General features: G+C 36.7%; 4 protein-coding genes and 1 long non-coding RNA gene across 7 annotated transcripts; all 5 read left to right on the top strand.

Annotated features, from left to right (window-relative positions):
* Positions 1-10,159: 10,159 nt before the first annotated feature.
* On the top strand, positions 10,160-25,939 carry cmtr1 (cap methyltransferase 1). Of its 2 annotated transcripts, XM_079848219.1 has the most exons (25): positions 10,164-10,183; positions 10,335-10,476; positions 11,493-11,625; positions 11,722-11,873; positions 11,970-12,128; positions 12,229-12,321; positions 12,469-12,540; positions 12,661-12,755; positions 12,824-12,896; positions 12,982-13,180; positions 14,350-14,468; positions 14,558-14,654; positions 16,087-16,219; positions 18,877-19,056; positions 19,170-19,226; positions 19,338-19,395; positions 19,535-19,603; positions 20,405-20,536; positions 20,674-20,799; positions 20,950-21,041; positions 21,604-21,672; positions 21,938-21,985; positions 22,065-22,177; positions 22,275-22,383; positions 23,695-25,939. In XM_079848219.1, exons 3-25 carry the CDS (start codon positions 11,517-11,519, stop codon positions 23,828-23,830), a joined length of 2,490 nt encoding a protein of 829 aa, XP_079704345.1. In that variant the 5' UTR covers positions 10,164-10,183; positions 10,335-10,476; positions 11,493-11,516; the 3' UTR covers positions 23,831-25,939. The 2 variants fall into 2 exon arrangements, with proteins under 2 accessions (XP_079704344.1, XP_079704345.1); XM_079848218.1 differs by lacking the exon at positions 10,335-10,476 and having other exon boundaries at positions 10,160-10,334.
* A 996-nt stretch (positions 25,940-26,935) lies between these two features.
* Positions 26,936-68,895, top strand: cpne9 (copine family member IX). The gene is made up of 20 exons (XM_079849933.1): positions 26,936-27,497; positions 32,901-32,941; positions 36,571-36,617; positions 39,120-39,223; positions 39,337-39,376; positions 39,958-40,034; positions 51,961-52,024; positions 55,419-55,522; positions 57,404-57,508; positions 58,900-58,941; positions 59,134-59,209; positions 59,744-59,797; positions 59,902-59,963; positions 63,176-63,222; positions 63,366-63,547; positions 63,777-63,904; positions 65,206-65,308; positions 65,406-65,463; positions 65,550-65,623; positions 66,334-68,895. The coding sequence occupies exons 1-20, from the start codon at positions 27,421-27,423 to the stop codon at positions 66,514-66,516; spliced, it is 1,668 nt and encodes a 555-aa protein (XP_079706059.1). The 5' UTR covers positions 26,936-27,420; the 3' UTR covers positions 66,517-68,895.
* Positions 68,896-68,914: 19 nt separating this feature from the next.
* On the top strand, positions 68,915-85,958 carry LOC307146100 (uncharacterized protein). The gene is made up of 5 exons (XM_079849931.1): positions 68,915-69,082; positions 69,305-69,355; positions 70,755-70,938; positions 71,888-71,989; positions 85,898-85,958. Exons 1-4 carry the CDS (start codon positions 69,054-69,056, stop codon positions 71,942-71,944), a joined length of 321 nt encoding a protein of 106 aa, XP_079706057.1. The 5' UTR covers positions 68,915-69,053; the 3' UTR covers positions 71,945-71,989; positions 85,898-85,958.
* Positions 83,453-92,474, top strand: klf15 (Kruppel like factor 15). 2 transcript variants are annotated; one of them, XM_079849928.1, is made up of 3 exons: positions 83,453-83,770; positions 85,902-87,161; positions 91,108-92,474. In XM_079849928.1, exons 2-3 carry the CDS (start codon positions 85,975-85,977, stop codon positions 91,274-91,276), a joined length of 1,356 nt encoding a protein of 451 aa, XP_079706054.1. In that variant the 5' UTR covers positions 83,453-83,770; positions 85,902-85,974; the 3' UTR covers positions 91,277-92,474. The 2 variants fall into 2 exon arrangements, with proteins under 2 accessions (XP_079706054.1, XP_079706055.1); XM_079849929.1 differs by having other exon boundaries at positions 83,453-83,774; positions 85,904-87,161.
* Positions 92,475-95,318: 2,844 nt separating this feature from the next.
* LOC307146104 lies at positions 95,319-98,412 on the top strand. Its single transcript, XR_013819050.1, has 3 exons — positions 95,319-95,430; positions 96,547-96,671; positions 96,764-98,412. It is a non-coding gene; the product is annotated as an uncharacterized lncRNA (long non-coding RNA).
* Positions 98,413-106,515: the final 8,103 nt, after the last annotated feature.

Below are 106,515 nucleotides of genomic sequence, written 5' to 3'. Positions count from 1 at the left end.
TTCTGGTAAGGATTTGCAGAGCTTAATAGCTGAATTGGGTCAATGCATTTGCAACATAGGCGCTAAACACCACAGGTGATCGTCTGGAAGATCAGACACTCATAAACAACTCTTATTTAGCGTTCCTCTGTCTTATATAACCACAAACATAAACTGTTTAGTATGCTGTAATCAGATTTTGGTGGATGAAATGTTTAGGCTACTTTTAAAGTTCAAGTTATTGCTATTTTGGGAGGTTTTGGTGCAGTGGTGCCCTCTACTGTATGACTTCAAAACCAAATCATTTTGGAGTGTTGAAGTTTCAGTCATAATTTTTGCGTGCACAATATTGTTCAAGTAAAGTATGAATATGTTTTCTTAAAATTTAAAATAAAAATAATTATTTTAATAATTCTTAAATACTTGCTTTTAAGTTTGCTTTATATTAAATCGATAGAAATCCATGGTATGTGTTGTTTAAATAGGTACAATACTGGCCGAAAGGAAAATCAACATCTTCACCCTTTATGAAATATTATTAAAAGATTTTGTGAAAATATCGCATAATTGTACTTGGAGTCAATAGTTCTATTAATGCAATGAAACATGGCAAATTGTGTGGACATAATTTTTTTTGCCAGGCTGTAATACAAAGAAATTATTAACACAGGCAAAAACAAAAGAGAACCAACAGAATATTAATAAATGATAATGTAGTCAATGTATGCTTTTTGTTTTTCTCATAGTAGAAATTTTTTGCATAGTAAAATAAAACCTGTAGCTGTAGTAATATTGTTGCCAGATAAATACCATAACCAAGTGTAATATTTTGTTATATATTTCCCTTATATTTAAAAATATGAAATATTTTCCTCAAATTTTGGGTTTAATTGAACTTGTAGGGTCATTAAAAACAAATAAATCCATGCATGTGATGTCTCTTTACGTGCTTGAATATTTTATTCTCTAAATAAATACACAATCAAGATACATTACAACTCTCTCTTCATTCAAAAAGAGCTTTGAAAATACAATCATTCCTGCCATCAAAGTGCAAAGAGCCTTAAAATGCTCACAATGGCAACAGTCATTATAGTCAATAAAGTCAACAATAAAAAACACCCACTGCAATCAGTCAGAGCGAGCACAAAGACTCAAAACAATGTCCCCAATTGAAATGGTTGGTCATTTGGTGACTTCTCTAAATAAAGGTCTTTGACATTTTATTAGCAGCCAGCTGTAATTGGATAAGGAGCAGATTAGACCGTTTTAAGAACATAAGCTCCTCTTCTTGAGTGCCTGTCTGAGACGTCATGATGTCATTCCATGACTCAGCGCTCAAGTTCACACGATTCACAATAACAACGACATTTAGCTGTCGGTGAGACATCAAGTACATACGTCAATGCCAAACATTTTTCCATAAACAAACACTCTTTAAGAGATCGTATTGATCAGATTCCTAGTTAGGAGAGAGTTTCTGCTAGGTCAGTGTCCTTCATGGGCATTTCAGGGTGGCGTCTGCTTTCTGGGTGACACCGAGGTTGGCAAACCAGAGTGGCAAACCCAAATGTGAAGAACAAAGCCAGGTGCGGATCACAATTGTGAGGGAAAGCTGGAGGCCCATCACAGAAACACTGTCCTACTCTCAACGCTAAAGAACTCATAAATACATACAGTACTTTGCAGTATATATATAGCACAATTACATTTTAAATTCAAATACATGCATTAAATAAATGTATTTACATTGACATGATATGTACATTAGAACTCAAAAACACAAGTATGTCAATATATAATAAAATATATATAAATAATATTTTTTAAGAGTATTTCTTTTTTTATAAATAGAATAAATGACATCCTGACAGCCAGAGAGAAATTAGTAATATTACATGTTCAATGTATTTTAAGGATAAAGCCCCATCCTGTAAATAGTGACTGAAATGACAGCATTATGCCTCTCATAATTACTTTCAGAAATCAATACAAACTGAAGTCATACTTTAGCATTAATGCGTGTGCTAGTCTGACTGCTGGCTTTTGGCTGGATTGTAATGACTGTGGAAACTGTGGTGGTCTTCTTTGGGAACTTTAGGTGCACAAACATATTTGGGAAAGCAAAAAAAAAACAAAAAAATCATGACACATTATGTCAAAAATGTATTCCAGGGCTAAATGGTGGATTGAAGGATATCCATGAGGTCCACAAGACCGTTGAATGTCCCATTTGTCATTTTATGAATCAGAAGGGTGCTGTCATGTACCCTCAATGCATTTTTAACTAGATTATAGCGCCCCTATAATGCTATTTTAAAGGTTCCTAATTTAGTTTTGAAGGTCTCCAACAATAGCCTTACATACATCCATGGTCAAAAAACACTTTTTTTCCTCATAATATACATTGCAGCATAGGGTGACCACATGTAGGACAACGCGGGACGTGTGTGAGAGAGATACATTTCATACTATTATACTATGTAAATATTGATTTACACTAGTTGGAAAGCCTATTTGCCATCACGTTTGATGATAACATTTTAAATTGCGATAAGCTATCAGTGATTCACCCAGGTTTGAGTGATATGAAGCATATTTACTCTACAGAACCAATTCAGTCTGCTAAATATAACAAACTAAGCAACAGGCTAGTAGGTACAAATCACATTTTACACTAAAATAAATTTCCTTAAGTAGCGACTCGTTTCAGGCAATCGGTTCTGTCTTTTGGGAGATAACAACTCCATTTTATAGTGCACTTGGATCTTTGAAACTTTGCAGACCTTTCACATTCACTAACAGCTACACACTGCATGAAAGATAATATCCGAAAAGCATAATAGGGGCACTTTAAAAAGAGTAAAAGCGTTTCATTCACTCAGTTGATGTTGCTAAAGAACAAGTTTGGAAGGGCTTGGTTGAGGATCGGCCATCCTCGCAACCAAAGCAAGACTATGAGCTTCAGCATGATGTGGTAAAACTCTAATGATGATATTTGGATGGTTCGAAAACAGAAAAAGGATGCCGGTTTAAGAAAGAACGCACCTTTAAACAAAAAGATGCGTTTTCTCTTTGATTTCTGCTTTGCGTTTCACCGCAGGAGATGTGGCGACGGCTTGTGGTGTAGAGTCAGCTGTCGAGAGCTGTATCCTGACATCCCAATACCCAGAAGGCCTAGCAGCATGGCAAAGCGGGGTACAACGGGCCCTTCCCTCTGCAGACCGGTCCGTGCCGCCTGAGTCTGAAAGCAAAAGGTCTAAGGTCAGTGTTTATGGCCCGTCTTAAGACATAATCGATCAAGGATGTAGTTCTCAGAAGCTTGTTATATCAGAGAAGTTTCAGAAGTATTACTGAACTTCCTAAAATCAAGATTAAGACTGATAAGAAGATTAAGCTTATCAACATAAACAAAATATAATTAGGCAGTTTCCTTGAATACGATTTAAGGTGTTTTGTAAACAGTCAAGTATATTACAGCGTATATACAGTGCTTTCAGTTTGAATCTTCCCTCAAAAACCCCAGGAGAATCATTTATATCATGTAAAAACATCATTAATGGAAACAAACACCAAAGCATCAAAGTTAATTACTGCTGAATCTGTTTCCTAAAATAGCTAAAGAGAGTTTTAGAGATTTGCAGCAATCGTCTCATGTCATTGGGCTCGGCATCCAATTAACCAGAACCAGACAGGCCGTGATTCTGATCCAGAAAGGCTTTATTTGGACATGAAAATCTCACAGATAAACAACCGGCAGAATATTATCAGATTACTGTAAATATTCATGTTGTTTCAGTGTTATTTTCCTTGATGAAATGATTTTAAATTGAGTAATATTTAAACATTTGCTATATAAATAGATTTGCTATATACATTTATTAAGATATATGTATATTTTTTAAATACAATTTTTTTTTTTTTGGTCTAATTTGGTCTAATCTTTAACTGCTTTACCGGAATGTGTTTTTGTGCGCTAATGTATCTGTTATATGCTCAGCCACTTTTATTATTTTATTAAGATTTTATTATTTAACAATGATTATACTATTATCATAAGCGTACACCATATAAACATACTGTATATCAAACATTTTCAGATGTACTCCTCCATGCAAAATTTTGTAAATGTGTATATATATTTTGCATGGAGGAGTACATCTGAAAATGTTTGATATACAGTATGTTTAACATGGATCATGAAATATTACATTCTAAGACTCTGATTGGTATATACTTTAAAAGTTGCATGCTAGTTGTTCATGTATATTTGTTGCATTGTATTTCATACAAAATAATTTTGCTAGGGTTAATTTTTTTTTTTTAATTATTAGAACTAATGTTACTATGCTGAAAAAAATGATAGAAATGTATTCCCTGTTTGGGATATATATTAAAAAGGTTAGTTTTGAAATGAACATTATTCTGTTTACATTTAAAGTCATCCAGGACCTCAAACATAAAGAAAATAAGCCACTGTTTGGAGAACTTTTTTAGTTTGTTTTAGAGAAACAAGACACTTACCTGCAGGTATCGAATGTATCCAGGTGTCAGGAGAGGAATGCGGAAGAACATCTCAGCAGCAGCTCTTGGACTCTCTCTGGTCAGAGAACCAACAAGTTCCAGTCGTCCACACACACACCAGACGGATCTGTCACCGCTCTTCAGGCACCTGCAGACTTATAAAGCTTTGTGTCCTTATATAACTGGTCACATGTCTGCATAAAATCCTGTCTATCTTTTTGTGAAGGGACGGTGTGTGTTTGTTTGCTCTGATAAAACTTGAGTTGAGTCGCATACATTTTTCAAGTATCTATACTTTATCATATTATTTTCATTTTGGGAAACTTTCACTCTACAACATTTGATTAACATATCGCTCCATGTTCAAACCAAAGAAATCGAGACTTGCTCAGACTGAGATGCGATGTCCGATTTGTGAGCGAGCCAATTCTTTTAAAGTGAAACAGCATGAAACGGAAATTGTGATAGTCTTTTCTTCCCTTATTGTGACATATTTCAAAGTAAAACGGATTCCCAAACAAGAATAAATGTAGGGAGGGACTTGATTTTGACTATGGGGAATTGATTGGATCGTTGGACCATTGTGGTTTGATATTGGCTCTCATGTGAGTGACAGGTTGTCCCGCCCTAACACCAGTTGGCAAAGTTATTTTTATTAAAGTTTACAATGGCACACGAGTTAAAAAAAGAATGATGTGCAAGGATAAATCATGCAATATTCCATAAAAAAAAAAAAAAAGAATAGTCAATTTTGATTTCATGGTGTCTTTAAAGAATCTGTTGAATCGGTTCATTAACTAATTCACGATTAATTCGCGAAATGGTCTGATGCGATTGCAGGTGTTCTCGACTCAAAAAGAACTGGAACAAATGTACTTTCCTCATTGACATTTAGGATGGAGAACATTGGATTAGGTCACAATCTCATTGTTTCCTTGTTTGTTGTAACGGATGACGCGACCCAGTAATCAAAGCTTCTTAAGAAAATAAAGAACAAAGCGCTCGAACAGCTCGTTTAAAGCTTCGGCTGCTTTCAGCACAATTGATGCGACTAATGAGTTCAGGACAGATCTGCCCTTAATGACAGGTATAATGTCCCACCATAATAAGGGTTAAACAGACCTTGAACTATGCAAAGGCAACATGATACTGCAAACAGATCAGCTTAGAAGTGACCTCTTAAGTGATGTTTGTGCCTTGTGGACTAGAAAACAATGCTCGGGACGTCATAAAACCTGACCTGCTGCTGGACCACTGAAGAGAGGAACAGGAGGAAGAATATATAAGATATACAGTCATGCTCAAAAGTTTACATACACTTTGCAGAATCTGCTTTAACCCTCATGTGGTGTTCAAAACCCTATAACACCTGTGGTGTTCCCGGTCAAAAATGACAGGCCCATAAAAAAAAGCTTATAAATCACTCATTATACCATATTTTCACCCAATCTTGGATTCAATCTTTTTGTCAACATGTTCTCTTTCAATTAGGACTGGTTTTATATTTTGATTTGCATCTGAATAATCATAGGCCTCATTTATTTGAGAGTAGGCATTTCATTTTTTGAGTAATTTTTTTTTAATTTTTGAATAATTTTGGAAATATTAAATAAAATCTGAAGAAAATTGGTATTGTTGATCACACTAGTCTACTCTAATGTTTCACCAGGAATTTTGTTTTGAAACTTTTGTTTTGTAAAAAATATGGCACATAGTCACACTTGTGGTGTTCCCGGTCAAAAATGACCGGCCTATAAAAAATAGCTTATAAATCACTCATTATACCATATTTTCACCCAATCTTGGATTCAATCTTTTTGTCAACTTGTTCTCTTTCAATTAGGACTGGTTTTATATTTCTGTTTGCATCTGATTAATCATGGGCCTCATTTATCTGAGAGTAGGCATCTCATTTTTTGAGTAAAAAACAAATAATGTATGAGTAAATTTGGAAATATGAAAAAAGAAATATGAAAAAAATGGCTACTGTTGATCACACTAGTCTACTCTAATATTTCACCAGGAATTTTGTTTTGAAACTTTTGTTTTGTAAAAAATATGGCACATAGTCACACTTGTGGTGTTCCCGGTCAAAAATGACCGGCCTATAAAAAATAGCTTATAAATCACTCATTATACCATATTTTCACCCAATCTTGGATTCAATCTTTTTGTCCACTTGTTCTCTTTCAATTAGGACTGGTTTTATATTTATATTTGCATCTGATTATTCATAGGCCTCATTTATTTGATAGTAGGCATCTAATTTTTTGAGTAAAAAACAAAACATTTTTGAATAATTTTGGAAAAATTAAATAAAATCTGAAGAAAATTGGCACTGTTGATCACACTAGTCTACTTTAATGTTTCACAAGGAATTTTGTTTTGAAAAACTTTTATTTTGTACAAAATGGCACAGAGTTACTCTTGTGGTGTTCCACTGGGCCATTGAGGGCCATTGTTTCAGTTGGCCATTGAAAGTGAATGGGAGAGACATGTGTTAGAAGTCCATGAGGAATATCTTTAGATCTGAGTGATGGATTATGGTGAGTTTGGGCTCTTTTTAATCTTAACAATCTCATGTATATAATGATGTGCCATTTTCCACAATTTCTGCATGCTTCATTGAGTTATGAGTTAAAACGCGACATAAGTGCTAGGCTACATCTATATTCAAGGCTCTGTGTGCGCCTGTTGGGGTTTGTGTGTTACAACTCCATTAGGAATATCTTTAGATCTGAGTGATGGATTATGCTGAGTTTGGGCTGTTTTTAATCATGATAGTCCGCTGAAAATAATGATGTACAGTTTTCTACGATCTGTGCATGCTTCGTGAAGTTATGAGCGAAAACCAAACGTGAGTGCTTCATGAGTATATACTTGGCTAGATGTGTCTGTGGTATTTTCTGTGTTAGAACGCCATGAGGAATATCTTTAGATCTGATTGATGGAATATATTGAGTTTGGGCTCTTTTTAATCGTGAGCTCCTGCTGTAAATACCGATATGCCACTATGATATTTCATGATCGATGTATGTTTCATGAAGATACGAGTAAAAAGGCCAAGTCTAAGCTACCTTGGTTGGCTACGTGAGTCTGTGCGTGTGTGGTATTTTTTTGTGTTAGAACTCCATGAGGAATATCTTTAGTTATGAGTGATGGATTATGTTAATTGTGTTTATGTTAAATGATCATTTTAATTGTAAGCATCTGCTGTAAATAATGATGTGTCATTTTCCACAATCGGAGCATGTTTCATGAAGTTACGAGCGGAAATGTGTCTAAAATTCAGAATCCATACATGGTTTACACATGGGTCTCTTGAAGGGCTTATTTTAGAAAAACCTCGCTCAAGTTTAGTAAAAAGCCTGAAACAATTATGCTTGTTGTATTCTACTCATTGTGACCTTTCAAATGACATATGACACAGGACTATCTGAGCTGTATGATGTATTTGACATATTGCTGAATGTAATACAAAAAAGTAGTTTATAAATTATGATTTTTTTTCTTCTAATTATCAGCAAATAACTCGGCACTACTTAGGAGTTTATCAAATTGGCTACATTCATTGTAAATTTCAGACTCTAAGCTTTCAAATGACACCTATTTTAAGTTGATCAAGGTAATAGTTTTGAAAAATATTATGATTATTTATTTCGCAGCTAGGTGGCGCTTGCAGGGGGTACACTCAGTTTTAGAGTGATAACTCAGCAGTCGTTAGGAGTTGATCAAAGTGATTAGATGCATTAAAAAGCTGAGATTCTAAGCTTTAAAATGATACATATTTTGTGTTGTTCCATTCATTGGATGCATTGGTCTCTCCCATTCACTTTCAATGGCCCAGTGGAACACCACAAGTGTAACTCTGTGCCATATTGTACAAAATAAAAGTTTTTCAAAACAAAATTCCTGGTGAAAAATTAAAGTAGACTAGTGTGATCAACAGTGCCAATTTTCTTCAGATTTTATTTAAAATTTCCAAAATTATTCAAAAATAATGTTTTTTTTACTAAAAAAATTAGATGCCTACTCTCAAATAAATGAGGCCTACGATTAATCAGATGCAAATATAAATATAAAACCAGTCCTAATTGAAAGAGAACAAGTTGACAAAAAGATTGAATCCAATATTGGGTGATAATATAGCATAACAAGTGATTTATAAGCTATTTTGTGTAGGCTCGTCATTTTTGACCGGGAACACCACAAGTGTGACTCTGTGTCATTTTGTACAAAATAAAAGCAAGAAATGTCCTGGTTAAACATTAAAGTAGACTAGTGTGATAAACAGTGCAATTTTATTTGCATATTTTTCTCAATATTGCCAAAATTATTAACAAATAATGCTTTTTTCACTCAAAAACTGAGGTGCATAAGCTCGGATAAATGACTCCTACAATTAAATTGTTTGAAAATTGAATACAAAACCAGTCCTAATTGAAAGAAAACAAGTTGATAAAAAGATTGAATCCAATTTTTGGGGATAATATAGCATAACGAGGGATTTATAAGCTATTTTGTGTAGGCCTGTCATTTTTGACCGCGAACACCATAGGTGTAACAAGGTGAAAAAAACAACACAAAAAAAGTTAAAAAAAAAAAAAAAAAAAAATTGGACAAGTTGTTATAGTCTCTGTGAACAAAGTCACTAAGTTTCAGTTCAATGCGATAACATTAACTAGTATTTTCAGGAAAAAGAAAATCTTCTCCAGTCAAAAATGACATGAACACCACATGAGGGTTAACAAAATAAGAGGAATCATACAAAATGCAAGTTACTTTTTATTTAGTAGGCCTACTGTCCTGAATAAGATATTGTACATAAAAGATGTTAATATATAGCCCACAAGACAAAAATAGCTGAATTTATAAAAATTACCCCGTTCAAAAGTTTACACCCCCTTGATTCTTAATACTGTGTGTCGTTACCTGGATGATACACAACTGTTTTTTGTTTTGTGATGGTTGTTCTTGTTTGTCCTGAGCAGTTAAACTCCCCAATGTTCTTCAGAAAAATCCTTCAGGTCCTGCAGAATCTTCAGGTTTCCAACATCCTTTGCATAATTGAACACTCTCCAGCAGTGACTGTATGATTTTGAGATCCTTTTTTGATATCCTTTTTTTTTTTTTTTTTTTACACTTAGGACAACTGAGGGACTCAAACTAACTATTAAAAAAGGTTCAAACATTCACTAATCTGATGCTCCAGAAGGAAACATGATGCATTAAGACACCCTGGGGCGGGTGAACACTTTTAAACTTTTTCTTATTTTATTTAAATATCATATTTTTTTCCATTTAGTAGGCAACTGCACTTCGGAAGCAACAGAAGATTCTTACATGTTTCATGGAAGACAAAATAATCCAATTTACCTTGATCTTCAAATTTAAAAAAGTTTGAATGGCTCTTAATGCATCGTGGGAGCATCAGGGAATGTTTAAACCTTTTTTAATAATTTACATTTTGAAGATTCTGCAAGGTGTAGGCTATGTAAACTTTTGACCACGACTGTATAGCCAAGCCTACGCTACGTTGTTCGAAGGTTATCAAGCGACAACTGCATAGTCTTATTAATATTCATGAACCATTTCGCCATTGGAAGTTTGAGTCAGCTATCTTTCAGGCATTTGTTGTTTGACCATATTTGTGACGTAATTATCATGCGACATCAACACGGTAAGACCCACTGAAAGTGGAACGCGGGCCAGAGTTGACATTTGAAATAGAACATAAAGCAGAAATTGTCAAGAAATTTTACAGATTGGATACAAATATGAGTTTACATTTCGGAGGTGACTCTGGATTATAGCTGCATATTTCCTTTTAGGTATGTTTACGAGTGTCGCAGCATCATTTCTTGTGAAATCGAAACCTAAAAAGCTGAGTGTTTTCACTTTGTTTTTATGTCACACTGATGTTTACAAGAGCATTTACATCGTACAATCCCCAATAAATCCTAATATTTACAGGTATGTGATAGCAAGGACGAGAAAACCTTAGTTTGATGATTTTCATTATGGCATTTTAAACCGATAACGTTAAATACAAACGAGGCTGTTTTGAGTTATTGAGCAGCTGAAAATGAAGTTTAGCTTAATGTATATATAATGGAAGTAAAGTAATATATGATACAATTCTTGCTTGGCGCCTGGTTTGTGTTACATCGTTTTAATAGCACCTGTAGTTTTTCCTTGAGTATCAAAATCGAAATGTTTTAGGAAATGTATATATTATGAAGAATATAGCCTAGTGATATATTCAAAATACACATTTAAGTGTTTATTTTATTACACTTTATCTCTATTACAGTACATATCTTTAAAGGCTGCTTTCTAAAAATGAGTTTTGTTCTCATTCACTCCACTTCAGTAGAACTTAAACCAAACTTTCCAGTTTTATTTATACCCCTGTCTGATTTCTATATTCTTGTTTTTACATGACGGGTTTGTTCATATTTAATTCACCTGATTTATATAACATTTTATTCCTAAAAACATGGTGAACATATATTGTTTTTTCTGTCCGTTGACAGTATTTTCTGAATTAAAGGGATAATTCACCCAAAAATGAAAATTCTGTCATCATTTACTCACCCTCATGTCGTTCCAAACTGGTCTGAGTTTCTTTCTTCTGCTGAAAACAAAATAAGATATTTTGAAGAATGTTAGTAACCAGACAGATTATGGGGCCCATTGACTTCCATAGTATTTTTTTCCCATATCAACTGTTTGGTTGGGTTAATCAACCGTTAATCAAATGGGGATATTTGGTGATATATATTCCTTGAAAATAAACTAGGGAAGGCAAAAGGTCATTTTAAATGGTAAAAAACATCAACACTTTAAAAAAAAAACCACTTTCTTTTATACATGATTTTATTTTTTAACCTAAAATCTTGATGATTGTTGAGTAAAAAAAAGTGCCTCGTTATGTATCTTTGGTTTTGGTTTTTATGTTGTGCTGTCATGTTTTTGAATGAATGCAGGTTCTTAGACCTCCTGAATTTAAGATGAAGAGGGGGGCACCAGCATCAGATGAGCCTCTGAAGAAGAGGAAGACTCTCCGTGAGGACTCCTCTGATGAAGATGAGGAGTCTTCTCAAAGAACCACCAGTCAGGGTTAGAGAGGAGCTTCCTTCCGGCACTTATAGCTGTTGTAACTTTTGGTTATAGTGTAAGTTCATGTAAGCATGTTTATTTATGTTTGTCTCCCAGACTCGAGTCAGAGTGAGTCTCTCAGTGATGTTGAGGATCACAAGCCCAGTTTCTCCAGACCTGGTGATTCCCAGAATGCTGAGGGCAGCGATGCCTCTTACGATCCCTCTAACAACTTTTCTATGTACAACACAGTCTCTCAGAAACTCATGGTAAAATCAGCACCTCCTGTCATTTTTAACCATCTTGTCAGCCTGTTAAACGCATATTAACACATTAAAAATGGTGTCTTCCTCTTTTCCCTTCAGGCCAAAATGGGTTTCAGAGAAGGTGAGGGTTTGGGAAAGTATGGTCAAGGACGGAAAGAGATCGTAGAAGCATCGACCCAGCGTGGGAGGCGGGGTTTGGGTCTGACCCTGAAGGGCTTCCAGGGCGACCTCAATGTAGACTGGGAAGATGAGCCAGAGGTACGGCATCATTGCCAAAATGTTTCTTATAAGAACAGAGACACAGACTTTATCAGTACAGGACCATTATTTCTCCCTCATTTCACATCTTTTCTCTCAGCCAAGTGCTATAGAAGTCGTCTCGTGGTTTCCAGAAGGTTCTCCAGAGATCCCAGATGCAGATGAGCTGAGGGATTGGATGGCTTTTGGACCGGTATTGCTGCACATATTACCTGATGAACTGAAATGATTAGTTTAATCAAAATTAGTTTACATAATTTAATGTTAAAAACCTCATTTCATATTATTTTTCAGCTTCTCATGTTTATACGCATACCTTTACCTATGCTTATTTTCTTAGAGAAAATTAAAAATTGACAATGAAACGGAATTTTGCTCAGAGAATCTGCTGCATCTCCTTCTCCGCTGCAAAGTGAGTGTTTCAAACATTTCTTATGGTTATTAGTGATGTTTTGAGATGATTTCTTTGACATGCATTGTGCTCTGTCTTGTAATAATGTAACACGTCTTTTTTTTTTGTAATTCTTTTCAGTCTGTGTTTGATGACTTGGAGGGTGAGGAGATGAGGCGAGCGCGTACTCGATCGAACCCTTATGAAACTATCCGAGGGGCTTTCTTTCTCAACAGGTGGGTTGTGTCTCCACATGCATACACAGCAGAAGCATATCTTTTCTAAATTTCTGTTTTCTCCTCAGAGCTGCTATGAAGATGGCAAACATGGATCACGTTTTTGACTATATGTTCACTAACCCAAAGGATTCTCAAGGGGTGAGACCACAGTTACACAATCTATGGCATCAGGGACTGAAATATGTTCTGTAATTTCATTTCTGAATTGAATGTCTGTGTGTAGAAGCCTTTGACTCGTGATAAGGAGGGTGAGTTGCTGTATTTTGGAGATGTGTGCGCGGGTCCGGGAGGATTCTCAGAGTATGTGTTGTGGCGGAGGGGCTGGCATGCGAAAGGTTTTGGGATGACGCTTAAAGGATCCAACGATTTCAAACTGGAAGATTTCTATGCTGCTCCCAGCGAGCTCTTTGAGGCCTATTACGGTATGCTGCCTGAGTTTTAAAAACAAAAAACTGAAACAAGAATCCAACGTTTTTACAGTATAGCTAAATATTAATATAAAATATTAATGTGCCCCTATTATGCTATTTTAAAAGTTCTTAATTTTATCTGAAGGTCTCCTACAATAGGTTTACATGCATCCATGGGAATTTTCTCATAATATACAGTCATGTGAAAAAGGAAGAACACCCTTTTGAATTCAATTTTTATCTTTAATGTGCATTCATAAGAGCACTACAACACATGCGTGTTGTCCTGACATGAGAGCGGACGTTGTTGCGTGATCGTGCGTTGGATATTAATGTTTTGTAAATAATGTGGTAAATTAGGTCATTCTTACGGGTTTGGAACGACTTGAAGGTGAGTAATTAATGACAGAATTTTCTTTTTTGGTGAACTATCCCTTTAAGAGAGTCTGAATGCTTTGTCCAACAATTTCAGACACTGTGAGAAAAGAGTTGACGCTGCAATGTAATAACTGACTGAGACCAGACGCTGCTCTGATTGGTTAGATGGCCCAGTCTGTTTTGATTGGTCTAATCTACTCTGATTGGTCAGACGGCCCATTCTGTTGTGATTGGTCTACCGCTCACAACACGTTTAGGAAACTAAATATCCATTACCATATCTGAATTTCAGCTACAGAGGCTTTCTCAGCACTTGTACACACAGTGATACGAACAGTGATGATGGCTTCAGTTTTACCGTATCAATTCAAGCCCGACGACTCATCCTCTGGGTGTGCACCAAAGTGGATTTGCTTTCGCAGCGCAGAAAACAGCATATTCCACTCTCAGCTACAACTACAGTGTTTGAGGATAAAAGTAGACCAATGAAAACCATAGGTGGGCAATATGCAGATTTGTTACAAACCTATGTAGGTTCGTGCAGGAAGTAAGACTGTAATTACTGACGACTTGTTTCAGGCAGTTCAGAATCGTTCTTTCTTTTAGGAGACAATAACTTGTGCACTTTGTTTTTTTTTTTTAACTTTGCAAGGTTTTACATTCACAAACAGCTTTATTACACATTGCATGAAAGGGAATATCTGAAAAAAGCATAATAGGGGCACTTTAATGTAATACCTAAATGTTTAATCTAGTGATAGAAATTAAATTGTTAAGAATTTATTTTGAACGTCTCATTACAGGTGAGGGTGGGATTGATGGCGATGGTGACATCACACGGCCGGAGAACATCAGTGCGTTTCGTAACTTTGTCCTAGACAGCACTGAGGGGCGGGGCCTGCACTTCTTAATGGCAGATGGGGTAAGCCATTCTCTTCTGTAGTTGGTTTAAAGGTAAATGTTGTTGTTGTGTGATTGGTCGATATATTCTGATGGTGTGTTGTTCATCAGGGTTTTTCTGTGGAGGGCCAAGAGAACATTCAGGAGATTCTGAGCAAACAGCTCCTTCTATGTCAGTTCCTCACTGCCATGTCTGTCGTCAGACCAGGTATTGTGTGTGGTTTTGGTTATATGCATAGAAATAAAGCGCCTATAAAAGTATTCACTCCCTTGGACATTTTTTTTTTTGTGATACATTTTGCAATGATTAGCACAAAGAAAATGCAACATTTAATAAATTATTTGAATGCAATATTATTCAAATAAAAAAAAATTGTTCACCCCCGACCCCTTACGATATTATTTCTAATAATAATAATTAAAAAATAATAATATTGTAAGGGGTTGGGGGTGAACACTTTTTAATCAGTAACTCTTTAAAGTTACTGATTTGAAGAGTTTGTGAGTCTTTTTGAACAATTCAGTAAAATAACCAGCTCATAGGAGTAATTTTGTTATTCGGATTGCATCATTTGCGCTGTATGCTTGTTGCAACACAATAGAAATACTTTACTAAGTTTGCCATTATTTTGCATCCTTTTGCTCCATCCCATTCAGTTCAAGCACACACACTAACTGTGAACTCTCTCTTTGCAAATTCACTATTTGATTGTTGTTGCCGTTTTGAATGCGAATGTTAAAGGGTAATTCAAATGGGATTGTTACCATTCAAGATTAAAAGTTTTATTTCATAGATGCTTGAATGGCGCCACTGTTTTTTTTGGGCCTTTGGTGTATGATCTGGGCCATTTTCCTAATGGAAGATGATTAAAGTGCTCTTGTGAAATCCTTGTTTTTCTCAAGGATGTTTTTTGTTTCGCTCAATCTATTTTTTCTTCCTCTCTCATGAGTCTTCATGCCCCTTGAGTAGAAAAGTATCATTAAAGCCTGATCACTTTTCACTAGGGATGTTCGACATCAACAGTCATCTGTGTCATGGAGCACTGTGTCTTCTTTTGGATTACCAAAGGACTCATGGTTTTCTTCAGTCCCAGAAATTCAGTTTTGGAGGACAGCCAGTTCTTTAACAGCAGTTCTAAATAATCCCATCCCTTTAATAATGTCTTTTTCTAGGCTTTGAAGATTATTTAATGACTCTTGTTCTAGCTTTGATTTTATTATACAGCCTTGTCTCAGATCTGTTTGGATTTATCTGGGGATGCGCCCAGACACAAGTGTATTTATTCTGAAATCCTGTAATTAGGAAGGTAATTATGTGACTGAGAAAAGAGCTAATTTTAGGTGTATCAAATCAACGGGAATACTTTTTACAGTCATAGCATTAAAGATACAAACTTTAAAATTCTTTTATAATTTTAAGATTTTGTGCACTTCAACATTTGTAATTTAGTTTTACATTTTGTTTCTCTTACCCTTTCACTTAAACAATCTTAAAGGTACAGTAACAAAAACAGCCTATGTTAATTACCTCTTTGATTGGTTGTTTTCCATTATATGGACCATTTAAGTAGATTAATGGTAATTATTTGAAAGCTTGACTTTTTGCTACTATATCTCAACAGAAATTATTTGTTTTACAGGAGGCCATTTTGTGTGTAAAACGTTTGACCTGTTCACACCGTTCAGCGTGGGCTTGATTTATCTGCTGTACCTCTGCTTTGAGAGGGTCTCGCTCTTCAAACCCGTCACCAGCCGACCTGCCAATTCAGAGAGGTGTGTGTTACTTACTGTGGAAGAGTGAGAGAGAGACCTTTGGGGATGTGAAAGAGCTGTCGCCAGTCAGTATTGTAACTTGTATACCTGGGTCTCTCTGTTCATCATATCAATATATGTTTTTCTCCCCCCTTGCAGAAATTGGCCAAAACTTTACTGCTACATTTTATTTATTTTTACACTACTGGTAATTAAGATTTTTTATTTTTTTTACCCCCAGTTTCACAGACAAGGCTTAAGCCTAGTCCCAGACTAAAATGCATGTTTGATTTGTTTTAAGTGAAAGTTAAATCTTAAAATATGTCAGTGCCATCGTTTTGTCTCTAGATGAACACCAAGGCACGTTTATAAAAGCTTCTTAAATGTCCTAATTGAACTAAGGCCTAATCCTGACTAAATCTATGCCCTGTCTGTGAATTCAAGCCTTAATGTATCTCTTATGCTCACCAAGGCTGTATTTATGTGATCAAAAACACTAATATTTTGAAATATTTTTACAATTTAAAGTGACTGTTTTGAAAAAACAAAAAAGATATATATATATATATATATATATATATATATATATATACAGTACAGGCCAAAAGTTTGGACACATTACTATTTTTAATGTTTTTGAAAGAAGTTTCTTCTGCTCATCAAGCCTGCATTTATTTGATCAAAAATACAGAAAAAAATGTAATATTGTGATATATTATTACAATTTAAAATAATTGGTTTTCAATTTATTATACTTTAAATTATCATTTATTTCGGTGATGCAAAGCTGAATTTTCAGGATCATTACTCCAGTCTATCAAATGATCCTTTAGAAATCATTCTAATATGATGATTATTATCAAAGTTGGAAACAGTTCTGCTGCTTAATATTTTTTCATAACCTGTGATACTTTTTTAGGATACTTTGATGAATAAAAAAAAAGAAAAAGAAAAAAGAAAAGAAAAAAAAAGAAGCAAATGTTTTCAAGATAGAAATCTTTTATAACAACAATATACACTACTGGTCAGTAATTTGGGGTCAGTAATTTTTTTCTTTATTTTTTTTTAAATCAATAATTTTATTCAGCAAGGATGTGTTAAATTGATAAAAAGTGATAATAAAGAAGATTTATATTAAAAAAAAATTTTTTTTTATTTTGAATAAATGCAGTTCTTTTTAACCTTTTATTCATCAAATATATTAGGCAGCAGAACTGTTTCCAACACTCATAATAAATCAGAATATTAGAATTATTTCTAAAGGATCATGTGATTGACTGGATGTCACATGTGACACTGAAGACTGGAGTAATGATCCTGAAAATTCAGCTTTGCATCACCGAAATAAATTATAATTTAAAGTATAATAAATTGAAAACCAATTATTTTAAATTGTAATAATATATCACAATATTACATTTTTTTCTGTATTTTTGATCAAATAAATGCAGGCTTGATGAGCAGAAGAAACTTCTTTCAAAAACATTAAAAATAGTAATGTGTCCAAACTTTTGGCCTGTACTGTATATATATATATATATATATATATATATATATATTAAGGCTGTCAAACGATTAATCGCGATTAATCGCATCCAAAATAAAAGTTTGCGTTTACATAATTTATGTTTGTGTATGAAGTATAATTATTTTCTATATATAAATACACACACATGCATATATATATTTAAGAAAATGTGTTATTTATATATAAAATATTTATATATAATATAAATATATATACACAGTATATACATGCAAATATTTCTTAAATATATACATGCATGTGTGTGTGTTTATATATAGAAAATAATTATACACCGTACACACACATGTATTATGTAAAAACAAACTTTTATTTTGGATGCAATTAATCGCGATTAATCGTTTGACAGCCCTAATATATATATATATATATATATATATATATATATATATATATATATACACACACACACACACACATATATATATGTATATACACACACACATACACACATATATATATGAAAATGTAAATTATTCATGTGATGCATGTGATTATTCATGTGATGCAAAGTTGAATCCTGGATCTTTCAGAAATTATTCTAATATGCTGATTTGGTGCTCAATGATCAATTATTATTATTGGTGCTCAATTATCAATAATGGTTGTTGTTGTTATTATTATTATTATTATTATTATTATTATCAACATTTAAAACGGCAACGTTAATTAATTTTAATTTTAATTTTCTTAATTTTTTTGTTAATAAGTTATAATAAAATAATAAAAGATAGAATACAGAATAGAATGAAATAATACATTTGACATTGTTAAAATGGAAAAAAGGTGTTGAAAGAAAATCCAAATTGACCCTATTTATGTGCCTAATGCACATTCCTGGTCTCATTGTGCATATTATTATAAATAAAAAAGGTTTCCCTTTTCACTCATGTCACATATGCCCTTCTGGCTATAGGTTAATAGCCAAATAGCTGTTTAATCATTGCACAAGGCTAGGTGTCCTTTCTAAAATCTTGCCAATAGTTAATGCAGTTATTTAATGCTGGTTTATATAATTTAGCTTAGCTGTAGTACTTACAGTTGTCTCTGCATAATAAGATAGGATGGGATGAAAGATTTTAACATTAAAAAATGATCTAAAGTACTGTTTTTTAATGTTCTCCTCGTGCAGGTATGTGGTGTGCAAGGGTTTAAAGCCAGGCACTGATGCTGTCAGAGAATACATGTTCACCATCAACCTGAAACTGAATCAATTCAGAGACTCAGACAGAGACGTTACTGAAGTCGTCCCTCTGGACATCATTAAAGGAGACACTGACTTCTTCCAATTCATGATCAACTCAAATGAAAGGTATCAGCATCACTTTCTGACCCTCTTTTTTTCCCTCTCTTTGTCTCTGGCTCCCTCGATGCATTCATTCGTGCTTAGGTTTGTTTATTGAACTCGGATCCCTTGTCTTGCAGCCATTGTGCGGTACAGATCAAAGCGCTGGCTAAGATCCACGCGTACGTCAGAGATACGTGAGTCACACATTCTTCCTCTGGTGTGTTTCAGTGCATTCATTTCAAACTGTCTTTTATTTGTGTCTGCGTCTGTATATGCATTACTTACAAGGCTGTGTGTCTCTCTAGGACACTGTTTGAGACCAAGCAAGCAGACATCCGCAAAGAATGTCTCAAACTGTGGGAGGTGAGTCCAAACACTGAATGGATTGACCTCACTCGCCTAACACTTCATAGTTGACTGAAGTTTAGTTAAGGGCTTTGTTTTGCAAGCAAACAAACTGTTTTGCATGATTGTGACCTTTAACGTCTTCATCTTTGTGCAGGTTCCCGATAAAGCCAGAGTCACTCATCCATCGTCAGATCCGAAAGCAAAGTTCTATGAGCTCATGAAGGTAAGAGTGTGTGTGGGCTTTGAGGAGTTAGCTGGGAATGTAGCTATTCTCTGTGCTTGTGGATGTGATGTTCTAGAAAAGAAACGCTAAGTGGCTGAATCACACACAACCTATAATGTCAGGGTCATAGTTCACCCCAAAATAAAAGGAAAAAAATAAAGAAATTATATTTTTGTAAAGAGAAAAATAACAAAAACGAAAGTCTTTTTAGGACCATTTAAGAGTTTTCATATTGTGGCATTTTTAGTTTTACAGTTAAGCACATCCCCTCCCAGTTGCTTTAATGTAATGCGATTATTGTTTAAATTGTAAGGTATTGATTAAGTATTCTGATGTTAATTATGCTGGTAGTAAGATTATTCTAATTCAGTATGTATTTAGTAAGTTAAAAAAAAATTCTAAACATTTCTAGAATATTCATTAACTGAATTTTTATTTTTTTATCTTTGTGCAAAATATCATTTCTTGTTGTGTTAAAATTTTTTCTAAGCATTATTTATTTTTATGTCATTGTGAGATTTACTAGTATTTTTAAAAACATTGTATATATGTTTTGCACAAATAATTGTTTTTTTAAATATTGTTTTTTTAATGTCATTGAAAGATTTTGTAGCCAAATACAGTTCATATATGTAATGCACAAATATTTTTTATTTATTTGAATTGCTTTGAATATTTAAAGCAATTTTTGTTATTAATTTATATGTCCTCGTGAGGACTTTGTAGTTGTATGTAGTAGTATTTTTTTATATAAATAAAAAATGTAAATGTTTCTCTCTGCTTATTGTCTTTTCATCTCAGGGGTCAGAAATGGACAGTTTTAATTCTAGACCAACTGCACTGAACTCAGGAAATCTGGATAAACTGCAGCACGTACTGGACTACAGGTGCATTGTGGGAGGAGGAGAGCAACTCTTTCTCCTGGGACTTGGGGTAAGGAATATATCTTTGTATATGATATTTATATGAGCTATATTTATATGTTACATAAGCTATATCTATTGTGGTTTAGTCATACATCGCTATATATTGCTTAAAGGGTGAAAAACCTACACTGTTTGTGTATGCAGAGATCTCAGATCTACACGTGGGACGGCAAAGCCCCGTTACGCTGGAAGAAGCTGGAGAACTTCAAACTGGAGCTGCCCAGAGACACATTACTGAGTGTGGAGATCGTTCAGGAGCTGAAGGGAGAGGTGAACAGAGAGAATCCCTATAATTATAAGTGGGAGTAGAGAGAACAGTGTTGAATAACAGCTTTAAATGATTAGTGGAAGAGGAAGGAGCTCTTATGTCATTCCAGTAAAATAACGATATATATTGAGTTGTTGTATATGTTCTTACAGGGAAAAGCCCAGCGAAGGATCAATGCCGTGCACATACTCGATGCTCTTGTTCTCAACGGCACTGACGTCAGAGATCAGCACTTCAACCCGAGGTCTTTTGCAGAACCCATTCCTAAATTATTCCATGTAGAAATCATTACACTTATTACAAAATAAAAATATGAAGGAAATTTTCATTGAAAAGTTATTTTATTAGGCACGTTTATAAAGCGCAATCAAAAGATATAGTTCCTGATATGTAAACAGTATTGCTGTTCAGTGCTGTATTGATTTAAAAACATTGCTATAAATCAGGATTACTTCAAATAAATGTTCATTTAATGTCAGCAATTTTTGTATGTATTGCTTGCTAACATTCAATTATTATATTCTTATAATATATTATTAGCATTATATTGCCATTTGGCTATCTTGCCCTCTAGATATTCAATTCGTTTTTTTGTATAGCGCTTTTCATAATACATTATTTGAGAGCAGCTTTATAGAAAATGCTGTTTTAGAGATATGATTGACATCCCAATATCAGTAGTCCATGATCACTCATTTTGACTTCACAAATCAGATTTGATTGCTGTTGATTAGGGTTTATTATGATCTACATGCAAACCTGACTGATAATCTGTGTTTATACTGATAAACTTGTTTTTGGTGCAGAATCCAGATGGCCGAGAAATTTGTGAAAGCTGTCTCCAAACCCAGCAGGCCAGACATGAACCCGATTCGGTAATATTCCTTTCTCTTTGCGGTTGTTCTAATTGCCATGTCAGTGACAACCCTGGGGGCCAGGAAGTCCTATGAACACCGGAGGGTGCAGTATGTAAAATTAATGAAGTTACTGTGTTTTACTAGAGCCTAGACAGGATCTTTCATGTTTAGGATGATATTGCAAATCAGGATGCTCGCTGTTTCAGCCTCATTCATTCATCCTCTCTCTCTCTCTCTCTCTCTCTCTCTCTCTCTCTCTCTCTCTCTCTCTTTCATTTATTAGAGTTAAGGAAGTCTATAGGTTAGAGGAGATGGAGAAGATCTTTGTGAGGTGTGTTCCACCACATCAATCACATACATGTAGATTTTATATATATATACATGCACTCATTGTCTTTTTTTCCCTTAAGGTTGGAAATGAAGGTAACCAAGAGCTCAGGAGGGATGCCAAGACTTTCATACACAGGCAGAGATGACCGTCACTTCCTTCCCAGCGGCCTTTACATCATCAAAACTGTTAATGGTGAGAGAGAGGGATGGAGCAACAGGATAATATTAGTGGAGTGCCTTGTTAAAGATGAATTTGTCATTATTTTTTTCTCTCTTTTTCTTTCTGACAGATCCATGGACCATGGCGTTCAGCAAAAGTTCTAAAAGAAAGTTTTTCTACAACAAGCAGACCAAAGAATCAACTTATGCACTGCCTCCTGGTTCTGTGGCACCGTTCCAGTAAGTATTAAAGTGTATGAAGTAATCCTGCTTAACTGGCATTACACTGGCACCCGATTTTGGATTGAAGCCCTTAGCAGGAAAATTCCATTACACAGTCTGAATTTTCATGAGGATGTTGCACAAATATTTCTGGGTTTTTTTGTAGCATCTGACCTTCAAACAAAAGAGCTTCCCTCTAAACGCTCAACATCCTTTTTAATGCCTTTTCTATTCGTGTTGCATTTTTCTCATATACTGTTTGGTTGGTTATTGCTCTGCAGTTTTATCAAAGGAATGTTTCGGGTTGTTATTTTAGCTGTGGGACTTACATCGGTACATCTTACCAATGTAATGCTTGTATTATATTTGTCATCATGACAACTGCTTTAACTGCTTTTACAGGGTCATGACAGTTTTGAAATTGAGTTTAACTTATAACAAGTTCGGTTAATGATTTTGTCACGCTAGTCTCATGCAAAATCTTGCCCAATAGAGTGGTGCAGGTATGACGTCAGAACCTGGAAAAATAATTTGCTGCTAGTTTCTTCAAGATTTTCCTTTGGGGTTTTTCAATTTATGAGTAAAATAAAGCCTGTGGTAAACATAACTTTCTACAACATTAACTGCAAACACTCACACCCCAAGCTGTCTTACCTAGTTACTTATTAGAAACCTACATTTTCAAAACATAACTGCTTCAAAATTTGAGTTTTCCCAATGGGTGTGTAAATTACTTTGTACAAAACATCTAAGTATAGTCAAGTTAGGTTTACCACAGGCTTTATTTTACACACAAATCAAAAAAAAAAACCATTATAAAACCGAATAGGAAAAAATGAGCGGCGAATTAGTCTTCTGGCTTCTGACCTCGTACCTGCACCACTCCGGTTTCTATTGTAAGAGCATTACTGCAAACAGTTTTTTCTTGTCAAAATTCTCTGTTAGGTCTCTGGCACCACAGATGCAGTCAGTAGAGCTTAACATTCCTTTAATATTTAATGTTAATAATTAAATAATTAATGTATAATTGAATACATACACTACTGTTCAAAATTAGTTTGGGATTGGTAATATTTTTTTGAATTTTTTAATGGCGAAGGTTCAAGGCTGCATTTATTTAATCAAAAATACTGTTCACGTAGTATTATTATTGTGAAATCATTCTAATATGCTGATTTGCTGTTCAAAAAACATTTCTTATTGTTATGTTAAAGCAATTGCTTAATATTTTTGTGGAAACTGTGATACTTTTTTCAGGATTCTTTTCTATTTGGAATAGAATTTCAAAGTTTTTACTGTCACTTTACATTTGTTTCTCTGTTGTTTCAGTGCATGTCACAAAGACCGGCTGTTTTGGGCTTGGGAGGAAGGCGTCAGAGTTCACGACTCCCAGACGCGGATCAACCCCGACAAACTGTCTAAAGACGACGTTCTCTCCTTTATCCATCAGCACTGTCAACAATAAAAAACACATACATGTCACAGTCACTAAGGGACATAGCATAGGCTGTACATTCTCCTCGCCACCAGGGGGCACTGTAGCTTTCACTGAGAAACCTTCAAACTCAGTTTCTTCACACTTCAAGGCTCTCTCAAAAACAGCCTTTTGAGCTAGACAGGGCGTCTTGGTGCTCAGTGGTGTGTATCTGTGTGTGTCCATTATCTTTAGAGGAGAAACTTAGACGCTTTTTCCTTGTCCACATGTTTTTCTCCCAAACTTCAAAACCTGCTTCCTCCCATGAATTATTCCTCCACTAATCGGTCAGATGCTTAGCTCCAGATTCTATTGCATAATTTCAAACCAGAAGATAACCATGTAAACCAGCATGAAAGCTTGCATTCGCTCTATGTGTGCATGTGTTGGACTGTTGCCTTGTTTTCCTATTTTTGATTTAATGTTTAAAAAGATTCGACTGGCTATTACTTACCATGGTGGTTTTGGAAAAGCATTTCAATTTTAAGTCTGTTTGTGATCATAAATACATTAAACCACTGAGGAATTGTATTCCTTAAGTACCATTGGGCCGCTTGATTATTCGTCTCGCTTGGGTGAGACGCAATGAAACGGAACATTTTTCTTCTGTATTGTGATGTACAGCAGAGTGTAAGGGCTTATCGAAGATTAAAATGAAGGGCGGAGACTAGTTTCTTTTCACTGGATTTTGAGATGTGGGTTTTACACTAAAGACTAGGCAGATGAATGTGAAATATAATCACAGTAGTTGATTAAATAATTTGAGTCTATATTTTGTCAACTTACTGTTTTTAAATTAAACATGCACATATGAATTGTTCACAATAAGATCTACAACATGCATTTAGGAAATAGATTAGGTGAATTTCAATTTCATGCCAACTTGAATGTGTGTGCATGAACCTTGTTATTTAGAAAAACTTTTTTTTTTTTTGCTCGTTTACAATTCCCTTTGCTTTTCCACTAATGTGAATGTGTGCCACTTTAGTAAATATTAGAAGATATAGTTCGTGCTTGTTTGCGAAAAAAGACCAAGAAGAACATGAAATTTGATTTCATACTGCATTGTATGAAAAGGAATCTGTGACAGAAGATTTGGAGCTGCGTCCTCTGCTGATAAGACGCTCCATTTGTTTCTGCTTGCATTGAGAATCCACACAATCTGGAAGAACAGACCATCTAAATGAAGTGTTTGAACAATGAAAACCTACAAACGCCAGAAGAGAACTAGATTTTTCTGAAGGAAAAGTGAGTGTTGCTCTTGCAAAAGTCACCTTCAGAATGGTGTAGCTATATTAGGTGTTATAATGGTGTATTGCTTTTCTAAATGCATTGCTTTTTGGTTGTTATGGTGTATTGGGTGGTTGGTAGCTGATATTCCGGTCTCTAGGTATTTCCCTCATTTAATGTAATTCCATGGGATTTTTTTTTTTTTTTTTTGCTGGTTTTACCAGCCACTTGTCTGATTGTATTTACATGACGAAGTTCAATACTTCAGGCTTAGGAGTTTATTCAAATTCTGAACCCTAGGTTTCAGGATTCAGGACAGCGATGTAGGAGGAGGGAATGATGGAACATCCTTATGGCAGGTCTAATTTATTTTGTCATGTCTTATATTCAATATGATTTTATATCTGTATTTTGCTCCTCTAGAACAACAATACATAAACTGTCACTGTGACTGACACATCACTAATGAGCATATTGTGCAGCTTGCTGTGGATTCTTATTTCTTCTCCAGAGCTGTAGGTTTCTGGCATCTCAAGGACGGCGGGACACAGGCGGTCTTTTGTATGCAGGTGTAATGAGAGTCTCCCACACCCTGTTTTCCTATCCATCTCTTGCTTTGAGTTTGTGACTGGAAAGCTAAGCAGAGATTCACCTCAAAGGACAATTAAATTTCCCTGTAGATGGGTTCCATTAGAGAGGTTCCTCTCATCTGAGTGCTCGCTTGCTGGCTGGGTAACCAGATGGGAACGTATGCAAACTCTGCCCTCCTCTCCCTCTCTCCCCATTCACACTCTCTCTTTCACTTTCTTTCTTGGCCAAGAGGTTCAATGTGCCATCTCCCGAAAGCAATTGAGGAGCGCCGCAGCAATACTGCCCATCACTAGCCGTTAGGGAAAGCGTCCAGAAGATATAACAGTATTCTATCTTCCCGCAGGGCACCAGAGTTTTATTAAAATTTAGGTTAAAAGTCTGGTCACTTCGAAGGTGGCTGGAAACTCAAATCAAATTGACCAAAGGGGATTCAATTACAAAAGAAAGGACAGAAAAAAAATAAAAAAAATACCATGGCTCTTTTGAATCTCACCTTTGAATGGCTTTATGTTAAGTAAATTTTTCCTAACAAAAAAGTACTGTAGCTGGCATGGTAATGATTGCATATGGTAATATCGTCTATTGAAAGATTACCTAATTTTCAATTTGTCATTCCATTGTTTATTTAATTTAATTTAATTTAAAAAAAGTTTAGGCAGCATTTTTGGGTAACTTCCGCTCACATCCGAGCATATGATGCAAAAAATTGCTGTCTAGATAGGCAGTTCACTAGATTTTAAGACAGAACAGTTGTGGTTTCTGATTTATCACCAAAACAATAGCCTATTCAATTTATTAATATACAATTCTGCTTACAAAAAAGTGATTTAATATAGTTTTGATAAAGTGTATAGTTACTATTTTAGTGTAAAATAGTATGAACAGTACCTTTTTTGTTATTGTAGCACTTTAGAGGTGCGTTCAGACGTTTATATCGAACATTTGATGCCCAAAAATGCTCTTTATGGCAGTTCACTAGATTTTGAATACAAAGGTGTTTAATTTGTACAGTGAATGATTACCATTTTCGTGTACCATAATACTATGGTACCTTAAAGAATATTTTTGCTACTCTTTTGTTAGTAGCCTATATCAGCTATTTTGAGCATCATAAAGATGCTTTAAGACGATTAAATCGAACATCAGATGGCCAAACACGCTATTTTGTGTAGGCAGCTCACTAGATTTCGAGATAAAGGCATTATTTTATGCTTTCCGATTTATCAGCAGATTCATAACTCGTTTTTTGTTGGATTGTGATGGGAAATACTTGAGTATTTTGCTATTTATACTGCGCAACATCGACGTTTACCACGGATCAACCGGATTTTAAAAGCCGTGGGCGTTTTGGAAACTGGATGTTTGAAAATCGTTTCCACACATCAATAGATTAAACGTCCCCAAAGGTTTCAGATCCATATCTGACACCACATCTCTTAAATATTGAATGGCTTCTGTACTATTAAAAATTGATGTTTTCAATTTAAGTTTTCAAAGCGGAGTCGGAGTGTCCGCGCGGAGGAAGGACGAGAGGAGGTCCAGTCAGACTCTACCTGCCGATCAAGCGCGCGCGTTCTCCTCAGGTGCGCGAGGGGGTCAGACTCAGACGGACCGATGATGTTCGCTCTGTCCAAATTGTAAGGAAAGACACATTTCTGCGACAGTTTGGTGGGTTATATTACACGTGTGACGCCAGAGACGAGTGAGACCCAGATTTTGGAGGCATTTGAAGACTTATCTCAAACTCCCGAGGAGCTGCAATGGCATCGATCGGGGAGTTTGATCCGTTAAACAGCAGCGTACCTGCCACCAAAATTGAAATCAGCGTCTCGTGCAGGTAAGAGCGAAAATGGTTATTGTTAATGTTCACAATTCAATGATTAGGTTAAGTCTTAAAAGCATCGTGTCTTTTATCTTCTGGCTTTCTTCCCAATATATTTTTGTTAATTGGGAAAAATATAAACTATTGAGTTATGTAGTCATTTAGAAGGTGCCTTTAAACGAAGCGTCTTAATACAAATACAGTCGATTAACGAGTCAACAAAAAATTAACAATTGGAAAAATGTTGGGCAGTCTGTGCATCTATGAGACAAGCATCACTCTTGCTTGGGGCGAAGTAGAGTTGCGTAGGCTATAAATACCATGGTACATGAATATGGTCAGAAGAACCATGGTATTTGGGGCACCGACAACCATATCCTTACAAAACAGTGCTGTGGCAGTACAGTGGTACAGTCAGTGATGGTATTATTAGATGGTAATATCGTGGTAGCCTACATACATGTCCAAAAACACGGCAGTACCATGTTCAGAAGAAAGAAAGAAAAAAATAGTACTTTTTGGTACTTTTTGCATAACAAATCTGTGGAATAAGTCTTCATAATAGGCTATTCAGAATAGTGGTCAGTAATTTTTTTTTTCTCAGGTCATTAACTTTTACATTTGGTCCATCTATCATTTTTGGCTACATTGTTTTTTGACAGCATCACAGTATCATGGTATTATTACCACAGTACTTTTTTGTAAGGGTTCTGGGGGAATCTCGTATCTTCTATGATGTTGTCTATTAGCATTCATGACTTGCAGTTTGTGTCTCAAAATCTAATGAGTTCCCTGCCTAGACAGCATTTTTTGGGCATCGTAGGTGCGTTCGACCATTTACTTGCTGTACGTGATGTCTGGAAGGAGTTAGATATTATTATGTTGATCTTTCAGTCTTATTTTATTTTTAATGTCTATTTTTAATGTCTGTTTGTGCTTCACACACATGACCTATACTTTTAACATAAAATGAAGTCTTTAAGAAATGGTTATGTTTAGCTGCATGTTTTGAGTATTTTGCATTACTCAACATGCTTGTATGATTGGTTGCTTTTTATAAATAATAACTTAATCAAACACAGTTCAATCTGTGAAGGTCAACATTTTTTTAATGCCTGGCTGACCTCTTCCCTCACTGTGTCCCTCTGGACCGTTTTCTCCTTGTTGGACAGACACCACTGGCAACAAACAACACCACAGACTCTTTCCTGAATAATGAATGTGTTGACTGCTGATGCTGTCTGTGTGTTTGCATAAAGCCTTCACTTCAGACACTGCTTGCCCAGATATCCTAGGGAGGTCTCTTTATACATGAGACACATCTGTGGCCGCCAGGCTTTGCCCGCTGAGCCTTCAGCAGTAATTTGGCTGAGGTGGAAGACGGGGACAAGAAAATGGAGCAAGTGGTACCTCATGGTACATATTTCATTGTAGCCTGCTGGGATATGAATGCAACAGATCAGGATTTATGAAAAATGAAATACAGCAATGAAATATGCGCCACATCTAGGTGCCCAGTGGGTTTCTGCTTCACTTTGAGGCAGCGCCTCGTGGCATGACATCTCTGTGGTAAAAAAAAAAAAAGTGTAGCGTACAAATGGCTATGAGTTTGTGGACTTAATACATTACATGGCTGAAAGTATAAAAGTTTCATGTTCAGATTCTAAGTGACTAAGTCTTAAAAGGGATAGTTCACCAAAAAATGTAAATTCTGTCAGAATTTACTCCGCTTATTGTTGTTCCAAACCTGTATGACTTACTTTCTTCTGCAAAATGTGATTTTTTTTTTTCATCCAAACATTGAAAGTCAGTAGTGTCCAGTGTTGTTTTAGACCCCACTTACCTTCATTTTATGGAGATTGAAAGTAAGTGAAACAGTTGAATTTCATGTCATAAATAGTTGAAAATCATACTGGTTTGGAATAAAATGAGGTTTAGTAAATGATGAGAGTATCATTTTGGGTAAAATAATACATTTTTACAACCTAGGCTCAAATACATTTTTGCAGTTTCCTTTTAGCAAAAACATACCCATACATAAAATTCACTGCAGTTTTCAGATGGAATAAAACACTACAGGCAGTAAAAAAACAACAACTTTTATTATGATTACAGGGTGGACTATCAATTAAAATACTTTTTGCGATGACCTCAAAACACTTGAGAAAGAGAGGGCCCACTCATAAAAACTTCAGAGTGTCTATTTACACTAAGTGCAATTAGCCCACGTTGTTGGCAGAGGCTATTTACACTAACTTTGCCCACTGGTTGGGCCAGACAAAATTATGGAAGACACTGAATTGTCAACAGTAGCAATAGTGTAGGGGTGAGGTGCATGGCAGTTTTGACGCAAATTGACGAGTTCGAATCCGCTTTTTGCTTTTTTTTTTCTCGCTCTACTCCTTTTCCCATCACATCCGCACATAACATGCAGGAAAAAATACTTGGCTAAATCATGCAATTTACTATTTCGATCCCTCGATTTGCTAAATTGTGCGGACGATTTACTAATTCGTTCCCTTGATTTACTAAATTGTGCACACGATTTACTATTTCATTCCCTTGATTTATAAATTGTGCGCATAATTTACTATTTCGTTCCCTTGGTTTGCTATATATCTTGCGCACGATTTATAAATCAAGGGAACAAATTAGTAAATCGTTCGCACAATTTAGCAAATCGAGGGAACAAAATAGTAACGCACAATTTACTTTTTTCGTGCATGTTTTGTGCGGGGCTCTGTACATATCAGATCGGAAAGGCATTTGTTTTCAATAAAAATGAAGAAAATATTCGAAAAGTAGAAATAAAGTGTCTAACGTGTGTTTAATAATAAAGTGTTTATCTGTTAGGGTTAGGGGTAGGTGTAAGGAGGGCTGTATTGTCCCAAAAAGGCGGCATCAATTTAATAATTGTAATAAATATAATCATTTACAGTCTGTTATTATTGCATACCGTTAATGTACAACAAAATTGAAATGTAAATAGTATCTGCCACTATTTATAAGTATAGCATCTAACTACTATTTACACTTAGAAAATAGAAAATACTGCTGTTTTTACACCATGTCAATAGAATCTATCACTATTTGTATTTCGTGTAAATAGCATTTATCATTAAGAAAATATGCTATTTTCACAATCTAGTTGCTATTTACACTTAGTGCAAATAGCCGCTGCCTAAAAATGTAGGCCTATCCCGCACCCTGTGAATTTTAGCATCACTCAACCCGTTGTTTTTGGTGTCCACATACATTGTCCATGTTTAATTAGTGTTATGCATACTAAATGTGCTTCTATCTTGGAATTACCATGGAAAGCAACCAGCAATTAGATTTTGGATGGCTTTGAGTAGTTAGTTACCCATATGCAAAACTCCAAAGGGAAAATGTAATCTTTTATGAAGTCGCTTACGAGCATTCAAAACGGATACCACACTGCACAGCAACAAGTTAGTGAAAGAGTGTCTTTCTGTCACTGCATAATGCTGGCAAATTGTGGAAGCTGTTCACAAGGGAAGCCAATTCATCAAGGTTGTTTGTCACTGTCAACACAGATTGCACCAGATGCCATTGTGTCACTCGATAAGGGAAAGTCTGGATGGAAACCAGAGGGAATGTGTTGAAGACTCTCAGACCCGGAGATCTTAAAGGATCTGTTGCGTTTGTCAGGGAAAGCTTGTAAATTCCTTGTAAATTTGTAAGCTTGTAAATATTTGAGATCATATTCCGAGAAGCAAAGGAAACCATTTTCTCTGTATATTTAATTGAACGTATGACTCAAACCTGGCAGCATCAGAAAGGAAAATGCTGTACTGTACTGTCAGTCTGTTTTCCTTTGTGTGAAGTTTCCATGATGTCTTGTTTAAAACTAAGTGAGCAGGATACAGATATAGGTCTACTGGGCTCTTTTTGCATGTGTCAAACTTAGAATTATGTATCAGCTGATCATTATAACCTGATTTGGAGGTTGCTGAATTTCTTGGTGATTGTATTACATCCAGTAATAAAGTTCATGTGTACAACTAATGTGTTGTGTGTCGAGACTGTCGACTAAAATGCCCAACCCTAAAGGAGTATGTTATTCCGGTTTTATTCTGGTCAAGGTCATCACCTAAAACCCAATAACCCAAGCCACACGGTATGTCAAGGGATCCCCCTCAGTATGGCACACGTGAAATCGCTCCCTGCTGAGATGCCAGAGCTTCAGGACCCGTTTATTCGGGCTTAAAACGTCACAGCTGGCGTCACACCAGATGTCAGGCAATACCTCCTGTTGCTCAGAGCCGCATCCTGCAGACTAGAGATGGAATCGATTCTCTGCTCGGTCGGATGGATTAATGTGCTCTCTGCTGTACTTCCCTAGCCTTTTCTTCTATTCCTCTATCTATTAATTCCACAAACACAATTCTCCTTTGAGAGAATATCTATGGGTTCCTGTTACTGGTCATCCATCATGCCTGTCTTAAAACAGTCTGGTCTTTAAATTTAAATGCACCGTCAGAGACCAATAACAGACTGATGGATGGAAACTCAAACCTTAAATAGATGTTGTTGCCATCGGAACAGTTATGAAACATTACTTTAAATCAATAGGCCTAGTCCTTGTTGAAATATCTTTCAGTTAACAGAGATAAGGTCAATGTGAAATGCTTTTCACAACCCATTTAACTTCTGTAGTGTGCTGGATTTTGAATTAAAACAAGATATGCAATATGAAAAATGTAGGATGAGACTTGATTTTATCATGTGAGAATTGATAAGATTGTGAAAGCTGGCGGTTATGTACTAGAATGAAGTCAAATGGTTAAAGTAAGAAATTCATGAATTTATCTGGAAAGCAAAGTCATTTTAGAGGAAGAGCAAGTTATTACATTTTGGTGAATCATGCATGACCAGAAACATGCATTAAAAAAGCAAGGGTAAGATATTGCTGACAAAAAAATTATTTATCATTCGTTATGTATGTTGATGATAATGCATTATCTCCAAAATGTCTTAAAAGTGTTATTTATTTACTCATTAACCATCATTATCATGTCAATTAAAAATGTGGTTAAACACTCAATACATGTTTTCCACTCAATGAACACAAGGAAACTGTATTCTTAAAAAGAATAATAAAGTAGCCTAAATAGGGGTCAATTTTGATTTTAATGTTGACTCATTTTGATGTTCAAGACCTTCATTATTGATGTTCGGCAGGAGAAAATTCAAGCCTGCTCTGACCTGAGCATCAATGAGTCTCTTTGTTCATATAAGACAAACATAGAAGCTGCTTTTGTTTCTGTGCAACCATCTGTTCAATAAAACAGTACAAAAATTATCATCTAGATTAGTTTTCTTGGCTTTTTATTGCCAGCAATTATTTTGTTGTCTGTTTTGTGCTTTAGCATCTCTGTTTTTCTGTTTCTCCAGGAGTTTGCTGGATGTCGACACATTCTCAAGGTCAGCACCAGGTGAGTCTTGATCTTAGGCCTTGTTTATGAAGATGCGTTTTGGTCGATCTGATCACAAGTAGACGAGGGAGACACATTCCTGTTTACACCTAGTGTTTTAATCTGTCTCTTTTGTCCACTTTCAACCACTTCTGTCCTGATTTCTTCAAAGGGAGGGTCTGTGGGTGGGTAAATGGATGGGCTTTTTCAGATCTTTCGATCTAATGCTCTGACAGCCACGAGACCACGTCGAACGTGTGAGTGAGTGTTAGAAATCAGGAATCGTGAGAGAACATTGTGCTTGGTACATTTTTTTGTCTTCGGCCGTGTTTAAATCCCGTCGGGCTAGCCCACTTCCCATAATGTTTACATCTGTAAATGCTCATGTGGTCGAAGGCGTTCGAAAAACCTCTATGAAAGCAATCTGGTTGAATGTGTTTTCGATTTCTTTTGGAAGTGGTCAAATGTGGACAAGCTCAAAACGTTTTAGACTCCGTTTACACCTGTATTTAGTGTCGTCCACTTGCAATCCGATCAACCAAAACGTTTCTTGATACCAGGTGTAAACGGGCACTTAGTGATTGTTCCTTGTCATGTCCAAAGCAGTTCATCTGTATTTTCTTATAATTATTTCTGCATTAGATATTATGGACAGAATGCAGTTTTTTATGTATGCATGGAATACCTGGTATAACCTATTACTTTTGCCAAAACATTGATGCATACAACAAAGAGCACTATAGGTTACTGTGTTTCACAATGCAATACGCTTCCATTTCCAGTGTGATGAACTGAAACTACTGGTGTGTCTGAAATCGCATACTGTCTGAGTAGGTGCTGCATTTGAATTAGAATTTACTTGCCGCTAAAAAAAGTATGTTCTATTTAATATGAATATGGATAGTATGAATTAAATTCGGGCGTACTACTTCTGCCATGTTGTTACTGTCATGTGACCTACAGCGTCAGTTGTGTCGCTTCACTGCCATTCGTAAATCCTCTCTCGTGGCCTCATGGGATAGTAATGTGTCCATGGCTGCATTCGAAAACTTAGGCAGCTGACTATGACTTTGTAGACAGCGTTTGCGCACAAAGGTACCTGCTAAACTGATTTTGGACAGACTTCTGATGCAGCTTAACAGTTTAATGATCTACAGCAAAATAGAGCGAGCTTTGGCGATAACTAAGCAAATATTGAATTACTAAAATAGCAATTTCTCGCTAGAAATGACATCTGAAGACATTTCAGATGCCATCTTTATTTTTCTAGCTCAACTGTCACTGAATGGAATGCACAGGATTGTAGGATATCAAAGGCAGCGAAGGATACATCTATCCTGCACTAAAAAATCGATCAGATGAAGGTATCTTAGGAGACAGGAAGTGAAGCTAACATGACTCAAAGCATTTTTAAGTTTTCGGACGCAGCCCATGAATGCGCACTCAAGAATTACGGCAGAACTAGTAGGTCATCCGGGTACTTTTTGCCTACTTTTTTCGAATACTGTGTATTCCAGACATACTACCCTTTTGGCATACTGTTTTTTCGCATATTATATAGTAGTGAAGTATTCGATTTCAGATGCTGTTTAGAGTGGCCTTTTATTTTGGCCAGCCTAAGGCACACCTGTGCAATAATCATACTGTCTAATCAGCATATTGATATATCACACCTGTGAGGTGGATGGATTATCTCGGCAAAGGAGAAGTGCTCACTAACACAGATTTAGACAGATTTGTGAACAATATTTGAGAGAAATAGGCCTTTTGTGTACATAGAAAAAGTCTTAGAACTTTGAGTTCTGCTCATTAAAAATGGGGGCAAAAACAAAAGTGTTGCGTTTATAATTTTGTTCAGTGTGTGTATATAAAATCCCTTCCATGACTGATTATTAAATTGGAACTTTACTCAAAATTGGATTTAATTATGGTTTTTATTATGGTTTTATTACTGCGATATAATGTGTTCGTACTATTTTTTTAGAAATAATAGGCAGAACACATTGTTTACTGCCCAGTATTTAGGAAGCTATTTTATTTAAAATTCGGCTCAAAAGACTGCATGCAAAAAGCTTTAATATAGCTAGCATTTAAAATTCTGCATCTACATATTCATTTAGACCTTCTTGATTGACTAATGAGCACATAATAATTCTGACTGAGTTGTATTTACTATTCTTAAGGGTAATAAAATGGTCGTCCTGCATGATAATATAAACGTGGCCGTATTTTAATATTGCATTATTCAGAGGGTTTTTTTTTCTCAGAGGGTCAACCACTGAGCAGGAACACGAAGCATTTTCTCTTCCCAACTGATGTCAATTGCGTAGCTGTGAATGCTATTCACATGAATTATTTTTCTCTTGCCTTGAAAACAAGTGTGAAGGTTTCGGATCAGTTATTCAAGGCTATTTGGTATGTGAGGCCATTGCTGAAAGGGTTGTACCCCTAGGACATATCTTTTTTTTGCCCCCTCTGCTTTTTCAAGATGTATCAAAGGGACTACTTTGGAAGGAAAGTTGAAAAAGGAGAAAAAAACCTCTTATTTCAACTTTGCCTTTTTAAACCTGCCTTAGTCAGAGAAGCCCAAATTATAACATTTATTAATCCTTCACCCTAATGCTCACAGCAATCAAACGCTTGACTGACATCTGAGTTGCCATAATTTGCACTGAGATTTATTCTAAATCAGTTCCTCGGTTGATCTGGCAAAGGTCATACCTGAATAGGTGTCTCTATTCTTCCTGAAATGATTTTTGTGCTCTGATGATTGTTCCATGTAATTTATGTGAAATCGCCGCCCCAGTGTTGTTACTGCAGATTTTTCGAGGAGTTGAAAATAATGAATGTGGTCAGTCTAATCTTGTTCAGTGCAACAGAGAGATGTATTTATAATGCCTTGTTTCGAGTAACATTTGCATCATGTAAAACAAGAAATGTTATTTTGGGCTTATTTCAGAGTGATTAAATTCCAGGGCTATTCTCAGGAAAAAAAATCCATTGGGGTGGAATGAGTGTTAACTGACATAATTAACAGGATACTGAACTTGTTTACATTATTTGACATAATTTAGTAATGCAAAATAAATAGACAGTCATTTCTGAAGTTATATGTGTATGGTTATTATCCATCCATCCATCCATATTCAGACACAAATATCACAGTTTCTCTGAGAATGAGGTCTCTCAGCAGATTATAGAGCAAGGGACGAGTCTTTTTTTTGGGGCATTTTAGTATTCCTCAAGATCTTGCTGGACTGAATGGTGTTTCGTCAAGTCATTTCTGACATCTACTCAAATGACCACCCATAGAGCTGCAGTCTGTTTGCTGGTCAGGGTATTTCCTGTTTGGACTCCTCTTGAATGAGTCAGTGAAGTTATTGATGAATTAGATTCTCACACCTGCTCCTGCACACTTCCACTTAAAGGGCCTGGATTTGGGACTAATACTCCATACTGGTCACATCCCATGAAGTAGGCACTTCTCCAAGCCATTTTCTAATTAGATGGTAGGATGAAGCTCTCAGTGAAGCACCTCCATTAGTTTCACTTAAGGAAACAGACTGTGCACAGGCTGCACGTGTTTTTATCTATTTATTGATTGTTTCTTTCTGTGTTTGACCATTATTTTTTCCATTTTCTCTTCACAGTGGTTGTGTTGTATGTTCAAGGAATTGGTACTAAAGAGTGGAGAGAGGTTAGTATGCTTTTTATACATGAACAGAACATAGTGCTCAGCATGCTGTGTTTTAGCCTCTTGAAAAACTGTATTATCAATTAACATGGTCCATTGGCCACGACTACACAAGCTGCAATCAGGACACAATTTGCAGTTTTATTGATGTGATTCATTGTTGCACTTTTGTATCCACCATGTTTTTTTTCAATTCGGTTTATTATCAGATTGTTGTGTCTATCAGTCTATATTCTCCTCCATCCTCCTCTTATCTGCGCTTGTGTGGATGCTCTGTTTTTCTTTTATTTTTATGATGTGCATTCTATTATTTGCCTTCCAGATAAATCTCATGAGACTGTTTCTTTTAGAACATTCAATATTACTAGCCTAGGCCTATCTACTAAATTGGATTTTACATTTATAAAGCAAGGACACATTAAAGTGATCAAATGTGACAGTAAAGACATTTGTAATGTTACAAAGATTTCTATTTAAAATAAATACTTTTATTTTGAACTTTCTATTAGTCAAAGAATCCTTACAAACCAGTATCATGGTTTCCACAAACATATTAAGCAGCACAAGTGTTTTCTACATAATAATAAGAATGCTTCATTAGCAGCAAATCAGCATATTAGAATTATTTCTGAAGGAATATGTGACACTTAAGACTGTTATGATGCTGATTTTGCATCACAGGAATAAATTGCATTTTAAAATATTTCACAATAATAAAATAATTCACAATATTGCAGTTTTTTTTTTGATCAAATAAATGCAGCCTTGGTCAGAATAAGAAAAACATTTAAAATGTAAAAATGATAATCTAATTCTGGGAGAATTTTTTTAACATAGTTTTATTAGCCATAAGCACTTAAGTCTGCTTAAAAAATAAATAAATAAATTGAAATTCATTCAATTCATTGACCTCTTTGAATTTACCAAAGAAGAAAATTCAACTCGATGGAAATAATAAAGTTTGAAAACTCATACAATGGAGTAGAAATGACAGAAATGATTATGCCTTGCTAAATGGACAGTTGCAAAGAAGTTGTTATAAAATAATGATAAAAAAAATGACAGCACAATTCTTGTTCTGTACAGTTCAATGTGATTTTTAGATTGCTTCTCAGTGTTTTAAAATCATCCTAAGACGACCCTTTCGGCAGAATTGTAAATGCAACTACGAATTGTTCAAAGAATCGCCAGTCTAAAAAAAAACAGTTTGCCATTGAAAACTCGAGGAATGCAGCGAGCGCTCTGGACTTCTCTAGAGATATCTCGCCCTCCAGATGGCATCATGAAATATTCACTGTACTTTTAAATAGCTAGCGTGTATCTGGACCAGTGGCTTTCTCCGAATGCATATCAACACTCAAGTGCCCACTCACATTACAAGTAGCCGACCTCCAAAAGCAAGCATAGCAACTGCATTATAAACAGCCTGCTCCCCTCAACATATAATGCAGCGACCAGCGGTCACTGAACCTTTAGTCAAGGACCGATCGGCTCCAGGAACTTCTCCAGGAGCAGATAATGGAAAGCGAGGATACTAAGTTGATAGGTGGGATTATGTGTCTGGGGTGTTGAGAACATGATCTTGGGTCTGAATCTGAGTTAGGAATCAATAGTTCATTACTCTGTGCCGTCGGTGAGCTCCGCCGAGGACTCCTGCCCAATGGGAATCACTGTCTGATTGCTTCAGGGATGTGTACGTTGGCAGGAAGCTGTACGAACTCACACTGAGCTGCTATTCCTGCCCCACATTCATGCAGAGCTCAGGCTGCTGTTGAGTCTGCGGAGAGAAGGGAAGTCTGAGGGCTGATTTTGCTTCTGATCATGAAAATATGATCATAGCAACTGTTATTATGCTTTGGCACATCAGTGATTCCTTCTGTGCAGATTTTACATGCAGATGAGCGAATAATATTAACTTCATTTACGGTTTTCTGTTCTATTCATCTCAACCATCATGTTTCAATGGAGGAATAGTGGTGTTTATAAATGGCAAAATATATATTCTTCTTTAATGTAAACAAGAATTTTTTTCAAAATAAGATATTCTTAAAATGTATCAACCCTGTATAGCCATTCTGTTTTTTTTATCATCATAAAATAAGTACTCTTTAAACATTTACTTTTTTTTTCTAATAATATAACAAAATGACACAATTCAGGGTTTTAAACCATTCATATTGGCATTTTGGCAACAGGGTTAGAAATATTGCACTCAAAAAATAAAAATAAACATGAGAATATTTAGTTTGACCTTCTGACAAGATTAAGCATGTTCTTTCACTAATATTTTTGGTGCTAAAAAATGACTGGCCTGTTGTACCTAATTTGTAGAGAATGACCTTTATGTAACATGTTTGTACTTGGGAAGGTGAAATTATGGTGCTTTTTTTTTTGATAGATAGACAATACTTTGCAATATTACAGTAGTTTGATTCTAAAGCTGTTGTTTCATTATCTTGCCATGAAAAATGTTTAACTAATGACGCATCTTTTATTCTTGTTTAGTCTGGCCGAACAGAAGTGATTGACAACACTCTCAACCCAGACTTTGTAAGGAAGTTTGTCTTGGATTACTTCTTCGAAGAAAAGCAGAACCTTCGGTTTGACGTGTAAGTGGATGACGGAACTTTTCTACCCTTAGTTTCGGGAAAAAAAATCCCTTGATAATATACTTAGAAATGATCTTCCAGTTCATTTTCAATCTTTTGCTTATTTGACACAGATACAATGTGGATTCAAGAAGCTCAAACATCTCAAAACATGTAAGCAAACTTTAATGTCTCACATGCCGTTTCCTGCATTCTAATGAATAGACAAGAACCACGATGCAATGCCTGCTAGTTTTACTCTGTTGATTTGATCTCTTTCCTGCTACGATGGATATGGATAACAGAAGGTACAAGCTGCAAATGAGTGTAATTTATCCATTGCTTGTTTTCCGTCATGTCAGAAATAGTTACAAAGGGAATGTGATTTGTTTTTCAGTTCTCATTCTTTGAAAAAGAAAGTGTTGTCATGTTCAAAGCCCAGACCCTCTGTGTCCTTTAAAACTGCATGAAAAACAGTCTGTCGTAGTTCTCAAAGTCTCGTCCTGTTTTTTTTTGTTTTTTTTTGCTTGCTTTTTTGTATGCATTTCCATGTCATTGATTCACCCCTTCCATTGCTTAGAGTTTCATCAGCCAGGCCTCACCTGTCTTTATACTCAGTGACATACAGTATCCAAGGTGAGTCCTCATACCATCTTTCTGAGATTTTCCAGACAGGACTGTCACTGCTGATTTGTGACTGTGGAGCAGGGAACCCACATAACTGTGATGTACCTTCATTGTTTTGTCTCTCACAGTCCTTCCTTGGCCAGACTTTCTGCACTCTAGGAGAGATTATTGGGTCCACTGGGTCAAGACTCGAGCGGGTGCTTTCGTAAGTCTTTGATCATTTTTCACCCTTGATACGACGTTGAAGAAGAAATAGTACCATGGAAACAGTACTGAAAAAATTCTCCAAATCCTATTGGGTCTCTATTCAGGCCACAGATTTAACCACATGGAAGACATAAGTTCATCTAGCCCACATGGTCCAGCTGAGCTCATTTATATAGCAAGTGCTCTCACCACGATTATAAGAGAAAAGGCTTGATAAATTGATCTTTTTCTAGCAGCTCGTGGATCAAAATCCTTTTACGGTCTCCAGCTCTTTGACGGCACTTCGAAAATCGATGCTTTTAACCGCGGTCGAGGTGCTTGTTTGGGGTCTCTCAAAAGCAAACTTTCAATATCAATCCAGAGCAGTTCTGCGTACGAATAGATCCCGAAGCTTTGGCGGGGGGTTAAAAAGGGAAACTAATTAAGCTACGACTTGAGGAAGGATGACACTTTGTATCTAGAGACTGTGGCATTTTAATGCTAAGATACAGGCTGCCACTGTCCAGCATATCTGGGTCACATCAATGATCTATTTCAGCAGCACAAAATAGGATGTCTGGATGTTGCCTTCAAAGGGATTTGCGCTTGCATTTGGCCTTACGGAAGAGCCACATGAATTTTTACAGAATCATATATGATTTTGTGAATTACATGCAATTTTCAGAAAATCCTCAAATGCAGTAATTTTAGCATAATTTATATACTTAGTATTTATTGATAGTTTAAATTAGTTTAAAAAAAAAAAATTTATGTTAATTTTTTTAACTGTCAAAATAATATAGATTTTTTAAAATTATGGTAAATATAAATCTATCAACCCTGTCAGACAGACAGACACACACACACACACACACACACACACACACACACACACACACACACACACACACACACACACACACACACACACATTACATTTTTCTAAGAATATAACAATTACATAATTTAAGGTTTTAAACTATTCATACATCCAGAATTTGATGAAATCATAGTTATTTTTGCATTATTTATAAACTATTATAATATTTATTAATATTTTAAATTGGATTTTATTTTTAGATTTGCAGATTTTAATTTGATTTAGATTTTTTTTTTTAATAATTATGTTATTTCAGTTTTAGTTTAAGTAATTTTAGTACTTCAACTTATAATTTATACTCAAAGTTTAGTTTATGTAATATACTTAAGTATAGTTAACATAAACTCAAGTTTTTTATGTAATATAAATTAAATTAGCTTTATTTCAATTACCTAAAAAAACTGTTATAACAGTTTTAATTTTAGTTAAAGGTCCCATTGCATGAAAATTCCACTTTATGGGGTTTTTTAACCTTAATATGAGTTTCCCTAGCCTGCCTATGGTCCCCCAGTGGCTAGACATTTTGATAGGTGTAAACCAAGCCCTGGGTATTTTTGAGAAAATGAAAGCTCAGACGGGCGAATCTAGAAATCTTCCCCTTATGTCGTCATAAGGGGAAAGGTTACCTCCCCTTTCTATTCTTTGCCCGCAAAAAGAATTTGGCCCGCCCATGAGAAAATGAGCTGCGCGAGCGCGATATTGGTTTTTCCTCGAGAGACATCATGGCTTGCAAACGAGTGAAGCATGGCAGTTGCTCAGTGTTTGGATGTACAAATGAACACAAAAGTATTTTTTTAGTTCCTTCATCTGAGCCTCTGAAGAACCAGTGGGTGAATTTATGATGTGTAATTGTTCAAGTTCAGACAGATAATCTTTCTCTCAAAGTCGTTCAATACTGTTTATGCATCAGTAAATCAAGCCAGTGACTAAACGATCAACTTTACATCATTTCTCTTATTAGGATGAAAATAATCTTACTTAAACTGTGATTAATATATATACAGAAAGTGATCAAAGAACAATCCCTTTCCAATCGCCCAAGCTGTCAATCACACAGCGCGAGTTTATCTGGACACTTGCCAAAACTCGTTATGAAATCAATGACGCTGTTACACTGCACAACGAAGCTCTTGCTGTACTTACCTCATGTTTGCATTGGTGAAATCATTAGTGAGAGTGCAGAAACTGCGTTGCAATGATAAGATCTTCATTCACGCGATCAACAGGCTGTCATCTGCTCAATCCTCATCACTGAAACCTTTTATGTGATGGGAATAGATCTAAATACTTAAAAAACTTCTCACGATTCGTTAATCTCGATAGTTGTAATAGTAAAAACGTATAATAGCTGTAATAAGTAAAAGTTTTCGAGAGAGTTCCACATGTAATGCTAGATTTTTCATATGCAAGCATGTCAGCCAATCACAGCAGTGGGCGTTTACACTGAAGTCTCACACAGACACGCCCCTTCAAACAGAGCGTTCAAATCAGAGGCTAAAATCAGGCTAGGAAATATGCCTTTTATTTCTAAATTATAACAACTTTTGATCTAAAAAAACATACTAACATTATAAGGGCACCCCAGGAAACATTCTAAAATAATAAAATAATCCATGCAATGGGACCTTTAACAACAATAATGGATGACATGAAGCAAAAACACGTGATTTTTAGTGCGTTCACATGTGAAATTCACATGCCTTTCCTTAATAATCGGAATGTAAGCTTTTTTAAGCCACATTAACAAGCAAAATAAAAAATATTGAAGATATGGCTAGACTGTGTGACTAAATCCCTGAATGACATGAAAAATTGTTTGTAAGTCCTCTCTAACAGCTGATTTTCTTCCTCGAAGAACGGCTCTGTATCACAGCATGGTAGACAGCGAGCTTTTTGCAAATGCGTCTGATGGTGACACGGCATGGGGCAAAAAACACTAAGTGGGCCATCTCCTTTTGGCCTTTCTGTCACGCTTTCTGCTGTGCTGTGCAAGCGGCGAGCAGCGGATTAGGAAAAAGGTTGGCGGCAATAGGCATATTTTAGTAGGTCAGCCCGTCTCTCTAAAGAGCTAGTGGGCAGATACTGTAACACACTGGGGTGGAAGTGTGGAGGAAGAGGTACTACTCTATTACCTGCTGGTTTCTATGGCAACCCACCAAGACTAGTGGCTTTTCAATTACATAGCACTGCATTTGGGCAAATACATCTAATTCCCTCTGTTTTCGCAAGATAAGGCCAAGGGAGTCCTAAGGATAAGAGATGCCACGGGATGCTCAGAGATGGGGATTTGAGGTTCCGCCACACATTCGGGGCCCTTCGGGCTTGATTTTTCTCCGGCCTCATTTCCACATGTGAGCGTGGTGGATTTGTGGAGAAAATGTGCGTGGATAGAAGAGAGCCATACTGTCAGGCTGAGCAAAATATTTATAGACAACCTGGTTTTGGTCCAGGAATATTTGAGATGAGAGAATGTAAAATGGTGTACAATAACAGGACTGGGTGTCAATATTTCGGCGCAGGGCTTTAAATTGTCGCAGAATGCAATCTATTTGCTATGTATGAGTATTGAGAATATTTCAAATAGGCTCCAAAAATATGTCTCGCCACGCAGGTAGGAAGAATTACCCCATCAGAAGGTGGGTAATTTGTCATTGGTCACTGCTGAAAAACAAATTACCAAATGTTACGCCCATGTGTTTTTATACACACTCGATCAATCTATTTCATACTCAAACTGAGGTTCTAATTAGCTAAAAAGAAAGCATGACATTTTCTGTGAAAATACCCTCAGTGTTGGAGACATTCATCATAGCAGCAGCGCTGTCACAGGCTTACACTGAGATGTATAAGTGTGTCCAGATAAACTGCCAAACACACCACAGTCAGTGTACTGATGATGGCTATCACAGACATCAGTAGCTGAAATGGATTTTTGCTCAGAAAACAATTATATTTTTGGTACTCTACAAACTTTGACACCTGGAGACATCTGTTCTGTAGTGAAAATGTCGATTTTCAAAAATCAAAAGTTGTATCTGTTAATATAAGTTAAGTTAAAAGTTCAGTAATGCTGTATAAAATATATTGCTCATAGTCAGTTCATGTTAACTAATGCATGAACTAATGTTAACAAATGACCTCATTGTAAAGTGCTACCAATAACTGTGAGTAAATAAATAGTTCACTTAAAGGAGCATTTCACCTGTGGGAACATTATCTTTATTGAAAGTGGGTAATATATGTAGTCGAAATGTAACATAAATTTAGAATTTGGTGCCTTCTTGACCGAGGAAAGACAGAAAGTAACTTTAGGGCGCATTTGTATGGAAGACAACAACTCCCACAATGCACCACATTGCACAGCTAACTCCCACTAATCCAGAACAGCGCCCATGAGGTATCCGCCTATCAGAGAAATCACTCTTCCGTCTACAAGGCTAGCTACCACCAGAGCTTGAAATTCATTTCACACAAAATTTCTAGTTAGTTGGCGAACTCATTAGTGAATTACTCCTCGTTTGTAATTCTTTCGGAATGGTGAATTATTGCATGGTACCGGGATGTTCAGTCCGCGTGTGTGCGCGTCCGCGACAGGCAGGTCTTCTGCCTCCAGATAATAAAATCGGAATCAGATAAAGCCACGAACATCTGATTCGAGCATCAGACTTTCGAAATCCTCTTCTTCCATATCATATTGAGTACCTTCCGCCAGTGTCGTCTGGCTCCACAGCGCCTGTTAGCTTAGCTTCCAAACAAGATGGCGGATATTGCTTTTAGTTTCTGCAAGTGAAGTCCCACCCACTGATCTGTAATAGGTCTGTTGCGTGAGTGGGTCCCACCCCCTGGAAAAATGAGGAACGAGTGTTTGTAGTCTCAACCCCTCTACAAAGATATGGGACTTCCTGGTTAGAATGACGCAAAATTATAAGCAAGAACTGCAACACTGAAATCCGTATTTCTCCCGTCTCAGGGGAAAATTAGGGAATAATGCATGACCATTCAAAAATATGACGATATGTTTCTAACGATACAAAGCTTAATGCAAATAGGTGAAGTGTCCCTTTAAAAATTACAATTTTGTCTTGAATTATTCACCCTAATGTTGCTTTAGAACTGTATGACTATTTTTTTGATGGAACACAAAATTAGAGATTCTAAGAATAGCCCATGTAATTTGTGCACTACTGTATATTCAAAGCCACACAAAGTCGTCACTACCCAAAAATATTCCTCTCTACTTTTGCTCAAATCTTACTTGCATATTCAAACTTCATGCACCAAGATCAATTTCCTCATATTTTTAGCGGCTTAAAGGGATTGTTCATCCAAACCTGAACGTTCTGTAATGTACTCAACCCCATGTCAGTCTAAACTTGTATATGTATTATATGTAGAAGATTTCTTTTTTTTTATTTTAAGTACAATGAAAAGTACAGTTCAAAATCTTTTCTGCAGAAGAAAGAAATGCATGACAGAATTTGCATTTCTGGTTGAAATCCCCATATAAGTTAAAAAAGTCCAAAATCATAGGAATATCTCTGTTTACATTGTATTCTGGTGATGCTATTTTAGTGGGTGAGGTTAAGCATATCTCAAGATCTTTTTATCTGTGCACACAGCTGTTGCGTTTGACCTTCAAAGGAATCTCTGGCTTATTAGGAGGGCTCAGTCAGGGAACCATGGGCTTAGAACTTAAGCACAGTTCCCGACTCCTGCGCCAGATGTGTGTGCGCCGAATCCGTAAGCCAGAGACCTGCAAACACAGTGTGGCCTTTAAAATTTATTATGCGTAATCGAGTTAACGGTCACATGATCACCATCCTTATCTGGATCCGGCACTTCAGATACAGAATATATTTGCATTTCGCTACAATACTTCCTTTCCGACAGGCATTTATCTGCTGCTTAATTGCTCTGATATGCACTTCTACAATCTGTGTTTTGAGTGCTGTTTGGAGCAGGGCATTTTTGACAGCTATTAACCTGCCCTGACCGAACAGTATCTCTCCTACAGTGAGATCAGTTAATGCATGCTCACTAAATCCCCACCATCATTGCCTAATTGGCCGGCTTACTCATTCTCTACAGTCTGTTCCCACGGCTGAACCTGCAGCGTACTTCAGCAACACAACGTGCTCGTCTCTCGAACTGTATTTTTAGAAGCTTGAGTATTTTAAAATTCATGTAATTCACCTTTATGAGGCACCATTATATTGATGATACCATTTTATGTACATGAACAACAAAGCTTAGCTGCATGATTTTGTCACATTTACATGCCCGTTGAAGAGCTGTATGACAAATTAAAGTAATAAAGCCCCAAGAGGCTGTGCATTGTACTGTTTTTTTTTACAGTTGAGGGCCATTTTTATTCATGACACGAAGCGACAACAGCAATATGATCAAATACACTGATGTTCAGTTAATAATTAACGGTATATGCTCTATGAACAAACCAATAAATGTAAGTATTAGAAGTTGTGCTGTACTGTTTGTGCCATAAATGAGAGTTTAGATTGTTGAGCTTGTTATCGAGAGGTGTTTTATTACTTTTCTAAGTAACTTACATTTACTGTTGAATGAAAAATAGAGAAAAATCCAATACTCCAGTTGCATCTATCTAGAGACCAGAATATCATAATCTTGCTCTTTTGACTTGGTCCACATAGCAACCATTTAGCAACAAAGAAACCATTCCAAACACTGGGAGCGAGTTCAAGCCATTGTGGTGGCAAATTTAACATGAGCAAGCACAGTCAAATTTTACGTAGAAAATGTAAAAATCTAGTTAAAAATCGAGTTAAAGTATAATTTATGATACCATTTAGTTTGTGTTGTCAACATGTCGAGAAGATATTGTTTTCTGCGCTGTGGAAGCAAATCCACTTTGCATGCACTTCCAAAGGATAAGGAGTCACACCATTGTTACTGCTCATAGCACTGTGTGCACAAGTGCTGAGAAAACATCTGGAGCTGAAATTCAGAATATGGGAGTTTGATTTCTGACACACGCTGTAAACAGTAGACCAATCACAACAGACCATGTCATCTGAGCAATTAGATTAGACCAATCACAACAGTTTTGGCCATCTGACCAGTCACAACAGACTGGGCCATCTGACTAATCAGAGTAAAACAATGACAACCGACTGGGCCATTTGACCAATCAGAGCAGAGCTCTCGGAAAGCTTTCGGAAAATTCTTGATTGAACCATTGACACTGTGAGAAAAGAGGTGATGCTGCAAATGTATGAGAAAATTAAAGGTTTTTTTTTTTTTTTTTTTTTTTTTTTACCTTGGATGCATGTAAACCTATTGTAGGACACCTCCAAAATGTAATTAGGAACTTTTAATATAAAACTTATATACATATTTAATAGTAATAATAAACAATATAATACATATTTAATAATTAATAACTATATTAATAATAATTATTGAAAAGGAGTAAGGGGATGTTTAGGTAGCTAGCTTGAAACCAATGGGGCTGTCGGTAAGAACAGGTACAGTACACTCAGGTGTCAAGGTCTTTATTTTACATCCAAGCAGGTATTGTATGTGTGTGTGTGTGGTTTATGGTCAATTACGCACACGCAGGAAAAAACAAAGAAAGGAGAAAAACTCAGCCATGTGCAACAGAAGGAAGATGTTGTGGACACAGGTGCCGTTAATAAAGCCTGATAGAGTCCTAATTGGCTTGAGATCATGTGGGTGGAGCTCGAGGTTAATAGGGAAATTAACAAGCTAAGAGGGGTGTGGCACATGCTTTGCACCTTGCAGCTTAAGACGGGCACTGTGTGATTTTGTCCGATTTTGAGCCGAATTCTGACTCGTGCGACTCTTTTTCGGTTCGGGCCGATTTTCAGCTTTGTCGTGCGTCGTTTGTCGTGCAGTGTTCGTGCTGTGTACAGGGGGAAACGAGAGGCGATTAACCTCTCCCGACCGGCAATCAGATGGTCGGATGAATTTCTGGCATGTTCGAAATTTTGGTCGCTCCTCGTGACTATATCGCACAGTTGAAGCAGAGCTACGAACCGATTGCCCTAAACTCAGTGTTTTTTTTCCCTCACTGTGCCTGCGCGAAAACAGTTTCATCTGCAGAAAAAAAAAAGAAAAAAGGGAGATCTTTAAGTTCTGTAGTTCAAACTAGCTACAAATTACTGTTGCTTAGCTCCAGTTCGTGTTGCAAAATGGATGAACCTTTACCCACTTCTTCCAAGCCACCTGCGATGTACACTTTGCCTCTTTTATTCATTTGTTAAACAATGTTTTTGAAATAAAGCTGTTTTTAATTTTCATTGATGAATTATTGCAGTGTTCGGACATATTATAGATGGTTAATAATTAATGATATACCTATGCCTATAATTCATTGTAATCGACCTAAAGGTTTTAGACAATTTTTAATGAGGAGGAGTAAGCTTCTATGTAATATTTTATTATCCTCAAAGCGCGTTGGTTATGCGGTGATGCGCTATGAAATTATTGCGTGGCAATTTAATTATAACAGCCTATCACTTTAATAATAAAAGTAGCCTAGGCCTTCCCTAATAATAATAATAATAATAATAATAATAATACAATAATACTAATAATAAATTGGAAATGCTAAATCATCTTGATATTGATAGCTGATGCTTGTTTTGACAATATCTCTGGATACATGATATCGTCTATAGGCGCAACCCGGCACGAGGGTTTATCGCGCTGATTCGCGCATATTTCACACGTATAGTGTGAGCAATGAAGTCGTAGCTCGACGTTCGGACCGTATAGTGTGAGCACATAAATCCTGAGCTTTGGCTTTACATCGCATGCGATCTACTCGTTCAGTGTGTGTAGGTACCTTGCTGAAATCGCACAGACATCGCACAGTGTATGCCCGCCTTTAGGGACACAAAAACTTCTCAACAATTCTACTATTTTATTAATTAATAATACATTTTGTTATATAAAATATTTTTTTTCACCACAAGTATCTGTAGACTATTTATTGTTGCCAAACAATGTCACTTGGTATATTGATGTAAAATGTGAATACAATTGATATGTGGGTACAGCTATTACTAATTTGAATAACAAATGATATTTTTGTGCTTTTTAAGATGCGTTTGTGACATAGATACAGCAGTGTTGGATGTCTGTGTCCTGTAAGAGGGACTCGGTTCTAATGGCGCCCGGATTTATCCTGTCTGCCGAGGACTCTGATTAAACATGCAGGGAGGATGTTTTTGGCACTGACACAGTAAAATGGGGGGTGGAGGGGAGTTTGAAGCTCTCCGATAAAATCTTGAGATGCTATTGTTCTGTCTGTCAGATATGCTGTGTTAGAGAGGTGACAGCCCAGCTGGAAAAGAGTGTATTCTTCGCCTGTGACCATGAATAGTTTCATTCCACAATGTGGTTTAAATGAAAGCAAGGTATTTGAGTGCAATAACTCTTAATACAAAGACATTTCTTCGTGAAATGTTAAATGTCATTCATTAAATGTTATTAATTTATTCCCTCATTCATTTCCCTCCTGTCAATCAGTTTTATTTCGGTTTTATTTTATTTTTATCTCTCATTCTTTTCCTCTCTGTAGGCTCCAGTATACTTACACTAGTGGCACTTCCTGTTCTCTTGTGTTCGGTAGCAGTGATGAAGCCCTCTTTCGCAGCAGAAGTTGGGATTGAAAACCTCCTCGGCTCACCTTTATAAGTTGTTTCCATAGCAGCAGGAAATTGAATGCAGAGTTAGTGACACTGACAGCTGTCTTGAGTTATACATTGGTTGGTACTGAGTAATGAGAGAGTCTACGGTTATGATGAGCCACGTGTGACCTTGAGCATGATGATTTGATGCCTGGGGCAAGACGTGAACTCTTCACACAAGCTGAACCCTCTCCTACTTCGTCTTTGTACTTGTGCAGCAAAAAATCCTCTAGTGGTGTCCTTGGACTCCCAAACTCCCCAAGTAGCTTGTGTTTTTTCAGTCTGGTATTGTTTATTCTCTACTTTGGATGTTGCATTTGTGATCTTGGGTCATTTTATGAAGCTGTTCCATTTTGAAACTACTTTCGAAATGTATTTTCTATTTGTTGTGATAATACTTTTCCAAAAGTAACATGGTTGATCGTAATAGTGTTTTACAGTTTTACAGTCCTCTGCCACTGAAAGATATATATACTTGACAGTGTATATAGACAGTGATGAAGCCAATCAGTATATGGGGATGATAAGGAGGCCATGATGGACAGAGGCCACTGGGCAAATTTGGCCAGGATGCCGGGGTTACACCCTGGGATTTTTTGTGACCACAGAGAGTCAGGACCTCGGTTTAACGTTTCATCCGAAGGACGGTGCTCTATGACAGTATAGTGTCCCCGTCACTATACTGGGGCGTTAGGACCCACACAGACCGCAGGGTGAGCGCCCCCTGCTGGCCTCACTAACACCTCTTCCAGCAGCAACCTAGGTTTCCCAGGAGTCTCCCATCCATGTACTAACCAGGCTCAGTCCTGCTTAGCTTCAGTGGGCAACCAGTCTTGGACTACTGGGTGATTTGGCTGCTGGCGATATTACTTGCACATTAATTAGTGAAACAAAAGGCACCCTTTTTTAGAGTTGCACTCTTACTCTTGGTGTTCTTTTTTTATTTCTTCACAATGCACTGTTCAATTTTCAAGAAAGTAATATATAGCAATGTATTTTTAAAAACTATTATATAATTGCATTCATTACAGCTCAGCCAACTGGAGATAACTTGATAAAACACTTCCCACTGCAAGAGTCATTTTCAGCCTCCATGCCACCTCTAGCCTTCTCCATGGCAGATCCACCTCACTGAGTCTTACCTGCATGTCTAGATCTGACATGTGTCTCAGGAGGGGGGAGATGAGAGGCGTGGTGGGACGCTTGCCTGTCTAAGATGTCCTTCAGTCGAAATTTCTATTTGGCATCATTGAGCTTTAACTGGATTTCTTCCCTGCGGGTGGTCAGGAGGTCAATGTGTGCGTACCATTGAGAGTTTATGCAAGAGTGGGTATGTGTGAATAGATTGAGGGTCAAAGGCTGTATTAAAGTATCAGACTAACCTGACACTAACTGTTGCAGTGGTATTTGTTCCCATGGGAATCCCGTTTTAGCCAATTAAATGCAAAGATGACATGAGACCACAGAATGGGTTTTTTAAATTGATGAAAGAGTCTCTGTGGCCATGGAGACAGATCTTTGGAGCTGGATTCAATCATTTAATTTTATAATTTTATGACAAATATACCCAGACTAAAGTATATGCTATTGGATCGTTTTTGTGCATCATCTCCACTTAGAGTCGGCATGAAATCAAAATTGACCCTATTGATAATTTTGAACGATTCATCGCTGCATGCTATTCTAAAGAAAAAAATGTCTTTCATCAAAGTGTGATATAATAACTTTTTCTACCTCTGAAATGACTTTCCTCTTCAGTCAACATCACCAAACCCATTTATATTTCATTGCTTAGTTTTCACAAACCAGTCAATTTTTTTCATTAAATATTCTCTTTCTCTCAGAAGTATTTCAGTTTAAATTAATTAGTTTTCGAACTTCATGTATTAAGATCCAAAATCAATGTGCGTACAGTGTCTGTCTTTGTGTCTATAATGTTCCATCACTTTCCCTCACAGAATCTCTCTCCTTTCCCTCAGTCTTTCAGTCCTCACCCTCAGCCTTTAATCTTTTTTTTTCTAGCTAACCCTCATCACCTTTCCCCCCTCATTCCCTACACTTTCCCTCTTTTCAGGTGAATCATGTTCTTTTCAGAGGTTCGATGTGGGCTATTCAGCGCCTGAAGTGGCCCACCATTACCGCCAGTGCAATCGAATTGTTCTGCAGAAAGCTCTTAGCAGCAAAAAACGCTCCAGCAACTCTGTGAAAAGCACACAAAAATGGAGTCGTCTTATTTGTCCTGATTTTGAGTGGGCTCGCAGAGTGCTTATAACTCTGCCAGTCTTCACAAGGGTTTTACTTGAACTCTTGTCTTTAAACCGTTAGCCCACATTTTATTGAAAGTTTAAAAGCATTTATCTATCTTTTCTCAGGGGCATTCCAGGGAAGAAATGCGGGAACATTATCTTCACAGCTGAGGAACTCAGCAATTGCCGGGTCAGTACAAAACTAACACACATGCACACACACATCGTCTACTGTCTTTCATCAAGCTGAATGCCTAAAGCATTGTATTTAAATATCAGAGGTGAAGTGCCTTTTTTGTGCTAATGTTAGGTACTGAGAGACAGAAAAAGCAAAATAATATCTAGATTTTCAAGTTATTCCATTGTGGATGTCTCTGTAGTCACTCTGCAGTGAATCTCATGAAACCTGTCTATAATGCATCATATTTCTTTACGTGGCATATTTAATCTCAAAATCTAAAGACAACAAAAATAAAATAAAAGTTAAAAATAATTACATTTTGTTTAATGGAAAGAAAGCTTGTAGTACCATTAAGATTTGTTTTGCATTACAAAATGTTTATGGTAATTAGCAGATTTCCTTCCCCAATTCACATTACTGCAATGCAAAATCTAAACTAAACTAAATTAAAATAAATTTTTCAAAAAATAATAGATGATATTTTTTGTCATATATTAAAGTATTCATACATAATGGGAGAACTGGTGCACTTTAATTTACTTTTTATATATATTTTTAAACTATTAAATTAAACTACTAACAGAAAGGAAGCTCATAGGACCGTTAAGATTTGTTTTGCATTACAACCTTTTTTTTAATAGTAATTAGCACATTTCCTTCCCTTATTCACATTACTGCTGAAAAAATAAAATAAATAAAATGTAAATATATATATATTTATTTATTTTGCACATTTCTTTCCCAAATTCACATTAGTACTATGCAAAATAAATTAAATAAAATACAATTTTACTGTATGTTAATTTTAAATAAAAATACAGTAAATATTAGGGCTGGACCCGAATATTCGAATATTCGTTCGGTGGGTTGGTATTCGATGTGAAAATTTGACATTTGAATATTCGGTTTTTTTTGTTGTTTTTTTTGCACACCTGGCCATCCCCCTCGAAACGGTTCTCATTCGCGCTTGAATGTGTTCAACACTATAAAATCTGACGAAATACAATACTCTTTTTTACAATTATCTTATATAGCCTAGCCATTTTTAATAGGATGGACAGTTGAAGGAACCCAACCTCGTTATACTTAAATATATTTGCTGCTTCTTGGCCTACTAAAGTGTTCCTGCAACGGGAGTGTTCTCTGGCTAGAGCGCAGAACAGCGGAGTTTGTATGGACAGAAGTGCATGCCTGAGCTTGTGTTTTGGGTTAAGCTGCGTTGCTTTGACATTGTGGAAAATAGAATAATAGAAACAAAATTTATTAAGCTTTTTACCCATTATTATCAATCTAAATTAATCTCGTTTTTAATTTAACTTAATTTCATTTTTCTTTATTTAAATTTCATTTTTTTCTTTATTTAAATTTAGTTTTTCTTTATTTAAATTTAGTTTTTTCCTTATTTAAATTTTTTTTCTTTATTTAAATTTCATTTTTTTATTTAAATTTCATTTTTCTTTATTTAAATTTCATTTTTCTTAATTTAAATCTACCCTTTACTGTGTCAGTAATTTGTTAGTCAGAAAACTACCTTATTAAAAGTATTGCTTAAGTTAGCAGACCTGTGTGTGTGTGTTACATGCGAGTGTATTTACTTTGTTTTGTTCATGGGGAAGATGTGTTTAATATCACTAGTGCAGTGTCCGTTCTCGGAGCATATAAGCCCTGCCCATGTGAGGCGCACCGCTTCCCCCTCGCGTTGTTCTGTAGTTTATTAAAAGTTTATTCATTCTGAACGTGTCGCATCTTGCGTGTCTATCTATATTGCACCAAATGCGACACTGCTCTCCCTTGTGAAGTCGATTAGATGAATGGTTCTCGAAATAATCAAAATGCAAACGGACAGACAGACACATAGAGAATACTGCCTTTATTAGAGAGAAGAATATGTTCAGCACCCTCTCTCTGAAGCTTCGAATATTCGATGTTCATTACTACTGAAGCTTCGAAGCTCAAAAAATGGTATTCGGTCCAGCCCTAGTAAATATGTTTTACAGAAATTAGAATGATCATATATATACAGTTTACACTGTTTGGGGTCAGTAAGATTTCTGCAAGGATGCATTAAATTACATTAAATACATTTATAAGTTTACAAAAGATTTCTATTTCAAATATTTGCTGTTCTTTTGAACTTTCTATTCATCGAAGAATCCTAGAAAATATATATATTACGGTTTCCACAAACAAATATTAAGCAGCACAACTGTTTTCAACATTGATAATAATAAGAAATGTTTCTTGAGCAGCAAATCAGCATATAAAAATGATTTCTGAAGGATCATGTGACACTGAAGACTGGAGGAATTATACTGAAAATTCAGCTTTGCATCTCAGGAATAAATAACATTTTACATTAATTAAAGTAGTTTTTAAAAGTAGTTATAAAAAAACTAAATTGAACAGTAGTATATCTTTATTTTCTTTATAAAAAAAAAATAAAAAAAGAAAGAAAGAAGATATCAGGGTGAAATGTGACCTGGACACATTTAATCCTCCACCCTTGAAGATTTACGACGATCAATGCAAGACCGCAAAATCATGCCAAGTGCAGCATTTGGCTCACTATTTTGTCCCATCCATGTTAATACCCTGTTCATCTCTTTTCAGTCATTCCACTCACAATTTGGCTGTTAGTGCCTTGGGCCAGTCCATAAAACCACATAAATCTCATTTCAGATGGCACAAATTATGTATATATATACAATTTCGTCCCTCTGTGTCCTTGTAATACTATGTAGCTACAGGGAGTGTTTGGCAGAAAGCCGTGACAGTTCACCTCAAATACAGCTTCTTCCTCCCCAAGAGGGACGGACCGTTTTAAAAGGCAGATGAGCTGTCTGTCCAGTGTGTCACCGTAGTTCCTCGAGTTCTCCCTAGACACTCTCTCTCTCTCTCTCTCTCTCTCTCTCTCTCTCTCTCTCTCTCTCTCTCTCTCTCTCTCTCTCTCTCTCTCTCTCTCTCTCTCTCTCTCTCTCTCTCTCTCTATCAAGATCCAATTAAATCTGTTGCATGTGTGACTTCCCTCCTGGGTCTCCCCAGAGATCTGGTATTCTGAAGAGAACAGCACCAATAAATAGCTAAACACTGGAGACCTCCGCTCAGCATTAATATGTATGAATAAATTGCTGTTCTCCTCTAACACAAGTTTGTCCTCTCTGTGGAAATGATTTCTTGTCCTAGTATTTTGCCTTTGTTGTGTCCTGAACTCCTGCTCTGGAGAGATGTTAACTGAGACCAGCAATTAAAATGCATTGTTGGATATAATAGTGCCAGTCTCGAAGACTCAGAGTCAGAAGTGCATGTGCTTTGTTTGGTTGTTTGTGCAACTTGTTTGTTTTTGGTAGCTCTAGGAATATTCTATTCCCATCTATCCCAAAGTAATCAAAGTTTTTTATAACAGGACATTGCAACCATGCAACTCTGTGCTAACAAGTTGGATAAAAAGGATTTCTTCGGGAAGTCCGACCCCTTCCTCGTGTTTTACCGCAGCAATGAAGATGGCACGTGAGTATGAGTGCTTGAAGGAGTATTAAATGTGCTTCCTATTACTAATGAACATCATCTTAACAATGGTCTGATAAAAAAACATTTTTTAACCCACTTTTTATTGTTACAATGTCTATAGTAAATGTAAAAGAACAATGTTTACTCGTTCTCTGTGTAACCTGGACCAATAAATTTACATTAATTTGTCTGCATAAAATTTGACAGCTCCAGGGCTTTTCGTGAAAACTACGGATTATGCTTCCGCATTTTTGTATCCCCGCCCACTGTCGGATCAACAGAGGGTTATTAATAGTACAAATTGCAAGTGTAGGTTTATTGCAAGTGTTAGATTATCACTGAAAACTTTATCATACTATGTCTACTCTTTAAACAGCGTTATGGTAAAAATGGAACACTATGGCAACAGCTTTCTTACCTGTACCGGAAGGCATTTTGCTTTGGGCAGAACTGACTGAATGCAGATGTTTTTCAGATTTTCTTTATCGGTATTCTCTCAATATTTATGATTCTTTGCAGCCTTTAGCCACTACTTATAACTTTCTGCATCCTTCACTGGAAACCAAAAGTAACTCACTTTGCAAAGAAGTATTTCCTACTAGAGCAAGGCGGTATTGACTCTTGTAAGTGTATCCAAAGCAGACTGGTGGGAGTCGCCTTCGACTGCAACATAACCAGTCCATTAAGTTTTCCCTAAATATTTGGCCCAAAGGGAGGCCAACTACAGCCTTTTCCTCTCTGTTTTCTCTAGTCAGGTAGCACCGATTTCAACTTTATTCTGTATAGGCAGCCAAGTTTTATTGGAAGCCTATTTTGCCAGCGGTGAAGTTTGACCCTAGCCATGACCCTAGCAAGCTATGAGGTCACCGAGGTCCAAACCTCTATACATTTTTCATATTCCAAACTAAAACTTGATCATGACATTGTCTGTAAGAAATGGTATCTAAACAGTAGAATAATAACAACAGTACACAGATCTGTAGAACAAGTATATTACAGAAAGAAATATGCCAAATATGCAAACACTGGCCATGAAGAAGGCTATAGTATTTCATTCAGTTTAGTAGTTAACCTTTCACGAACTCATGCTAAGAAAATGTTCTTATTACTTTTCATGCGTATAGAAATGATTGTTAATGAAAACTATTACAGTAATAAGTATTGTTGCATGCATATTAATCAAATAATAAAATTACTTAAATAGTCTATCCCCCCAAAACAGACAGAATGGAGAGAGTTAACCCAGTTAAAAGGTACCCATAAAAGGCTGACAAAATACCCCAGACCTCACTGGTTTTCCAAACCCTGGTTATGGCCATTCCCGTAAAAATGATCAGCCAAACAACTACATTATATTACACTCACAAAAGTCATTGTAAGGGTCATATCAGGTCAAATGTTTTTTGTTGTTGTCATTGACAGTTAAATCATGTTTAAAGCAAGAAAATCTCAACCAATCAGAACATATTTCGGGATTAATAAACAGCAAAACAGAACTTAAGGTTGCATCTTTTTAGGAAACTGTTAAGGAGCATGGTAAAAACAAAGATCTATCACTTCTTTCTTCATAATTTCATGCCAGTTTAGTACATGGTATTAGCTTAATGTTTTCAGACTTAACATAAAAACCCATAAAACACAAAATGATCCCCAAGTGCTAGCTCAATTGACTGATAACAGAGGGTTATGGATGGTAGTTTTGTGAAACCCAAGAGGCTCTTCATGCCCACCATGAGCTGCTCTTGATGTTAACCACTTGTATTGATGCTCCCCTGTAGTTGGTTGGTATTCATTTTCAAACATATTCCTTCAAAGAAAACCATACAGCTGTCATAGCAAGCCTTTAAATAAGATTTCCTTTTTGATTTGTCTCTTTTGTAGGTTCACTATCTGTCACAAAACAGAGGTGGTAAAGAATACTTTGAACCCTGTGTGGCAGCCCTTCACCATCCCAGTGCGAGCTCTCTGTAATGGAGACTATGACAGGTGAGGCTCTTTAAAACCTTGACGAAGAGGATAACCCTACTTTAAGATGATGTGAAAGCAATATCCACCTGTCTTAATACATGTTCCCGGTCTTTGTGTGAACTACTAATTGATGCATGTTATTCCAAATAAAATACTGGTTATTAAATATTCACTCATTTCACTAAACATGTAAATATTCCTGTTTAAAAATATTTTGGCTGTCAATTAAAAAATTCATTGTAATAAAACTCGTAATGTTTTTCCTAGTCAACACATTTAGTTCCTTTTTAATAATATGTCATTTGTGTGCTCTTTACTTTTTCCACTTTACAGACATTTTTTTCATGTGCATTGGTCCTCCGCTCGTTTTTGGATCACTTGTTTGATCACCACACAAAGAATGCTTTTATTACTTTAGTTTAACTTTTCATCTGGGTTTGATTAATAAATATATTATCCATACAGAATGTCTTTCTTCATTTAATGAGAAATACAGATTGGTGAAATCACACAGAACAGAACGTTAAATAAATGCACTAACAATGTTGAAAATTCAATTCAATTCACATTTATTTGTATAACGCTTTTCACAATACATATTGTTTCAAAGCAGCTTTACAGAAAATGCATGTCTTCGTTACAATTTAGAGTGATCTGTTATCAGAGGTGACTGTGTCCAAGTTATGTATTTCAGAAATGTACACATACAAATAACACAGGTAGCCAATAATATATTCATTTAAACAATGTATTAATTTAAGGCAGAAAGAAAGAGCTCATTGAAGTGATGAATACATGTTTGTTAACAAAGGATTAGGATTTATAGAAAAATGTAGCATTGGTGCACGTTGACTCAGATCTTGCTTCATCTGAAGTCCTTGCAGGAGCTTTACTAGAATTCTTTACTAGAATTAGAATTTTTTTTTTTTTTTTTTTTTTTGTGCATAATTTTGACAGCCATAATACAGTAAATATATGATATGAATAAAGATCAGTATTGATTTTATGCATTAGATTATTGGGTGCATTCTGAGAGCCAGTACCTTTCTATCAATGTCCCCAACATTTAAATAATCTTTGACCTTATTTGATAGGAGTGTATGATTTTTGAGAGGAATATATTTTTTGTTGCACCTTTAAAGCATCCCTCAGACTCTGAGGTGTTGAAACGAAGCACCGCTGGTTCCGTGAGCTGTGGAAACAGGCAGCTGTGTCACTGTGGCAGTGGGAATTATCCCAGCAGACAGCTGGAGTGAGACAGCGGCCAGTGCTGGTGTTATTTTAGACCGGCTCTGTGGACTCACCAGGCTCCTGTTATACTCTGACCTTTTGAGAAAATCCAGGCTGTCTGCTCTTAATTTTAGATATTGACTTGCTGTGAGGTTTGATTTTGTTTGTGATCTCTCCAGAACAGTGAAGATTGATGTTTATGACTGGGACAGAGATGGAAGGTACGTTGTTCTTCATGGCTTGTGTTCCCCTTGTGGGTAGTAAATATTCTGTTTACGAACACATAAATTACCCTGCATAACAAGAATAACTCAAGTCAAATTTTCATTAGCCAAAATAATTTCTTCTCTGCATGCTCATGCAATGTTCATTAAATATTCCTCAGATGAGTAAACGCTTTCATTTTTCTTCAGTCATGACTTCATCGGCGAGTTTACAACCAGCTATAGAGAGCTGTCTCGTGGACAGAGCCAATTCAATGTTTATGAGGTAAAAAATTACAAATTCATTTTGATTAATTGATTTGTGAGTTCTGGCAAAACACACCACTTTAACACTTTATTTTAGTTATTTTGACTGGTTTAAAAAACAAAAATAGTGAAAAATATTAAGCATTTTTTTGTTTTTAATTGTTTATGTATATATTATGCAGTTACATGGTTGTGCTGAAAATGTGGCACACAGCTAAATATTGTTTTAATAAAAAAGAGAGTTAATTTTCATTGTTAGATAAAACCAAAAAGGTGAAGACAGGCTAAGAGGAGGAATACAGACGTTTAATGTGTTGAAAACTAGCTACTTTTCATGTCAGGATACTTTTTTATCTAACATATCCATTAGTTCTAAACGTGCTCCTCTAATGCCTCTTAAAAAGTAATGGGACAACAACGTGGGCCGTATTCATGAAAGTGCCAAAAATGTTTCATGAATCATAAAAGAAAAAAACAAACATATGAGGACACTTCAGTAATATGTCATATTCCTTTCAGCCATGCTTGATGGGTGTCTTTTTGTTTCTTTCAGGTTCTGAATCCTAAGAAGAAAGGCCGGAAAAAGAAATACGTCAACTCTGGCACGGTACGTGTGAATGAATTACCTGTCAAGCGCTCTCCTCTTCTGATTTATTTTCATAATGACTTCCATTATCTATCCTCTCTCTTTCTTTTATTCATTCTCTCTAGGTAACACTTTTGTCCTTCAAAGTGGAATCAGAGTACACATTTGTGGACTTCATTCGGGGCGGGTGAGTGCCCCTTAAAAAGTCCCTGGATAAATTAGTCTAGAGAAAGATGCAGATTAACTGGTTAGAGAGCAGCTGTATCGGGCATGCATGTAAACCATTTGTGGATTTATAGTTAGTCAATCTGAATATCTTGTGTTCGAGAAAATAGCAATAAACTAGAAGTGGATCTTATTGTCATTTTGCTTTCAGGGCAGTTTAGTTACCATCATTTTTTTTTTCAGGCATTACCAGCATGTGTGTGTTGAATACTGATACAAATATTGATAAAATGCACTATAGGAATATATGTTTTTTTGTGCCATGTATCCCAGTAATAGTCAAATAGTTTGAAGGATCGAATAAAAGTTAAGGCTGTCAATTTGACGTCAATTTAATGTGATTATTTAAAATAAAATGCTAAAAATACACACAATGTCCCTTAAATACCATAACTGGAGAGCCATTCAAGCTTGAAGTAAAACCTTCATGTTTTATAAAGGAAAACTGCATCACCAATCCATGCTTACTGAGAGCAGATAGCAAAAAATAAGTGAGGAGCCCATTTTTAATCAATTGACAACTCTAATAAAAATGTAGAGACATTTTTGCTAAAGCAAACATCACATACTCATTTCAAAACAACTGAAATCAAGGCAATGATTCAGTATACCAGTATGTCATACCATATGCTTGCCTTTTAATTACAACTAAACCTTTAATTATGCATTGACTTGATAAAAACATAATGATGTACTGTACATAAAAAAGCAAGAATATTTATTTATTTATTTACTTATTTATTCATTTGATATGTCCAGGTTAGAAGCATTTTGATAACTTGCTCAGAATTTTGCATCATAGAAATGTAAGTTTAAGTAGAAGTCTGAATTCTCTCAAAGTTTCAGCATATTCTACTAGTGTACTTTAATTAGCAATATAAATATGCATTTATATAATTGTTTTTTGTCTATTATAAATTTGTATATATGTGACATCCAAAAGTTAAAAGAGTCCACATTGAAAATCTATTGAATTTAAACCTGGAAATAAAGTATTAAAATTTTAAATATTTTAAAACAAAGAAATGAATTAAATGAATGGAAATTTATGTACAGTTTTTCTGAATTGTTAAAACACTAAACCGTATTCTCTGAACCAAATTCTCAACATAGCCTAAACCAATTTGTTGAATAAATCACTCTTTCTGTAAATCCTTCAACAAGTTCAGGCAGTTAGACACCATTTGCACATCTCATGCACTCTTTTTGCAAAACTCTAAACACATTCTCACTAAACACATATCGCACTGTGATGCACTTGTGTTGCAAAACGCTGCAACTAAAACACAGTTGTCATCGTTTACACACATCGACTCAAAACTGTTCACAATTATTTCTAATGATGTGATCAACTCAGCTGTGCAAAATAAGCCAGTTCAGAGTGCATAGATGGCACAGATGCACTGAATGTTGATACGAACAATAGATGGAAACAATCTGAAAAGGAGAGGAGGAAAAGTATGTGTAAGAGGTGGTGGACGAGAAAGAGCCAGGTGTGGAGAGTGTTGTCAAGGCTGAGTCTGAGTCAGATGTTCTCTGAATATAGTTTGAAGATTTGGTTTTGTGTTGAAGGTTTTGAGAAAGTGAGTGATGGTTTCGAGAAATGTGTTTTAGCAATTCAGAAAAAAATGTAATATTTGGATTCTGAACTATTTCTAGGTTACTAATCAAATGTGTGACATAGAGCATGTGAACTCCTTAGTACTAAAGGTCAGATGTCTTGCTTCCTTCGAAGCATGGATAATATGGATCAGACTTTGTTCATGTCAGCTCAGCTGCTGCTGTTATGAACAAAAGGGGGACTCGCTGCTGAACTAGCAGTTGTGAAATCCTCATTTTTCTCAGTTATTTTGCTTCATATCCAGATTCAATCATAGGCTCGTTCTTACGTACTAGAGCGTGTATGCACATGCGCACTCTTCAAAAGCGCTGCTTTAAATCTCTTGACAGACTAAAAGACGTAAATGAAATTTGAGTGTATTCGAAATAAAAGATATAGAATTGTACTGGATGTCAGCTTGCTTATTTAGCTGGAAGTGGGTTGTAGAGGCTGCTCTGGAACATCTACCCAGCGATTTCTGTAGTCACTCAAACCTGAGGAAGGCTCTCAAAGACCTGGCAGAAGAGGCAGAACAAGGGAGCTTTTGGCTTTAGCTTCGGAGGAAGGATTAGAGCGTGGGGAAAGCAAGGATCCTAGAGCTGGCTGTAGGGAGCGGTTGGGATATGTCCCTTCTCGCTGTGCCGCCACCTTGAGATGTTCCGGGATTAAAGGAGCGTAACATTAGTGAAGGGTGGTCCCCGGCTGATGACCCTGCAGCCATCTCTGTGGCACTGGGATGAGGACTTCAGTCCACATGTCATGCAAACAAGAAACTATGCTTCAAGAAACTAACCACAGGTTAGTAGCATAGAAGCTGTCGTTCCAACCACACAACTTTGCGATGCTGTTTGCGGATGGTCATTGGAATATGGTTTTGGGAAATACTGACTCGTTGAACTGTGCTGATAACGATGGAACTTGCGACCAAGTTGGTTGACAGTGCATTCGGGAAACGCACATCTGGGCTTGATTCGAACCGGCATGGGAAGCAGGCGCACTAAAAAGGATGCTAAAGACTGCAGCCTCTTCCTGAGGCCGGAGAGTGAGGTTTACTCTCACAGCTCTTACTAAGTAATATTTGTAATATGAGGGGGAGAACGAAAAGTTTTTACTAGTGGTCAAGGCTCTAATGCTCACCAAGGCTGCTTTAATTTGGTCAAGGAATATTATGAATTATTACTACAATTTAATAACTGTTTAGTTACATTTTTTAAAATGTAATTTATTCCTGTGATGCAAAGCTGGATTTTCAGCATCATTACTCCAGTCTTCAGTGTCACATGATCCTTCAGAAATCATTCTAATATTTTTCTAATACCATGAAACATTTGGTATTATGATTAATGTCAAGATTCTTTGATGAATATACTTATTTTGAATGATTTTTTTTGTAACATTAGAAATGTCTTTACTGTCACTTTTGATCAATTTAATCCACCCTTGCTGAATAAAAGTATGAATATCTTACAGACCCCAAAATTTTGAAATAAATTAGCAAATCATGTCAAGTACTTATATGATTATATACTGCATTGGCTGCATCTTTTGACTGTGACTCTTCACTGTTGAAACAGAACACAGCTGAACTTCACTGTAGCAATAGACTTCACCGCCTCTAATGGTAAGACCATCTTCATTGACTGAAATACAACCATTTGTGTTTGTGTGGCATGCAAAGGTCACATGTCCATTTTAGATTTAGAATTTGGCCTCAATGTCTTTGCACTTGTGTCTAAACTTGTATTGATTGATACCTGAATGCAGGAAATCCATCACAGCCGACATCGCTCCACTACATGAACCCGTATCAGCTGAACACGTACGCCATGGCCCTTAAAGCCGTAGGGGAAATCGTCCAGGATTATGACAGTGACAAACTCTTCCCTGCCTATGGCTTTGGAGCTAAACTCCCTCCTGATGGCAAGATCTCTCATGTTTTTCCCCTGGTGAGTAACGGCTCAAAAAGAGCCATCATTAAAAGCGCACACACAACTACACAGTAATGTTGGATGGTTAAAGATTAGTGAAAATTCAGATGAAAATTACTCTTGTCGTTCCAAACCGGTATGACTTATTTTTCCTTTTTTTTCTCTTCTATACACTACATACATCCTCATGTGTTATATATGAACTTGTGGAGGTTCTCTCCAATGCATGTGTATTCTGACCTCGTAGAACTCCGACTGTGAGAATGCAAACTGCGTCGGCATCGAAGGCGTGCTGGAGGCGTACTATGACTGTCTTCGTAAAGTGCAGCTCTACGGCCCCACCAACTTTTCCCCTGTCATCAACCAGGTGGCACAGTAAGCTAAACAGTCCTCCTGCAATTGACACGAGGTTGAGCTCTCTTTCTGTCTCTCTGCCCTGGTCTTTTTTCTGTCTCCCCTGTGAGCTGAACTCCTTCCTGTCACTATCCACTTGTTATTCACTCTAAAGCCTGTCCTCTCGCTCCACACTAATGCACTTACGCGCACACACGCTCTCCGAAGACTCCTCCAGAATCCTGTGCTTGACTAACACTTCACACAGTGTACCTGCTGCTCAGATGCAGCCGAGGTCTGATGTTTACCACGCAGAAACTTTTTAAAAGGGACATATGATGGAAAACAGGATTTTTCTCGCTTGCTGGAACTTTGATGTACTATGCAGGCAGCGTTCACAGCACAAAGCGGCCTCTCCAGTCACCGATTATTTATTGAAACTGAGCTACAAAAATTTTGATCATTTATTAAAAATGTTTTGCACAGAAAGTCATGACATAATAAGGGTGATTTGTGTCATCCTGCTAAAATAAAGCAGAAAAACATGGATAATTAGTATTCTTTAAACTTGCCACAGTAGAAGAATGTTGGGTTTCAGTTGAAAACTTCAAATGTCATGTATCGTGTCATATCAGTACACCGGTCATCACACAACACGACAAAAAACCTAAACCTTTCACACACGTGAAGAAGCTTTTAATTGCCCTTGTCAGTTTCAAGGCTTCTTCAGATCCAGCTAAATCTCTCAATCTAAAGAAAAGCAAACTCCCAGGACGGCAGAGGTGTTTTAAGAGGCTGATATTGATCGCCCACTGCTGAAGTGGTCAACTTTTCAACTTGGTATTCTCATCTCTGCACTCGCCACTTCTTGCGTGTCGTGAATGAGACAATATCTGGAGGTGGTTATTAGGGTCAATGGACTGGAAGGAACAGACAGACTTAATAAAAAAAAAAGCTGAGAAAAGGGCTTATATAAAATAAGGAGGATTTCATTGGATATTTCCAGTGATATGCTGTAACACAAAATCATAATCTCCAAATTATTAAGTATGAATAAGTATTATTCATTATTTAATAATAATAATAATAATAAGTATTATAGTATTTGTGTGTGTGCGTTACTCAAAAACCCATTTCAAGGAATCAGAATATCATAGAGACTTGTTTTGACTTGGTCCAGTTTGCAATCACCCATAATACCATAGCAACCGCGTAGCAGTGCACTTGTTTTATTGCAGCCAGACATATTAAATCCTTCTCCCTGGAAGCATTTTTAGTTTCTGAGTAGTTTTTTTTGCTTGAATATAGATGCGTTTAAGTCTAACTGTACTGTAAATCCTCAGGTCGGCATCAGAGGTGACAGATGGCTCTCAGTACTTTGTGTTGCTGATCATCACCGACGGTGTCATTTCCGACATGGTGCAGACTAGAGAAGCCGTGGTCACCGTGAGTCGTTTTTGCTTGTTAGATCTTCGTGATGTTCTGTAAATACAATCATCTTTTTAGCAGGGCACCGATCACATACTACCTCTCCTTTTTTCAGGCGGCGTCCCTGCCCATGTCAATCATAATCGTGGGAGTCGGCCCTGCTGAATTTGATGGTGAGATTATGGCACTGCAGAAACAGAGATGGTCTCGAAACAAGAATAAGATATGTGATGTAACTGTTCTCTTGTTGATGTAACAGCTATGGAGGAGTTGGATGGAGATGAGGTTAGGGTGTCCTCCAGGGGACGTGTTGCTGAGAGAGACATTGTCCAGGTACATAATGTTACCTATTCGAGATTAGTATTATTATTTTTGAAATTTACATCATTGAAAAAGTCTATTTGGCCCTGAGTAAATTTAACATTATACATTTTTCTCATTTGAATAATTTATATCATGTTAGGATAAATAATAATAATTATAACGTAATTGAATAAAAATACAACTGTTGATTGTTAGTTCATGTTAGCTCAGGTCCATTAAGTAATATTAACAGATACAACTTTTGATTTTAATAATGGATTAGTAAATATTGAAATTAACTTCAACTAAGATTAATAACAAGATGCTTTAGAAGTGTTTTTCATCATTAGTTCATGTTAAGTAATGTAGCTAGCAAATGGAACCTTATTGTAAAGTGTTACCATAATAAAAAATAAGTGGTTTTGATATGCGACACATTCCACAAATATGGCACACTTTGGTGTCCCATAATTGTTAAAGCTTTAGAGATAAAAAAAAAAAAAAATTGTGAATTTTTTCTTGGGGGGGAATTATTTTATTTATTAGATATTTTAGATGAAGTACTATTATGATATTTATTTATATTTTTTATTTATAATTGTTAAATATGTATGATTGTTAAATATCATATTAAATTATATAATATATTTTATTTTATTTATTATTTTTACCTCTTTTTTTTTTTTAGTAAAGTCAGAAAGACATTTTTCATGAGATTCATCTCTGTATCTCTGATTTAGTTTGTGCCGTTCCGGGACTACATCGACCGATCCGGGAACCAGGTGCTCAGCATGGCCCGACTGGCCAAGGATGTCCTGGCCGAGATCCCTGACCAGCTGCTTTCGTTCATGAAGAGCAGAGGCGTTGAACCCAGACCAGCCCTCTCCCCCTCTCCTACACCACAGATAAATGTCCACCTCTGATCCCAGAGCAGTATTTTATCCTCTCCCTCAAACACAGCTCTATGTTCACGTCTGAACCCCCCCGGGTCCGTCACTGGGGATGCACATTTTTACTTTCCACATCAGTTAGCAGTAGCATATTATGTAGTTACAATAATAATCAACTGAAATCAGGAACACGTTAATGTAAGTGTGTGGTGTAATACTTAATAATCAGCCAGTGATCATTCAAAGCAGTTTTTGCTTGCCTGGAATGGAAGATGTGGATGTAAAAAGAGGGTGAATTCCCTAAAAAGAAATGTCTGGATCATTTTTCACCCAAAAATCTAAAGATGAGAAAACAATAAAATATACATCAAATTTTTACATAAAATACAATTCATATAAATTACATTAAATTGAGACAATATAAATGGACATTTATTGCATTGAGACATTATTTTCTCATTCCTAAATCTCTTTTTACCCTAAAAAATACTTTACTTTAACTTATTTACTGAAGTTATATAGTACATTTATAAATGCAGTTATGAGTAGACTAATGAGAATTTGAGGATTGTCACTATGCAGAAAAAAAAAATTGTCCTTAAAACAGACTTCACTTACTGTATGTAAAATATCATATTTAGTCTTTTTTTCTATATTTTGTCTTGAAACATCATCTGGACATTTCTTAATGAAATTTACCCAGGAACATGAGTCTCTGTGCTCTCACACTCGAGGGACAGAGCGAGCGAGTGGTTGGCAAGCTGCGCTGTACGCCGTAATACCCAAACACGCATGCACAGGTCACCTTTAACATTACACATCATCTTTGCATTTTACGTAGATTCTTGGGCCAATATATATATATTTAATTTTCTCACTGGCTGAACTAGTTGCGCCGGCACACTTTTGAGTGTGTAAATATTTTCTAATTTGTGCCCGATTATGAAAGGAACTAATAAGTAGCTACGTGTGGCAGAAAAACAGATGCCTGTGCGGGAACACCGGCGCACTCGGAGTCTTCCGCACATCTCGAGTGGATGCAGCTAATTACCTGGAGAAACTGAGGTGCCAATCAGTGCAATTCAACCAGAGAGAGGAAGATTGAGGGAAGAAATATCCAGAGTGTAATCAGCAGAGGTTAATGGGCACAGGAAGTGTGCAGACGGATGGCGTGACAAAGATAAATCAGGTGATCAGCAGAACCACAGACAGAGATAGGGATTTCTTTTTAGGAAGCTGCTGGGACAAAGGTGGATTTTACAGGTGAATCTCATGGAGAAATGCCTGGGTCATATTTTACCCCAAATCGACCATTAAGACGTCATGCATTGTTACATTATTTTTATCACAAAATTGCCCAGAACCCAATATTTTTTTATTTATTTTTTTGGTAGTGAATTACCGACACTTACTATTGCACTTTAAAAATACTTTACAATTTAAATTATGGATGCACTATACTATATAGCAGTTATTGGGTTACCTTTATTGTTTTTAATGCTTACCTAAAGTTATATTTTTTAAAAACACTATTTAAACACTAAATGTTAATAACACTGTTAAATGTAAACATCAGCAAATCTCTAAATATCCATTTTTTCATAATGTAATTTATAATTGTTTACAATGTATTGATGTCTAAAATGACTTGTAGTAGCTTGAATGTTTTATTTCCAGTTTTTAGAATTTAGAACATTAACATAGAATTGATTAAGTTTTAATAGTAAAAATAATAGTTTTAATATCGTGCCTAATTTCAGTAGTTTATTTTTCTTTGCAGTATTGATAATGAAATAAAGATGCTCCTAACTGTCATGAAAATAATGTCTCAATTCAAAATAAAATGCAATTTCCCTAGAAATAGGCTTTCTTTCCTTTCTTTTGAATTTGGAGTAGACGCATGACCTGGATGTTTCTTGACATTTTTCGTGAGGTTCACCCTTGCGTACACTGCCATGTTTTCAAATTCTATTCAAAAAATGATTGTAGACTCATTGAATGTTTGGCAAGATTGGAGCATTCCAGCAGAATCTTTCATTTTTCCATTCTTTCATTCTGCTGTACATAATGAATAGTGCAATAACATTCGACATCAATTCATGTTTGTATTTCCTCCATAATCCTTGTTGCTGTGATCAAAATATTGCTCAGATACTTTAATGTTGAATACCGTTTTCTCCATATTTATATATACAGTAATCTATCGGAAATGTTCTAACTGTTGCTAAACTGTAGATTTGAATGATATTTGTTTCATAGTAAAGACAGCTATAGTAAACACAGCTGCTTGTGCCAAAGTGCTACCATGTAAAACATTCCTGCCAAGATTGTATATCGACATGTGTGAGGCAAAGATGTTCGTTTTATATCTCTTTGTTGTGTTTTTAATAAAGCATGAATGTCTTGTGCTGACTTCTGAAGAGTTTGCTTATTCACAGGATGGATGGATGGATGAATGGATGGATAGGTGTGCACTTGTGAATATCAGTCCCCGTTCATTGTAATTGCATGGAAATGAGGAACTAGGACATTCTTCAGAATTTCTCCTTTTGTGTTCCACACAAGAAATAATGTCAAGCAGATTTGGAATGAGATTATGGTAAGTAAATGATGGCTGAAATGTCTTTGTCCCCAACAATATTCACACCAACTTAAACATTAGGATGACAAGTAATCGAGAAGAACAGCTTAATAGCTAATAAAGAACTCTGTTCAATTCTATTTGCCGTCTATTCATTGTTTTGGGATTCTAATGTAGTTCTTTGACTCTTGACTGGCATCTGGTGGCGAATATATGCTGAACTTTTTTTTTCCCTTCTAGTTGCGTGTGTGTAGGAAGGGATGGAAATGTCACAGTTTGCAAAGGTGAAAGGTGAGAACATGACAAAGCAGCTGTACTAAAGCATAAACAGTCTTAACAAACACCGCAGCACAGTATATGATAGTTTACATTTACATTCATTTATTTAGCATTGTACTGCGTTTTTAAACGGTCATAGGCTAATGCATTATTCTGATACATTATATGATAGTTTGAGAGTTGATTGTATTGCAAACCATGTGCCAAGACTACATTAGTCAGGTCATCTTGCTATCGGGACGAGTCTCCAGTGGTGATCAGTGTGAAGTGTTGATTGTGTGTGACACTCAAGGGTCTCTTGACATCCACTGGAGATCTCTCTAAAACTTACCATCTGTCCTCAATGTCAGCTTGTGGTTATGCCTACGAGAGGAGGGAATTTATAGGACAGTTCACTCTAAAATGGACATTTTGTCATTATTTACTTAGATGAGGTTCCAAACCCATGGAACACAAAAGTAGATGTTTCCAAGATATCAAGCTCTAAAATTGCACAAAAAAAAAGAGTAGCACGTGATAGTTTAGTGTGATGAACAGACCAAAATTTATTTCATCATTCCTCTCATTTCTCATTACCAATTGCGATGCATAAACTTCGAAATTGTGGTATCATGATATCACTCTTAAAAATAAAGGTTCTGGTCGGGGCGCCAATAGCCTCGTGGACAGAGTGCCGACATATAGCGCCGTTGGACTTTGAGCGACCCGAGATCGAGTCTCAGCTCGCAGACATTTCCCGATCCTGTCCCCCTCTCTCTCTCTCGCTTCCTGTCAACTCTATACTATCCTATCATAATAAAGGCAAATATCTGCAAAAATGAATCATAAAAAAAATAAAAAGTTCTTTATGTAATCTGTGGTTCCATGAAGAACCTTAAACATCTATGGAACTTTTCCATTCCACAAAAGGTTCTTTATAGTGGAAAAGGGTTATTTAGATAATTAAAATATTTGTTCACACTAAGAATTTTTTTCTTTTAAGAGGTATTCACTGAAAGGTTCTTTGGGGTAACCCAAATGGTTCTTCTGTAGCAGGGTTCCTCAAACTCGGTCCTGGAGGGCCACTGTCCTGCACAGTTTAGCTCCAACCCTGATCAAACACACCTAGCTGTGAGTTTCTAGTGATCCTGAAGACATTGATTAGCTTGCTCAGGTGTGTTTGATCAGTGTTGGAGCTAAACTCTGCAGGACAGTGGCCCTCCAGGACCGAGTCTGAGGAACCCTGTTCTATAGCATTGCTGTAAAATCCCCTTTTGGAGCTTTTATTTTTAATAGCTTCATAGCTTACCTGATTGAACTTTTGCTTCAAACATCTCAGGAGCAATCTGCCTGGCAAACACGTTGGCCATTCTCAGTTCATTTCATCTAACGTTTCCCCTGCAGACAGATACCGCGTGTGTGTTTTATGTAGGTACTATTCTGGCTCTCGTCTCTTTCCCATGGGTCTTCTCAGAGGATTCGAGTCCTCCAGCACTTCTCCCACATGGATCTCGATGAGTAAACATCGCTGGAAGGCTAAGTTTACTCTCACACCTCTCCACACACGCTTTTCCAGCACCTATACAGTATTCTCACCAGTCCTCAGAGAAACAGAGGTGGGTAGGTATTTGCTGTATTTGGTAAAGGGAACATTTTGTCCGATCACTGTCCTCTAGTGGTAACAGAAAACTTCTTTAATGTGCAAGTTCATATAAGCAGTGCATGCTACGGCATTATACTGATTTTAGCCCCATAACCCCTATATTTAGATATACTTTGATGACAGATTTCCTCAGAAGTGACCTAAATTTGAAAAAAACTCCTTTTGGGAATGTTTGTGAATATCCTCATTTTAAAAAACAATTTGGAAATTCCATTAGTTCTAAAAATGCAATTTTTGGAGTATGTTTAGGGTTAGTTTGCAGTAATTATAATTAGCATTATAGGAAAGCTATAAGTAAATACACATTTATTTCAAGTTTAGTCTCTCACTGGAGAGAAGCCAAAAGAAAAACATACAGTACAAAGAGGCCGCTGTATCTTTACAACTTTAGCATTAACACTCTTCCATTTCCTTCAGATTAGATAATGTTTGGTCTTAAGTGGAGCTGTTAGGTAATTATCATAAACAAAAAAGTCACGGCGGATTGATCGACCGCAGCAGAAGACGTTTAGGAGAGCAGATCCACATGCAGCGATGAAAATGTTTACAATGAGAGGCTCTTTACTGCTTCTCATTAGAGCGGAGAACTTTGTGGTGCTGTCGAGTAATACCTTGCGCAACTCGGCTCCAAAACCACAAAAGAATCCGCAGGGGTCTGGATCAGCATCCAATGCTGCAATAAAAAGGCAATTAAAATCCATGCGTTAGGAAAGTTACGCTGAATAACTCTATCATTACTGAATCTTTCTATTGTTTTCTTCTGCGGCACAATGAATGTTTTCCAGATTTAATTAATACTATTTCAAATTCTCTGTCACAGATTTTCACACAAGGGATGCTCCACCCAAAATGGACTCACCCTCATGTGATTCTAAACCTGTATGCATCTCTTTCCTCTGCAGAACCAAACAACATTGCAGCCCACTGGCTTCCATTGTGTGGACAATTACCTTTCTTGAAATGTCTTCTTTTAAGAAGTCATAGAGTTTTGGAGCAACATGAGGGTGAGTAAATGATAACAGATGTTGATCATTTTCGCATGGAGGATCTCTTTAACTTCAACCAACCCCAACAAAGATGTGTCGGCAAACCTTACGTCTGCAATACTGAACACCCAAAATGATTGAGTGGCAGCAGCGAGCATGCAACAGAAGTGACGTCCCAGGACACGAGGGTACCAGAGTTTACTCATAAATGCGAATTCTTGTTTAACGACGTCTCGTTACACGGGAGGCGCCTGTGCTTCTGAGAATTGTTGTCTCCTGGGCATGGAGGAGGTGGTGGGGTGGCTGCAGAAGAAATACGGTGTCTTTTACCCATCCTGATCAAACTAGTTGTTTTCCATCTTAACCTGTTTCCCATTACCAGAGCAACTGGCTGGCTTGGGTGTAGGGTGTAGAGAATGTAAGCAGTGAAGAACAGGGATATTCATAACATTTGCAATGAGCTCACACTAAATACAAGCACTTAGCTTGTTATGCGTCTTGTGGCTTCATGGAAAAAAAAAAGTTTCAGTTTCATTAGCATACGCAACATCTTCAGTCAGATTACGCACGCCGCTAAATTGCCTGCGGACTGATGGCTTTCAGGTGTTTATATATTCTTCATTTATTTATTTGCACTGGAAAAGTAACAGCGGGACAGCATCATTCAGGCCCGTGACGCTTCGCCTGCTTTAACGAGGGAGCGGAAAGAAATAAGGCAAACATGTGTTGAAAATGGAACGTTTTAAAGAGGCTCACACAAAAACTGTTTTGTCAGAATATGGTAGTAGGTCAGACGCAAGCTTAGCTTAGGGAAACTGGGCAAATATCAACAGAGGCTCTGAGGGAGAAGGACGTGTGTACTTAGCTTCTGGTGAAGTGTGCTCTCTGTTACTGGAAAACAATGATAGATTGGCTGCATGTTTCCACTTACCTCATATCCAACTGCTATTATATAACAATGTGTTTGAAGTCGTTTTTCATTGACAGTGTAGAGACAGAGACTTGAGAATTGTCTGCAAAGTTAGTACTGTTAGTGTCTTGGCTATAGACCATCTCAGACCCTGTCCCAAATGGCACACTTCATGTGGACTTGTGGTCATGTGGGCTTGCAATAGCCGTTGCGTGCACGTGTCTGTTAAGACCGAAGGGTGTCCAATTTGTCATTTAAAGTTTCAGAAGAGACCTTTGTGGCTGATATGCGCCCTCGATGCGCACTTTTAGCCTGCGAGCTCCACAGCAGACTTCTACCTGACAGTCAAAGCGTCATTACGTCACGAAAGTGTGGACTTGGGGTTCCTTTTGGGACAGGGCCTCACTTACACTACCTACATTATCTGTAACAGTGTCATCAATCCTCACCACTCCCCTCATCACTAGCCCCTTCAAAATCAAAGTGTTTCTGATTTGTTTATTGGTACTTCATTGGTTTGGAGCTGTTCTAAATGGGATAGTTCACTCAGAAATGAAAATTCTGTCATTATTTACTAACTAATCATTATAGTCTCATTACTTGAATTGCATTAATAGCTTTCCTACATAAGATTGCAATAAACATGAATTACATTTAAATGTAATTTTATAGACTACAATCTAGAATTTAAAAGCTATTTTAAATAGCTGACCAGCCATTTCTCATCTCTTTTAGTTTGGGTAAGATTTTGAGTGGAATTTAGAAATACATATTTTTATTCTGCAAGGATGCATAAACTTGATAAAAAGTAACAGTACATACAGTTATAATGTTTCAAAAGATGTACATTTCAAATAAATGCTGTTCTTTTGAACTTTCTATTCATCAAAGAATCCTGAAAAAATGGGTCATGGTTTCCACAAAAAAAGATTAAGCTGGTTTCAACTTTAAAAATAATAAGTAATGTTTCTTGAGCAGCAAATCAGCATATTAGAATGATTTCTGTAGGTTCATGTGACACTGACTGGAGTAATTATGCTGAAAATTCATCTTTGCCATCAAAAACAGTTATTTTAAGTAATATTTTAAAGCTGTTTTTACTGTATTTTTAAACAAATAAATAAAAAATCTGGGTGAGGTTTAATAGCTCCTTCAAAAACATTACAAATCCTGTAAAATTGTTTATTAGTACATGATACATAATGCATTTGCAAGACATTGGCATTCATATGTATGTCAAATGCTCTCAGATACTTTTACTTGAGGCAGTTCAGATCTGGCTTTATTAGTCAGTACACATATTGATATTTGATGTGGTCATCAGTGTAATGAGTCAACAAATATGCAGACTAAAATGTGGACAAACAGATATATTGTAAATGCAGTTTACGGGGGTGGATGGGGGGGGGGAGGCAATTTAGTGCTACAGTGAGTAATAAGTGTACAGCCTACGGCCCAGGAGAATTGCACTGAAATTGAGAGTTGCACTAGTTACATATAATTTACATAATTGCACTTGATGTGCTTTGTAAGTGTTCAGTCGAGGCTGCTGAGGAGACAGATGGCCGCTGTCGTTTTTACTCTCTCAGCCATCTGATACTGTGGCTTTTATTTTATTTAAAAGAACATACATTGATCGACTGCCGCATGTAGTCCTGGAATTACAAGACTATTTTTTTAGCCTGTCAGCGGGTGCAATATCTACTATAATATAAAGAAAATGTCTGTTTTTTAGTCAGAAACATAGCGACTTCTGAATGCAGAAACAGGCTTTTTGTCCACATAATGGTGTTGTTATGAATCCACCAGCTGGGTCTAACTGGTAAAGCCTTTAAATGAGCCTGAAAATTCGCTACATCCGAATTCACATATTATATAGCAGGTACTACATTTGATACAACATTTTTGTACAACATCCGCCATGTTGTATGTCACTCTCATGTGACCTACAGCATCACTTGTGTCGCTTCACTGCCATTCAATAATCCTCTCCCATGGACTCATGGGATCAGGGCTGGACTGGTAATCTGGCATACCGGGCAAATGCCCGGTGGGCCGACGTGCTTTTTGGGCCGATAGGCCTACATCTCATACTTTTTTTTTTTTTTTTTTTTTTAAACGGCCCATAAAACTCGTACATCGGCGGCCCATTCGTTTTGTTTTGTTTAATTGACGGCACTGGGTTAGTGCCGGTGTAATGCATTGGTCAAAAAAAAGTAAGCGTTAGTTTTTTTTCCCACTGACAGACCGGCCCATGAAACGCGTAGATCAGCGGCCCATTGGTTGTTTTCTTGATTGACACTGTGCTGGCCCAATCACAGCTTTAAAAACCTCCCCCTTTGGGCTTTGAGTGAGCGTGCAGTGTCAAGTGTGTATCTGTCAAAATAGTCTGAGAGATGGAGAAGTGACGCAAGGAATGTGCAGAGAAATAGCGTGTAATAGAAAGAGCAGACGCTGTAAAATGTGTCACAATATATATGTTTTCTGCAGCAGCATGACCTTCATCAGCTCCAGTGGCTGATGAGGAGGATAGTATTAGTGAGTGAGGAGGATCAGGAGAGAGATGAGAAAGTGTAACGTTAGAGTCCGCGCGCGGTAAGCAGAACTACTTTCAAAAACACTTTGGCTATGAGTGTAGGAACCCATTACCCAGTTACGCATTATTTCCACATCTGCATAGTTGACTGCATAGTTTTACAAAAATTTACTAGAAGTTTAATGAGACGCGTTTTTATCCATGTTTTCCGCCAAAATAAAAGCTTGATGCAGTTTCCGTCAAAATAAAAGATCATGTGCTGATCTCTTTCAAGTTTAGAAATTAGTACAAAACTAATTATGAAAGTTTTCTTTATTTTTCAGTGCATTTGTTTTACAATATATGGCTATTAGGCTACTGTCATGAGATTAATATTATAACTATTATTATGTAGTAGTGTAATATAGACAGATTTTTTCTTTGTTATATTTGCACACTGAATATGGGTTGGAGCTTTTAATTTTGAACCCTCAAACTGCACCAGATTGATGAATTTAACATTAAAATGCACAAAATTTTCTTAGGGGGAGCATGCCCCCAAACCCCCGTAGAAAGCCACCACACCCACCACAGTTTTAACAAAATTCCTGTGAAAAACACTGGTATTGCTATGCCAATGCAGCTTATAGCTTGTTTTTTGGATGCATCGCTGTGTATTAATAAATGACAATTTTGTACTTTTTTCATCTGTTAACTCTCACTCGTTTATACTCACTCATTACATGGCATTAGTGGGTTTAATGAATAGGAGTTGAACAAAAACATATTTAAGGGCGTGGAAAGATGGGTGGTGTTTATGATCATATATAGTGGGCCAGTCTGGGCCAAAATGCCAGGGCCGATTTTCTGTCCCAGTCCAGCCCTGCATGGGATAGTAAAACGTCCATCACATAGGCACTTCAGAATCTCACTGGAAGAAGTAAGTCATCTGGGTACTTTTCACCTACTGTTTTATGAATACTATGAATTTGGATATACTACTTGGCTCACATACTGTTTTTCGCCTACTATATTGTATGGAAGTAGTCTTATTTGGATGCAGGGATTGTTTACTTTATTGCTCTCTGCTGGGATATGAGAAAGTGTTTTAATATCGAAAAAATTACCCCCATCACCTTTAATCAGCTTCACAGGGTTTGAGCTGCACACCCAGCGTGAGCAACAACAAGGTGATATTATTAAGAGTGGAACAACAGGATGTCTGGAAATTAATATTAAAACAATTCTAACTCCTGTGACATTAGCACGCTGGTTTAACAGCAGGTCGTTTGGCTGGTTCAGCCTCGCTGTGTGTGAGAGGCTTGAGGCCTTCGCTCTCACAGAGGGTGTTGCCATCAGCCCTGCTGTCTTCTCAAGTCCTGCTGAAGTTCAGCGCCGTAGCTTTCAGTGACTGGAGCACGGGCCCTTATTATGTATCATGGGGGCCTTGTGCTGATTAGGGTTAGGTATTGTTTGAATTTTAGAGATTTCGATTCCAGTTCTGTTTACTGTTGTCAAAAGTAGTCTGTACTGAAATTGAAAAAATGTGACGATACCAGCATTTCCCTCTAGCATTTTGAGCGCTGTTGAACTGATTCTTAAACACCTCTGATTGGCCATTGCGTTCACGCGCTCAACATATATGTCTGTGATTGGCTACAATGATCAACGCTTCAAAAACATGTTGTCTTCACCGTGTGCTTACACAGATACACACGATAAACTGTTACACATGCGTTTTACATTTACAAACTGTTTACATTCACTTAAGACATAACTGACTGTGTTTACGAGGATATTTTGACATCATTTTGTGTGTATTTCTCCATTCAAATGTAACCGGTCCTACTTTACCCGCTACTAGACCACATTATGATGTTTTGGTGAACTATTGCCTCAATGGGACCAAATAAATTCTGTGATAAGTTAATTTACTTTCTAATGAAATGTCTGGTTTGTTGGGTTTTAGAGGAGTTTTGGTCACTTTTTAGTTGGTCAGACTGTGAGACCAGTATGCAAACAGCCAAACACAAGGTATTTTGTTATAATGACTAATGACTAATAATATTTCATTGCAATGGTCTTTTAAATTCATTGAAGACTTGTATGTGTTTTTTCATTCAGTGTTCCAGGGATATAGTTGGTTTTGTCCGGTTATCCTCTGGTGTTGTGACCTGCATAAAGTTCAGAAAGAGTTTAGTGTCTTGAGACGAAAAGGCCTCCCACTCCACCTGTCACTGGGGGAGGAAATTAACATGTCCAGGTTGCTGGTATTTATAGATATGCGAGATATGTAAGTACTTTATTTTGACCCAGTATTTAACTACACTGAAGTTTTCTCCTTTCTTAATGATAGCCTGCTAGTGACATTTACATAATAAGTACCTTTTGGGCTCAAATTATGCTCCCACCAGCACATTGTGCCTTTAAAAAAGGGCTATTAACAACAGTGACAAAAATATGATCAATTTGATCAAATTAGAGATGTGTTTGTCAGTTGATAATAGTTATTGGACACTTCAGCTGTCGGCTTGTTTTGTTGCTGATATGGCTCTGACGTAATAGAGGTTTAATGAGATGACAGGTGCTTGACAGTTCAAGGGTTGACTGACAGGATAATGGTTTGCCATGTTGTTTTAACCATTACAAAGAAGAAAAAGAACATTTATTGTTGACAGCGTTGCTGGAAAAAAAATCCACATAACTTAAGCTTTAATCCTATCATTCATATATAACTGTATAATATAATATAATATAAACATATTTTATAATTTTAAATACTTAATGGCCATAAAGAGAAATACAATCAGCCAGTCCTATTATCTTCACAGTTTTTTCACAACAACAATAATACATATTTATACATATTATTTTTTCTGGTGAAAACAACAACACGCACACATTATTGTTGATGTTGTTAATGTGTATAAAGATGTGTTGTTATAATAAATAACAATCATCAAATCATCATCATCATTATTGTTGTTAATATTGTATTCTTGTATAAATTACAGCAACAGCAATACATTGTTGTTGTTTTCTCATATAAATAACAATAAAATATCTTACAATTATTATTATGATTACTGTTATTAATGTGTATAACTATTATTATTATTATTATGATAATTAATAATAATTTAGTAGTAGTAATAATAAAGTATTATATTATTTAATATAAAGTATTATTAATATTATTGTGTTATTGTTTTTGTTGTGTATAATGATTGTTGTGTAAATTTGTATAGTATGTATTATTATAATAAATAACAACAACAATACTTTTCTTTATTATTAGTGTTATTATTATTATCATTATCATCATTTTTATTAATATTTTAATAAATTACAACAATAGTAATATATTTTTTATTATTATTACTATTATATTATTGTTGTTGTTGTCCTTAATGTGTATAAAGTAGGGCTGTGAAAAGATTAATCGCGATTAATCGCATCCAAAATAAAAGTTTGTGTTTACATAATATATGTGTTTGTACTTGGTATAATTATTTTGTATATATAAATACACACACATGCATGTATATATTTAAGAAATATTTGCATACATATACTGTATATATTTATATATAATTTATATTATATATAAGTATAATTTTTTTATATATAAATAACACAGTTTTTCTTAAATATATACATGCATGTGTGTGTATTTATATATACAAATTTAATTATACACAGTACACACACATATATTATTTAAACACAAACTTTTATTTTGGATGCGATTAATCGCGATTAATCTTTTCACAGCCCTAGTATAAAGATATATAAATAATAATCATAATAATAAGTATGATTATTATTTCTACATATAATGCAATTTACTATGTCTATAGTCATTGTTATGCTTCTTTGAGACATAAACAGCGCTGACCCCCTGTGAATATGTTCTTTGAACCTTCATCGCAGAGGGAAAACAGCTATTTTCATTCTGTGTAAGTGTACTTGTTGACCACACTGTGGGTAAAAACGACCTTGAGGACAATCAGAGTGCAAGTGTCCCTTGAACTCTGGGTGTGTTGTTTTTCTGGTATAAACAAACTAAGAAAAGTAAGGGCCAAAGATTGATGTATCCTGGGGGACTGTAGTGTGTCCTGCAGTGAACTGTGCTGAAAGCTGTGGCCTCTGTCCCTCTTTGTGTTGTGATACTAATGCACATTTATCAACACTTGTGATAACAGCGTTCATTTTATCCTTGTTTTGCTAATTTGAAAATATATGCAAGGCCTGGTAAACATCATATTTCTATAATAGAGACTAGATTTTTTTTTTTTTTTCATTTTTGAAGATTTCCTACAGTCACTTTTTGGAAAGAAATTACTTGATGTCTTAGGGTGTTTACACAGCACCTTTTTTAACTTAAAACTGAAAACGTTTTATGCGTTTTGGCCGTTCATTCACATGAAAACAGCGTTTTGGGGGCCTGTAAACGTAAACCCAATACGGGTTTCAAAGTGCAAGTTTTTGAAAACGATAAAGTTATCATCTCCGTGTAAACTACCAACACACGAATTTGCGAAAACGGTGACATCATGCGCATGCGTATTACGTGTTCAGTCTAATAGGCGCATAGTGTTTCTTCACAAAGTCACATCGCCAACTACTGGATAATACAGTGTTGTCTTCTGTACTCGAAAAAACGCAAAGGAAAAACATTTCCATTTGTAGTTCATCGTTTTCGTGTAAACGTACCCTACATTTTAAGTTTCTCTTTGTATTTTTGAAAAATGTAGTGTATAGATGACAATGATGTCAAAACAATCCCCTTCACAAGGATCCGCAAAAATGACTAAAAGCGCTGTATTGTTCATGCCAGGCCAGTAGTTGGCGATGTGACTTTGTAAACAAACACTGTAGACTGAACACATAATACGCATGCGCATGACGTCACCGTTTCACAAATTTGTGTTTTCGTAGTTTACATGGAGACGATAATGGCATAGTTTTCAAAAACTTGCACTTTGCACCCGTTTTCAGTTTGTGTTTTCAGGCCCCTAAAACACTGTTATCGTGTAAATGAACTGCCAAAATGCATAAAAAGTTTTCCGTTTTCAGTTGAAAACTTAGTGTCGTGTAATCGGCCCCTTATACAGAATGTCCTGTTTCGCGATATGGAAGTGTTGATTTTAAAACCAGAGCTTCTTTGACTTTTATTGAACTCTCTTTATCTTCCTTATATTGTCTTTTTGTTGTTTAAAGTGCTTGTTTTTATAGAAAAACTGAAAAGCGATACTATATTTGTTTAATCTCATATCACCTGGACACACACAGTCTGGTCTGCTATCATAGGAAGTGGGTGAAAGGCTGTACAGTAATCCTCTAAAGCAGATACAGAAACGCTCTTAGCTGCTTAACACACGTAGTAAACGAGAGGAAGTTCAGCAGGGGACGAGCCATGTGGTGATTTCAGGCAGCATTAGCGTTCAGAAAACAGCTTACATAACACGCGCTCTCGTCTTGCTTAGTGGCTGGCTTTTCTCCAGTGGTTCTTTGCAGCACCTTAGAACCCTTTTTCGCTGTATACAAAATGTTTTTAAGTTGAATATTCGTTTTCTTCAGGTCAGTTTACTGGTTCCAGACATCATCTGTTAACAGAAGAAGCCCATCTGGGTTCTTTGAAGCAGCAGTCCATAGATGTTTTGTAACCACTGAACTTCGTAAGGTTCTCCTACAGCATCCAAAGAAATTATTTTATGGCATCAGACTGCAAAACCTATGTGGAGCCATTATTTTTAATAGCATATGTCCACTATGATGAGTCCAAAGCTGCCAGAGTTTACTGAACCTGAGTGGTTGCTTCAAAATTAGGTTATCAATAAATAAATAAATAAATCAGCTAATTCAATGGCATTTTTGATGGCCTGTACTCTTTCCAGGGACCGTGACAGCCTGTTACTCAGACTCGGAGTCATATGTTAATATTAAAAACATGCTAAATTAATACAAGTGAGCAGTATTACCTGACTAGTAGCATTTATATTTATAGTATTTACAAAACAACACTTTTCACAGTTTTCAGGCAATGTGAGAAAACAAATCTACATAATGTCTTAGACTAGAGAATGCTACACCTCAGTATTTCTTCCAAAACTAGTTTTGACCAAAATTTTGCTGACAAGTTCAAAAATATTTGGCAGTCATAGAGTCAATCATGCAAACAGGTCGACTCTCTTCAGCTGACAGGTCTGTGTTTGCCCTCTGTCATTACTCAACCACCCACTGGCACCATAACTGTGCCTTCTTCACCACAGTACAAGTATGAAACTGCTCACTCTAGTGCTTGAAGACCTGTGAGTCTCGCTTGGCTTCTAGGACACCATCTAAAAACAAAACACGTTTACTGTCAGTAAGCACTGAAGAGGTGAGTTAGCTGAGACAGATTTGATCCCCTCTACTAAAAATACACTGTGTGACTTCATACAGCCACAAGTGGAAAACAACAACAACACCTCGTGTGTAAGCTGCGTCCAAGATGATCCTTAAAGTCCTCATGTAGTCCATTTCAAACCGTGTTTTTCAGATTGTTTTGAGGAGAAAATGCACAGCAAAAGTGCTGATTGATGAATTTGCACATGGTTTGTTTTAAAGCGTATTATAAAACGGTTAGTTCCAATCCTTGATTTTGATTGGTCAATAGCTGTGTGTTATCCACGATAAAACACGGCTATGACCGCTTCACCCAACGGTTCTATGTATCACTACACAACACCCCTAGCAGGCACTCTTAGCAACGTAAACATGTTTGTTCTCATTGATATTGATCATTGAAGCTTATAGAGTAGAGTATTGAGAGATTGAGTAAGCGAGAGAACTTGCATTTACAATGTATAAATAGCATTTTCCTTCAGGTCAGTCCTATATTCATAATAAAAAATCCGTTTGAATGTCCGCTGCGATATCTTGTCCTTTTTACAGTCAAGGTTTTTTTTCCGTGACACGCTAACTTAGTCATTCGTCAGTTGCGTCTTCCTTTTCCCTGTTCACAATTTTGAGTCCTTTCAATATAAAAGTCTTCTCTACTGACTGACTCACTCATATAGACAGTTGTTGTCCTCATCTAATGGCGTAACAATGTAACTTCTGTTGCTGTTTACGGCCAGGGACTACTTTTTCCAGAGGAAGGAATGCTTTTAGTGATTTTACTTCATGAAAGATATATAGATAGATAGATATTTTTCAGCTTTAATATTTGTATTGTGTGGCAGCCGTTTTATAAAAGCATCTATCTGTCTGTCTGTCTGTCTGTCTGTCTGTCTGTCTGTCTGTCTATCTATCTATCTATCTATCTATCTATCTATCTATCTATCTATCTATCTATTTTTCTGTCTGTGCTATAAATATGTAGTTATAGTTATTTTTTTATTAATTCTTGCACGCCACTTATATACTGCAATATATAAATGTCATTGTTTTCTATCTGTTACTTTAATGGCCAAATAAGGCTACCTTGTATTTCTAAGCAGGCATAAAATCTTATCTAGCAACATTGTTTTGACCTATTTGACTGCCTATTATCAGTACTTATTGTACTGGTTGGAGTTGTTTTTTTATTTTTTTATTTTTTCTCATGCGTTTTAGACACACCCTGAAAAAGTTGCAGAAAAAAATGCTGGTTCAAAGTCTTTCTTCCCTCTCATACATTTAAGTTAGACTGGTTAAAAGTTAATCCAGGACAGAAATATTTTCACAGGCTCATAGTTTATTTATCAATGAAAAAGCATGAATCGGGTAGTCATTAACAATTTTATAACATTCAAATGCTTGATATGCAATTTTGTCTATATGAGGACAGCACTTAAATCCCATATTAAATTGTCAGCAGGAGTAATCTCATCAGATTAATCTCACAATACTCATGCCATTTGAGATGAGTTTATTGTAGGCTATACTAGTGCTGTTATTAAAATGTGAAATAAAAAGCTCCCTTCATTAATGACAACGTTTGCATTTTGAACTCATCTTCGCCAGATCAGATTCACTGATATTACAGCACCCCTGCAAGAGTTAAAGCTCCTCCAGTCGGACAGTTGACAGAAGCAACCGTGTACTGTTCTGCTGTTCATTGACGACAAAAGGCAAGAGTCCAGCCTCCGTCGACAGCTCCACCAATCCCAGTGTGTGGAGCAGGCGAGCCTTCAGCAGCCTTCCCCAAATCTACTCTTAAAGCCCACAAGACAAGATCGTGTGACAGCAGCGTAATAGCTACTATAGAGGAGAGCATGATCTGCCATGAGACCCTTCATGTCTCAAGGGCACATTTAACGGCTAATGAAGCATTCTTTAGCGAAGAGAAACGGATCGTACTAGAACTTTAAACGGCAAGGATTAATCCGAGTTTTTTTTTAGAGAGGTAAGTTTGATTGTTTTTATGCTTTCATTTGCGCCTCGAGTAGTCGCGTGGCATGCGCGGAAACTGCGTGCAACTATTTGCTGCGTCGAAACGTGAGGCAGATTTTGCATAATAATAATAATAAAAAAGCAAAACAGCTAGAATTAACTGTATTTATTGAGTTAACTATATATAAAGAGAGAGAGAAAACAACAGTTTTAAAGGGTAAACAGGGCTGGGTAAACAAAATATATTATAGCCTATGTAGGACATTTAATAGTTTACACAAAACATGCACGTTGCATATTTCGAACTTTACTGTATTTTTTAGTTATAAATGATTACAAATATTCGGCGGTTTGCATGTGTAGTCATAAAGTTCATTAATATTAATAAGTACACTTTTGTAACATGGATGTAACACTTGACTGTTACAAAAATGATCCTACTAAGATTTTTAAGTATAATTAAGTATAAAAAGTTAATACACGTTCATTGCATATTTCGAATTAGGCCTTCGAATTTCAATTGTATTACTGAAGTAAATCGAGTTCTGAAAATGTAGATTTTGAAAACCTCATTATAAAAGACTGACATGATTGTGGCAAGTTAAGTAGATGGAAACACTGGCTATGTGATGTCGAACGTTAAGTAATTAACGAGAGATTTAAAGTGTCTAAGGGTATTTAAAAAAACAATGTCTCCTCCAGAGTTTGCAGTGAACACATGTGGGTGTTGACACTGCCTGTAAGTGTCAGGGTTATTCTCGGACATTCTGCAGCAGACAGGGGGCGCTAGAATCACCACTGCGTTTAATCACCAATTAAAGTTTCCAGTACTGATTAATGTGCTACTTAAGCTTCCTGTGGCGATGCCTAATGACAGATCTATTGACTTAGACCTTTAGTAGTGTATGTTTTAAGGATGAGTTAGACTTTAGTGTTTGCTTATAGAAAGATTGGGCTAGTTGTCAATCATTACCATGAGTGCACAGTACCATTTACATTTTCGCTGTTTCATGAGTTGTTTTAGATTTCATAACTGCTTTACATTTGGTAAATACTTATCATTACTTCTTATTATGACAGTTTCAGTAAAATCTCTGTTGGAGTGGTTATTGCATTTCTGTCGCTACAGATTTCTTTTTCTTCATTTCAGTGCATGGGCCAAGGAATGCTATAATGTAATTACTAGCTTCAGTATTGAAGTTAGACTTTAGTGGTCAAATTCCCAGAAATGAACAATGTTGCTTTCTTGGATGTCTTACATACAGCTGATATGCTGATAGCAGCACTACAGTTGGTCTTTTATGCTAAAAAGAAAACTAAGCCTAAATTTCTTTTATATCAAATAGAACACAGACAAAAAAAAAAAAAAGGGAGAAAACTCTTTAAGTTATTGAAGATAGCTTTTTGATTAAACGATGAGTTGTCTCACACATAACAGGATCACTTAATATGCTTGGTTTCTAATTAACTAAGACTCTTTGTGTGCACACAATGCTATCTTGTCTTAATGTGGTTAGCTTATAGCAAGAATTGTAGTGAGGGAGTAACATGTTCACATCCTTGTTTTAACGTTGACTTATACAGATATTACAGTAAATTGTTTCCAGTGTCTCACACATCCACAAGGTAGGAGGTAATGGTAGCCATTAGCCATTAGCCGCTGCTTTGCTATTTTCTAAAATATTCTTGTGGAGTGAAACTCGGTGATTGCACCGAGTATGTTAACATGCACTTTTAGAATCTGACTTCAGCTGGTATTTGCTAAGTCATTGAATATTTGAGGGATTAAATTCACTTTGCACATCACCGAAAAATGCCAAGGCTAATTGTAATCTGATTAACGTGTGTATACAGTACACAATGAACGGCGTCTAGCTATCTAGGTCTGTTAACGCAGACTTCGCAAAAATGGGACTGGTACGAATTCAGTCGGATTAAATTATTACAAATTATTGTTTAAGTCTGACTGAAATCTAACTTGAAAAGTGCATGTATACATATTGACTGAGATCAAAACATCTTGTCTCAAAGTCACTTCAGTTGGACAGCCATGAAAACTGTTGTACAGTAAATCGCTTTAAATGTTATACAAAATATCAAATTATTGCTAATCCCAAATTTGTTTCTTGTTTTTTTATAGACAGAGAAAGACCCGAATCATTCATAACAGGGAACTGTACAAGTGGCCGCCGTGCTAGGGACAGGCAGTAGCCAGGAATGGTGGATCACTTGCTGCTTGATGCAGAGACTTTCTTTCCTTACACTTGTTTGCTGCCAGCCCACAACCCATCGGATATGGTGACAGACGAGGGGGTGTACCATATGCTTCCATCTCCATTCTCAGAGGATAACCTGAGTGACTCATCTAGTCCACGTTCCTGTTCCAGCCCTGAGTCTCAGGTGTTGGGCTCTAGTTGTGGGAGTAACTCAAGTGGAGAAAGCCAAGATGGCCTTCTTGACTTCCTTCACTCTCAGTCCCTAACTTTGAGCCAAAACTTGTCCTCTTCTACCATTTTATCTCCCATGGTCCCTCCTGTCCTTCCCATGGGTCTGGCTTGGGAGTCACGACGGGACCGCACCACCAAAGAGGAGTGCTTCGAGTTCCCTGTTTTCCCTGGAGATTTGGAGGACCATGCTGGGCTACTGTTTCAGCCCACTCTGGAGGAGATCGAAGAGTTCCTAGAGGAGAACATGGAAGTGGTGGCTTTGAAGGAGGAAGCCGGTGAGGGTCTAGTGACCTGTACAAGCATCCAAGGAGCAATATCAGAACCTTGGGCCCAAAGCTTAGACCAAACAGTGCCTGTTGCAAGTGACATAGTCAACGCCATTTCTGATCCAAAAAGTGTGCAATCCACAGTAGGGGCCTCCACAAATCCTCAAAGCTCACTGAAAAAGGAGGACTCTTCAGGAAAGGTTGTGGTGGTGGAGAATCCTAGCATGCCTGTGATCCTACAGCTTCAGCCCATTCAAGTGAAACAGGAATTGAGCCCTAAAACAGCCCCCTCGCCACCAACACCACCAACACCACAACCTGCCTCGGACATCAAAATAACCCAGCTCCTTGTAAACATCCAGGGTCAAACCTTCGCCCTGGTACCTCAGGTGATCCCTCAAGCCAGCCTTAACAGCTCTTCCTCCAAGTTTGTCCGTATTGCCCCGGTTCCCATTGCCGCTAAGCCCTTAGGTCTCGGGGAGAACGGAACAGGTGACGGCCAGGAAGCAGGGCTTGTAGTTGGGGGTCACAAATTCCAAAAGAGCTCAGTAGCTGATCTTATTAAAATGCACAAGTGTACTTTCCCTGGCTGTGCCAAGATGTACACCAAGAGCAGCCACCTGAAGGCCCACTTGAGGAGACACACAGGCGAGAAACCTTTTGCCTGCACTTGGCCTGGCTGTGGCTGGAGGTGAGTGTACAAGGACAGGTATCCACAACTTATACATTGTCTTTGAAAATGTTGTTTGGACAGATAAGGCAACAGATTTTTGTTCTGTACAGTTACAAATGTGATTGCTGTACACATGTTTTTTTTTCCACTCAAACACTGAGGTTAGCTGTCAAGGTCTGTATGTGTACAAAGGGCTTTCACTCCAATAAGTTGTAGTTATTGCGAAAGCAGTGTGGTACATCATTATCTTTGTTGTCCATGAATGAACTTCAAACAGAGGCTACTTAGGACTCTATGTGGACTTGCCAAATCTAAAGATATGCTAGCTTATTATTCATATTCCTGACTTTTAATGCATTTTGTACATTTTAAATGTAAGTGCACATTTAAAATGAGAAGTGTCCTTCTCTTGGGTGGAAGTGTCCTTCCCACTTACATTAGAAGTGTCCAACCCTGCTCTTGGAGGGCCAATGTTCTGCAGAGTTTAGCTCCAACCTACCCCAACACACTTGCTTGGAAGTTTCTAGTAATCCTGAGGACCTTGATTAGCTGGTTCAGGTGTGGTTGATTGTGATTTGAGCTAAACTCTGCAGGAATAGTGTCCCTCCAGGAGTAGGATTGGACACCTCTGAATTGCATGAGGCGATTCACAAGAATGCATCAGGCTTTCCAATGTAACATAAAGGATAGCTTGTACAGTTTAGTAGAGCAAGTTTGGTTACTACCATTTTCTTGAAAGGCTGTAATGTTGCATTTAAAATACAATGGATTTAACATGCAATTGGGGCATGCTACACCACTACTTGTTGAACATTTTAGCATGTACCTGCAAAAAACTATACTATTTTGAAAACAGCTGAACTAAGTTTAGTTAGTAGCGTTGCTGCTTTACTCCCCCAACATTGCTTGATAATCACTTTGTATTGTAGCTGTAAATTTCATTCACAATTTGTCCTTCGATTTTGGGTCTTGTTTTGTGTTATCTCTGCTGTTTGCAGATTAGATAAAGTCTTTGAAGAGGCAGACTTTGCCCTATTCACTGCTTCATTTGTTTACTCTTAGTCTATGTCCAACTCCAATCTTTCTGAACAGGCCTGGATACTGTGTAAAGTGCAGCAGCAGTTGTAGTGAGGTCAGGATTGACAGGATAGATAAAGTTTCAAGTGCCGGTCTTTGACAGAGACAAGTTTGGTTCTTATATTTTTGTATGCTTGTGGGTGATGTTTACTCTGTGTAGTAAAGTGTAATCTTCAATTGATTGCATTAGTTATCAAGTTTGAGTAACTACATTCTTCAAGCACTTGGTCGTAGTAGTATCCCTGATTTAGTTATTACCAGGTTCCAAGTCCCTCTTTCAGATTGTCAGTTTTTGTAAATGATCCACTGGTTTGTCTAGTTTCATGTCTGACTGTAAGATTACCTAATTATTGTAAAATAGCCCCCCCCCCCCAGAAAGACAGGTTAACGCTGGGAGAGAGAGCCCTAATCAAGTATGAAAACGCTTTCTGCTCGAGAGGTCTGTCGTTATCAGTGACCTTGGTTAGCCTTGCTTCTGGATAGCAGTTGGCAGTGACTGTCCTTCAGCAGTCTGAGAGTCTGATTGAGGTCTCCGGAACACTGTCAGGAAATGGATGTAGGGAAGAAAGCAACAGAAGAATGCCCCATTGGCTGCCTCAAGCCTGGCTTCAGCAATGCTTTGCCAGCATTTTTAGCATTCCTTTGGTACTCCGCAAATAAAAGTGTCCAAGTGACACAAACACACAAAACCCTGCTCACACTTAGATTGGAAATTTCTTAGACCCAAAAGCACTCACAATAGCTTTAAACATGGTACTTGACTGGAAAACACACCAGTTGGCTTAGCTGCAACATGCTAACGTCTTTGCACAGACGTCCTGTGCTTTGCTATTTCTCTTAGAGGGCCATACACCTGGAAACAAACCAGGAAGTACATACTTTATTTTATACTACTTGCACACAAAGGTTAATAGAGGACAAAACCTGCATGAAAAGCTGCAATGGAACTGATATAGTTTGCAGTATCAACATATGCGTGTAAGAGAGCAAACCAAAGTGCTCATCTGGTTTTGCAATGGAAAATGCAGATGTGGAATAAAGTTGAGGGCATAGATATCATAGATTGCAAATGAATAACTCAGTCCACAATGCAAAAATGTGTGCATTTGAATGGAAGTTAGTTAATAGTATATGCTGTAGAGCATGCTGGAACAGCTCTGTTTGTGAGCTCTGACGTCCAACAAGGAGGGGCACCTCATCCCATCCTATCCCACAGGGCAACAATTAGTCCACCACCATCCCATCCCAACATGCTTCAAAGACTTACTCGCATACCATGCATGCGATATTACAGAATGAGAGATACTTTGTCGGTCAAAAAAAATCACAGTTTGCTTGGCATCATGCAGTAGTTAACCTATGCTATGTGAGTAAGATGCTGATATCGTCTCTTTTGAGTATGAAATGAGAATCATCTTGTTAGTTTTGTTAGTCATGTTGTCGCTGCAGGGGTTTTATTTTTGGATTGAGCACAAAGCTAGTGCATTACTGTTAGCATAGCTGCAACTGTACTTTTCCTGTCTAAGCTTGTTGTAAAACTGGAAGAAAAGCCTAGCTGGAGAGAGAGAGAGAGAGAGAGAGAGAGAGAGTGTGTTTTTTATAGCCTTGCAAATACTCTACACATGTTCCCGGTACATTAGAAACAGATACTACCTCGCCTATGGCTTCATGTGAAACCGTGGCATGGGGTTGAGCAAGAGTTTGTTCTCCTGGTTTTCTCATTTCAGAAAGAAGTACACACTATCTTCAGATGCTTTTTATTGAGTAAGATATATATTGGTAGTATAAAGGTAGTGTAAAGTTGACAGTTATTTGTATACCAGGGATGTAATATAACTAATTTCCCAGGAGTCTCTATTACTTTGGTCTGTGCAGGGTATATGGTATAACTTGAGAAAGATTGAGTTAAAGAAAATGCTTCCATATTTTCTAAAATAGAAGAAGAAAAAAAGCTGTGTGTTTTCCTCCTCCTGGGTCTTGGTTCTTATAGTTGCTTTCAGAAAACATTAACAGTCGTGAATGTGGTGCAAATCTACTTTTGGAACTTGAGCGCTAGGTTAAGCGCCAAGTTAAATATAGTTGCTCATTAGATCTGCTCCGAGCTCAAACCATTTGCTGCTCAGTTGTGAAGACACGGAGCAATTGTTTGACAGTTTTAATGGACATTGCATGCAGTCCCTATCAAACTATTCAACTCAAAGCCTGTGAAAAGGATTTCACTCTCACTGATTCAGTGCTTTTCATTTTGTTACTCAGTAACTCCAGCACTATTTTTTACCTTTTGTCTGATTTCACAGCAACGATTGCTCTTACAAAATCACAAATTTAAGGGAAGACACTGAGACAGGAACAAAAAGATGTGCAGTAGGGTTTATTAATGTGAATAATGAGCTGTCTTGTCCAAGTAGGCTTTGATTTATGATCTGTTCTGCTCATTGTTTTGTATTTCCAAAATGCATGACGTCTTTTCACAAACTTTTATTCCATAATCTGATGCATTTCTTCAAAAGAAAAGAATAATCAATTAGAAAAAACGAAATCCTGAAACTGTGGCGTAACATAGGATAATGGTTTTGAAAAGAAAGAGGATAGTTGTTTCAGAAGTGGAAGAAGTTGGCATTCTTGAATGATTACGAAGATTACCTTGATAACAAAGACGAGGAATATACAGAGTAAATAAGGACCATGTTGTCTTCAAAACAACTGTCACTGAAGCATTTAGGCCCTCTGCCTTTTTTTAGACACGAAAGTAAAAGCCAAGTAGTACAGTGCTTTTCACAATGCATGAGCTTCATAGAGAAGAAAAAAAATGCAAAAAATGCAAAACATGAATCGGATCAGTGCACAACCATTGATATTTGGCTTTATCTCTGGATTCTTCTTGCAGATTCTCCCGGTCGGACGAGCTGTCACGGCATCGTCGGTCTCACTCTGGAGTTAAGCCCTACCAGTGCCCTGTCTGCGAGAAGAAATTTGCCCGCAGCGATCACCTGTCCAAACATATCAAAGTCCATCGCTTTCCACGAAGCAGCAGGACAGCGCGCACTGCACACTGACCCCACACAGCCCTCCCGCCATGGAGAGTGATAGAGATAGAAAGAACGGACGAACAAAACAAAGAAAGAGAGAAGGACAGAATAATTTGTGGTACTGTGATAATTTATTACGTGAGGCTTGGATGAACTGAAGAAGAGTTTGTTCTGAAACTGTTACTTGACTTGTCGGCCTCACAGATGTTGTAAGCTTCGTAGATTGTATTTTTGTAGTGTTCATGATTGTTTTCTATGTTCCGAGAACAATTTTTTTTTGCAACATGTAACATTCAAAGTATTTTTTGTTGTACTTTGAGGTATGAATTGTTGATGTATCTGCCAGTCATCAACATTCCTTGCTCAATATCACGATAATAAAAATCGCTTCTTTTTGCCAACGTAACGCGTTTAGCTCCTCTAAACCAAAAAAAACTCGGGTTCATTTGAACTACTGATCATTGGTAGGACTGTGCCATTATAAGCTATTGGCAAACATGGAGGCTTTTCCTCTTGACTTTCAGTTGTATGCTAGTAAACTGTGAAACGCCTCTTGGACAGACCATAGAGCGAATCAACGGAAGTCAAAACACGCACATTTGTCATATGTGAATTGGCCCCATGATCAGTATTGAATTTTTTCCCCTTTTGTTGTCAATACAAAACCTTTCTTCTTTTCATTTTTGTCATTTTATTGGTTGCTTTCATCATAAAAAAAAACAAAACCTTCCATGCCTTTCTCTAATCTAAATGTTTGCAGCTGGGGCCAAGGCATTTGTGGTGAAGTGTTTGCGGTTAGAAAATATTTTTGACAGCAATGCAACACATTTTACATCAGATCCAAGTCAGTCAGTTGATGGCTAAGCTAGGTCAAAACACACGTATCAACCATTTCCAACCTGCCTCAAAGAGTCCTTTTGACCTGGGACTACTTCACGATCTGCCAAACTGTCTCCGCGAGACAAGCTTGAATGACATAAACTGGAATTGCAAGGTGCTAACTGGCCTCAACCGCGAGCTCCCGCACAGGGGACTCTTGCAGCTCAAATCCTCATGTAGTCTGGAACTCATCTGGAGTTCAGAGAGGACATTCTTCATGGGAACTGTAGTCATGGACACAGCTTGACTACTGATAGGGCATGCTGACCATGTGTCCGCTGAAGAATGCGTGTGGGGTGCTGATAGTTAATGCTAATATTTAACTAAATTATACCGTGTTGTATAATTGGATTTTTAGGAGAGCTTCGGATCAACCTTGGCAATGCAATCTGTTCTATGCAATCTGTTTTTGCCAAAACAATAGCCTGAATGGAAACAAGTACAAAGTTACTCAGAGTGCCTCAGGTGATGAATCAACTTGTTGCACTTTGTACTGCGCCAACAGGCACAACAGCCAGCGGTACTTAGAGATGCATCCACGTATATATATATATATATATATATATATACAGTACGTATAGTGTGATGACAGGAACTCCAGAGTTTAACGAACCAATCATCTTTTCTGGTTCTCTACTTGTGCTCGGATTTGACTGTGGTTTAGAGGAACGCATAGAAACGATTATGGTGTCGTTTTGCTGCTCTGCTTATAATATTTAGCAACTGTTGTGGTCAGGAAATCTGATCTCAGATGCGACATCGCAGAGTGGGAAGAAACTAGAACCACTCAGACCTCTCGCAGACCAGAAGATTCCTCTAGGAATGAAGGAAACACATTTGTCTACATACAGTATATGAATGTTTTGCTGCTGTTGGTGCCTGTTTAACATACAGACCAGTGCCAAACGTGTTTTTGTTGCTCTCGGAAAGAGAAAAGCGCGCAAAGAGTCCATGATTGGTTCCGTTGTTCAAAACCCCACTTAAAACACAGAAAAATTACGTCACGAGTAACACAGACACCCAGGCGGAGGCTGCGTACTGTTAGTGATGCATTCCTTGCCGTCTACATGAAAGTCTAGGTGAAATCGGTGCTTATGGCCAACATTGAATGTATGTATACTGTATGTACAGACTTTGTACAAAATGTTGTTGGATCAGAGAGTACCGGATATTCTTTTACTGACGTATCTCATATCTTTGATTGTATAAATGTCCCCTGTAAAATGTAAACCAATGTACATAATAACAATTCAATATATATATAAATATTATATATTTTTCTTGATATACATCAGATGCATTTACAAATAAATTGAAAATAAGAACTTTTTGTTTTTGAGTTGCTCTGTTTTCTTATAGCTTAGGCTCAAAACATACTGAAGTATGTGAATGCAAATGCAAAAAGCTACATGATCGATTTGATGTGAATGGAAACACAGCTGTCTGTTAGCGCAAACAGTTTGCTTCCAGTTTGAACAACTCAACGTCAACAGTTGTAAGTGCATTTGGCAGAGTAATTGAATTAAAATAGATGCGATTTCTTTGTGCACTTGTGTAGAGTATATTTCTGGCTTCTGATATACAATGTTGCCTTAGAATGACTCATGGCCTCATACCAGTGATGTCTAATTATAGTTGTACCAATTCAAAATACTATGTAAGGGGTCGAGAGAGAAATCGTGCCTTATAATTCCAACTCCTACATTGAAACCACTCACTTCCTAAAGAAAGAAAGCATTTAAGCAGCCATGTGCTTTTCTTTTTAACAAAAGAGTATAAGTGAGCCAAACAGTAAAGGTTAATATGTCATAAGAGATCTTTAGTAGATCTGTTAAATCGTTTACAGATGAACCTTGTTTGATACTCATAATCTGATGCTGATAAAATATTTATTTTAGGACCACAGCATTTTAATTTATCTATTTTTCGACTGTATTTTATGGAAGCTTGATTCCGCCACTGAATAAAAAAATAAAATAAAAAAAACGTAATTGTGACTTTTTAATCAAACAAATCAAGACTTTTTTTCTCCGAATTGCACGATATAAACTCTCAATTGTGAGATATTAACTTTTTTTCCTCAGAATTAGACTTTATAATTTGCAATTGCGAGTTTATATCTCACAATTCTGACTTTATCAGAATTTCGAGATATAATCTCACAATAGCAAGAAAAAAAATCAGAATTGTGAGTTTATATCTCGCAATTTTGACTTCATTTCTCGCAGTTGCGAGTTTATATCCCGCAATTCGGACTTTATAACTCGCAATTGCAAGTTTATATCTCGAAATTCTGAGAAGATATAAGATATATATTCAGAATTGTGAGATAAAAAGTCACAATTATCTTTTAAATTATTTTATTGCATGGTGGAAAAAAGCTTCCATAGTATTTACTTATAAAAAAAATATCAACAACAAAAAAAATCTATAAATATATGTAAGGTTTCAAAAAGCTTAATACCTGATTTTTTGTGTTTATTTTGTTTTTATTGGATTTTTGTGTTTATTCCCTTGTAGGGAACGCCTTCTTGTACTGTAGTCCGCAACATAATCAGATTCACTAACATCTAAACAACAAGAACAACAACCAATAGTACAGGAGTCCAGCGCATGTTGTTTAAGCTGAGTCACCCAGGATAAGGACATATTGAGTATGATGCTCGTGAAGGGCCCTGATGTTTATGGCTGACAACTCCAATTTATGTTGCTCCCTTCACAAGCCCCCAACCACATGTGGCACTCCTAAAGATGAGAGGGAGGGAGTCAGGAAGAGAAGAATGCAGTGAAGTGATTCTCTTTTTATGGCCATCTGTTGGACATGCTCACTGGTATGAAGGCGATCCTCAGTAGATTGCCAATATCTCCAGACGTTAGCTAATATGACTGATCTTGGACCTGTTTGACCATAAACGGCAGTCCTGTCAGGATGACTCCAGATTTGGTTCTCGGAAATGTAATGGTTTTTTTTTTTTTTTTTTTTTTATGCAAAGTAATGCACTTATTGCATATAATGCTCCTATTCTATTCTATGTCAGCAAGTACTTTGAGCTTCTTGATTTATTACAGTATACTATCCAGGCAACTTATTAAATGAGCGTGTTTTATGATTTTATTTCGGTTTAAAGCTATTAATCAGTCTTCCCGTGGTGGCTTCAACACTCACAGTTGTTTGGGAAACTCAGCTCTCCGGGTCTTGCTGTGCTTGGGGAAACGCAATGGTCTTCCAGCCATTTGACAGATTTATTTTTGGAGCATTTGCCGTTGTTGGAAAGAGTAGATCCATCTGTCATGACACCAAGGTAACTTTGGGTCAAGCGCATGACAGGTCACAGGAAATGATGTAGTGACTTATTTTATTAACGATTAAATGGAGTTGCTTACAAATGAGGCATTCATTGAAACCTGAATAAGGATGCATTTTCCATTTGGTCAATTTCTGTAAGATTTTAAACGTTAAGCAATGTTGCAGTCAATGGGCAACCAGGTGAGATCTAAAGTATCCAGATATAAATTTGTTGCCCATTCTCAATGGGAAAGTGCCCAAGCAACATTGCCCGGCAACATTGCTCAAAGAAGTTGCCCCATGTATCATCACCTTTAGGCAATGAATGTCTTGAAGTGTTAATCAATTGCATTGTGCAATTTACAATAAAATACTAATAAAAATTGATATGTTGTGAAAAGGTGGAACATTTCAAATCAAATTGCTCCTGTTATTAATATTATGGCCTTCTTTAATTCACAGCAATATGCCATTTCTATAAATAGTGGAAGAAATTAAGTGTTAAAAATATTTTACTAAAATAATAGAAATAAATAATTGATGTTTTTATTTATTAATATTTTTTATATGAAAACTCAATATAAACTTTTGAACTGACAGCTCAAATTTTGTCACTTCCTTTTTTATTATAAAAGTAGTAATAGATAAACCAATTTTTAAAATAAACTGATTAATAGTGTTTGTTTTAAATTCATTTTAATTTCATGTAATTTTTAAAAGCATTTTATAATAAAATAATATTAAAATCTTATTAATACTCTAAATATTATTTCTATAATATACACAATTTCGGAATAATATTAATACAATACAATACAACACAATACATTATAATGTAATATATTTTCTATGAATGGCTATACGTGTAAAAATAAAAAAGTATCTACTCCTTTAAAATATTTCTTAAAAGTATTCCATCACATGAACTAATATTTTTATAGTAAAACAAGTTTATAATACATGTTCATTCAATTATTATAAATTAACATTCTCCTCCTAAAAAAGCAGAGCATTTTCATTCTCAGTGGAATCTGACAGTTTTAGTTTGAAAAACGACTTACTGGTGTACATGTGTGAGATGATTTATGAATATTCCTGCACATATTGCTTTGCTTTTGTTCCCTCTGCACAGGATTTCTTTATAACTCACAGCTTTGCGGTGAACATTTGTAGGATTCTCAATCGAACCTCTGACCGCAACATTACCATCAGATTCATCCCAGATAATAAAACACAGATTTGAACATTGTTGCTGTGGTCAGTATTCTGAAGGCTCTCTCTCTCTGCTATTCAGTTTTAATGCTGTCATATCCAAACTTCATGCGGGCGGGATTCTTTTTGTCTTGCAGGAGGGATCAGAATTTTAGATCCAAGTCCAAAGGATATAAATGTGTATAAACTTGATTTCTTCATCAAGATCTCAGTCTAGAAACATGTTGAAGGAACGGAGAAGATGTTGGCAGCTCCTCTCACCTCTGTTTCCAGCCTGAGACGCATTCTTTTCTTCCGGTAATAAAACTGTCAATCCCTTTAATTTACTGTGAGTCTGGGCAAAGCCTGGTTTGGTGCTGCAGTCACTTTGTGCACAAAATGTTTTCTGTGTTCACGTACAAGAAACGAACTTGAATACATCGGTGCACATCTAGCTGCATACCCAGTTAACAGGGAGCATTCTCACAACTTTGGCTAACGTTCTGTCAAGGTTCTCTCAAAGTTCTGAACAAATCGAACGTTCATTCAAAGTTATCTGGTCTTTAATAATGTTCTCAAAACATTAACATTATACATTGTTCATGAAGCATTTTTTTCTGAAACGTTTTATTTGGACGTTCATCTAAAGGTTACTAAAAAAAAAGTAAGTAACCTGGTTGCCTTAAAATTGAGTTTGTTGAACTTAAAAATTTGAATTAAAGTGATATTTCACCCAAAATCAAAATGTTGTCATCATTTACTCACCCTCAAGTTGTTTCAAACCTGTATGAGTTTCTTTCTTCTGATGAACACAATAGAATATATTTTAAAGAATGTTGGTAACCTAACAGTTGACGGAACTCATTGACTTCAATAGTATTTTTTTTTACTACGATTGAAGTCAATGGCTCTTTGATTACCAACATTCTTTAAATGATCTTCTTTTGTGTTCATAAGAAGAAAGAAACTCATATGATGTACATAAAACGGACTTGAACTATAATTCTGTATTTATGAGTGACACATGTCAGCAGAAAACAACTGGATTCCGACATTCTCAGATCGGTTTCAGTCCTCATTGATTATGTTTTGCCGACCAAATCACGCCGTTTTTACTTCCTTTTCGGCCTTAGCTTTTCCGGTTCAGTACGTCTACCTTGGTGGTTTCGCCAAGTGTACAGTATAAATGTAGATATCGGATATAGGTCACTTTTAAAAGCTGGTTGGATATAATCAACAAATCGGAACTGGGCATCAAGACCTAAATGCGGCATGTGTCAGGCCTCAAATCTTGGCAGCCATTCCTTTCCCTGGCGAGTACAAGCCTGAAAACAGAAGTGTATTTGTTAGCTGTGAAGCCCTTTTTTCCTTCCCAGCTCAAAGGAAAGGCAATTGATTGCTGAAGAGAAAGGACAGCAACACAATACAAGATGTCAAGCATGGAAAAACCCTGTCTAATATCTCACATCAGTATTTCTTTTTTCTTTTTTTTAATACTTTTATTAAGCAAGGATTTGTTCAAATTGAGTAAACACTAACATGCACACACACACGCACACAAAAATCAAATAAATGCTGTTTTTGAACTTGGTATTCATCAAAGAATCATGAAAAAATTGTATCACTGCTTCCACATAAAATTTTTTAGCAGCACAGCTGTTTTCAATATTGATAACAGTAAGAAATATTTCTTGAGCAGTAAATCAGCATATTAGAATGCTTTTTGAAGGATCTTGTGACACTGAAGACTGGAGTAACGATGGTGAAAATTCAGCTTTTCCATAACAGGACATTTTAATGACATTTCAGAATATAATAAAATAGAAGACAGTTACTTTAAATTGTAATAATAAAAAAAAAAAAATGTTGCTGTATTTTTGATCAAATAAATGTAGCCTAGATGAGCAAAAATCCTTTTGAACAGTATTTGGATATACTGCTGTGATATATTGACTGCATAGAATAAATATTTCTTTCTTTTTTTTTTGCACTGGGAATGAATTACTCATAAACCCCATGGCACTTCTGTTCCACTTCGATACAGATTAAGAAATATATTACCAGCTGACTGAGTCTGGCAAGGACCGGGGTTATCATTAGACAATATGGTGTTACAAGAGCGAAAGGAGGAGACATGCACTCATTTCACTCTGCTGAAGGTTATTGGCTCACAGCCCCATTGTGTGTGTGTGTGTGTGTGTGTGTGTGTGTGTGAGAGAGAGAGAGAGAGAGAGAGAAATTGAGAAAAGATGCAATTCGTTGTGCAAAATCTCTCATCAGGAGAGTTTCTGAAGACTGTTTAATATTGCATAATGTGATGGCCTCATTTCACACAGCTGTGCAATGTTTACATTGCGAGACATGCAATTTAGCCTGTCTTGGGTGATCCATGAATGTATGTTGTGTGTATATTAGTGTTTAGCATGCATGTATGGGTAATAGTTAATAATGCTACATTTAAAAAGTACATACATTAACAAAAAACAGAACTGCAAAAATAACGAACAGGTTATCCAAACAGGATTGAACCCCACTGACTTTTATTGTATGGATAAAAAACACAGAAGCGTTGTTCAAAATTTTGGTTGTGCTTCATAGAAGAAAGTATGTCATAGATGATTGGAACGACATGAGGGTGAGTAAATGATGACAGAATTTTCATTTTTGGGTGAACTATCCCTTTTAAGATTTTGTTTTATTCCATGTGAGACCAGAATATCAGATTTCCAAACCCGTTAACCTCATCTGGAACTTAATAAATATCCTGATGAAAAATGTTTACTCATCTCGTGTGTGTGAGCCTGTTGCATGCAAGAAAATTTGGTCAGCCCTTGGGAACATTGCAGTTTCAACACTTGAACTGATCAATAATGAAATAAAGCAATAATGCCAGATGCTTTATTTTACCAGATTTTTGTCATATCCAAATGTCTGGAAGCACATCACATGCCTTTTATTATAGTCTGAGCACTATGATCCGATACGTGGAGGAAATGCAAATGATTCTCAACACTTTGTTCTCCTGAACTCGCCGAAACTCCGAAACAGTGGCTGTAATCTTTCTTCCATAATAAAACACTCACAGACTCTGTGAGTTTTTCCCCATATAGAGCTAAAGCAATTTACAACAACTTGCATAGTGGCCATAATTTGATGGTTTAGGAATCAAAGTCTTTACCAGAATATCATACCAAGAGCTCTAGAAAACACTGTTATCTGTGGTTCAGTCATCAACACTGGAAACTTACAGTACATAACTTAATATGGATTTAGTCAGCTAGAGTTTGTACAAATAAAAAAGACTTTGATCCAGTACAAAGATATCAAATTACATTTACAGTATATGCAATTGTATGTTTTTTCTTCATATTTACTATTCTTAGTAGTATATTTTTTATTGAATATAAGAATGTGCTAAGTTAATGTGTGTCAGCTATGTGTAATCTTTGCACAGTGCAAAATATGTTTTGTCACATAATAAAAAAAAAAGAAATCGTCATATGAAATGTGTGCTTTTAAGGAAAGAAAACAGCCATGATTAATTTATTCAGATTTTTTTCACAAAAGTAATAATTTATGTGTAAAACTTTTTTAATGGGTAAACCTGAAAGGCAAATAAAGTCTTATGTATTGAGACTAGTTTGTAATTAAAATAATTGTGTTCAAATATATAATTCAAACAAACAGAAACCTCTGACGCAGTTTTGCCTGGCTTGACCAGACACAACTTTCTCTCAGTCCTCTGTGTTATCGATCATGTGTTTACAGTGACGGTAAGAGCTCAGATTCAATCAATATTTGTCTCCGTGAACCTTTGCTGTTCAGGTAGCAATGACGTAAATGATTTCCAAACAGTCTGCTCTCTGACAGATAAATGGTTCATAGGGACATTTTCACCTCGATGGATGATGATGACAATCTGAAGTACAATCTGAAAGTCCTGTATGCTGTGTTATTTGCTCTTTGATTAGAAGTCTTGATTTTTTAACAATCGCTAAAGCTGAAGTGTGTAATTTCTGTGAAGCTTCACCAAAGAGAATTGCAAATATTGTTTTCAAGCAGGTTTCCTGAATATTCTCCCTGTCTCCCATTGGTCTCCAAAAGACGCGTACTTCCACATATCTATCCTTCCCCATCACAGGAAGTTTATGAGGTTCGCTTTCGGGGGAAAGGCGTACCAATATCGGGTTCTTCCATTCACTTGCACCTTCACAAAATGCATGGATGCTGCTCTAGCTCCACCGATCCTAAACTCTAGAGCCTCCTCCACGAGGAAACTGTATGCATTAACCCTCTGGGGTCGGCAGTCGAGTTTAAGAATTTTTTCTTATCAGTGCAAAAGAGACTCAAAATACTCTGTTGATTTTGATCTTACACATCATTATACAGTGTTATACATCATTCAAAACTGTTAAATGTCTTCTTTTATTTGTGTACACTCATAATAAAAACAAAATGTTGTGTTTTTCGTAAAACAAAGAAAATAAACATGATGCGCGTTCTGCCGTCTCTCTCAATGTGAAGTTCATTCTGAAACGCGACAGAAAATTATCTGTAACTCAGCGAATGCTTGCCACACTGACATGAGACATATGTCTTTACACAGCTTGAAGTCTCTATTTTTAAATGATGTAAATTATATCAAAAACAAATATTCTGTTTAAGTAATCTGTATGAAAGCAACGAGATGTACAGTGTCTAAAACGCATTCTCATTAGCTCTAATGTGACCACACCCACACGCGCAAGAGCAAGTGACATGCAAATGGTCCACGTGGAGGAACGCAGACCTGTAAATGCCCTTATTACCTCAAAAACAAAAGACTGCTGTGCTGTGCTGTGCTGTTTACCTTGGATTTACCTTAGAAGAATTAGAAGAACGCGATTTGAAGATGAGAAAGATTTTTAAGGTAAGAAATTTCCTCTCAAAATAGTAAGCATGTTATTGTTGTAAAAACTTTACATTGTAGCAACTAGTCAAACTGGTGCCAGACTAAAATGTATGTATATATAAAGCAAAACGTGCTAAACATTAGGCTTCATGTTTTTACTCCAATCTCATTTCATAACGATAACGAATGGAAACATTTGAAGTAACATACAGGTGAAACTCGAAAAATTACAATATAGTGCAAAAGTTTGTGTATTTCAGTAATTCAAATTAAAAGGTGAAACTAATATATTTAATATATATAACTATATACATATGCATGATTATACTTTTCAGAGGGCCAACATTTCTGTATTTAAAATCCTTTTTTTTATTGATTTCATGTAATATTCTAATTTTCTGAGATTTTGAATTTGGGGTTTTCATAAGCTGTAAGCCATAAACATCAAAATTATAACTTTTGCACGATATTATGATTTTTCGAGTTTCACCTGTATATTTTTCTCTAGTGTAGTGTTACTGAAGTGTTCCTTTTTAATGATATATAGACCGCCTATTGTTATTACTATTTTATGCAGCCCTACAAGTATAAGCCTACAAGGCACAACAAACCTGGTGTTCATTTTATATATATATATATATATATATATACAGTATATATACAGTGCTATGCATAAGTTTAGACACCCATGCTAAAGTTGACTAAAAAGAGGAATAAAAAATCATCTTTTGGAAATTGAACTTAATGCCTTAATTAAAAAAAGTAGGAAAAATCCACCCATAAGGACACAGATTTTCTTTGTGAATGAATAATGTATCGCAAATAAATAAATGTTTTTCCTTAAAATACAGATTGCATAAGTTTGGACACCCCTATGTTAAATTCCCATAGAGGCAGGCAGATCTTTATTTTTAAAGGCCAGTTACTTCATGGATCCAGGATACTATGCATCCTGATAAAGTTCCCTTGGCCTTTGGAATTAAAATAGCCCCACATCATCACATAGCCTTCACCATACCTAGAGATTGGCATGGGGTACTTTCCATAAGATCATCTCTCAATGCAAATCAAACCAGCTATTAGGCTAACTGAAATAAAACCATGCCAATCTCTAGGTATGGTGAAGGCTATGTGATGATGTGGGGCTATGTGATGATGTGTCTTACAAATTTTAAATCAATATATTGTTTTATCTGAATGAGTACGCAGGATGATTTTCACATAGTTTTGAAGCAAATATTCTAGGCTACGTGATACAATTTTCAAAAGTCTTGTGAAGAAATAATCAGTATGGGTTTCATGACCTTATTTCAGTGACAATTTTTTTTGTTTTTTGACAAACCACGCATAAATGTAATTATCTCAAAACTACAAACTTTTACATACATGCTGCTGACATATTATTGTAACAGAGTTTGTGCTAAATACAGTGTAATCAGACTTTAGACATGAAAATGTCACAAGTAACAGAAAAAAGCACAAATGTCAGAGCATGTCAGAACACCTCCAGGGCCAGAAAACACCTCAGACCCCAGCGGGTTAAAATGTAATGTATTTACTTTATGGTGCAGAGAACATCAGTTGGACCCAGTTAACTGCCCAGTGGCTTCAGTGCTGGAGTCCTCCAGAATCGCTTCTCTGACGGGCTCTCCCTGTCCACGCTTAAGGTTTATGTGGCGGCCATAGCTGCCTTCCACACGCCTCTGGGGAGACACCCACTAATAGTATGTTTCCTTCATGGAGCTAGGAGGATGAGGCCTGTCGTCCAGACCAGGGTCCCCACGTGGGACCTGGCAGTGGTTCTTGAAGGGTTATCCCTGGCACTCTTCGAACCTTTAGGCGAGGTGTCAGAGAATTATGTAACCCTGAAGGTTGCCTTCCTGCTAGCTATTATGTCCCTAAAGAAAATGGGGGACCTGCAGGTGCTATCTGTTGCTCCCTCTTGCCTGGAGTTCGCTCTTGGCAGAGTGAGAGCCATTCTCCATCCTAGACCTGGCTTTGTTCCTAAGGTGCCTGCAAATGTGGCACAGTCTGTAATCTTGCAGGCATTTCATCCTCCACCGCATTTGTCAGCTGATCAAGCTAAGCGACATCTATTATGCCCGGTCCGAGCTCTGGAGGCCTATGTACACAGGTCCTCGGGCTGGAGGAAGTCGGACCAGTTGCTTGTGTGTTTTTGGGTCACCTAAGAAGGGCTCCCCTGCCTCTAAACTATTAGCAGATGGATAGTAGAGGCTATTTCTTCAGCATACGAGGCGCACAATTAGCCTTCGTCCTCTCTTGATAAGAGCCCATTCAACTAGAGGAGTGGCATCCTCTAAAGCCCTGCTAGCAGGGGTCTCCCTCCAAGAGGTCTGTGATGCCGTCGGCTGGGCCTCCCCACACACCTTCATAAAACATTATAGACTGGATCTGCCCTCTACACTGTGTTCACAAGTTCTCTCTTCTTGAGTGTGCCAAACTGCTTCACACCAGGGCGGATACTAGTCAGTGTGGCGCGGTGGGCATTTCGTTCCCCAATGTGTCGATTCTCGACGCAGCGCGAGTTCCCTCGAAAGGGAACGTCTCGGGTTACGACTGTAACCCTTGTTCCCTGAGAAGGGAACGGGACACTGCGTCCCTCGGCCACACTTCCTGCTTTCCTGAGAACGACTTGCTTCGACCTATCAGAAGCTGACTCTGTTGTGATCCGGCATCCTTTTATAGCTTCCACATCACCATCACATGCAACGTCACACGTGACGCAATGATGCAACACCAATCAAGATTGGACTAGTTCCATACAGGCTTCAGGCACGTCACGTTGAAGGCGTTCCCCAATGTGTCGATTCTCGACGCAGCGTCTCGTTCCCTGGGTTACAGTCATAACCCGAGACGGTTTCTTGTCTCAGTAAAGTGACCGTATTTACTATATGGTAGAGTATAGAGGCACATGAGCATGTCTATGTTTCTTGACTCCATTGCACTTCTGCAGTTATTTATGACGTCAGTGTTTTCGGGGTCATTAAATGCATCTTTAACTGATGTAACTGTGGCCTGTCGAGGAAAGCATGTGGATTTCATTGGGGTGGAACGCCAATTCATCTTAGTTCAGAAATGGACTGAGAGTTTGCATGAGAGTCTTTTGATGATTTGTCAGTGGATATTTAAGATTTTAAAGCTCTGTAATTGTCAATGTGGATTTTCCTGAGAATGCAACAAGTTTTTCCAAAAGTATTTTTAGTGCTAAGGCAAACATCACTATAACTAATGCTCATACTTAAGATTTGGAGCTATACAAAAGCATTAACGCTAAGTATTAAACTTCTGTGCGTAAATTTTACCTCAAAATGCGCATCTGAGTGCTATCACTTTTCTAAGTGATTAGACTTTTCACCTAGCAAAAGACAAAAAACATAGTTGAAATATTTTCTATGTTCACCCATACCTCAAACGTTACGGTAATGAAAAGTTATTTCGATCACCTTATGATCTGCCAACACTCACTTGGCAAAAAACAAAAATAGCATAAATCTATCTCATTAATCTTCAACCAAAGATGGAATACTCCAATCTAAGCATATATACAATATCTCTGCTTGCCAATGTGTAGAAACAAGCCAAAATCAACACAGAATTTAGTTGTAAAGCGTATTCCCTCCAGACAAACTACTGATCGTATAATCAGGTCTTGAACCACCAACACAGAGACACAATTTAGAACGAAACTGAGCAATTGTGCCAACGAGCCTGAGGAGAATTACTCAGTGTTGTGTAACATTATACAATGGGCTCCCTTCAACGGTGCGAACCTTAAATAAAGCTTTTTCTAAGTTACTAAGTGCAGTGGAACAACACTCTTATGTCCAATGAGAGCTTTTCTCGTTTGCTTTACTTGAGAGTTTGTGGTTGCCAATTTTTTGCTGATCTCATAAAAGCCGCCCGTAGCTGTATGTCACCATCATGGATCTCTCTGCTGAAGCAGTGTGTGACGCATTCAGACTCCCTGAATAGCATGAATGCTGAGTCATTTCTGCTGGACTAATCGGGGGCCATTGCTGAATTTATTCCATGCTGTGAGCCAATGGTCGATGATCAATGGTTCAAAGAACAGATGGGCAACATCTTGAACAGTTTTACAGGGCCATTGAACAGAGCAGAGACGGCTCTATAGGGTCAGTTGATATTCAGAGCTTAGCCAGACCTACCCTTTGATTAAATGTTTCAATAGAATGTTATAAAATTACACTTTGTTGAAATGTTATATCTGCTAAAGCTATTTTTATGAAATAAAAAGTACCTACTAAATTAGGTACAACCTCAGGTTTGCCCAAAGACCAAAGTCTTGTGTTTTTATTGCAATGTGCTTTTTAAACCACGGTACTAATGTGCAACTTTCCAATGTGCATTGAATCCACTATGGCTGCATCTGAAATCGCATGCTCTCTTGAGTAGGTTCTTATTTCGAATAAGTTCTATATATAGTATTCTATAGTATTTATATAGGTTTGTTTATTCAGTGTGTAGTTTGTAATCTTGACGTACTACATTTGTCATGCTGTCATTATTATGTGATCTACTGTACCAGTGTCAGTTGTGTCGCTTCACTGCCATTCACAAATCCTCTCTCATGGCATCATGGGATTGTAAAGTGTCCATCGTATGCACACTTCAGAATCTCGTCAGAAGAAGTAGGTTATCCGGGTACTTTTTGTCTTCTCTTTTATGAGTACTGTGAATTTGGACATTTTGTCACACACTTTTTTCGCCTACAGTAGGGAAGTACTTTAATTTATTAACGTAACCATAAACACTAATTTGTAGAGCAAATAGTTTTACTGTTTACTGAACATTATTATTTTTGTAGTTATTTACATAGTGGCTAAGGAATTGAAGGTCTCATACATTCATTCATGCATTGCAAAAAAAAAAGTGGATACTGATGACAGTCAGGTCATGCCTCTGATTTTTTAGTTATTTTTAGGATTGTTTATAAGATAGAGTGCTTTTATGGGAAATATATTTGCTGGATTATATAAT

Source organism: Squalius cephalus, assembly GCF_949319135.1.
Source record: "Squalius cephalus genome assembly, chromosome: 18".
In the NCBI taxonomy this organism is placed as follows: Eukaryota; Metazoa; Chordata; class Actinopteri; order Cypriniformes; family Leuciscidae; genus Squalius; species Squalius cephalus.
The sequence above is the reverse complement of the archived record's forward strand: the minus strand, read 5'-3'. Positions and strand labels throughout refer to the sequence as shown.

Bases quoted from the DNA above. Each gene is read 5' to 3' on its own strand.
- cmtr1 (XM_079848218.1), top strand. From the start codon at position 11,517: ATGAAGAGGGGGGCACCAGCATCAGATGAGCCTCTGAAGAAGAGGAAG. The intron at 16,220-18,876 runs GTGTGTGTTACT...CTCCTCGTGCAG, and splicing joins CGACCTGCCAATTCAGAGAG to GTATGTGGTGTGCAAGGGTT. The intron at 19,057-19,169 runs GTATCAGCATCA...CTTGTCTTGCAG, and splicing joins ATGATCAACTCAAATGAAAG to CCATTGTGCGGTACAGATCA.
- cpne9 (XM_079849933.1), top strand. From the start codon at position 27,421: ATGGCATCGATCGGGGAGTTTGATCCGTTAAACAGCAGCGTACCTGCC. The intron at 63,223-63,365 runs GTAAGACCATCT...ACCTGAATGCAG, and splicing joins AGACTTCACCGCCTCTAATG to GAAATCCATCACAGCCGACA. The intron at 65,309-65,405 runs GTGAGTCGTTTT...TCCTTTTTTCAG, and splicing joins CTAGAGAAGCCGTGGTCACC to GCGGCGTCCCTGCCCATGTC.
- LOC307146100 (XM_079849931.1), top strand. From the start codon at position 69,054: ATGTCAAGCAGATTTGGAATGAGATTATG. The intron at 69,083-69,304 runs GTAAGTAAATGA...TTTCCCTTCTAG, and splicing joins AGATTTGGAATGAGATTATG to TTGCGTGTGTGTAGGAAGGG. The intron at 70,939-71,887 runs GTGGGTAGGTAT...TTTCCTCTGCAG, and splicing joins CAGTCCTCAGAGAAACAGAG to AACCAAACAACATTGCAGCC.
- klf15 (XM_079849928.1), top strand. From the start codon at position 85,975: ATGGTGGATCACTTGCTGCTTGATGCAGAGACTTTCTTTCCTTACACT. The intron at 87,162-91,107 runs GTGAGTGTACAA...TTCTTCTTGCAG, and splicing joins TGGCCTGGCTGTGGCTGGAG to ATTCTCCCGGTCGGACGAGC.